This window comes from Puccinia triticina, chromosome 18A, assembly GCF_026914185.1.
Source record: "Puccinia triticina chromosome 18A, complete sequence".
NCBI lineage: Eukaryota > Fungi > Basidiomycota > Pucciniomycetes > Pucciniales > Pucciniaceae > Puccinia > Puccinia triticina.
Genome location: NC_070575.1, coordinates 323,117 through 463,652, shown reverse-complemented (window position 1 = coordinate 463,652; position 140,536 = coordinate 323,117). Strand labels below are relative to the sequence as shown.

The following is a 140,536-nucleotide window of genomic DNA, read 5'->3' as shown; positions in this document are numbered from 1 at the left end:
CAAACCGCGAGGTTCTAAGCGCCCTAAAGATTCCCAGTCCCACTCTCGGTCAACCTCTAGGTCTAGGCTACCTCATTCCCGTCCTTGCCCATCTTCTACACGCAAAAATAGACGTAGAGTTGGGACACGTAGCCAACCCAAGGAAAACGATCGTGGGTTTGTATACTCAAGGCTGGAGGCTCCTTCCAGTCCTCGAACTGAAGCGTCATTCTTGGGGCCTGCTCTCAGTCGTGCCGACTCACCAGCGTTGTCGTCCACCTACCAACCATCTGTGGTGTCAACTCAGTCATCAGAAGCTCATTCCTCTCGGGTATCAGTCAGCGCCCGTTCCACTTCTGCTTCAAGAGAGTTCCCCACTAGTAATACCCGTCGGAAGCAAGCCAAGAAGAATGGCACTCAAACTCAGGCTGGCAAGAAACCAGGAAGACCTCGAGCACGACCATCCCAGCGTCGCCAGTGGCGCCGTCCATCATCTACTCATCATGAAGGCAACCGTGATGTCAATTTCGTTCCTTTTCTTCCCGACGCCTCAAAGAAAAGGAACAAGCGACATGATGACCTCTCTTCAAGCTCTAGCCGTATTAAACGAACTCGCCCTGGTCACGTCACGTAGCACTAGAAAAAAACCCGCCCGACAGAATAGCTACACACCGCAACCATCTTTTCATGACAGCCATGAGCTGGGACAGCCGCAGTCCGATCTTGATTATCAGCTGCCCAAGCTGCACGAATCCGATAGCCCGTCTAGCGCCTCAAGAGTCTTGTGCCAAAGGAACCAATCGGCCAATCACTCTCCAAGGTTAGTACACACCAAACGACCTCGCCCCTGTCTGGATCGATTTGTTAGCCCTCCTGCCCATCCTCACGCCTCCACCTCAGAGAATCACTCTTTTATCCAACTTGCCCACCCAGATCATTTTTCTAGTCCCCCAACCAATACTTACACATCTACCTCCAGAGGCCGTAAGCGCAACATAATTCCTGATGACAAATCCCAATCTGAGTCTCAGCCTGGAGACAATCGAGCTCCCCAAAGAAAAAGGAAGCAGCCCCATCACCCTTTTTCAAGCCCGCAACGTACCAAAAGACAAGCCACCCCGGTTTCGCGGCGTGTCCCGACCTCTGCAGAAGTTCGCCGCCGAAGACAAAGAAAACAACAATCTGAAGATCGGGCTCGGCGCGGGAGCCTTCAGATCCATCCATCTCTCCGCGACAACGAGGTGATCATGCCAAGTCATCACCCTTCAGCCAGTGGCATTCAGGGCTGGAGGGCATCCCTACCGCGGGATTTGTCAGGCCCGCAGGAATCAGTAGCGTCATCCGGAACAGTGCTCCCACCAACACCAGATCAAACCAATAGTGGGCGTGTGACCGGCTGCTGCGCCGGGCAACAATTGGTCTCTCAGCTCACAGAGGCGAGCGGTATCCTAGCACAGTGTCTGGATCGGGTCAGCCTCTCTCAACTTAGGCCCAGCTCCAGTGGTGAACCAAGCTCTTCATCTGATCCTCGTCCTTCGGGATCGGGAGGACCTCGCAACCTCAACGGACCTCGCGACCTCACTCTTTTGGCAAGTGCTTCACATTTCAATATGAACCTGTATTGTGTCTTTCTGATTCTTCTGACATGTAGGCACGAGTCCGCCTACACATCAAGACCCTCTTTGGGAAGTGTATGGCCATGAATCAATTCCCACCCCCTGTGACCGAACGCGAGAAGGCAAACTGGAAGAATGAAGACCTTGACAACGAAGACTCAGACGATGAGAGCACGGCCTCTAGCGCATCTTTGGCTTCCGATTACGACCCAAGATTTCCTTATCCCAACGGTCCTGGCCATCAGAAAGCTTCCCCGGCTATACTCTCGATCATGTGGCGGACTATGCGACGGGTTGGTGTTGTATCATTCCGGCCTGACTTGGCCCGGAGTCACCTTGATGCCGATAACGCATTCCTATGGGATCTCGCCCATAAGATCTTCATCAAACTTGTTCAAGCACAGGAATATAAGGATATTGACCTCGAGTATTGCTCTGCAGCCAAAATCCACGACGCAATCAACTCTCATGCGAAACAGATACATCGAACGTGAGTCCATCTGATCTCAGTCTTAGTCCAAGTGTGATTTTTCCTTACTTGAGCGTCACTATGTATGCCTTGTAGGTATCGGGAGGCAGCCTGGGCTCCCCAACGACTGGACCAAAGGGCAATTCTCAAGCGTCGACAAGCGCGCACTAATCGGGTAAGTGTGTGATCTACAGTGCCCTTCATCATCACTCTCCCGCGTCAAATTTTTTGCCGCAACTTCGAAGAAACTGTGTACAATGTCCAAAGGACGACAACTTTGGAGGTCCTCCAATGAAAAATCCCACTTCAAAGGTTTTTCAGAGAAAAATCTTAAAAGTGCATCCTCTGTGTAGTGAAATGAGTAGTAGCCTGACCGTCACAAGTTCCTACTCCCGGGAGTAGATCTAACTTAACAATGTCCCTCTATTGGATGGGGGACACCTTCCCGCAGGGTTAGGGAGTTATAGACTAAGGCTGTGCCCCGGGGTTCGGGACGGGGCATGAGGGTCATCCCGAACCCCACACCCTGACCATGCCCCGGAATGCCCTGAAGCCCCGGGGCATGCCCATTTTTTTTCTAGCCGCTGAAATGATGTGATGATATCAGAGCTAACGTGATGATATCCGAGTTGAGGGCTGTTGGGGTCTGGTTATTGGAATTTTAAGCTTGAAATTCGACAAATAGCATATTTACCTCCGGAGTGGAATTATTACAGATATGAAGCAAAAAGCCCCTCATCTAACTCCTCCACCATCCAACAGTACAATTATCGAGCTTGAAAGCAGTGACAAAGATCAAAACTCTGCCCATAAAGCCAAGCGAAGTTGGGTTTGGAATCACTTTTGAATTACAAGCGACGGCACCGCGGCAATTTGTCAAGTTACCCAGAAAGGTGGGAATATATGCGGGACCAAATTGAAAAAAGATAAAAGTGGAAGCACCAAGAACTTTCACGGCCATCTCTTGCAAATCCACCACCTTGCCGATCCTAAGCTCCTGAAAAAGACGCAGAAATCAAAGCATATCGACATGGAAGGGTCGAAGTGTGGCTCCTGCATACCAAAAGTGACTGCCATTTTATCTTATAGTTATTGTTGCATTAGAGTCAGGATTATTTCTGACTATGCAACGTGGGTCCTCTTGTAGGTGGAGCTTAATAATGTTTCATTGAAGAATGCACTTGTATACTTCCTCGCCAAGTGTGATCTACCGTTTACAATTGTTGAGCGACCATCTTTCCGTGCACTTGTTCGCCTACTCAACAAAGGGGCCTCACCCCTAATTACCAGTGTCTCCCGCAATGGCATTTCCACTCACCTTGACAGAGTCTTCCTCCAATCGCAAGAGACCATCAAGCTCCAGTTTCTTGCAAAGCAAGATCATCTTTTGTTCACAACCGACACTTGGACCGCCCCGAATGTCACCGCTTTCATGGCGGTGACCACTCATTACTTGGATTCCAACTTTGAGATGAAAGACTTGACCATAGCTGTCCCTCATATTCAAGGTGTGAGTTTTCATTTGTCTTTTATTTGTTATTTGAATGAAACAAAAAGTAACCAAAACATCTCATCTCTCCAGGAAGTCATACTGGCAGGATGTTTGCAGAGCAATTCTATGAAGTTCTTGAACGTTATGGGTGTCTTGACAAGATACACACGATTACCGCTGACAACGCCGCAACAAACAATCAAATGGCCCGGGAACTCACGCTTCAACTTGACTCTTTCAACACTGCTACTCATCTTCTCGGCTGCGTTGCACATGTCATCAACCTTGCTGCCAAAGCCGGAATCGCGGCCCTTGGAACTCTGGAAGACTCAGCTCAAGAAGGTGAAGAACTTTCCACCGCCGCAATGGGAGGCGAAGCTCCGTACAATGCACCTGCTCACCCGGCCACTCGAAACCGGATGGGCATCAACTTCATGACCACCAAACCTGATGGGGCCAATGTTGAGGCTGACTCAATCCTCAAGAGGATACACGGATTGTGTACCTATGTACAACTTTCACCTCAACGCCGCGAACGTTTTGCCAATGTTGTCGGCTTTACTCAGCCTGATCTTGCGGCCAAGAAGATCACGTGTCTCAAAATCAATGTTTCAACCCGCTGTAATTCAACCTTTGCAATGTTCCGCCGGGCCATTCAACTCAAGGAGTCATGCACTCATTACTGTCAGTCCCAACCAGAGACTCGCCGCTTTCTGTTGACCTCGGAGGAATGGAATCAGGCCAAAAATGTGATGAACCTCCTTGAACCACTCAGCAAAGCAACTGAGCTGTTGTGTGGATCCACTTATCCAATGCTGAACACAGCCCTTCCTGTTTACATCACTCTGATGATACACCTCCACTCCGCCAGGCAAGGCCGTTATGATCAAGCCCAACTCGTCAACCCCGCAGCCCAAATGATAGCCAAAAGCAATGGCTACCTTCGTGATGCACTCACTAAGCCAGTATACATATATGCAATGGTACTCGACCCCACTTTCAAGGTTAGCTTCTGGAAGGCCCACGAAGTCTTCATACACAATCACTATTCGCTCTTGGTCGATGATGTCCTTTCAACATTCCGCGCTGCTGCCCACAAATTCAAGGATCAGCTTGGGATGACCGAGCCTGCTAGCAACCCGAAACCAATGGCCCGAGCCTCTGGAGCAGGTCCCTCAAACTTCTGTGCAGCTGCTTTTTACCAACCACCCCCACCAATTGAGGGGATTGAAGCCGAGATCTCCCGCTACTTGAAGGAAGATTCCGATCCGCAGGGCAGCAAGATCCTTGCTTATTGGGCCGGTCGACAGAGGACTTATCCGATCCTGTCACAAATGGCACGGAAATTCCTTTCAATCCCGGCAACTAGCGCTGCTTCCGAGCGCGTGTTCTCCAAAGGACGACGAATCGTCTCCTGGCAACGATCCGCGCTCCAACCGAGGAGCATCGAGCATCTCTTATGTCTCAAGGGATGGTTTCAAGCCTTCGATGGCCCTTTCTAGGCTTCTGATTCCCTTTTCTTGTTATGTCTACACCCGTTTCCTGGGTTTCTTGTCCGCGCGTGTGCCCTTTTCTGTCAGTCTCTAACTACTTGCTCGGCCTCTCATCTCGTTTTCCTTTCCCTCAGGCTCCGCTCGGCCTCTCATTTCATTTCCTTTTCCCTCAAGCTCTAGATAAAACAGTCCTGTATATACTTGATGGCCACTGGAATTACAAAAACAAACATAAAAACCCAAAAAAAGACATCATCCCCCAGGGAATCCTCCCTTTGCAAAAAACCATCATATGCCCCGGGGTTTTGGGGCATTCCTGAGGCCAATCCCGGACCCCGTAACCCGGGGCATGATCACAAAGTCATGCCCTGAACCCCGCTTTCGGGGCGCAGCCTTATTATAGACACTCCAAAACTAATCTGCCCCGATGCGGTTGAGGGGTTGGATTAGTCACGCTAATCCAAGCTACAGCCATTCTCGAAAAGCTTGCGGTTCCAGCACCCTGTGAATCCGACAAACAATTTTTTTTTTCAGCCCCCCAGCCTGTATTCTTCCACCTCCTTCCCTCTCTCCTTCTCTCCCATACCCCCGCCCATGCCCCCCGACCCAGCCCCACCTCCCCGCCCGATCGGACCCAACCACATCCCAGCCGGACCGCCAGCCGCAAACCACTGCCAGCCAGCCATCCCAGATCCCGATCCCCAACCGCTTGCATCGCTTTTCTCCGCTGTCGGTGAGTGCCCATCACATGCTTCCCCTTCCCCCCCGCCCTGGGCCATCAAATCCAACTGATCTGATTGTCCACAGTTTCAGTCCTCCCGGTCCCCCAACCACACCCAAAAAAAATAACCGTAACCGGTGAGTCATGCCGGGTTTTTTTAAACTGCTATCAATCACTCTCACCACCCCTCAATTGGTTTCTAACCCACCTTTCCACAGACTTTCTGCTCCAGGTCGCCAAGATCAAGCCGTTCGTGTCCGCAATCAACGCAACTGGATACCTTGTTGGAATCATGGTATGCACATATGATGTTCTAATCCTCTCCTCCACCCTGTCCCCACATTGAACCAGTCCATGTCGGCTGATTCTCCTGCTTTTTGGGGCCTTCCCGGTGTCAGTCATCACAAAATGAACAAGCTAATTGTTTCTTCACACTGACGAGCCGCATCGACCCGCTCCCGTTTGCAAATCTCCCTGGGGAGCAACAAGAGTCGTACCTCGGCCCAAGTCAGCCTCCGGACTCGCAGGCCAACAGCTGCAAGTTGTTCTACGAGGACAGCAACACCTTGCAAGCCAATGGCCCCGGCCCCAATGCTCCCCGAGTCGAAGCGCAACCAGCCACCGCGGCTCCAATCACGGCACCCAGAGGCCCGCCGTTGCCTCGCGTGATTCTCATAAAGAATCACGTTTACCAGATTGCGCAACATAACCGACGCCAGCGCAAAGCCGTGGGAACGGGTGATCACGGAGAGCGATGCGTACTTGAAGACTGTTCTTCATCATACGGCTTGGTCGAAGTTCTGCCGCGACTGCATTGATTCCCTCAACTCACTTGTCCCCTTCCTTGGGGACCATCTCACTAAGATGCAGGGGGAGGGGCTGCTCAAGTGGCAGTTGATCATCCCCTCCAACAAGACTTTCGCCAAGGGAAAGAATGTCATGGTCACATCCGAGGAGAAATTCACCAAGTTCGTGGCGGAAGCGGGCAAGAATCCCCTGGCCGCTCTATCTGTAATGGTGTCTATGCAGGACCCGCGCAAATTGGCCAAGGTCCAACAAGCAGTAAGTCTAATTATATATTCCTCATAAGGGTCTCCTGGGGTCGCTGGCTCACATACCCATCTGGATCTTCTCAGGCGCGGTCGCAGCAGGATGTCCTCGCAATGAGCTATGGGCCCGACGATACTCGTTTGGCGCTTGAACGCACCCAGGCCCGCCTGGCTGTCAATGTAAGTGTTGTCTCCCGTTCTGGTCCCACACTGGGCCCCACACGTCGTTGTTGATCTCGGATTGATTGTCAATCTTGGAACAGCCCCACACCGACGTGGATGAGCAAGAACGTTTGTGCATTGCCGCGGATCTACACGTGTATCTAACTGGCAAGTACGGCATGAACTCCGAGTGCATGAGGATCAAGGACCCCAAGGACCTGGGCGCATCAATCCATGTCACTCGGGAAGCGCTGACAAAGTGGAGCCGCTGTCTCCTGCACAAGATACCCGGAATCAACCAGGACAACCCCCCAAATATCCCTGAATTTGTCCCCGACAAGAGGCCCGCGCCCACTCTGGCCGAGCTGGCTGCTAAGCAGGGGGCGCGACTGAGCAAGCACAAGTCGCGTGCTTCACCAACTAAACCACCGGGCGTGTCTTCCTGTGCCACCAAGGGAGCCCCCCTGCCTACCACGCCGGCAAAGGCCGCGACACCTAGCAAGAGCTCGGCCTTATCAACCGCGCGACGTGTGCCAGCCCGAGTTTTGTCCCTTTTTTTCTTCGGCTATTAGCCGAAGAAAATAATGCATTTTTCTTCGGCTAAAAGCCAAAGGACAGCAGAGCTGGCCGGGCCAGCTCCACTGGAGCTGGCGCGCAGGCTGGCGCTGGATGAGCTGGTATTGGTATGTATTGGATACATTGCTGTATCTGATACATATACATAGCGATACGTATCCAATACATAGCGATACGTATCCGATACATACCGATACGTATCCAATACATACCTGTACAGTGTACTAAAAATACATCCCAATACGTATCCGATACATACCGATACGTATCCGGTACATACCAATACGTATCCAATACATACCAATACAATGTGCTATACACCTTGCCACGTTTTTTTTTTTTAAAAAAACTGCCCTAACCCCTAACCCCTAACCCCTAAAACCCGACCCCCAAAAACCCACCCCCTGACCTGCCCCCTAACAACGTTGTAAACGCTGCGCTGCGCTAAAAAAAGCGGTCATTTAGCGCAGCGCAGCGGTCACACCGCTACGTCCCAGAGGCAAGTAGCGGAAGCTGTTGAAAAAACCGCTGCGCTACTTGCTATGCGCAGCGGTTGACCGCTACCCACCCAGGGCAATTAGCGATAGCGCAGCGGAAGTGGAAATCCGCTGTGCTATCCGCTAATTTAGCGGATAGCGGAATTTAACTGCATGTTAAACCTCTTTTAACATGATTTAGACCATTTTCTTCCTTCTTTTTCAAACCGCTGCGCTACCGCTGAAGCGCAGCGGCTCAGCGCTATGTGACCGCTTTTTTTAGCGCGCTAAAATTATCTTTTTTTCCCCGGGAAAACAAAAAGCGGTTAGCGCAGCGGTCTGACCGCTGCGCGCAGCGTTTAGCGCAGCGGCACAAAAAACCGCTGCGCTAACCGCTTCGCTGCGCTAAAAGTAGCACAGCTGTTACAATGTTGCCCCTAACCCCCCAATGGGGCATGGGGGAAGTGGGAATTGAACCAGCAACCTTGCTGTAAGGAGGTTTGCAGCGCACTGCAAACCACTAGGCTAACAACCATTGGTCGCGCTGCCCAGGTTTTGTGGCTACGTTCGTATGAAGTCAGCTCTGCCAGCCCGGCCAGCTCCAGCGCTCCTTCGGCTTTTAGCCGAAGAAAAATGCACTTTTTTCTTCGGCTAAAAGCCAAAGAATTATAGTGCCACAGGTGGCCAGCCCCCAAGCCTGAGAAGAAGGGCTTCGTGTTTACCCCCGTCCGAGTCACCTCAGCTGGCCGCACCCTCCCAGGTCGTTGGATTCCAGACTCCGGCGCAGTAGCAAAGTCCCCCGGCGACTTGTCCCCAGCAACAAATGACGCCGGGCCCCTCAGCATTGACTTAACTGGACTAGGCGTTGAGGACAACGATCGCAATGGTCCGTCAGATCTCCGCGGCGAAGATTCACCTGTCACTCCATTCCGTGTACCCCCTGGCAAAGAAAACGACGAGCTGGACACGACTGATGCAGAATCCGAGGACCCGGCCCGCATCTCGGCCGATCATTCGCTCCAATTGCATCCCTCAACTTGCCACACTTTTGATGTGAGCTCGGACATTGAGGTCATGCCTCACCATGGGTTACCAACAGACATCCATCGGTCCCCCGCACGCAAAATGGCCCGCAGCCCCGCTCCCCATGGGATCACGCAGACGGTCAGCCGTCTCAACTTTGGGCGAGCCGTCTCCTCCACGCTTCACTTGGACTCGCAAGATTCCTACCCCCAGATCGGACTCACCCAACTCCTGGATCAGCAACAGCTCGCCCACGTCCCATCTGCGACTCAATGATAACGGCCGCGCATTGGACATTGAGCACTTCCTCAACCTGTGCAACTTCCCGCAGGAGGATCACCTCTCCCGCGGCTTGATCAAGTTGTGCCACATCAACCGATGGGACTACTTTCTCGACGTCTTCTCCACCGAACTCAAGAAGCTCAACTTCCCCCATCCCCTGGCTTCACAAATGATGAAGGGGGCAAGGTGGTTAATCCCTACGCACACTGTTGCGGACAACGCGGTATTGCTTCCGACTAAGGCGCGCGGGACCGCAAATGAAGCAACCACCAACGCCTCTGCGGGCTTGACTTCTGCCCCAACCTTGGTAGGTGTGGTGATCCCCACGCCTGCCACAGCTATCATCGGACCGCAAGCCGCCTCTGATGCCCCGGCGCCCCCGGAGGACAGCTATGATTACCAAGACTTGTCCTCGGAAGATTCAGAGCCCTCGCCTTCGGCTAATTTGCGCGCCATGGTGCCCGCCACTCAGGAGATTTGATTGTAGGCCGCCGCGGCCTTCTTGAATGGTTAACATAGGAGCAGGATTTGAGCCCCAACAAATCCTGCTGTAAGTACTTTCTTTTGTCTTTTCTTGATTCTTGGTCTCATTCTTGGTTGTTAGCGCAATCATATCAATCGTATCTCCATCATTCTTGGTTGTTAGCGCGATCATATCAATCGTATCTCCATCATTCTTGGTTGTTAGCTCCCGTCGCCATGGTGCTAAGATATCCCCCCCTATTTCAATTAGTTATTAGTTGTTGCTAGTCCCCCAAAACAATGGAACGATCGCCTGATATAACTACAATGGCATACACGCAATAAAGTATGAGTTATTGTTCTCTTCACAGAGTGGGAGTATCTCCACTGCCCCACCCCATGGACTCCATGCCGACTGCCAGAGCCCCAAGACACCTCGGCAACAGAGGCTGTTCCGCGGGCCAGGAGCCTCATTCACGATCAAAGTCCTTGCGTCAGTCAGTATTGGAGGCGAGCCAGCTCAACAAGGATGTCCGCATGGCCCCGCATCCTTGTTGAGGGGCCTTGGCCCAAATGACCCAATCTGGGATCAAATCCAAGGGCTCATTATGCCTCATGGAACCACGCGGGAGTGGTTTGTGGACCAATAAACGCGCATGCGATTATTGGTGAGATCATTTGCTAAATTAAGCCGAGCACATTGCACAGAGGAAGTCCAAAAATGCCATGGGGGGTACAAGGATAGAGGAGGGGAACACTAGGATTGAGGACTCGCTGCGAGGGGAGTACAAGCATAGAGAAGGGGAACACAAGGATCAAGGAGTCCCTGCCGCGGCGCGGAGACAAGAAAGAGAAACACTATTGTTGTCCAGCTGAGTAACCACTCCCAAGGAAGAGGCCCCTCATCAACGCCGCAGTCACAAAAGTCGGCAAGAAATCCTTGATGATCTCGGCGTTGGCACGGGTCCCAGTGAGGACTTGGTGGTGTTTCAATTGGGACTTGAGGACGGCAAACACCTTCTCAATCGGGTTGTAGTCCGGCGAGTAGGTTGGCAGGTACATGAGTAAGACGCCCGCGGCCGCGCAGATCTGAGCAACCTGCCCCCCATGGTGGATCTGCGCGTTATCCATCACAAGGATGCTGTTTCTCCCAGGAAAGGGGTTCATAGCCGGCATCTAGCAATACACCATTACGGCCAATATCAGCAATGGAAGCCACAGTGCAACCCAAAATATGAAGCACTTACCAAAACCGTCTCGATGAAGTACTGCATGTCCAGACAACACATAGACCCGACTTGGGCTATTGTCCCAAGCAACCCGTCCAATGATACCGCGGGCATGACCGTAATTCGGTTGGCTCGGAGCGCCTTTGGAATCCTCTTTGTGCGTAGGCCCTGAGTGGCCCACGCAGTGTCACGCGCGTGTGTCCCAAGGGACACACCACATTTGTCTGAGCCAGGAAAACAAGCTCAGCTCCTTGTGCGTCAGACGCAATGGGGGAAAATGAGAGTGAACTCACCCAGAAAAACCAAGTATTCGGCAGGGAAGTGCCCGATCCGGTCAGTATATTGGAACCTGGCCGCCTCGTCTTGGTTTGTGTTGTAGGTACGGGCCACCTTCTTGGTCAACAGGAGCCGAGTCTTCAATTCGGCGGCTATGGTGGAGATAGGGTGGCGAGTCCCCGTAATTGCTTGTATGTGACTTTGAATCTTGTCGAGGTATAACGTGGGCTCAGCTTTGAGAGCGTTCAATACAAACTCTGCCTCCTTGCAAGAGAAGGCTAACGGGCGGCCACGGTCAAGATACAGCGCCAGATCTCTAACAACGTCCCTGGTTTGTCGGTACAAACTGTTCCAGCGCAAGAGGGATTCTGGCGAGACGTTCTGGTCAATATTTGCATTGATCTTGGCAAGGGGCATGCCGCGCAGGCTGAGTTTGACCACGATTGCCTTCACTTTGGGGGCATACTTCACGTAGACCATGTCTGGATCGTAGGGCAAAATGGGGGGTCAGCTATGGTTAGGGGAATCAGTTGTTTGGTCAGATGGCCAAGGGATGGCAAAGGGGAAGGTTAAAAGGGCTGTGCTGACTCACTGAACTGGGGAAAAAAAAATTGGGCGGTTGGGGATCCGGGGAGGCTGGCTGGCAATGGGTTGCGGCTGGCGGTCCGGCTGGAATGTGGTTGGGTCCGATCGGGTCAGTCGGATTTGATGGCCCAGGGCGGGGGGGAAGGGGAAGCATGCAATGGGCACTCACCGACAGCGGAGAAAAGCGATGCAAGCGGTTGGGGATCGGGATCCGGGATGGCTGGCTGGCGGTCCGGCTGGAATGTGGTTGGGTCCGATTGGGCGGGGAGGTGGGGCTGGGTTGGGGGGCATGGGCGGGGGTATGGGAGAGAAGGAGAGAGGGAAGGAGGTGGAAGATGCGAAGATATGGAAGAATACAGGCTGGGGGGCTGAAAAAAAAAATCTGTTTGTTGGATTCACAGGGTGCTGGAACCGCAAGCTTTTCGAGAATGGCTGTAAAACTGCACCCAATGTGGTTGCTCTAACAGGAATGTTTTCTTTGGTTTGGCTGCAAGTTTTGGACTGGTTTCAGCTGGACCAAAATAGTCTGTACATGTGTACTGCCTGTGAAACAGGCTCAAAGGCTTGGATTTTTTTGTTTTTGTTGACACAATTGGTGTAGGTCCAGGCCCACCGTAGTTTTGTGCCCCCCCCCGTTACGGATGCGGGCTTCTGTATCAATACCAGTAGTTTTGGAGATAGGAAATGTCTAAAACAACGGAGGAGAAGTGGAAGTCCATCATCGCAATCTTGAGGCTCCTCAAGTTCCAATGCTTGAGCATTTCAGGAATCCAAGGGAGGACCCAGTTAGTCACCGCCATACGTAGTCAGCATCATCAACCGTAAGACTAGTCGTCCATCAACTTATCCACATCGAACGCATCCAATGTTTACTCTGTCTCGCCTTGTCCTGGTATTGGCAGTCTCACTTGCACAAGTTGTCAACCTCTCACCCGCTATACCCGCTATTTGATTTGCCAGCCCCGTGCTTGACCATGCTCCGCTGTTGGGCGACATGCCTCTTGAAATATATAAGACGCCCGGACACATTGAGGCGACATTAACACATACAGTCGACCAAGTTCCTCATCACCCTAGTTCTTTCAAGTCTTTCCAGGCCAATGGCGCACCAGGGAAGACACTGATTGTTCTCAACGATTTCGTGAGTCGATCATCCTAGCCCTTGCATAAAATTCACACAAGAGTCACTAATTAAAAAATCAATGTCACAACCACACTACGTCCAAAGGGGGTACTACTCCACTTTCTATCTCCAGATTATCGCAGAGCCGAAGCACTCCTGAAAGCTTTGGCCGCAATAAAGGAGAACGAAGTTTGGCTGTACACTGCAAGAGGTGGAGGCCTTCTTGTTGAGGCCTACAAAAGAATTCCTGGAATCAACATAGCGGCAGAGCATGGGACGGTAATGTATATATCACAATCGGATGGGGCCAAAAAGGAGATCATAGCCAAGGATAACATGGCGCAATTTTATCACGCTTCCATAGACAACCTAGCTGTCCGCAGACGTACGTTGATCCTCTCGGAGGGTCTACCCCAGTGGTAACGGTTCAAGCTAACACAAATGCTAAATCCTTATCCATTTGCTACCCTCTCAGCAAATGTTAAGCTGCAAAAGCTCTCTTCAAAGAACGTGGCAGCATACTATTATAACACGGAAAGTGTGAAAATGGTAGATGAATTACTTTATTGTAACAGGTATTTTAACAAAAGAATTCAATAAAAGTAATACACTTGAAAAATAGAATCACAACAGTTAGATCTTGTTAGGCTATGACTATTTAATGATAATGAAAAGAAATACCTAAAAGAAAGAACCGGTGCGAAAACAAATCTTGACCAAGAACAATAATCGGCGACAGCAAGTACACGGAGATATCACAACGTAATAGCCTGGAAGAAACATTAAGTTGATTGTCAACACTCGGTGTCTCCAGATGTTGCAGATAAGAAGCATAAAGTCACTACCTGCCCAGAGACTAAAACTAGCTCCTCCTGAGTACTTAGAGTCGATGATAGTTGAGCTTGATGGTTGATTTGATCGAAGAGGTCTGTTTGATTGAGATTGTCTTCGAGTAAACTGGGTAGTCGATGGTTGAAACACAAGTGATCGATCGAGGAATTGAGATGCGAGAAAGAGTCGATGAAGAAAACGGAAAGGGGAAGAATAAGGTTGTCGGCGAAATGATGGTTGCTAATCAGAGATCTCGGAGGCGGAGAAGTTTGATAGTCATATACCCATATGGATGACCGCATGCATAAACTTAAGAACAAACACTCAATTTTCGGGTTTACGCGACAGAAAGTGAGTCAACAGTACATACAAATAATCTCTGGAGTATCTACTGAACTGCTGATATTCGTTACAGCCCAGATTGAGTTTGACCAGATGGCTGCTGAGATAGATACTGAGTTAAAAACATATTTTGCCGACTACGAGCTCAGACGAGACCACTTGAATAACATTGTGGAAATTACGCACAAAGGAGCCGACAAAGGAAATTTGTTTGCTAGGTTGCTGGCCACACGGGCGTACGTCAACGGAATCGCAATCGGCAATCGCCCAGAAGATGATGGCATGTTCAAAGCGATGAATCATGCTAACCGGCGCAGTGGTGGATCGTTCCACTGTGATTGTCAGTCAAAACCCACTGCAGAAAACCTCTGCGCAATACGCATTGCGAGACTTCCACGAGGTTCACAAACTTCTTAAGCAGCTCACACCGTCGAAATGGGACAAATTCACAGCTGCCTTCGGTCTTTGAAATCACAAAACCTTGGAACAATAAAACCAATGCCCTCCTTTTCAGGAATTCTGTCCAGATTGTCGCTCCAGAGCCTCCATACCTCCTTATTAATATTGAATGAGTGGCTTTTTTAAAACTTATCCATATTCTCCAATCGTGCTTGTGCTGTAGTCAATGCTGCACCAGTTAACATGAGCCATGGCCGCTACGCCGGGTCACAGCGCGTTTTAACGAGATTTCGCCGCTAAACACACCTGTGAGTCCAGACCATCAGCATCTGTGGCTGAAGTTAGACCCGGCTAGCGTTAGCCAGAGCCTTGCAGCCGCATCGGTTGGAGCTACCCCTTGGCTATGGGTGTAGCTGACGAGGCAGGCGCGGCTAGATTTAGCTCCAGCTAGCCGCCATCCCAGCTTTTTTATTAGTTTATTTGGGTCTTAAGCCCGACCCAATGTGGATGACACGCGTGGCTACATACGCTACAGCTTGCCCTGGCCACCGCCAGATGAGCTGACACAACCCGCTTGCGCTGGAGTGGGCGGCAGAGCCGGATGTGAAGTCCTGCGGAAATAGGATGCGTGCAGGTGACCAATTGAAGCCCTTCAAAACATAACAGGCCCAGTGAGGGATGAGGACTTCTTAAGTGAGGTTTCTATAAATTTTAATAGGGGGTTTCCAGGGTCCTCATTGAACGCTCCTCATAAAGGGATGCACCGGCTCCGAGCACAATGGTTGGCTGATTCCGTCGTGGCGCAGGCACGGGGGGGCAACCGATGGAACAGCTCGCAAGTAAGTCGCATCCCAGGGTTGGCTGGCTTCCTGTGAAGTGCACCCGCGGTGGATACGCCTCGGGCCAATCCTGCACGCGTTGTTCAATCCACCTCAATATTTCTTGCTCAATTCTGCGGCATTGCAATCAAGATATTTGCTCCCGGATATCCCAGTTCAATTTCCTATGATGGGTGTCGACCGCCGCGAAGAAGCTTGATTGGCTGCAGTACCCCGGCCAACCAACAGGACAGACTACTCCTCATCCGTAGACCCAGGTAATTATCTGATGGATTTTCTAGTGGCTTGGACGGTCTCAAGGGCAAAAGCATCTGATCACTACCCTGGTGCTGCGTTGGCATGCCTGTTTGCAGATGAAAAGCAGCGGCCGAACAGCGAACTTCCCCACCGCTGTTCAGCGCTGTCGCGCTCGATAGTCGACTTGTGCGCATTCATGATGGGAGGCACGGGTGCTGACTTCCGACTGCCGAATCCACCCACCCCAGAAGAGCTGCAGGCTTGGAAGGACCGGGTCGCGGAGCGTCAGGCCAAAGTCCATGCCCATCATGCAGCATCGACTAGTGGAACCGACCCTGAAAACGTGCTCGACATTACAAAACTCGCACATCTACAACCCACCCACCAGCAGCCCAGCTGCTATCAATCAGCAGCTATGCCGGCAAACCACGAGATCAGCCAATTTTACAAACTTATGTGCGACCATCAGTTCCAGTGCAACGGTTTTCCGCGTGTTACGTTTGAGTGGCACATTTCATCATTGAGGGACTCGGAGTGGAATAGCGCCACGGCGGTGTTACTAGCGGAGGGGTGGAGACGTTGGTATCTTCAAAACAGGCTCTTTTCTACTGCAGACGAGCCGATCGTCGACGCCAAAGCCGTTATTGGCAGATGGATCGAATCGGCCCCAAGCGTCACGATTAAAGGACGTCAACCTCAACCGGGGACTGGCGACGAAGAAGCTCTTGCTGGGCAATGGAGACCCATGACTGCCGATGAGCATAGGTCAATAAGAGTAGGTGCTCGCGTCTTGGGTGTACGATTTTCTTGGATGATGATGAGCTGATTGTGTACTTTGGCACAAAATATAGAGTGAGGTGGCTGATGCTCGCAAACGGACTGTTGAGACTATCTTCCCGAACCGAGGGTTTGGCGACGAAAGATACAAACTCACGGGGCTGGTGACGATCGACAGCACGTCGGACTACGAGGATGCCGAGGAGCCCGGCCATCCGCCCACGAGGATCGATCCGTACTGGCGGAGCTCGATCTTTGGCGAGTTCCTGCACGCGCTGGACCGCGCGAGCTTCCAGCTGCTGGCGGCCCCGGCTCGCAAAGGCCAGCTTGCAGGCGTGCTCGCGCGCAACGGGCACCGGGCAGCCAACGAGGCCGACGCATCTGCCGAGCACGTCCCTCGAGGGATTCCTGAAGAAGCATGCAGCGCCGAATTCCTGTCCGATACCTCCAAGCTTGAACGCCGCCAGCTCCGAATCACTGAGGATGACATCGGTGGATTGACTATCGCTGAAGCGCTCGCGGTCATTCAAAAATATACGAGTAAACCTAAGTACTGAGGTCATAGTATACTTTACCCCTCCCACTACGCTACACTTTTACCGACAAGTCTCCCCTGTGTCTATTGCTTCAGGATGATTTGTGATTGTCTCAATATATAGCTCCCCCAAATAGATCAAATTGTTGATGTTAGTCTTATATGTATGGGTTTGCTGTGGCTCGTGTCAGGTTATTTGTTTGCTATTCTTATCACAACTCAAGTTCACTGCCAGTGGACTTCCCGTCATTTTTGAATAAATCTGGAATTTCAGATTTCGCAGGGAAATCTGGCATTTGGGACTCTGGATTGCTTCGGGGATCTTTGGGGACCTAGATTTCCCTGCGAAATCTGAAATCTGGCGGCTCAAATCTGACTTTCCAGATCGACGGGAAGTCCTCCACTAGATGACTTTCCAAGTTACTGCCAAATCTGTAACCCTTCCAGACTTCCTATTCATCCAGAAGCCAGACAAGGATTTTGATACTGTAGTCTGTTTTTGATTTGGGAGCACTTTTTGGTGTAGAGCATGGGTATTGGATATCTGGTTGGTACAGAATGGAAGTTTATCTATGTCTCTTGCGAAGAGACATTCGTTTTTTTTTTTCTTCAGATGAGAGTTCTATGTGGTGCTATATATACTGTTGAATAATCGAGCGAGGCGTCATCGGCTGAGATGGGCGATACATTTCCTGGCGATTTCGATGAACGGGTTCTCGGCGGATGTGGGCTTGTGGGTGGGCGTGCTGATGGGCTGGCCGGCGTCGCTGGACTGGGAGATCTGGAGGTCGAGGGGGACGTCGCCCAGGAGCTGGACTTGGTGGCGCTCGAGGAGACGCTTGAAGCTGGTCATGGGCCCAAAGATCTCGTGCTTGGTGTCGCACTTTGTACACTTGAACGTCGACATATTGAGCACCGAGCCGATGATCTGTTGGTGATGATTTTTTCTTAGTGAGTGTACTGGGAGTGTGGTATAAGAAGAGGCTCAACTGGGATGTCCAGCTTTCTGAACATGTTGATGCCTTTGGTGACATCAATGAGCGCAATGTCTTGCGGGGTAGTCACGATGATGGCACCTGTCGAGAGAGCAAAGCAGTAAGTGAGGATGATGTACTTGGTGATGGGGGGGGGGGGGGGGGGGGACGGACCGTGGATGTTGACTAGTTGGCCGAGGCTGAGAGCGACGTCGCCTGTGCCGGGCGGCATGTCGATGACGAGCAGATCCAGTCCGGCGTGGTCTTCGGCGAGGCCCCTCCAGTCGACGTCGAAGAGCAGCTGCTGGACGGCCTTCATGACCATCATGCCTCGCCATGCGACGACCGAGTCTGGGCTGTCGCTCGGGGGGATGAGGAAGCCTATGGACATGCAGGAGATGCCGTGGTTGCGGAGGGGGACGAGGGCATTCTCTTGCGGGTGGAGTATATATATTGTGAGTGGGTTTCTCGGCTGGAGATGTGCGGGCAGGGCTTACGAGGGGTGAGTTCGGGCGCGAGGCGCTCGTCGAGGCCCATGAGCTTGGGCACGCTGGGCCCGAAGACATCGAGATCGAGGAGGCCGACGTTGAGCGGGGCCTGGTTCCTGAGGGCGATGGCCAGATTGACTGGGAGGCGGGCGGATGAGCGGCGTTGGCTCGGATGGATGGAGAGAGGTGGAGATGGGACGGACCGGCGACGGTGCTCTTGCCCACGCCGCCCTTCCCGCTGGCGACGACGAGCACGTTGCGGACGTGGGGGATGTCGCGCTTGGCGGGCAGGGAGCGGGAGATGTTGAGCCTGGGGGGCTCGCCGGCGCGGGGGAGGCCGGCGTGGAGTGTCGCTCGGCGGAGGATGGTGGCTGGGGAGAACATCGGGTGGTTGCTGGGCGGGAATTGGCGGGCACTGCCACTGTCACCATTCACTGCATTCTCTCCAAGAACCCCTAACTCATCGAAAGTCCCTCTCTCGCCTGCATTTCTCACATGAGAGATCCGGATCATCGTTATATTCCTCATTCCTCAGTCAATTCTCAACCCCTCCTTACGGGACCCATTTTTTCTGAATGGCATTCTTCTCAATAAAATTATCATGTATCTTTTATTCCATGTATCAGCTAGCTCATCTACCTCTAAAATAAATATTTCAAAAATCAGAATAAAAAACAAAATCACTGTGATGTCGAGCACATCACTATATTTCATTCTCAATTCATTTAGTATTTCCATAGCACACTGACCCAACCGCATTGGGACCCAATCAAAGCTATCAAGCCTGATCAGGCTTACATGATCAAAGATCTCCACTGAGCCACCCCAAATGGCAAAAAAAATATCATTGATTCAATCAAATCACCTTGGAGGAGAACCTTGTCATCTTTTGGCAACCCCATCAATCAGCCATGGAAGCCACCACCAGCAATGATGGCAACCTGGCTGTCCTGAATCTGTCTCAAGAAGAAAATGTGACTTCAAAATGGACGCTACGGGAAAAATTCAACTTAATGTCCGTTGAAGAACTCACCAACTATATCACCCTTACTACGGCCAAGTACTATGCAGAACCACTGAAGCCAATTCAAATGGAAACGGTGATAAGCTTGGTCCATCGCAAACACACCTTCACACTTGCTGGCACCGGTTTTGGCAAGACAAGGATTGGCAAAGTGCACTACCACCTCTTTCCTGCGTACAAGAAACTGATTATCCTGGTTTTGAATCCTTTGGACTCGCTGGGAGATAATCAAGTCAGCTATGTATGCAGTTTTTGATGTTCTGATGTACAGTATCTTACTTATATTTCAATCCTTACATGCGTGGCAATCAGGTGCTGGAAAAGAAGAATGCAAATATCAAAGCTGTGAATTTGACTAAGATGAACTTCACACCTGATGTTGAGAAAAAGGTCCTTGGAGGGGACTACGCCTTTATTTACCTGGTTAGAGATTTCATTTTATGTTGTTCTATAAGAGTATTGACTAAAGCTGATGTTACTGATGTATTAGAGCCCCAAGGTTCTTTTGAATAATTCAATGTTCCGGCGGATATTTGTCAACCACCTATTCCTATCCAAATTAGTCTTGACGGTTGTTGATGAAGCACACATGATATATGTGTGGGGGTTAGTTGCCAGCAGACTTGGAAAAAAAATCAGCTGTCATTTTAAACTCCAAGACAGAGGTATTTTTGGGCCTTCTTATGGGGACTTAGGGGCCAGACTTCTTGCAGCACATGGCATGCCTATCCTTTTACTCTCAGCAACCTGCAGACCTGTTGCAATCAAGAAGATACTAAACAGCTTAAAAATCTTACCAGAAAACATGGCAATGGTACAAGGTGAACTCACCCGTCCAGAAATTTGGCTCATCTGTGTGCCAATGGAATTGTCTCTGGGATCGTTTCATGATATCAAACGGCTCTTTGCAACCAGAAACATAACCCCAGACAACCAAATTCCTCCAACCCAAAATCTCACCTGGCAGGTTCTTCAAGCAATCCATGAGTCTCGCGAGATTCAAGGCGGACACTTGAACCCAGAAAGCTCATTTGCTTGTTGTTACCATTTGTGTACTGGAAACCTAGATAAAGTTGGTGTAATCAATGGTTTTGAAGATGGAAAGTTTCCAATTATCTCATGCATGATGGCCCTTGGATTGGGCCAGAACTGGAAGCGGGTGAGGTGTGTGGTCCATGTTGGCCGAGGCAATCCTTCTTCAATCTGCCAGATGATTGGGGGGTGTGGTTGAGGGGAAAATAATCCAGGTCTTGGTATAATGCTGGTTGAGACCAATTGGAGTTCAGGAAAAAATCAAATCAGTGATTTTGTAACTCCAATGATGATAGGATGGACGCACTTGCCATCACCCCAGTGTGCCTTCGCATTGCAATGTCTCTCAATAATTTGTGAGTTTAACCGTTGTGTGTTGGGGCCGATATTTAAATGCAAACATCATTGTTTTTGACTGGATATTATTGGCTGTTGCAGACTAGGATATGTTCCATTAGACAAAGCCAATCCAAATGTGAAGCTTGAAAGATTAAGAGAGGAGGAAAAGAAGTTTGAAACATGTTTGTGCTCCAACTGCAACCCCAAAAGTGCAAAACATTTGTTTGAAGCTTTCCAACATCTCACAACAGAAAACTTCATCAAAAACATCACCTCTAGAGATTTATCAATCAATGTCCCAATGTCGCCAAGTATTCCAAAGGTATCTGCAACTTGATTGGCTGTTAAGGCAGACACAGGAATCAAACTGCTAGCTGGAGCTAGAGAACTGGAAAAATTTGCCGAGTTTTTAGTTGAACAATATGCTGAATTCCATTACACTCAAATTGAAGCCAAGCATTCAGAGTTTGAACCCAAGGATCACTTTGGGATGTTTCAGGCACAGAGGGTAGTTGTAGCGTTTTGTGGTGGTGCTTCAGATAAGGAACTCCAAGATCTTTCTGGTGGCAAAGCTCACGATGGTCAAATGGCACACTTGCTTGAACAGATCAACAGCTACGTTGGAAGAGCCTCATACGTGGATTACTTGGAGCGTCTAGAAATATAAAAGCAGAATGCGGAGGAAGAAAAGAAAAAAGAAATCTCAGAAAGGAATAAAGCCACTCTTGAAAGACGCCAACAAAAAGCAGAAGAAACAAAAAGGAAAAATGCAGAACAAGCCGCGGAGAGAAAAGGGCAAAAATTAATGGGTGGAATGGAAAAGTGAACACTCAAGTCTCATTGTCACCCTTGTCCTCTTCTTCTTCGTCAAAATTTTCTTTGTGGACTGACTCTTTGAAATCAAGGTTGTCCAGGCATATGATTGGGGTCATTGGTGATTTCTGGCTGGCCATTTGCCTGGCAACCTTACTTTCTGCAATTCTGCCAAGAGAACTGATTGCCCGGTGAGCCAATTGACGAGAAGATGCCAAGCCAATGTATGTAGTTAAGATAGGTGCTGACCCTTTCAGTCGTGCCACATGCAAGCAGAGTTCTGTATCTGGAGGGTGTTGTCCCGTCGGTTGGCCGCAAACGCAACAATCAAACAGACAGCTGACGCAATAACGTGTGGTCGATTAGTGCGGTCGAAGGGTGATTCCAAGTCTTTGATCTCTTTGAGAGCAGTTCTTTTGGATAGCGGGGTTTATCTTTGGGATGCCGCTGGTGCTTTATCAGTTTCGGATTCCAAGTTGGGGTCTGAGCCTGAGTCTGACTCCCTTGTCTGGTCGGGACGGGTTTTTCTTGATTAACTTCGTGTAGGACCTGTGGTTGAGAGCTCTGGAGAAGGTCCTGGTTGGTGCAGTCGGACTCTGTGCAAGATAAGATTGTAGAGTAACGGCATGTCCTGCGTGACAAGTTTTTCAATCCGAGTTGCCTTGGATTCGCCCAAAAAGAATTCTGGAGTTATTTTTTTGCCTTGCCCGCGTGCGCCACCTTTGGCGGCAAGGATTGCTTGTGCCTGCTCAACCAATCTACATATAACTAAAGAAATGGCCTCTGGGGGCCAAACAAACCAGTTCAAATACCTGTCATGCGAGTAACGCCGGCGTCGGTATGCAAGTAACGCCGGTGTCGATACTTTTTTGTATTAACCGCGTCCGTTCAATGCATAGTCCGTTCCCTCTGAATTGACTCTGCTTGAACGAACTCCTGGTGCGACTCTCTGAAAGGATTTGGTAAGAGAGTTTGCTCTTCTGCTTGAACAGACCAGCAACTCCATTAAATCAGACTCCAGAGTCATGTTGTCAAGTCTGTTCAAGCAGACTCATCAAGCAGACTTGGTGATCAAATTTCACTGAGTCCGCTCAACCATATTGCTTGAATGGACTCTTATCACACATCAATAATCAATCCTGTTCAAGCAGATTGCTCAAACGGACTCTCACCAGGGAAGAAAGTGTGGCACTCTCCAGAGAGTGCCAGACCGTAATTTTTGTCTAGAAGTCTGCCAGATATGAACCATTTCCCCATGTGTAAATGAGTTGTGGGTTGGCCATGTGTTTATACTCAACTCATACTGATCTTATCTGTATCAAATCTTGTTGGATTTGGTGAGTTAGACTCGTATAATGGCTTTCTCCACTCCACTGCCATTACAAAGACGTATTCTCCACTGACTTTTGTGTACCGGCCAGGAATTTGAGACAACCTCCAATTGATTACTGTGTTGTATGGCCATCAAGTGGAGAAAGACTGGTTTAGATGGCCATCAGGTGGAGTGATTCACAACTCCATGATGCTGTGTAATGGACATGAAGTGCATCCATCCTCCAGTTAATGAACATGTATCCCAGAATTTGAGCGGAGACATCCTCCACCCAATGACTGTTGTTCATGGCCATTGAGTTAATGGATTCTCATATCAATAACTGGTGTATACTGGCCATTGAGTGGAGATCTCCTCCACTTGATTACACATTAATGGGCTTTGAAACACCCAGCTAAATGACCAGTACATGATGTTCATCAAGAAGGGCCTTTCTCATCTTGATGAACCAGGAAGAATTACACATTGCACTGGGGAATTCCCGGATCAATGCTCAGTACATGCTGATGCTGGCCATTCAGCTGGGCTTTAGAGACTGGGTGGCCATTATATACTGCCTCGCGAGCTTGGGAAGGCCTGCTCGATGACCAGTATGTGCTGTTCATCGGGCTAGGGCATCCATGTGATGACCATCAGGTACTGGTCATCGGATTTGGGTTCGGCAAGGCTGCAGATTGATGTCCACCATAACGTACGGCCGAACCTTGCGGTGGACAAATTAAAGGGGTCCCCGAGTTGGGGGAGCCCTATTTCAATGACCAGCACTGATTTGGATTCGGGGACACAGCAGATTAATGTACACTGCACTTGTCCACTGTAACGTACGGCCAAACGATGCGGTGGGCAAATGAAAGGGGTCCCCAAGTCGGAAGAGCCCTATTGTGATGACCAGCAAGTACTGATCATCGCGCCAGCATTTCTGATATTTTGGGGCAGTACACACTGCCCGTCAAGCTCAGAAAAGCCCAAATCGATGGCCAGCATGTGGTGGCCATTGAGAGGCGAATTTTCCAGTGCAATGAACAGCACCCACTGTTCATTGATTCTGGGTAAATGTGTGATATTTTTGCCAATTTCCACCCCAAAATTGGCCCAAACATGAGGGTGGGCATTAAAACAGAAAAAAAACCCTCACCAGGGAAACAGGGGGATGCTAAGCCAATCTGTGTTTCCCCACGCGTCCATAGTTCAATTGTGCCAACCTTCAAACCCACATACACAAATTGTTTTAACACTTTTCCTCACAAATTTTGTGGCACTCCTGCTGGCCCATGACCAATCATTTTCAGTGGTCTGGATACAGCCTGACTGCAGTGCAGAAGTCTCAACTGACAGCAGGTGCTACATCAGCACCATGTTATGAGAGAAATGGCACCATGTTGTTGCACCATAGACATGAATACCTGTGACGAAACAATGCTACACCGAAGAAAATTAATGGAAAATGGTTGGTGAAGAAAATATACAAGATGATCAATCTACAAGACAAATGGTTCTAACCACACTGGGATATGCGTGGGGATTTAAGCATTTATTGGATGACTTCCGGTCGATATCTGCAGGTCTCCCAGAAGTGATCTAGAGCCCAAAAATCTAGACTCTCCTGCAAAAATTCAGACTTTTTGGGTCTAAATCAAAATCTGTGAAGGTTCCAGATGTGACAGGAAGTCCTCCACTGTTCCCTTTGGAGTTCTAAGACCAGCCGTTGAATTATTTTTCCAGCTTGTTCCAGAAGCAAGGGAATATTGGTGCACCTTTTAATATCCACCAATCTACCCCTTTTACCTTCAGAAGCTTTATTCAGGATTCTAGATGGCATTTTTTGGTCAGTTGTAGTTAAATTTACAAAATTGTACAATTTTTAGTCATGTACTAGGCAAGATGCATATTCCAAAATGAACAGCTATTGTCACTGAAAAATTACAAAAATCATGTTTCATCCCTTGGTAAAAATGGTAGGGAAAACTGAATCCGCTATTTTCACATTTCATATTTCTTGGATTACAATTGCATATGAAAAAGGCCTTCTTAGCTTTGGCGGGGTAAGGGTTTGATACTTGAAGAACAGAAATATTATGTCAAACCACTTTCCTCCCGATTTGATATGGGAATTGACATGTCAGAAATATGCCACAAGGATTCATCCACCAGTGTGCAGATCCTCCGAATTTGCTATATCTCACAAGTATGTTCCATCATGTGATTTTATGTGTGTTTTGAATGAAAAAATCTGCAATTCCAAAAATTTACCTGGCAGTCGGCTAAGGATATGTTTGAGGGTAAGATTCATACATTCTTGGAAAAGCTTGTGTGCAATGAAGATCACTTCTGCAATTGTAATAATGATGAAACAAACACAAAACTTCAACAGAGAGATCCTTGTGGGTTGGCATTGAGTTATAGATCATTTCACAAACACTTGACCTACAGTTACACTGGTATTGGGAAGAAAGTGAACAAAGACTTCAATTTAACATTGAACTCACATCAGACTAACTTACATACAAAATTACGGCCTGGCACTCTCTAGAGAGTGCAACACTTTCTTCCCTGGTGTCTTATAGACACCAGTTCCATTCAAGCAATGTTAAACTGATAATTGATCTGCATGAATTCAGCAATCATAACACCTACATAATTCCCCTCATCATATATGCTTGACAATCCCATCATCATCAACTTTCACACTCTCTTCATTCTCAACAATCCCATTATCATCAATTATTGCCCTCCCATCATTACCAGAAATATTCACATTCCCATGTTCTTTTTCTCTGTAGCAGGAGCACCAACATTCTATTTATCAGCCTCAAGATTTTCCTCATACTCAACAATCAAATAATCCAAATCATGAGTGGTCTTCATCCCCAAATTTCCATCAACATTGACAACAGACCCCTGCATACACAGTATCATCAAAATCATGAATCTCCTGAAAATCAAAACCAATCTAAACATAGTATCATCTAAATCATGAATCTTCTTACAATTTCAATCCTCAACCACAAAACCAATCTGAACACAGCTCACACAAATCTCCATCCCAGCATGGAAATAACAATCATGGCAACCACACCTCCAAATTGTCTATTTTTAACCTGCTCAGCTCCCAGAGTGCTTCACCAAGAAATATGCAGAGTCCATTTCAAACTCATGAATATTCTTCAAATCTATCCCCTGTGCATATACCCGCAAACTGGAATGACCCACCTGAAATTGATTTGGGCCTTATTCAGGAACAAATTGATTCAAGTTTATCTCAAGAGAAGGATTTTTAAATGATCCTCCTGCTGGAAATTTGGTTGAACATGATTTCACAGGTAACCATTCCTTTGGAAATATTCCAAGAATCATGTAAACAGACCAAATGCATGGTGTTGGACTGAGCCTCCTGGGTTCAGGCCAGAAACTTTGAGGGCAGTGAGATGTTGTGTGAAGTGTCAAGCAATAATCTTCACAGGATAAACAACCTAAATTTGCTGCCGCCAAGGTAGGATCACTTCATAAAAACCACCCCCACCCCCTGAATTGCTTCAGATCTTCAAAATTACATATTAACCCAATATACCTGAGGGAAATCAACTCATTCTATCCATCCGCTTGATAAATAGCAACTTCACATTTACATCTCTTGGAGTCGATGCCTCAACCAGAGATGCACTCAACAATCAAGGTGAAGGTATCCATACATTCAAGGTGAAGGGTATAATTCACCATAACATTGGAAGTTTGCTTCCACTTTCACAGGAATTCCCCAAATTCTTACAGCTGGACATATATGACACAGAAAATGAGTTTGAAAACCACAGAGTTCATGGTCAAGATCTACTTCCAGGACTTATTCAAAGAATCTAAACAATCCTTCACCATTAATATCCTCTCATGCAACAGTTTGAATTTGTTCCATCTGAAATAAATCCAAATCACTCAATAAGGCTTACTGATAATGCTACAAATGTGGATCAAAGAGTTTACAAACTCCCAACAGGTGACCAAATTGCTTAATAAGAATGCTCAGGAACCTTGATTGGACAATGGGACTTTGTAATGGAACCAGGTTGGGCCCGAATGTGATTTACACAAGAGTTGTATCAGGTAACAGAGTTAATGATTCTGTGCCCATCCCTCAGAGTCACATTCCTTTCACATCTGACCCAGATAAGTCTTGAGCTGTCTGGACTGCCTTTCAAGCTCATACACAAGAAATTTACTGTCAATCTGGCCTCCTCCCTCACAATCAATAAATCTCAAGGACAAAAAATTGGTAATTTTGGTATTGTACTTCATGAACCTGTGTTTTGCATTGTCAAGAAGCAAGTCAAGCCAAACTACTAAGGTAGTGATTCCACAGCCTGAAAGTGGCCACCCTTCATAATAAACTTCAAAAATTGTTTAAAAGGAATTTCTCTCACATTTTCAGAGTTTTTGAGTATCTCTCATCACCATTTTCCCAAATATTTACTTTTTCAGTAACAAATTTTGTGTCTTTTCCCAAAATAAAATGCCCTTATTTCACCCAGTTTTCACTTGAAATGTTGTTTTTCAACCTATTTTTCAGTTGAAATTTGGTTTCTCATTTGACTGAATGCATAGTCACCCTGAAATTGCATCATCAAAGGTTTGAAAATTTAATGCCATTTCCTTTGCTCTGTCCCATTCCCTTTTGGGCCTTTCACATCCTGTGACTTTCACACCCCCTGTAAGCCTAAATTTGGGGGCTATGCCCTTGCTGTAATTTACAAACCCCTATGACTTTAACACCCCCTGGAACCCCAAATTTGGGGGCTTCCCCTTGTAAGATGATCAAAATGTGTCAGGAATATGTCCCCCGAGGAGAATCCAGCCAAGACATAATGATATAGAAGAGACCCAGTATTGATTCCAACAAGATTTTCCTTCAGGACAAGACCCTTGATTGGATTCAAAATGGCTGTCGTTGTTGGCCAGCCAATTGGACACAGTATAAATCCAGCTTAGTCATTCTGGGCCGGAAGCAAGCTGCTTGGGATTGCCGCTGTTGGCTATCAGACTACACAGGGTTCCTGGACAAAGCGCCCCCAGCACCAACCAACCACGAACCAACCACCAGCGATGGCCGCAGAAGACGAACACACATCAACCATCGAACCCGCCTCGAGCCCACAGCCACAGCACCCTCCACCGAAGAGAGCCAGGCCACAAGACCATCTCCAATCTGAGGAGACCAAGAAGAAGAAGAAACTCAGAGTCAGTCCAAACCCACCAAACACAAACAGAACAACAATAACTAATGCCCATCCTACACAGGCACTGAGCAAGAAGGACAGAGAAGAAGCAGAGCGCACAGTAGCCAGCCTGGAAAGACGTAAGCAAACACACACAGCAAAAAGAACCAGCAGCTGCTCATTCTTATCCATCAGAGAAAACTGCCAGATTGACTGCCACCTGCAGAGCACCCCTGACCCGCGTCGACGATATCATCCAAAAGGCATCAACAACAACCACCCACAACACTCCGGCCAACAAACTCAAAAAGAACTCCGCAAGCACCCCCGACCAGCAGATCATCCAGCTCTCCGATTCCGACTCAGACCTCGAGATCATCAACCAGCCCACCACCACCCTCATCAAGCAAAAACTCAATCCCTCCTCCTCCAAAGCGGCCAAGAAGGACCCTCCCAAGTCGCGCAGACCCCCGATCCCCTTCCCCATCCCATCCTCATCCAAGAGCAAGATCCACAGAAAATCCACCAAAGATCTCCTGGACGAGCTATCCAAAAAAGCAGCCTACGAGAACGCGCTAACACGCGAGAGAAAGCAGGCCGAATTCCTCGAAAGAGGCGGCCGGCTGTCCAACAGGGAGCTGCCCAGGCGTAACAGTAATAATCCATCCGAGATCGGCCTCAAAGCCATCCTCCAGCAGAAGAAAGAGAATCCAGAACAACCCCGGGATAGCGACGATGACGAAGAGGATATCGACTTTGCCTGCGATGACGATGACGATGAGATTGGTAGCATGGATGACAGTGGAGAGGACCAGAGTGCCAAGGCTGAAGAAGATGAAGACGAGATAGAGAACAGCGATGAGGATGAGCATCAGAGGACCATCACCAGACCACCCGCCGACCTGCCCCACCCCGGCTCACCATCAACATCCAAGCCTCTCCTCCCCCCAGTCCTGGCCCGATCCTCGCTCTCCTCCTCGAGCTCAGCAGCCTCCTCCTCATCCCCCTCACTCGTCATCCCCAAACTTCCCCCATCGGGCCAGACGAGCATCACCAGCATCATCCTCGCACCCGATTCGACGAGCACCGACCGGGAGTCGCTGCGGAGCTCCAAGCCGCCGCTCTCCGAGCCCTCCGAGCCGGGCGGACCTCGCCGATCGTCCTCGCCGATCGACCTGCCCGGCTTCCAGCTCGATGGACCCAGCCAACCATCTGCGAAGAAGGAGAACCCGAGCCTCCTCGAGGGCTCTCCCCCCCTCACCGGCTTTGGCCAGGTGGAGTGCTCCGGGATCGACGGCTTTGGCGAGCTCGAGGGCTCCCCCGCCAACAGTCCTGTCGGCAAACTCTTGCTTGCCGCTGATGATGAGGATGATGACGACGACGACGACACGAACGACTGTCTCTTGCCTGCTGTGAACGTCCTGCCTGAAGAGAAGGAGCGGGATATGATGATGATGGCCTTGGGCGCTCAGGACACTGCCGTCGAAGACGACGAGCAACCAACTCAATATGTCAACCATCGAGGGTCAGTGGTCCTATTATTCTCCTTCTTTCCGTCAGACTCACTGATGCTTTCCTGGGAACCCACCAAAGACTCTTGACTCAGAACAAGCCAAATGGCCCTCCTGATTCGCCACTGATGTCTCAAGATGTGATAGCTCGAACGCCGTTTGCGTTAAGGAGAGACGGCACAAATCGGCAGGGGCAAGGATTTATACAGAGGGAGACGGAGGCATCGCCAACGAAGCCCCAGGGCGTAGTACCCTCGTCATGGAGGGTCATCCGATCCGCTTCTCCCGAGCCTGCCCCCAAACAGCCAGCAGGAGGCGTTGTAGACGCATTCGCGAAAGTGATGAACGCGCAGATAGAACAGAGTGCCAATCCGTTCAAGTCGCCCCCACCGGTTCCGAGCAAGAAGGCCCGGGGAAGTGGGGGCGCAGGGAGGGCGTTCTTGGCGGATGAGGCGGACGAGTCGGAGGATGAATATGAAACCTTGTTGGGAAGGCGACGAGGTGGAGAGGGGGGCTCCGGCTCGGATGACGAGCACGGATCGGAGGACGAGGGGAGCTTGAAAGACTTGGTGGACGATGCGGAGGACGAGCGAGACGAGCAGACGCGGATGAAGGAGGAGCTGGCGCGCCGGGAACTCGACCAGAAGTACCACGAGGAGCTCGAGGCGCGAAGGACGGAGCACATCCAGAAGGTCGTCGACGGAAAGGTGCGGCTCAAGCAGGCCCGGCTGAATCGCTCTGGCGACGCGGCCATCTCCGAGTCGGACTCGGAGGACGACATCGAGGCCGAGGCCGTCAAGGCCAACAAACGCGCCCAGGAACACGCGGCCAAGAAAAAGAAACGGGCCATCCACAAACTCGGTCCGTCCCTCCTCTCTCCCCTCCTCCTCGGCTTCAGGCTTGCTCACCTCCTCTCCCCCCTGTCCCTCCTCCAGCCGACAAACATGCCTCGTTCTTCAAGTCTTATGAGGAGGGCACCAGCAATACGATCGATGAGGATGATCTGGCTTATCTCCAGCCCCAAGAAGAGGCCAAGAAACGGGACGCCAACTCCGATGAAGAGGAGGACGAGGACGATGATGATGATGATGGTGAGGGGTATGGGTATAGTGAAGAGGAGGACGATGATGACGAGTTGCCCGACGACGTCATGCTCCAAGGGCCCACGAAACCGACGAAATCGGGCGGCCAGAACGTGCGTCCTTCCGCCATCTCTCTCCGCAGGATGTCCCCAGACTGATCCGGGGTGGTTGTTTTTTGGAAGGCTGGGGATGGGAATGGAGGAGGAGGGAAGAAGAGGGCGGCGAACGGGGGACGGCTGTCCAGCAGCCCCGTCCTCGCCTCCGCCGCCGCCCCGCTCCCATTCAAGATGACGACGAACACGCTCCGGCCGAACCAGCCCGGGGGAGCCAGTGCGGCCCAGCACGCGGACCTCGATGTGAGTCCCGTTGTTCTCGGGCGCCCAGCGAGACGTGTGTGTGTGGCTGACGGGGGGGTTTTCCGGATAGGACTTGTACGGGACCAGCGCGGCGTCGAAGGACGCCCTCAGCGCCCGGCAGCGCCGGCTCGTCGTCGCCGAGCTCGGCCTCGCCTCGGGCCCCGGCCCCGGCCGGCCTGCGACGGCCGCCAAGCCCGCCGCACATCGGGGCGCCGGCATGTCCAGCTCCGTCACCTTCCTCCGCCCGCCCAACCCCCCCGCGCGCGCTTCTTCTGACAACCCTGCCGCCCCCGCCGTCCCGCAGACTGCTTCTAAACCCGCCGGGAGGCTGGCCAAGTTGAAGAAGAAAACGCCCAAGACTTCCGCCTGATCCTGGCCCCACTCGCGCATGTACTTTGTCGGATAGACTCGTCTTGGTTCTTGCTTCTTGTCCTTTATGTTATTACATCATTTTTAATTAGACGAACGTGTATTTTTGGCGGTTGGATGTTGTACACTGGGGCCCTGGATGGATGATGGGAATGTGTGGGCTTGATGGCTGTGCCCTAAACACGGACACTTGCCGCCGCCCAAGCGGGTGATTTCTCTGAGAGCATGTTGAGGGTAAGACACATAAGAGAGATGACACGATGTCAAGGACATGGGCTGGAGACATTAATCACCATTCAGTGAGGAGAGAGAAACAGCAACAACAACTGGACTATGCAGATACACAGCACAGGCTGAGGTGTGTACAGAGTAGAAGCATACCATGCTATGAGGATATCACTACACTATCTTGACAGAGCACAATTGTTGTGGTGCCAAACAATGTGTTGTTTCTAAAAAGAAATCCTATCTGAAGATCCTGATTGTGAATAGAGCCAGGCTACATTTCGATTGAGACTGTTGGCTGCCTGACGTCTCCTTGGTGTTGTGTATGGAGGCCGAGTGTTCTATTGAAAGATGACAGAAACTAGACCAGCAAGTGGTGCTGCATGGATCCCATTGCAGCATGCGGCTATTTCAGGCTGGAGCAGCCAGGACATACTGGCTCAAACTTGGCTATGTAAGTCCAAAGGTGGAGGTGTTTGTGCCTCCACCGGAGGGACTTATGCGGTGTCAGTGATTTAGGGACCAATTATAAATGATTATTGAAATTTTATTGTAATATTTTCAAAACTCGTTTGAAACCCAAATCTGTTAAATTTATGTTGCCAATACAGGCCCAATTAAGTTTCAAAAAAGTCTGGATATGATTGTACAATCATAAACCTGGAGCCCACACAGGCAGAAATCCAAACCCCAAGACCAGACCGCCTGTTGCGGTGTCATCCCCCCTCCCCCCTAGCTTAACACAAGTCCCCCACTTTGGAGGGCCCTGGTACAGCCTGGGCTGGCGCAAAGCGCGACCTCCAAAGGAGGGACTTGGGACTAATGTCCAGATTTTGGCCTGAGGGTTTGAGGCCCTTTGGTGGGGGATTTGTGCCATTCCAATTTTGACCTTGTTCCCAAACAGCCCCACATACACCCTTTGGACCATGAGAATCCTCTGGTTCTTCCCCATCTTTAGTGCACACTTGCCTTGAGAAAACAAAAGGCAGGTATCCAGGACTGATGTCAAGCCTTGCCAAACAACTTTGTGAGAACATGCATTTGGGCCTGTTCACTCAAGATTTTGAGGGAGCTCATTTGAAAAACAGTTATACTTTGACTGTTTTTGCCAGGATGGAGTTTTTATTTGCTACACACCTCTTGGGTTTGGTAAGGAGTAAAATGCACACAAAGGTGGCAGGAGATGGCCAGGCATCTGATGAGTCTAAGTGTAAATGTAGAGGGTGATTACACTAAATCAGCTAATTCCCTCCTTGGGGGAGCAAAGCAACCTCCAAAGGAGGGACTTACGCGCTATGTCAACCAAGAATTAGGCAATTTGGTGGGGACTTTTTCAAAAACAATCTCTCGCATGAGTTTCTGAACCTTTTTTGCTCTAATTTACATTTCTGGGATGGCTTAAGCTGTCCCCATCTTCCTGCTATTTTTTCTCATCCTCAACTCCTCTGGCTGAGCTTCAATCAGAGTTGTAACATTAGGGGGTTTCAAACCACTTCCAGGAATCCTTCCAGGTTGGGATTTCCAGGAAAAATTCAACCCCCCAAAAAAAAACTCCTGGGACCTGGAGTTTGAGTCCCCCCAAATGCTCAAGAACAGGAAATTGGAACCAGGAAATGGGAGTGGTTTTATCTCATAAAATTACATTGCGGCCGGGGTCCCAAGGTGCCAGTGAAGCCCACAATCACACCCACCTTGTGGAAGCTCGCCGCACTTGCCATTGAGACTGGGAGTTTGCACCTGAGACTGTGCTGATAACACTCATCACTGGTCTGTACACTTGATGGCCAGTACAAACCAGTGATTGAGAAGCTTTGAGTCATCTCGACAACCAGTTTGTACTGGTCATTGAGCAGCTTAAGTACTCTTGCTGACCGGTTTGTACCAGTCATTGGGAGGGTTTGAGTCCTCCCAATGACCAACCAGACCGGCCTTTGAGGATCTTGTGCTATTGCAATGACCGGTCATCAAGAAGCTTGTGTCATCTCAATGATCAGTTTGTACTATCTCAATGACCAGTGTACTGGTCATCAAGCAACTTGAGTCCTTGAGATGATGGCATTGAGCAACTTGAGTCCTTGAGATGACGGGTCAGACCGGTCATTGAGAGGGTTTGAGTCCTCATTGTTGATGACCAGTTTGTACTGGTCATCAAGAATGACCGTCCAGACTGGTCATTGAGGAGCTAGAGTTCTCTCAATGATCAGTCAGGCCGGTCATCAAGAAGCTTGAGTCATCTCAATGACCAGAACAAACACTGGTCATCGAGCACCTTGAGTCCTTGAGATGACCGGTCAGACCGGTCATCAAGAGGCTTCCCAATGACCGTGTGGTGGGAAGATGGTGAGAAAAAAGTCCCGGGGATTCAGTTCTGTTTGGGGCTAAGGTCAAAGATGGTATTGTTTCTTTGTTTCGGACTCGTTTTTCCTGATTTCCTGGACCTCCTGGAGGGTCTTGCCGGTCAGGAATCCAGGTCCACAGGAGACGTTCCAGGAAGTGTTTTTTTCCTGGAAAGTGCGACCTGGATGACTTCCTGGAGGTGGTTTGAAACCCCCTATTGTCAATTTCAGATTCTGTACAGTGCAAAATGTGGAATACACAATGAAGTGGACACTTGTCAGTCACAAATAAGGACTTCATGGGGCACCCAAGGCCCTAAAAACTTTTTAAAATATGTACAAAGGAGCTCCATGATGTTGTGCACATTTTGCTGGCCCAGCAAATTATTACCTGGTTACAAATGATGTGTGCAGGAAGGATTGAAAAACACCATTTTTCTAATTCTCTACTGCCACAGGGTCAACATAGCAGATAGTATCCCCCCTCCAAGATTGCACCAAGATGGCACTGCGCAGGGGCCTCAGCATAAAAAAGTAAGGATTATTGGCATTTCTGTCAGGTGAATTTCCCAGATAAGGCATAAGTCCACCCCAGAGGGAGGCCGAAGGGAGGGACTTTATTAAGTTTGATACTGGAGGACTTCCCGTCATTTTTGAATAAATCTGGAATTTCAGATTTTGCAGGGAAATCTGGAATTTGGGACTAAGGATTGCTTCGGGGATCTTCGGGGACCTAGAAATCCCTGCGAAATCTGAAATCTGGCGGCTCAGATCTGACTTTCCAGATCGACGGGAAGTCCTCCACTGGCTGTAGAAGAGTGAGCAGCGGTAAAATCCCTTTGGGAATATTTTTCTTTCAAGGGATTTACCTACTCACAATACTACACCAGTCCATGTTACAACGACCACAACTCAAATCCATAACTCCATGGCAATCTAGGTCAATGCATTATCATTACTGTTTGTCACAATGTTTATGGTTGGTGGAGTTTGGAGGGGCATTTCAACTAGTGCTGATTTGTTTCAACGATGCGCACATGGAAAGGGCAACCTGATAATCAATCAAGGTATCTGGCGCACAAGCTCGCAATGGGGGACAAAATCCATAACGGATATTCAATTAGAACTAAAGAGTACAAGGAAGAAAGGAAGAAAAACACGAAGGGTAGAAGGGTAAGCACACGGAAGTAAAGGATTGATCAGCGTCACACAAGAAAAGAGTGGAGGGCAGCAAATGGCGGATGGAGTGGACTAACTCTCAGAGCGGTGAAAAACCATTTGTTTTTTCCGGTTTGGTACTTCTCCTCGAACTGTTTTTTGACAACCTTCTTGGTTTCTTCCCGTTGAGAGGGTTCCTTGAATGTTTCATAAGAGATCAGGCCTTTGAGGCCTTCTAGTTCAAGGGCGTATCGGGTGGGCATCATGTGATTGTAGTTAATGATCTGATCCGAAAGAAAACGAAGATAGGTCAGCACGGAGGAATCGAATGTGATCGGGCTCGGCTGGTCGTGATCAATAACGCACCCGAATGAAGGGTTTAACTTTACTTCGTTTGGCGATCTTCTTGGGGCCCATTCCTCGAGTTACCTTCCGGGGATAACGTTCAATACCGGCAACGACGGCATGAGGGTAGGGTCGCTCCTTGGTTCCTTCGTCAGATTGCTTGATGACGACCACCTTCTTTCCGGCGTGACGGCCGGAGAGGACAACCGCAACCTTTCCTGGCTTGTAGACTTCATAGGATCCAAGCGAGCAACAGTTGGTGATCGATTATCGTGAGCGATCCCCCTAGTGTTCCAGAGGGGGACTAGGTTCACTCACTTTTTACCATCTCGAGTGTTGAGTGTCGTTCGGCGGAGGTTCGAGGGGGTGGGTCGAAAGGTTCGGATGGCGTCGCTCAGATGGATGCGGGCGGTACCAGGAGGCAGACCTAAACTTGAGCGGGCAAGCCCTAGTTAGGTTTCAGGTCGTGAGAATCGACTGGCGCAAGGGCCCGTCGGGTACCCGACCAGCATGACAGAACAGCGTCCCGCGAGACGCCGCCCGGATCCCCGGGGAGTCTGGATCGAGCTCCGTCACGGGCTCCGTCAACCTTCGGGGACAGTTTCCCATTTAGAACCCAACCAGTTCAGATTGTATCCAGCGGCGCGGGCTGATGCCCGAAGGGCCGAGGTGCACCCCAATCTCCACGAGAATCCTCAACTACAGAGCAAGGACTGGGACCCGACTTCACGATCATAGTGGGCATCAACTCTCCCCCGGAGACGCAGGGTATCGCGTAGACCCACTAGATCCCCCCGGGAGGACCCGGAGCACTAAGGGCAACTTGCAAGGCAAGCCTCTGAAAGAAGAGTTTGGGTGCAAAGTCCCAGCCATGGCCTGTTGCTTTGACTTTTGGTAGCTTGCTTTGCCTCTGTGACACTCCCTGGAGACTTCAGGTGCCCGGAACTCACAAAGCAAGCCTCCATTAGCAAGGGCTCTGCATCACCCTAAGCTGGCATAGCAAGGATTTGACTTGGATTACTTTTTTTTTTTTGCTGATCTATGCTCACAGCCTTTCAGAAAGTATGGTATTGTACCAAGCTTAACAAAGCCCTTCAAATGGAACCCCACGCGCAGGAGCTGGAATGATATTCAGGGTAAAAATCACCAAGGCCTCCCAAGTTGAAAGCAAAATATTATAAAATCTGAACATACAGTTTTACCCACTACAAGAGAAACTTGTGCAACTGACAGCAGTTGACATGCAAGATACTTCTGTGTAGCCCTTGTTCCACCGCTGTGCTATATGACCCCTAGCTCCCAAGATAACAAAATCAAGGGCCACCTGGGTTGCTATCCGGAGTGTTAGGAGCCTTGGGAGCTTACTTGGGGGCTCAGGTGGTGCCAAGCATAGCAACACCTGAGCTCCCCAATAGCTCCTGTCACACCTCACCACCCTAAACATATTTTGAAACTGCAACTCCCTAGGGTCCATTTCTCTCCCTGTCACACATCTTTAACTCTTTTTTCCTCCCTCCAGATGAATATGCTTGTTCACCTCCTGCCCACAACTTGTCCCTCAATTGTAATAGCTACAAAGTCTGCTCATCTGGATAATCAAAACACCATCAGGCTTCTGCACCTTTTCCCTGAGACCCTTTGAGTCTCTTTTAGTGAGGAGCCTTTTTCCTCCTCACAAGCTAGCAGCTTTAGCCCTATTTGAGGGTGTCCTTTTCCTTTTTCTTTGCCTCTGAGCTTTTTTACTCAAGGCCTTTTTTCACATCCTTGTGGCCTTTTTTTGCAGCCCCAACAACATACACACCCCCAACATCAAGCCACTACATTAAAGATGGCATTTGGTACCTGTTTGGGGGTACCCGGCACCCGCAGGCGGGTACCGCTCGCACCAGCCAGACACCCGCCGGGTGGTGCCGAGTGCAGTGTCCGGTGTCTGTTTTGTCTCCAAAACCAGCAGGTACCCGGGTACCGCTAGCAGTACCCGCCTTATACCCAGGGAGCTAGGGGGCCTTGAGCCGGGGGTTTTCCCCTTCTTTGCTCACTCATATCCAATCACTGCCCTCCAGGCCCTTCCAATCACCACCTAACCAGCCCACTCCTTGACCATGGGATCCACCCGCAAGCGACACAAGTCTTACAAGCCAAGCCGAGCGCCGGCTGGACTGCTGCCGGGCACACCCTGCAGCGCTGGTTGTCCTCCGGCAATCCGGGTGGTTGCGAGCTGGTGGAGGAGCCGCCGGTAGCGAGAGAGGTGGGGCATGGTAGAGGGGGAGAGAAGAAGATGAGGATGGCTGGGATGAGACGCATTGGCTTCACTGCACACTCCCAGGTACCGCTGGTACCCCCCTCAAGTACCGCCCGCACCCGCTGGCACCCGCCAGGCAGTGCCGGGTGCGGTACCTGGTGTTCATCTGAGTCCAAAAAACAGGCGGTACCCGGGTACCAATTGCCATCTTTACACTACATACCTTGAGTAGGGGCAATTGGGGCTTGGTGAAAGCCAAGTATAGCTCTCAGGATAACGCAGCAGTCCACATCAGCTTGGGGGCTAAACATGGCAGAACTTGAGCACCGCCAAAAGTTCCTGCGGTGGAGTTAATCTTAGAAAGCCCTGAAATGACTCAGTGTATTTGTATTGTATGAGGGGGTTTTACAATGAGCATTTTTGATTCTGTGGCACACAAATTTTTCAATTTCAGGTGACATGCTTGCTAAAAATTTAGCTCAAAAGTTAAGCAAGAAATCACCTTGAGCAACCTCAAAGCAATATTACTTGTGAGTGTACTCATTGAGAATTCTTGTTATCTTAGAATTGCAGATGCCCCTGGGGCCCCTTCCCACATCACATCCACCCTGATACAACACACTATATGTATTGCTACAAAAATATATGTATTGCTACAAAAATATATGTACCACTACACCAATACATGTATCAATACACTGATACATGTATTGATGGGGAAATTTCATTTCAAGTTTTATGTATGTACACTAACATCTCCCAGCCAAGCTTTCAGTGAAGTTGATGAAATAATTCTCATGCAATTTTGAACACCATAGATTGGTAGTGGGGTTGCACAGACCACCTGCCCCCACCTACCATACTGGATACAAGGGGCCTGTGTGAAGTCTAGTCTTTCATGATGGTTTGTCCTTCCAATCAAGTGATACTGAAGCATGTGGCATTATCACATCCCTTCACTCAGTTGAAAGGTATATTAAGGGGATTCACTATTGAATTTTAAAAAATGTGGAAGGTAAATGTAAGGCCTTGATGAGCAAAATTTCTTCCCCGTTTGGACACATCATAACTGTAGGTGTTCAAATCATTGAATAAATTAAATAAGAAGCAAACTAATCATTAAATAAGAAACAAACTATTAGAACTGTGTGTAAAGATATGAGGTAGATTACTTTATTGAAACATTTATAAGATAAGAACTCAATAAAAGTAATACACTTGTTGAAAGAAAGATATAACAATGGTTAGTTAAGCTAGCTGATAAAAGGATAAAGAATATTTGTAAAGAAAAAATACCTCGAAGAATGAACCGCAGACAAGTGGAAATCTTGACACAAACACAACCACGGCGACGAGTAAACAGCAGGAATGATCCCAACGAAAGCAGACTAGAGATCATGAAGAAAAACAATAACGGTTAATAATGTAAACAGGTAATGTTGATTATGAACGTTCAAACAACTACCTGCCCAGAGACTGTTTCTAGCTCCTCCTGGATGCTTAAAGTCGGCGAGTGTTGTTATTGAGTCTTTGATTTAGATTTGAAACTGGGGACAAAGGAGAAAGACTTCAAGTCTTAATCGGATTGATGATTTGTTTGTCAAGGATAAAAACAGCGAGTAAGAATAGGGAAGATTAGAGTTGTCGGCGGATAAGAAAGGAATAGAGTTTTGTCGGAGATGCGGGGAAGATTTGCGGAAAAACTGATTGACACGATGCCCGATGTACATGTCATATGCATAAGGTGATGCATATACATAAACAGAGAATTGAATAATGTCCGAGTTTAAACGCAACACTGTGATCTGTAATTTCTCTGTCAGACAAGGTGACCTGATCCCCTCATATCTTTATCAGACTGAAATAATTTGACCATCTTCAGCACCATAAGAGCAATATTATACTTGATCTTGGTCAAAAGTGTAATATTGCTTTTTTGGCACTGAAGATAGCTAAATATTTTGAATCTGATGGAAGTATTGAGGAGATCAGTTGTCCGCCTTGCCTGAAAAAGTATTTAGGTACCACATTTTGAATAGTTTGTTTTTCATTTAATGATTTGTGCAATATAACACCTACATTTATGATGGGGGGTTGAGAAATCAACTCCCACAAACTAAAAAATCGACTCCCAAACGCAATTTACGTCGCACGGACCGCCTCGGGACATCTTTCCTGGGTCCTCGCGACCACATTTTGACCCGGGGGCGTTTTTGGAGTCAGAATTGTAATTCCACAATCCCAAATGGGAGTCAGGATTTCAATTTTACAAAAAATCCCAGAAAATAGAGAAATATTTATACCTCCTCACTGGAGCACCCAAACGCTCCCAAAATTTTACAGCAATCCAGATACACTGTCTAGAAAATATGTTGAGATTTACAGCAGTAGAAACCATCAGGAAGGCCTTGTGGAACAGGGGGGTTAATTTGGCGGATTTCCTACTAAGGCAAACCCCTGAAACCTTATCTATGGTGCTCCAAATGGTCCCAATTTTTTTCTCCCAGAAGAATGCACTATTTAAAGCATATTCTGAGCTTCGCGGCATTAGAACAACTGAGGGACACAAAAAGCGCTTTAGCGCAGTGCAGCTCGCGGCTAAAATGTAGCGCATTTGCGCAGTGCGCGTTCCTTTGTGGTGTTAGTGCAATTGCGCGTATCTGCGCTAACGCTACACTAAAACCTAAAATAGCTTTGCAACCTGTGCGCGTAGCGTTAGCGCAGATGCGCGCAATTGCGCTAACACTACGCTAAAATATAGTGCATTTGCGCAGCGCGCGCTCCTTTGTGGTGTTAGTGCAATTGCGTGTATCTGCGCTAACGCTACACTAAAACCTAAAATAGATTTGCACCCTGTGCGCGTAGCGTTAGCGCAGATGCGCGCAGTTTTGCTAACACTACGCTAACAAATAGCACATTTGCGCAGCGCTACGCTACACTGACAGCTATGCTTAGCATAGCTGACCCATGGTTGATAGAAGGTGTTCCTGATGTGTAATACCTCCTTGGAGCTCAACATATTTTCTAGAGAGTGTATTCTTCTGGCAGAAAAAAATTGGGGCCGTTTGGAGCACCATAGATAAAGTTTTGGGGGTTTGCCTTTGTAGGAAATCCGCCAAATCACCCCCCAGCTACACAAGGTGTCCCTGAGTTGTGCTAATTCCGTGAAGCTCAGCATATGTTTCAAAGAGTTTATTCTTCTGGAAGAAAACAATTGGGGCCATTTGGAGCACCATAGATAAGGTTTTGGGGGTTTGCCTTAGTAGGAAATCCGCCAAATCCGCCCCCGGCTACACAAGGTGCCCCTGAGGTGTGCTAATGCTGTGAGGCTCAGCATATGTTTTAAAGAGTGTATTCCTGTGGCAGAAAAAAATTGGGGCCATTTGGAACACCTTAGATAAGGTTTTGGGGGTTTGCCTTAGTCGCCTAATCAGCCCCTGGCTACACAAGGTGTCCCTGAGGTGTGCTAATGCTGTGAAGCTCAGCATATGTTTTAAAGAGTGTATTCTTGTGGCAGAAAAAAAATGGGGCCATTTGGCGCACCATAGATAAGGTTTCAGGGGTTTGCCTTAGTAGGAAATCCGCCAAATTAACCCCCCTGTTCCACAAGGCCTTCCTGATGGTTTCTACTGCTGTAAATCTCAACATATTTTCTAGACAGTGTATCTAGATTGCTGTAAAATTTTGGGAGCGTTTGGGTGCTCCAGTGAGGAGATATAAATATTTCTCTATTTTCCGGGATTTTTTGTAAAATTAAAATCCTGACTCCTGTTTGGGATTGCAGAATTACAATTCCCACTCCCAAAACGCCCCCGGGTCAAAATGTGGTCGCAAGGACCTGGGAAAGACGTCCCGAGGCCGTCCGTGCAACGTAAATTGTGTTTGGGAGTTGATTTTTTAGTTTGTGGGAGTTGATTTTGTTGAGGGACACCAGGGACTGAAACTTGGGGGCTACCGGTGCTCACGGGCAGAGGGCTTGACAGTGAAGATATTGCTTAGATTCAGTAAGGGAAGGAAGACTCAGTGAGAAGCCGGTAGACAGTAGTGATGGGCTGCTTGGTAGAAGCATATCTACATACAAGCATACAAAGACTACTAAACAGGATTCACTACTTTAACAGATTTCTCAACCCCCCATCATAAATGTAGGTGTTATATTGCACAAATCATTAAATGAAAAACAAACTATTCAAAATGTGGTACCTAAATACTTTGTCAGGCAAGGCGGACAACTAATCTCCTCAATACTTCCATCAGATTCAAAATATTTACCTATCTTCAGTGCCACAAAAGCAATATTACACTCTTGACCAAGATCAAGTGGGATGTTGCTCATCAATCGCAGCTTAGCATTTTTTTTAAAAAACATGCTCATAAACAGGTTAAGATGTGTCCTCAAGTTCTGCAACTTTTAATTGGGAACACCCCTTTTGTTGCGGTGACTGGTTTGGATTCCCCATAACAAAGCCCCTCCAAGTCCCAGCGCTGTACATATGTATATCACATGAAATCCTCGCGCATCCTGCCCCCCCGTGAAGTTTAGTGAGGGACTCAAATCAATTGATCATTGCAATCCCTTGTCAACTGCTCAGCCTCCCAGTGTGCAGGGAAACATATTAGTGATCGAGCCAAGCAGCATTCTCACTCTCCTTCAACTGTTCATCGCCTCACTTGATTATTTTTGGGAGCTTGGGAACAAGGTCGCGCGTTATCTATCCACGTACCAGAATCAACTTGATGTGTGTCCCCTCTGGCTTTCAGGCTATGGCATCCGATGTGGGGTCGTGGTGACATCGGGGGAGACCATGAATGATGTTGGAAAAGCAGGCGGACACGACTATTTTGGACTGGGTGATAAATCTGAGTTATAAATCCACAGAGGAAGTATCCAGCAATAGATTTCTCGACAACATCGTTGTATTCTAACGTAACAGCAACTTGCACATCTGTCCACAGCACCACATCGAAATGACCCTCCCCAGCGGTTTTCATGGGTCAACTCGACTCAGCTGCCTCCATCATTTTCTTGCTATACTGCGGCATTCGTCGGAACTGGCCCGCTCCGCGAGCCTGGTTCTCTTTCAGTGACTCGGAACGCGTCTTTTTAATCCCAGTCGCAACGCGTTTGCCCACGCGTGTCCTGCTAGCATCTTCCAGCCAATAAAGGCCTGCGGCCCCGTGGGGTCCGAGAACCAAAGAGAAGACAGGCACACTATGTATGAGTTGGCGCGCCTAGACTAAGAAACTCCTTGCAGCCTCAAGAGTGTCAAATTCATTGGGGTGGGCTGGATTCCATCAGTCCGACTCAAAATATTTCTTGCCATCGCGGCAAGCTCTGGTTCGTTTCGATGTGGACCATGACGGAAACTCAGATGGTCTTTGGGATAGACCAGCCATCTTTGGGAAGCCTATAAAAGAAGCAGTCCGGTCCCCATCTTCTATCTTTCTTCATCCTCCCTCCGCTATCGCAGTCAAACTCCAGCATCCAAAACCTCCAGACCTGTCTTCATTCCACCAAAAAGAATCAACAGCATACCCAGTCTCGACGCGATCCCAATACCCCTTTTTCTCACAAAAGCTAACAGTTTATTGAGGATACTCACAGCCTCCTCAGCTTTTCCATCAGACAAAAAAAGTGAGTCCCAGATTCATAAACAGCGAACGAGGTTCTCCCTATGTGTTCCGTATAACTGACTTTTTTCTCCCAGATTCACACCTGTGTTTCTTTTACTGACTTTTCCTTGCGTACCCAAAGATGTTGCTCAATACCCCAAAGAGCTTGCTTCTCCTCCACAAAAGTGATTTGATCACTTTTTGCGAAGGCGGCCAGCCCCCAAACACCAGACTTGGATCTAGAGCCACACTTATTTCAACCCCGCTTAAGCCTTCCGTTTTGCGCACTGCCAAAGTCAAGTCAATCATCCAGCGCAATCACTACCGGCAGGCAAAGGTTGAGCTTGGCTTATACCTTCTCCTCGACTCGGACCCGATGCAAGATGTCATAAATCATCCCAGTCTACCCTCTGGAGGACACCAATCCTCCTCTTCTACTGGGAACTACTGGCTTGATTGCTCGGAATCAGAAACTTCAATCTCATTCAATGATCCAAATGATATACCCTCCCATCTTTACAACCCTCCGCGTCTTCCAATGATGCAATTGCTCAAGAACTGGTGGCGATACCGTTAAAGCAACTGAATTTGAATAATCATTCTGAGACCGGAAACGACTCACCCCCAGGGCTCTTCGACAATGAACTCCAATCCTCAATACTTGAACACGAGAGCCCCAAAATCTCACGCCCATTCAAAGCAATGCTCCGGGAGTGGAAACAATTCGGACGACCGAGCCACCTTCCCTTATGTTCGATTCGGACATCCTTCATGCCCGTTTTTTAAACATTAAAGCGACGCCAACTCAAGCATCTTTGATTCAGACATCCTACTTTTTCCCAATCTGTCAACTTCCATTGGATCCAAATAAGTCGTGATTAAGGTCATCACGGCCATCTGTCGCTCTATTTGTTCTGTTCTGTTCTATTATGTCCTGTCCTGTTCTGTTTTGTCCTTTCCTCTCCTGTTTCCATCTGTTCCTTAATTTCTGTCTTCCATTTGCCTCTTATCAGCATCCTACCTTCTGTTTCTGTGATCACTGTGTTTCTCCTTGTCATCTAAAAATATATAATCTAAATTTTAATCATCCTGAGTTCCGCCACAGGCCCTCAGCAGATGGCCGAGTGCAATACAAGCCGGATTTCTGAGCGAGACGCGGTGCACCCGGCGCGTAGCGCCTTCCACGAGCAGCATCTGTCTGTTGAGATAAAGTGCTACACTTTACTCATTTCTATCTATGGGGACCGTCATGCGATCCCCCCGGATTCGAGCTTGGCTTGCCAATTTGGCACATCAGACTTCGAAATATGGAGCAGTACATCACTTGGTTTGTCTTTGGTCATTTAAATAAATGGAGCTAAGCAAAAGTTGGGAGAAGTGATCTTCAGAAGTTGGTCTGGCGAGCACAAGAGGAGAGATGCACACTTGAAGAATATTGTTGCAAAGTAGAGCTGAACACTCCACGGGAAATACTAAAGTAAGTCACTCGTAAACTGAGTCGAGGTTGACGCGAACTTGTTTTTTGGCAGATATCTAAAAAGAGGATGCGTAAATGTGTTGGAGATGACTATGGATAATGCCTGTTAGTTTTTGTGGAAGTACACTTCATGGTAGCAGAAGAGATACAACAAACAAATCTGATTTGGTTATTGCGTTCTTCGAGGTTGTTCCAGCGTGGATGAAACCAGTCGGAGTTTTCCAGGGTTGAAGAGTACATAGCTCTGGCTGTGCAGCAGTTCCACTTTTTTTTTTTTCAGCACAGAACCACGACAGCCAACGATGAGTTCAGACTACCACCCGGCGGACACCCACTCCTTCCTGACCAAGGCCGACCTCAAGGACTCGCTCAACACATTCTCCAACCTGCTCTCGACCGCCAAGATCTACCGGCTGGCACTCATCACCCTCTCAAACGCAACCGCAGCCTTCGCAAAGTCGCTCGAGGACGCCGCCAGACTCAAGGGCACCCAGGCCATCCAGCTCGAGCAGGAGCAGCAGCTCGAATCCACCACAGACTCAATCGGAAGCTCACCACACACCCCCCACTCCAGCCACCACGACCCAACTCACTCGCACTGCTCGAACCCTGCAGAGAAACTGCTGGCGGCCAGCGGCCTCCATTTCTTGACCGCCAATCTCGAACAAGTACTGGTAAGCTGCAGAGCTCAATCCCCTTATCTAGCACGGCCTGTAATATATATATATATATAATCTGATCATTCATCTGCATATATGTCAGTCGGATACCTTCAAAAAATCATTCGAACTCCCACTCTTGAACCTCTATGAATCGTATCGAACACAACTAGCACATCAACAGAACCGTTATGAGTCCTTACTATCCCTCAAAACCAAGGCCATCAGAGAGACCGAGCTCAGGAACATGAACCAGGGCGGCAGTAGACACTCACGCAACACGCCGCGCGACCTCGACAGCTTCCGCAGAGGTCTCAAGGAACTGCAGGACCAAGTCGAACAGGTCGAGTCTCTCAAGCACTCTTACTATCTCCAAGTGGCCAAGGGCGAACGCCAAGTCTGGAACAAGGTGGCCGAAAATGTATGTCAAATATCTGTCCCAACAAAACAATTCAACACCACATATAAAGAGACTGACTCGTGAACCCACAAAAAAAAAGATTAGCTTGGTGGTCAAATCAGAAGTGGAAGTGTACGACCGAATCGCGTCGAAGCCGATCTCAGATCCGACACTAGAAGCGATGGTCGCCTCGATCCCGGATCCATTTGATGCCTACAACCCAGTGGAGACGATTGACGGAAGCATGAGCGGGACGGGCGGAGGGGCCGGGGAGATCTACTCGATCCTGAACCCGCTGAGCAGTCTGTTGCTCGGCTCGCCGCAGAAGGCCCGCCGTTCCGTCGACCTCAACCATTCTCTCGCCTCCCTCCAACGCCACCTACAGACGCCCTCGCCCAACGGCTCGCTCATCCATCCCCACCTCAACAGCGCCACCCATTGGGCAGAGTCTGTCGCCGACCACACCGGCCAACAGCCCGAGCCCCTCCTCACCCAGCTAGACCAGCCCCTCCCCGGGCCCTCCTCCTCCTCCTCCCCCAGCTCTGTCAACGAGACAAACGACCCACGCCGCAACGTCTGCTCGCTACTCTCTACCGACTCTGCGATCACTGCCACTCCGGCTAACCCCGCGCTGCCCGACGAGCCCCGCATCTCGCCCAGCTCGTCCTCCGAAACCGCCGACACCACCGTCGTCCTCGACCACCCACCGCAGCCCGCGGACAACTCTTCCATACCCCACCCATCCCTCGACGTCCCGCCTCCTCATATACACCGCCTGTCGACCACCAATAGCATCCAAGTACGTCCCCCCTCCCTCCCATCCTCGTGTCAGAAATAACCCCTCATGTGTGGTTGCCTCTTTTTTATCCAGCCCCACATCGACGAGGTCGACAGTCTTCTGGGAGAGCCACCGCCCAGTGGTCTGGATTTATCCGACTCGGACACTTGAAAACAGCCCGATTCTTCCATAGACCTCTGTCTTCTCCTTGTTTTTACTGGTCTCCTTCTCCTCTCTTCTCTGCTTTTTTGAGTGATTTCTTTTTCTTTCAGTATCAGCATGTAGATATACATGTGTATGTGTATGTGTATGTGTATGTATCTTACACAGACCAATGAATGAACACCGCGGTCATTAATATTTATTGAATTCATGTGTAGGCTTTTCAAACTTAAAACTTGAAAACTTCTTGTGCCCCTACCATAAAAACCTTTTTTTACAGGCAAAGAATATGTGGATCAAAAAAACAGGTAATTGGTAGTCTTGTGGAAGAAGATTTATGTTTTCATGACAAATGCAGTTATGATCCACATAGAACTTGTACCCTTCTTATCTACAGGCATCATTATGAGTGCTATGAGCCTTAGAGCCAAGGATTTCTGGATCTGTGAACATGTATGTTGTATACCCAGCTTTTTTCAGAAGCACTTATTTCATCTACTGGTTTCATCCAAAAGCCAAGTTTATTTTCCTGGTCTTTTTCATTATGACCAGCTATGTAGTTGTTCATTCAAGTCATTTGTATCCACAAACAGCCTCCCAGAAAGCCAACAAAAATGTGCTTTGAATATGTAGACATCAGCACCAGGAAAAAGATTGATTATGGGTAGCTGATGAAGTGAAGCTAATTATGTACACCAATTTCGCCCACCACACACTTTGTCCTCATGCATATGTATTTATAGGGAGTTGGAAAATCGACTCCCAGGAATTAATAAATCGACTCCCAAAAGTCGTTTACGTCGCGCGGACCGTCTCGGGACGTCTCCCCTGGGTCCGCGCGACCTCGCGCGGCCCCAAAATCATTTTGGGAGTCGATTAATTAATTCCCCTCTCGAGGATGGGAGTCAATAAATTAATTTAACAAAAAATGACGGAATATACAAAAAAAAATATATCTTGTCACTGTTGTACCCAAACGCCCTAAAAACTTTACAGCAATATAAATACACTCTTTAGAGAATATTTTGAGCTTCACGGCATTAGTACTCCTCAGGGAGACCCTGTGTAGCCGGGGGCGTATTTGGCGGATTTCCTACTAAGGCAAACCCCCAAAACCTTATCTACAGTGCTCCAAATGGCCCCAAATTTTTTTGGCTATAGGTTTACACTCTTTAAAACATATGGTAAGCTTCAAGGAATTAGTACTCCTCAGGGAGACCCTGTGTAGCCGGGGGCGGATTTGGCGGATTTCCTACTAAGGCAAACCCCCAAAACCTTATCTACAGTGCTCCAAATGGCCCCAAATTGTTTTGGCTATAAGTTTACACTCTTTAAAACATATGGTAAGCTTCAAGGAATTAGTACTCCTCAGGGAGACCCTGTGTAGCCGGGGGCGTATTTGGCGGATTTCCTACTAAGGCAAACCCCCAAAACCTTATCTACGGTGCTCCAAATGGCCCAAATCTTTTTGGCTATAAGTTTACACTCTTTAAAACATATGGTAAGCTTCAAGGCATTAGCACTCCTCAGGGAGACCCTGTGTAGCCGGGGGCGTATTTGGCGGATTTCCTACTAAGGCAAACCCCCGAAACCTTATCTACAGTGCTCCAAATGGCCCCAAATTGTTTTGGCTATAATTTTACACTCTTTAACACATATGGTAAGCTTCAAGGAATTAGTACTCCTCAGGGAGACCCTGTGTAGCCGGGGGCGGATTTGGCGGATTTCCTACTAAGGCAAACCCCCAAAACCTTATCTACGGTGCTCCAAATGGCCCCAAATATTTTTGGCTATAAGTTTACACTCTTTAAAACATATGGTAAGCTTCAAGGCATTAGCACTCCTCAGGGAGACCCTGTGTAGCCGGGGGCGGATTTCCTACTAAGGCAAACCCACAAAACCTTATCTACAGTGCTCCAAATGGCCCCAAAATTTTTTATCTGTAAGATTACACTCTTTAAAACATATGGTAAGCTTCAAGGCATTAGTACTTCTCAGGGAGACCCTTTGTAGCTGGGGGCGGATTTGGCGGATTTCCTACTAAGGCAAACCCCCAAAACCTTATCTACGGTGCTAATATTTTTCTGCCATAAGAATACACTCCGTAGAAAAAATTATAAGCTCCAAGGAGGTATTACACATCAGGCACACCTTCTATCAGCTGTGGGTCAGCTACGCTAACCATAGCTGTCAGTGTAGCGCAGCGCTGTGCAAATGTGCTATTTTTTAGCGTAGTGTTAGTGCAATTGCGCACATTGGCGCTCACGCTACGAGCACAGGGTGCAAAGCTATTCTAGGTTTTAGAGTAGCATTAGCGCAGATACGCCCAATTGCACTAACACCGCGAAAGAGCGCGCGCTACGCTGCGCAAAAGCGCTTTTGGCGGCAAGAAAGACCTTTTTTTTTGCCAAAATAGCCTTAGCGCAAAAAGGAGCAAAGGAATAAACATTGTAAGAATGGAAAGTGATAAAATTTTTAATATTCATGTATGCATATGATGGGCAAAACCAAAAGACAACACAAACTAAAAATAATTAACTAAAAAAGATATAAAAATTGGATACAACTAGTAACGTGTAACAGGTTGCAAGAGCTTCCGGCCTACAGTACAATCAAAACAGACAGAAAACCTTTGCTCCCATTGCAGAGCATCAGGAGTAGCTTTGGGAGCCCAATCCTTACAAAGAAGCTGGGGAGCAGGAAAGAGGACGGCGGTTTGCATAACAAGGGGAACAAAATGATCGTCGACAAGAGCAATGAAGATGGGTGGGTTATTGTTTGGGGGGCAGAAATGTGGTAAGAAAGTCTGAGACCAGCCAGTGGAGAAGTAAAAAACCGCTGTCTTGAACGTGTTGGCCATCACATCACCCATTGTTGGAAAAGACATCCACTTACTCCTACCCACGGGGCCTTGAGTTGCAGTAAGTTGGTTCACTACGCTGTTGATATTGTGAAAAAATTTGTGGTTGATATACCATTGACGGCGGTTCTTGAGTTCGTCAATCATTTCTTCCCAGATCCGCATATAATTGCCCTGTCCATGTCCCAAAGCCCAAGCAACCGCTCGGAATCCACATTGTCCATCCGCATCAACATTTAAGACCTTCAGGACACTTTGTTGAATTAAAATTGGAAGGGACGAAATGAACAAAGGAATTTCCAGAGGTTCTTGCTCAGCGGGGACTTCAGGAGCCGGTTTGACTGGCGGTGGAGGAGAGGTTACATCTGGCGTTGGAGGAGATGGAGATGGAGGGAGCCGGTGAGCTTTCTTGATTGGGCGGAATTTCCTCTTGTGTACCGGTTGTTCTTCATCTTCAGAGACATCTTCCTGCTTTTTCGGTGGTGCGGGCTTTTGCTGGCGGGTTTTTGGCGGGGGCTGTTTTTCTAGAGGTTTCTTTGTTGGAGGCCGCGGCGATGGGTTGTCTAGAGGTTTTTCTGGCGGGGGTGGGGATGATTCTGGCTCTTTTGGCGGGGCTGATTTGCTTTTGCGCGCGGGAAGTACCTTCTTCTTCAATGGTTCTTCTGCAACTGATTTTTTGATGGGGGGGGCGTCCTCTCTTTTGTTTCTGATCTTCAATCATCTTTTCATCTTCTTTTTTCTTCGCGGCGGCCTTCTGTGGTTCAATCTTGGCTTTCTTGTTCTTCTGGACTTGTTTCTCTTCAATTTGTCGCTTTTTTTCGACATGTTCGAAGGCAGACGGGTCCCGGCGAGTTGTTTTGGGTTTGTTTGGCGCCCCTTTGGGTCTTCCGCGCGTTGTTTGGGCTTCAGTTGGCAGCTTGATGTCAATTACGGTCCCTGTGCCCTCAAGAATGTGGTTGATTGCGGCCAATTGAAGGTCAAGCTGGGCGGGGTTCATCGCAAGGAGTTTCTCTTTGATGGAGTCAATGGTTGAGAGGGCCTCTTCCTTTTTGCGTTTTGGGGTGGGGCCCATGCTCTAGATCAGAGGGAGGGACAGACAGTGAGAGTTAGCTCCAAAATATTCCCGACCCCCATGATTTTTCACCCAACTCCCAGGATTAATTTCCCGACTCCCATAATTAAATTCCCGACTCCCAGAATTAAAAATCCGACTCCCAGAATTAAAATGACGACGCCCAAGGCAAATGCGCGCTTCCGCGCGCCAAGACCGCAAATGACCAAAGAAGGAAAAAAGAGCGCAAGATTAAATAAGAAGCGTGGCTCACCTGAATATGCCATTGGGCATGAAACAACCCAGGGCTAAGCCTCTCGCCCGCGGCCATGATTTCAGCAATTTAGTGCTTGCAAGGGATCCCCATGCGATCCGAATAATCACCATGGCACCGATCCTTTTCTCCAAGGTTTTTGGCTTCCAAGAAATTGTTGAAGGCCTTGCGGAGTGCGTAATTTGTGATAACGCCTCGGCAGTTGTGGAACAACTTGGGAAGGTAGCGCAGCGTTGTGATCTTCTGCTGATGGAATTTTGCGGCTATTTCGTGGAATTGAGAATCCAGAGCGTTACTGATGAGCGTAATGACTGAGGAAAAGCTGTGCTGGGGGCCGAGAAGATGAGACTTGATGAATGCATGGGCCAATTCCATTCGAGATGTTGTTTGGTTGTCAAAATGCGCCAAATTTTGAGTCCAACCGTTTGAATAATGCTCCGCAACAGGGAGCCAGGTTTCTGTGACATATTTTTGGAAAGCTGGACCGTATTTTGTTGAGAATCGGTTGAAAGATGAGCGGAAATCAGCCTGAGTTCGCAATTTTACCAAATTTGACCAATAACCAAGCATTTCCTTCTCTTGAGCTTGATCCTTGATTAATTTTGAGGCTTTGGCGAGGAGATTCTTCTGGATATGCCACACGCAGAGCATGAGATCGGTGTTGGGGAAGGTAGCATGGAGGGAGTTCATCAGCGCTTGTTCTTGATCAGTAAGGACGACAGCCGGGAGAGGAATATTGTGGGATTTGAAGACCGCTAGCAAAGCTTTGAGAGCCCAATCGTAGAATATTTTGGTTTCCTCAGCCATGAAACAGAAAGCCACGCTGAAAGTCTTGTTCGCGCCGGTGATTCCTGACACATGCAGCAAGGGCATCCGGTATTTGTTTGTCTTGTACGTGCAATCGAGAAGGATGACGTGGTGGTAGGCCGTGAGCAATTCGACAGATCGTGCGTGACAAAAGAATAGCACCTTGAGTGTGCCTTCATCATTGAATTTTGTGTCCGTGGTGAAATCCGTGTTGCGTAAAGTTTGGTTGAGATGAGCCACGGGGCTGAGACCTTGGAGAGATTCTAGTTGAGCCTTCCTGCGGGCCGCGTAGATGGTACTGACAGTTGCTAGAATTCTTTCGTTGGGGTGAGTCTTCTTGAGTGCTTCTAGAATAGCTGCGGGTCTTAAGCCAGATTCACCAAGTTTCTTCATTTCTTTGTACAGTGACAGAGTCAGCTTTCTATTTGAAGTGTGGGCGGCAGCATACAAGGACGGCGGATGGTTGTGACACGGGTTCTTGATGGATAATTTCCAGACATTGGTCTTCTTCTGGAAGTAGGCCGCGGCGGCAAACGGGCAGTTGATTAATCTTGTTGATTCAGTCTTGGCATGCGCTTTGCCAGGTCGTCTATTTTGATCTGGATGCCCGCCCCTAAAATTCAAAAAAATAGATGAATAATATCAGCCCACAGCTAAAGCCAATGGGAGTTGAAAAAAAATTGTGGGAGTTGGAAAATTAAACATGGGAGTTGGAAAATAAACTTTGGGAGTCGGGTAACAAAAAATGGGAGTCGGAAGATTAAAAGTGGGAGTCGGGAAGTAAAAAACCGGAGTCGGGACAAAAATCGTGAAAAATTTGCAAGGTGAAGTTTTTTGCGGCAAAAGAAAGGTGCACACTGGCACAAGAGATCAAAAAATAACAAAAAAAACTCACCTGTCACACTTCCAGGTCTTGCTTTTCCCCGCTACACTCCTCCTGGTAGCAATGTCATACCCGTGACGGACAGCAACATCTCTTAGCACAGCGGTTATCTCCTCCAGATTTGCGTAATCACCAGCGGGAGGCACGGGAAATGTGTAACAGGGATTGCCGGTCTCCGGATCAACCTCAAATTTGTCTTCATTGAAATTTACCACGAATTGTGCTGCAGGATCTTCGGCGTCTTCTTCTTCTGCGTCCGTATGGTACTCCTCATTGTCGTCTCTCTTCTGAGTTTTCTCAGATATATCCTCAGAATTTTTTTGAGCTTTTTCTTTGTGATTTTTGATCTTTTTTTGGTTGATTTCTTCTTTTTCTTGATTTTTTTTTGGGTTTTCTTCATTTTTCGCGGTTTTTTCATTTCTAGCAGGGGTTTCATCTAATGTACAACTTTCACTAGTTTGTTCAAGGATATCTAAACAAGATTCTAACAATATTTCAGCTTTTAACTCATTATAAATTTGATCTTGAGTTTCTTCTTTCTCTTTGTTTTGATCATCATCTTCAGAGTGTTCTTTTTCTTCACTTTCTTTATCTTCATCATCATTTTTTTGGGCTAGGAGTTCTTGGGTCAGTTTGAGCAGATCCGGGTCCAAGTTCGCATCCGAGTGCGAGTGAGAGGCCGGGGAGGCTATTTCCGTGAGGGGGAGCGCGTTTTGCAAAATTCTGAGCGTCTAGATCGTCTAGATAGGCGTGCGGTGAGCGTACGTTCGGGGGGATCGATCGATTGAGGCTAGTCGTCTCGTCTAGTCGGGTTGGCGGTTCGATCTGGGAGTCAGCGTGCACGGTTGTGGGTGTGCGAGATCCACGTCGACTCCCCCGGGATGGCTTTAAGGGGTTGACTCCCGCTTTGAAGCGGGGAATTAGTATTCCGACTCCCCGGTGGGGGGTCCAAAAAAATAATCTTGATTAATTAATGAAATTAATTAGGCCCCGTTTGGCAGCAATCATGTTATGTGATGTTGTGCACTTACCTAATGTGATGCACATCACTCTTGAATTTCATATCTTTCAACATAACACAAGTGTTTGGCTGCCACTCGCGTCATACAGCTTGCCTACATAACAAGCTCCATGGCCGGGAAATACAGGCCATCAAGCGTACATACCGGCAAGGCCAATCAAGTGTTTAACTACTCTCGACGATGGCCGGTACACGGTCATCGAAGGGAACATAGAGTCCCTTTTGGGGAACACATAGTCCCATCGATGACCATTGGTCATCAATGGGAATACATGGTCCCTTGGATGACCAATGGTCATTGAGGAAAATATGTACACAGTCCCTTCGATGACCAATGGTCATCGAGGAGAATACATAGTCCCTTCAATGACCGATGGTCATTGGTGGCCGATTGTGTTGGATCGGTCATCAATCTCAATGACCGTTTCCATTGATTGGAGTGTGTACTCCGCTCGGTGACCGGTACAAAGTCTGTACCGGCCATCGAGGTGAGTAACAGAGGTGGAGTTGGGGGTGTGTCGTGTAAGGGTGCCGATATCACCCCAAATACACCCCCAGGGGTACTATATCGGAAATGGCGGGGATGATGAGGAGTGATGAGGAAACTTGTGATGACCCTCATAACTCCTCAAATCTGCCAAACATGCGAGTGATACGATATGGGCCTCGGTGAGGCCCGGTTATAGAAAAGCAGTGGTTATTACATAACATCACTGCTGCCAAACGGGGCCTTAATCGACTCCCAGCCTGGCCGTTGGAATTAATATTCCGACTCCCAAAATGCTTTTGGGGCCGCGCGAGGTCGCGCGGACCCAGGGGAGACGTCCCGGGAAGGTCCGCGCGACGTAAACGACTTTTGGGAGTCAATTTATTAATTCCTGGGAGTTGATTTTTCAACTCCCTATTTATATACACATTTGAGCTCCATGGGACAACAGGACAATCAAGCCACTAAAGCAATAGAATCTCAGATAACTTGAAAAACGTTTTGAAAACCACTTTAACCTTAAGCAGATTCCAAAATATGTTTTTTGAAACCAGACAGTTTCCAATGTAGCAGCAAGTAACCTTCACTGTGCAACTATTGAAAAATACTATGGAAAAAAATCACCATTCTTCAACCCAAAAGTTAAGTACCAAAGAATAATTTCCGAGTCATCAAAGCTCTTGGAACCATGGCGGCTTTGAAGCATTCACGGGTGACGGCAGCTGTGGTGCATATTGCACATTTGACTGGCCAGCAGAAGATGGGCCGTCGTCATGCTGACCTCATGAGAGGAAGATGTTGCAATTGCTGGCGGTGTACCACCGTGTGTACCCAGGGTTGTCCGGTGACATGTTGATTACGTAAGGTTGCACATTTTCTTTATTCTCTACTTTGGCGTTGCTCTTTCTCGTTCTTCTTCTTCCCCATCACTCATCCACCCACCCCCCACAATCTCAAGATCCCAATACTTCAATCCTCCTCCTCACAGGCATCGCTTCGACCGGCCAATTTCGAGGGATGGCCGACTTTGCACTTGCCCTCGAGGGTGTTCCGGACGAGGCAGTGGAAGTGAACCAGCGAGCACTGATCGACAAAGTGCTAGCAAGATATTCTGGCGAAAATACCGTGTTCAGAGAACTCCTGCAGAATGCCGACGATGCCTCAGCTAGCTCGGTCGAAATCAAGTTCTTATCAAATGCTGCCACAACTTCAAATTCGACCCAACCTGCCAGCCAACCAATCACTCCATCCTCCAGTTCTGCCAGTTCATCATCAACCTTACCAGATCTGACCACTCACAAGATATCCCGAGTCCTCGTGAGGAATAATGGGATCCCGTTTCGTGATCAAGATTGGGGTAGGACCTCTTAATAATGATATTTCCTGATAGATCTGACTGACGCTGATTCTGTAATCATCAGCACGACTGAGAAAAATCGCCGAAGGAAATCCAGATGAATCGTCAGTAATAACCCCTTTAAATCCTTCATCGCTTCCGTCATTCATCAACTGATTGGCTCTGCGAAAATTTCTGTAACTCAGAAAAATTGGCGCTTTCGGGGTGAGTTTGTTCAAGTCAAACTTGTTTTTCAGATCCCTGAAACCATTTCCATGTTTTTTTTTTCCAGGTTGGTTTCTACGCACTGTGGTCGATATGTGATTCTCCAATCGTCTTGTCGGGACCTTCAATCATGGGCTTTAACTGGAGTACCAAGAATCCTGACCAACTGGTCACCCGTCGAGGTATCAACCCAAGCCCTTCAGAATGGACCTCGTTTATCATGGACGTTCGATCTCCCTCTCCAATGCCACCTCCGTTCGAGTTTTCAAGATTTCTGGCGACCAGCTTAGCATTCACCACCCAAATCAGATCTGTTAGCTTGTACTTTGACGACCATCTGATGTGCAAGCTAAACAAGAAACTCGCCCCACCTCAGATCTTATCAACTCCTTCAAATATCACTCTGTCTACCTCATCCTCAATGATGAAGATACAATCAGTCGAACAGACTAGCGTGCAGATCGATACTGACATCCTCAAATGGACCCTTCAATATTCAAAGCCCAAGTCTAAATTAGCAATCAAGAACGCTGCCGTGGCCGCTGCAACCTCCACCTCTTCCTTTGCCTCGAGGATGCTATCTGCGTTTACCAAAACGCCCTCATCAGTACCTACCCCTACTACAAATCCCTCTACCCCCAAGGATTCATCGTCAGAACCTTCGAGCCAGCTGTCCACCTTGAAGGCCTCTGTTTTCCTACGAGTCGTGACCGGTAACATCAATGTTTCGATCCCATCTGCTTTCAGAGCCGAGCTCGAGAGAGCTACCAAGAAGCCACCGCCAAAAAAGACTCAATATGCCTTGATCTGGACTAACAAAGACGAATTTGATGCAGGCAAGGACCTGAGCAGCTCCAAATCTGGCCTTTCAAAGCTGTTGAGCGGCGATGAAACTGCGCGGGCAGTATTCGATGGTCTAATCTCCGACCTAGACGTTCAAGGACGAGTCTTCATCGGCTTTCCCACACATCAGACCACCGGGTTCTCAGGCTCAGTAGCCGCAAGGTTCATCCCAACCGTCGAACGAGAGTCCTTGGATTTACAAGCAAAATATGTTGCTGATTGGAATAAGGAGCTACTCGCAATCGGTGGGATTCTGGCCCGGGTAGTTTACGAGGGAGAATTGAAGGAGATCGAAGGCCTATGGAAAAACACTGATGACGAATCCAAACGAAGTCAGCTTACCCTCCGCGGATTACATGCCATGCAGTTCTTCTCATTCTATGCATCGACCCCCGCTGGGGCGGTATCCTTCGAGTCTGAAGAGAGTTTCTTTCGCTGCGATCGTCAGCGTTCACTGACAGTCCCATCGAGCCTTGGACCAATGTCGGCCAATCAAGTCCGTCTACCGAACGCAGAATTGAGTGGATTTATCAAAAATGTACCATTATTGCCGAACGAAATCTCGAAAGATGGTCATCTACTGATAAGTAAGCTGCGCGATCGACGGATGATTTCAGAAAGTAGGCAAATTTTCCCTATACCTTTAGCTATGTCTAATCTGAATTGGGAAGGTTTGGCCATTGACATATCTCATACACTCTGCCAACGTAGTAACACTTGAGGACGTCTTTAAAGAACTAGAAAACAGAGTTCTAAGTGTCGACGAGATGCGAGAGTGCTTGAATTGGTGGATCAGTTTGACTGGCATCCAGGGGTATGATAGGTCACTCTTGAAGAGGTTCCATAGATGTGCAGTTTTCAAATATCAAGCAGCGGATTCAACTCAGCACGCGTCCAAAGAACAACCAGATACAATCATGTCCCTCAGCGAAGCCTCGACGTTCATCAACATCAAATTGATCCCCACTGATGTGCCCCTCCCGGCCCACTGTCTGCCGTTTTGTTTGACGAAATCAATTAACGCTGATGCATTGAAACGGGTATTTGGGTTCCGGGAGCTGAATATCTTGGAATTCACGACCCACCTCTTCTCGCCAGAGATGAAGGGTACCGATCGGATCACTGAATCTCCACCGCTAGCCGAGCAACTGCTGAACATTCTCTGCAAAGCTTGGACAAGCTTAACCAACGATCAGAGAGCCGAGATTGTTACTTATCTCAGCGATAAAGCCTTTGTTCCTACTCGACATGGAATGAGGAAGCCTTCAGATGCTTACCATTCAAACATCACCTTATTTAAAGATTTGGCTGTGGTTCTTTTGCCCAGTGGCACGCCAGTCAAAGGAACAATGACTAAAGTACTGTCTGATATTGGTGAGTAATTTTTAATTTCTCTCTTCCTCTCCTTGCCCCTCTCGCAACACTAAATTCTAACATTTTCTTGTTATTTTTTTCAAGGGGTCAGGAAGCATGTTGAGGTACGTCATCATTTCCGAAAATGAGTGGAGTCGACACGCTTATAACGTGATTTATCGCTATTTGCTGCTCAGCTACAAATGGTTTTCTCGAGGTTATTAGGAAGCGGTGAATGGAATCATGCCGACTTGGTCAAGTACTTAGTCAGCGTCAGGGATACCTTAACGGATTTCGAGGTTGACAAACTAAGACAAACCAACTGGCTTCCTAAGGAAGGCGAGCCCAAAGTTGTACCGCCACCAGGACCGGATGGAAAAGCGCGAGAGCCAAAGACGATCAGGTACTCTGCCAGTCAGTTATACGAGCCCTCAGTTGCTAATCAAGAGCTTCAGCTACCATTGGTCGAATGGCCTGGTAAGTGGCGCTCCACGTCGGAGGAAGCTAAGCTGCTGTTTTTCTTGGGCTTGAACAAGATGCCAAGTATCGAGGCCTTGTTGAACCTTGCCGCCAACCCAAAAGACGCTCAGCTCAGGGAAAAGGCCCTCCAGTTCTTCCTCGAGCATTTTGGCGATTATCGGGCCGCTTATCGTCCAAGTCCTGATATGCCGGCCTTCGTACCCTGTGAAAGTGGTTTATTCAAGCCTGGTGATGCCTACTCCAACCCTGAAGCCGCCGTGATGGGCTTCAATGTACTTCAGAATAAATACCTCTCTGATTATCAAAAGTTTGGTCTCAAGCAAAACCCAGATCCACAAGAACTGTTAGATCGACTACTGAAGCAGACACCGCCTGATCCTAAGAAGGCCAAAACCGTGTTCGAGTATCTCTCTACGCGAGTCGCAGACTTCTCTCAGTCGCAACTGCAGACTTTGAAGCAGGCTCAATTCGTACCAATATCTGGGAAAGAAGTCACTCATGTTGCACCAGGAGGATGTTTTTTCCAATCGACAGATTCGGCAAACCAGGGGCCTTTCAAGAGTCTGTTTACCTACATCGACTTTGGGCCGAGCGCTCGTCCGTTTTTGTTAGCATGTGGAGTCAAGAACGAGCCGACTGTCCAGGAGATCGCCCAGATGCTCATCGCCGACCCCGCCAAGTTTTATGCCCTGGCCGGCTCCGCCGAAGAATATCTTCAAGTCTTACGAAACATCGCCGCTAATTTTCATCTCCTCGGCCACGGCCTCAGGAGGGCCATGCAACGCTCCGCCTTTATTCTCGGCTCGAGGAGAGTCGCTTCTTCGTCCGGCTCAAGTTTAGTGGCCAAGCCTCAGACCTTTACAGATGAGGACGAGGAGATAGAAGCTGGCCAACCTTTTGTCCATGTCTTGGCTCTTCCAGGCGATGTGGTCATCATCGATGACTCACACTCATATTCGCAGTTTACTACAGTAATTATTGCTTGCCCTCAAGAAGCAGTATTCGAACAGTTAGCCGAGGTCAGTTTTGGATTTTTCCTGGCCTAGGAGAGATGTTTAACTAGAACGCTGATCCATTGAATCACATATCTTTGGCTTTATCTTCTAGGCTTTGGGTGCACCCAGGCTGACACAACTGGTGAAAGAATCCTTTCAAATCCAACGATCAGCCCCGGAACGCACCGAAAGATCAGAGGAGATACGAAGATTGCTGGTCGAGCGGACGGCGCTCTTCCTTCACGAGCGACAAACAGGCGCAAGAGATGATGTGATCAGAGATGCTGAATGGCTGAAGCGCCACTTGACCGTCAAATCCGTCGAACAAGTCTCTCTACAACGCCAACTGGTCTATCTCGGCAAGCCTCATTCAAGTGTCTTGGAGGCTACCGCTGCTGCTTCTATGGAAGGCCGCAACTCGATGGTCTTGTATTTGGTGCGGAAGGGTGAGATCGATTGGTTTGAGCTCGCTAGCTCAATTTGCAAATTGATCTTGGCGCACCAAAAACTAAGTGACTCTTTATTTTTCGTAAGTCTTCTTTGTCTCTCCCCCTCTTCCTCATCGCATCATGTTTGGCTGATCGCGAGTTTTTTTACACTCCCATTTCTTTGTGGTTTTCCTATTGGATTTCGTTTAGATGACGATCCTTCAAACTAGTTTGAAGAATCTTAAAAGGCGAGGGGTAAATGTAGATCGGTGTGTATATCCATTGAACTTGTCTTGTTTTTTTTAGTCGACTGACTCAACTATTATCATAATCAAACAGGATTATCAATGCACGGAAGGCGGAGCGAGATGCCGCACTACAACGAGCACGAGAAGAGAAACTGCAACGACAGCTGGATGATGCGAATGCGCTTACCCCTGAACAATTGGAGAGCCATGCGAGAGGGCTAGAGGAGCGCTTTCCGGATGCCGATCCAGGGTTCATCCGGAAGGCGCTCTCCGCAGAGAAGGAAGACCATCGGAAGCGAGTAGAGGAGAAATTCGCACATGGTGCCTACGAAAGGCGGCCTGTCGTCTCACCCCCTCTTCCGCCCCCCAAGATGCCTGAAATTTCTCAGAGACAGAGTGGAATCTTTAGCGCCTTGCGCCGGAAACTCTTGAATGAAAACAGCTCTAATGACCCTCCTCCATATTCTCCTCTCTCTGCGGCACCATCAGCCCCTATTCCCTCGCCCATCGCCTCTCAATCGATCTCTCAACAATCTCAAGTCGCCAAGCCTCCTGCGATCAAGCCCCCGGTCCAAGTGAGTCTTCCCGAACTCTCCTTGCTGTCTTTCTGCCAGGTAGTGACCATTTGATAATCATGCGACCTGGTTTATCTGACGATGATAAACTCAAGATCACACCGATGTCGGATATACGAAGCAACTTGTTAAAGGCGATCAACGTGTCCAAACCGGACACAAGCGCCGACATCCGGACGCTCCCGGACACCAAGCCAGTGAAAGAGTCCGAGGCGAGCTACTGCGACCCCAAAGGCAGCCGGGAGGACCTCACCTTCTTGAGCACGATCTCCGGCTTGAGGTTCTACGTCTCCCGCTCAATCGACCAACATAACCTCAACGGCGAGTTGGTCTTATTTCAGTTCGGTGACGCCATTGTTCGTTATATCGATCGCGTCATCAAACCTATCGGTGGTTGGTCTCTTTTTTTTTATTCCACCTAACATTCTACAATAGTTTTTTTTTCTGTGGTCCCTCTGGCTTCCGTCTTCTAATTTTTTTTTCATTTCAAAAGAAATATTCGACATCGATCCGAATAGCTTGCATATATTCTACGATTTGGAAGGTCCTATTATCGCATTCAATAGAAACGGAAGTTTATTTTTTAATTTGAGATACTATCTATCGTCAGTCTCTTTCAGTCTCATTTTCTTTCTTCGTTCAAACAGCATATCCCTTGCTTTCCTCAAAATTGACCATTTGGCCTTTGACTTCTTCCCACCGGGCTTGCGGCACGGAAACGTTTCAGATGGTATGACGAGGAAGTCAAGAAAGGAAACCTGTCAAATGCTTTGATCGGTACATTTTCAACCTTTGCTCATGAACTAGCTCACAACTTGGTCGAAGCGCATAACTCTGAACACGAGGTAAGTGTAATTCTTTCATACCTTCACCATTCGTTCTATCTTTTGTCTCTTGGCTTAATTTGTCTTGATTGACGACGTAACTTTTTTTCCCTTATTCGACTTTAGTGGTGGATGAGTGCTGTAAGCGATTGTGATCATCTGCTTAATCCTTCACTATTGCTAATCTTCTTATGGACTTGAATTGCTGACCTTCTTATGAACCAAACCTTTCTTTCTAAAACCAGTTTATCGAACAATACTTCTTAAAAGTCTCAACATATATCGTATCTAATCAATCTGGTGGTAGTAGTACTACTCAATCCGCATCATTGATTTGAAATGAGGTCTCTTGTTCTGTCTACATCTTTGGATTTGCCCACTTTTTTTCTTCTTTTTTGATCATCATTTGAATTTTTTACTTGTAATATGTAGTTCCCTACCGTAGTTGTTGCCTCTTGATTACTAATACTGTATGTTGTAAAAATCACATTTTTGCTTTTGAAAAATAATTTGTGTTTGTAATTTTAGTAATTGGTATTAAATCGTTGTGCAAGTTATCCTCAGAATTGAAGCAGCTTCCGTTTTTATGTTCTCTGCATCCTTGTGCTTGGTAACACCTAGTGTACAGACATTAGACTGGAACAAATGCAAGTAACAAAAATCAGAGTTGAGTGCCGGTGAAGACTCCAGGAAATCAAGAGAAGCGTGGAGTTCACCATGAGGTACATACGACTCAGCGCGCAAGTCGGTCCTCTTGAAGGTTCGCTGCGGGACCAATTGCTGCGGGACTGGTCGGTACCTTCGCGTCGCCACTTGTCGAACCTCTCAAACGGAGGGGGGCACCCCCGCGTCCCAAAGGGAGCCTCCGTAGGAGAGGATTATGGCTAATGTCATACATTTTGCCTGAGAGTTCCAGGCGTTTGTGGCTTTTGAATGGGTTTTTGTCTTTCACCCCTTGCACAACAAAAAGTAGCCCACCTCCAGTCAAGCCGTGAAGGGGAATAAGAGCCTGCCATCCTAGCTCCCAGTCCCTATCCTCAAAATAAGGATTGGTGGCACGAGCTTGAATGGCCAAGGTATGTCAAACAGAGCTTGGTTCCTGGGGAATGAATTGAATGCTGTACTGTTTTTCTCAGCTAGTTCAATACGTTCACATGATGTAGCTCAGAATATCCTGAAGATACCTCAAAATCTATAAGTTTGACGGGTTGTGGGATGAGGATGCATGGACTTCCCGGCATGTGTGTAGTGGCAAAAGATAGGGAAGAGTAAGGTGAGTCTCATGGTCCAAATGGCATACATGGGGCCCTTTGGGAACAGGGTCAAAATGGGAAAGGCACAAAAGCACCATCCAAACTCATTGTAAGATTGGAATCTCTCAGGCCAAAATGTGGACATTAGTCAAGTCCCTCCTTCGGAGTTCTTTGTGCCAGCTCAGGGTGTACCAGGGCCCTCTGAAGTGGGGGACTTGTGCTAAGTTGGGGAGAGTACTTCCAGAGCAATGAGTGCTTAATATCGAGGGAATTTTTGGGGGCGTGAATTATTCTCGCGCAAACAGAGCTATGGAGTGGGCTCGTTTCTTTCACAAAACTCCACAGATTGGACACGAGACTATTGTCCAAGGTGGGTCCGATTTTTCCGGTGCATCTTGCAATTTATCAGAGTAGACAAAGCGAGTCTCGCGTAGTTTCAAGGGCATGGAATGGCTAATGATTGGTGAAGCGAAGTGTGGTTGAAAATAATTGGGTACAAGGAACGATGTAATGGATGTGGATATGGAACAATTAAGAAGGAAAAAACATCATCCTTCGGGAGAGATCTGCGTGGATGAGGAAGAATGAGGACATATTCAGGCAGCAACCTCCACCACGACGTATTGCAAGGGACTGGAGCGATGAGGTTGGAAGAAAGTCAGTGACCGTTGGGATGCTTTAGGCCATCTGAACAGACGGACATACCTCCTGAAATTGAGACTTTCCAACAGACTCGGCTAAGTGGTTTAGTAGCTGACGCAGTTGATGCTGGTGAGCGCGTTGAGGTTGACGGCAGCGTTGCCTTGGTTGCCACAGCTCATTTGAGTGCCGCCAGAGCCGCCGCACTGAACCTGGGTCAGAACATTCGCGTTGATCGCCGCGTGGCCCTGGTTACCACAGCTGACTTGTCCGTTTTGTTGATCGAAGATCGACCCGGGGACTGCAAACAACGACGTCGGCTGAAGGAGGCTACCGAGCATGTTGGCGGAGACGGAGTTCAGTAAAGCCAGAGACATGGCAGCGGCGATGGTGAAACGCATATTGAAGTGTTGACTGGATGTTTGAGGCGAGGGGTCTTTGTTCGGGATCTTGAAGGTGGTGGGGCTGGAGATGTCCGGTTGATGCTGATGGGGAATTAAAAACACCTGAGGAGTGGCCATTTATATTCTGCAAGGCTCTGCCAAACCTCACGGCCACTCTACTCGGCTTGGCCACGAGACAACGCGTTCCGTTTTCAGACTTCCGGATGAGCCTTGTCAAGGCTCATCTGGAGGCAGGACAGCGGTTGCTCATGACATTCCTTAGACTCACGGCAAATTGCTGCAGTTCCCAAATTACTCGAGTTGTTCAACTTTTTGAAATATGCCACCTTGACAAAGGATGTCCAAACGACATCGAAGCCGTTGAGGCTGTTTGTTTGAGGAAAGTACAAGCCTACGAATCGGCAATACATACAGCCTCACTGCAGATGCTGTCTCGATGAGCTGCTCTTGCTGGCTGGAGGGATTGATGGTGGTGCCGTTAGAATTCATAGCTGAGTCTGGAATCTGACTGTGGACGAGGTTACTTGAGCACCCGAACCTCAGTCGATGGGGGCCCGAAGCTAGCTTAGCACAATCCCCTCGTTTCAGGGGCCGGGGGACCCGGCGCGCCGAAGGCGCCTCGCGAAACGAGCCTCTGAAAGAGGGGCTTGTGATTAAAGTCCCAGCCGTGGCGGGGGATGAATCCAGTCTAAACAATTCTCCTCTGGGTACATCCCCATGGTTATTGCATCAAAAAAAAAGAAGATGCACGTACATACTAGATTAACTACGTATTATGTGCAGCTTCCGGCAGCCGGCACCTGCTTGCCAAGATCCAGGAATCGTTCCGGGCGGGCGAGCAGGTTACACGCACTTGCTGGGGAGAGCGGGTGCGCCTTTGTACTCGGCGGAGATGAATGTTCTTCAGCTCCTCCAGGCTGACCTACAACCTGCTTGAAGAGGAAGATTTCTCAGCAAGCAGGTGCAAGGTGTTTGCACCGGAGGAATCCTCCGGACGAGTGCAGACCTTGGAGCTTCTTTGCTTGCCGGGGATGATTCCGGAATCCAAGCAAGGGTCAATACTCAAAAGCCTCCTCCTTGGCGGTATCATTTTCCCGGTGAGGATATCATCTCTTCGGCTTGCCTGGAAAGATTCCTCTGGGACAAGTATTTACCTTTTACCTGCTCGCTGATGTCCTCAGCAAGCAGTCTTACCTTGTACCTGCTCGCCAAGAACCTCGGCAAGCAGGTACAACACCAAGGTACTCGCCAGGGAGGAATCATCTCCGTGTGGGTGCATGTACCTATGTATTCATCCTTGGAGCTTCTTCTGCTTACCGGGCGGTGATTCTTGCCAAGACTCCTGCGAGAAGTTGAAGCGTGTGCCCGCTTCCCGGGAGCCGGAGGCCATGGCTTGCCAGCATGCCAGTGAGAAATCCCGGCGAGTGCTTGCTTGGCTATGTCGAAAGGGTATATGGTTATGCAATTGCTCATCCATGGTTGCGTTTTTTTAGGTGTACATAATTCTTGACAACCATTTTCATTTATGATTGTTTAGGCTACATTCAGGTACGCCAGCCGTGGCGAGAGCTGTGGCTTTTTGTGCCTTTTTTTTGCCTTTTTACAACTCAGACACTTAAATCCCAAGCCATCAAGCCAAATAACATGCTGTGAACTTTGGCATGTAGCCTAGCATCTTGGATTTATGGCCAGTACTTTTTTTTGTCATATTTTGGGCAAATAGTATCAATTCCCTGGCATTTGAGTTAGGGTCTCTCTTGGAGGCACCTTGTTCAATTGGCACAGGGGGCATATCAGCCCCAGATCCACAGTTACTCAGGTAGTACAAACACACAGTAAAATGAAGACTTCACTACTTTATTGATGGAGAAGTTGACAACCCCAGGTGGTCTGTCTAGCGCGGAAAGATACAGAAAAATCAGGCCTGTTGGCCGGTCGTTTTGGCTGAAGGGTTTTCCTCAAGGAAGGTGGGGCAAATGTGAGGGTAACATCTCCCTGCCAAACAGCCGCAAGCTCTCAGGCCAAAAATTTGACATTAGTCCCAAGTCCCTTCTTTGGAGGCTTGCACTTTGCACAGGGGCGCTTTGCGCCAGCCCAGGCTACACGCGGGCCCTCCAAAGCAAGGGACTTGTGTTAGGTTAGGGCCCAAAGGACCCTCTGCAGGAGAGACTTGCACCTAAGCGGTGAGAACAGAAAATCATTGTTGTTGCCGGTGCTCATTTCTGCATCAGTTTTTTACACCCTAAGTACATCTGTATATATTTTCCATGGAGTCTTATACCAAAAGATAGAGAAGCATGGCTTCAGCTTCATCCTACCCACATTCCCTCATCATCCCATTTCTTATTTTCTGAGTGCTTCAAGTGCAAAAGGGGTGGGAAAATGCTCCGAACCCCAACATGCCATGTTTTCACAAATTGTACTGACACATCCATGCAGGTCTAGTTACAAAGCTGACATCAGCTGGGATAACTGAACAGAATATGTCAGGTGGCTGTCTAAACTCAAAATTTCAAAAAGATATCAGACGCTTCATGGAATTACCACTCCTATCCCTCAGCAGGAAGTTGGATAGTTTGTTGCTTTGATTACACAATGAAGAAAACAGATAATGACACTTTTGAAAATTCAGTCCCCTCTGCAAAATGCAGAGCTTTCATGTACTGAAAACAAGGAGAATTGAATTGATAAGATGAGGGAGAAAATGTGAGATTACAAAAGTGGGATTTCCTTGAAAAATCAAGTTCCTCCAATGTCAAAGATCACCTTGAGCTTTGCGCAACCTCCTTGGAGGAACTGCATTGCTTTTGTTGAGCACCACTTCCTTCCTACAAAAGCATATTCAATCACGACTAGCCCGCTTTGCTGGCAGTGCAATAATTCTTCACAAAGAAAGAAGATGGGAACATAAACACTGGTTTCAGAAATTTCAAATGTTGTTGTTGAACCACCCCAGGAAAAAACTTGACATCAAACAGCCACAACTACGGCAACAGTCTGCCAAGTTCACCAAGCGTTTACAGGCTTGTATCCAAAACTAGAAAGCCGATGTGTCACGGTTGGGGGTCTAAGCAACAGTGAAACTGATACAATACGTGTATTTGTATCTGTATTGGCAATACATAGTTTTTGAAAAGTGTGTATTGTATCTGATATCAGATACATCATAAATACATGTATTGTATTGTATTGGGCACCCAAAAACACAGTTTTGGAAAACCATGTATTGTATCTGATGACCAATACATCCAAAATACATCTATTTCAATACAATACACGCACAATACTGATACTTGTAAATTATCAGTTTCACCGTTGGTCTGAGGTACTTTTATTTTGTAAAAATCATGCAAAATACACTGAAAATAATGTTGGACAGGATGTGTGATGGGGGTCTTCATACCCATCAAGAAGGTGTTGCTAGTCAACTGTTGTTTCCTTTCCTGTTTCTTCTTTCTCTGCTTCCCACATGTCTTTCACCTCTTTTTCTCATTTCACATCACCTGTCACAAATTGTTAGTCTGCCTGAGTCAGCGCATGTCACCAGGGGAGATATGTTCCCACTCCCCAGGGAGTGCCAGAGCTGAATTTTATGTGAGTTTTGGTTGGATGTGAGCCTGATGTGGATTAGTAACTCATCCCCAAAATAGTAAATTGGATGGAGAAGTTAGTGGAAAGTCAGTCACAATTGATTTGGAAGTCAACACAATGTTGTGTAGAATTCTTTTGTTTTCTATGTACAACTGTAGGAAGAAATATGATGAAATAATATTTCACCAAAGTCCAACTCATCAATTGCTCCTGTTTACTGATTTTTAAGGATAGCAAAGCAAAATTCCCATTCTCAAAAGTAATTCCTCCAAAAAAATGGGTTTCTTGTAATTCACATTATATGCCCTGATGTACAAAATTAAACTAAACGTCGACTTGGTATTATTGGGTTTATATTTTTGGAATGTGGTAATGTTGCAGTCATTGAAATTGAAACCCATTTTCTTGGAAATGGGGGAATTAATTTGAATTTGGCTGATAAAAATGACAAAAAACTGTTTTAATAGGGTGAAAGTATGAGTTAAGTCAAGGTTGGATTGCGGTGCCAATTCACTTTGGCCATATATCCTGTCCTCCTCACGAAAATGATCTAGTGAATTTTGTATTTTTTTGCTTTTCAAAATTCACATGTGCACATGCAAGTTAACCTTTTTGCACTTTGCTAATAGTCACCCTGATGTACGCGCGTACATTGAGGTGGAAATATCACAGGATGGGCCTTTCACAGCCACATGAAAAGTAAAAAATTTGTTTTGAGACACCAATTGTCCCCCTGATGTACGCGAGTACATGAGGGGGAAAAAATCACAGGCTGGGCTTTTCACATCTCCATGGAAAGGACACACTGGTCATGGAGCCAAGAAAGGACTATAATCTGGATGAGTTCTGGATGAATTATAGATGAGTTCTGGATGATTTTTTGGCAAGTTATGGTTTATTTCAGGATGATTTCCAACTGATTTCCACGCTGACTTCCAGTCTTGTTCATACCTATTCAATATTGCTTTACCAAAGGCCTCCAGCACAGTTATGGAAAAAAGTTACAGTAAGGCACTCCCTGGGGAGTGGGAACATATCTCCCCTGGTGTCAACAGTGGGCCGCTACGCTAAACTACGCTATTTTAGCCCTAAAGTTTAGCGTAGCGGCAAAAAGCGCCAACCTTTTTTGAATAGCGTTAGCGCGCTGTTAGCGCCGCTACGCTTCGCTAATTTTCAGCGGCGCTAACAGCATACCAATTTTTGTTTAGTGTTAGCGCTACGCTACAGCCGCTACGTTGCGCTAAGGCGCTTTTAGCGGAAAAAAGGCACTTTTTTGCCGCAAAAAACGCTTTAGCGCAGCATAGCGTGCGCTCTTTTGCGCCTTGCGTGCTTAGCGTTAGCGCAATTGCGCGCATCTACGCTAACGCTACGCTAAAAGCTAAAATAGCTTTGCATCCTTTGCGCGTAGCGTTAGCGCAGATGCGCGCAATTGCGCTAACGCTACGCTAAAAAATAGCGCATTTGCGCTGCGCTACGCTACGCTAACAGCTATGTTAGCGTAGCTGACCCACTGTTGCTGGTGTGTGGAAGTCCCCTTTCCTCATCCTTCCACAACACTGTCCACTCGCCCTGCCTTGTGTACGCTGATCTCAGGTAGAGTTCTCAGTTTCTTTGTTCTCTTCCACAACACTATCCACTCGCCCTGCCTCGTGTACGCAGATCTCAGGTAGAGTTCTCAGTTTCTTTGTTCTTCCTTTTCTCTTGTTCTCTCTCCCTTCTTGTGTGTGGCTGATCTTGTGCAATGATAATCCTTCCACAACACCATCCACTTGCCCCGCCTCGTGTACGCTGATCTCAGCCCCAGTATCGCTCAATAGAAGGGTTTTGAATTTTTCAAAAATTGTTTATGTAGGATTTTTTTACGGACTTACTTCGCGCACTGCGAGAAACTCTTCGCGCACTGAGGGGGTCATCGTCTTGACGTCCCGCCCCCAGTGCGCGCTTTCGCCACGGCTCTTTGCGCACTGTGCATTCCCCCAAAAAAACGGCTTGCATTTCTTGAGATATTTTTTGATGAATCAATAGAATGACTTTTTATGATCCCCCTGAAAAATAATCAAGTCATTTAGGGGTCTCCTTGAGCCTAGAGAAAATTGACATGAAAAAATCATATTTTAACGCGGCAGGGACCTGTAATATCGCTTCCTGTGCCCCAGTAGCCCCAAAAATTTCACAGTATCATGGTACATGTGCAAATTCATGACCTGATAATTTTCAGAATTTTCACCAGCTTTCCTGTAGCCCAAATAGGTATTGCGTTTATTAATTTGCGTATGTGTATAACTTTTTTGTTACACACACCAAAGGCACAAAATTTTGAGAGCACAGAGAAATATGCTTCAAATTAATTCCCTGAAATTCCTAGCAATAGTGTGTCATTATAAAATGAGATATAAGGGGTGCGCAGCAGGCTTAGTAGGAAAATTACTGCTAACTGTATAGCTTTTTTGTTACACACCCAAACAGTCCCAAAATTTCAGAAATGTTTTCATTGTGGATATTCTCCGCGCCATAAATTTCTTGGCAATAGTGTGTGTTGGATGAAAAGTCAGTCACATGTCACATGTTACATGAACGGACGTGGAACTTTCTCAGAATCCCCCGAGAACGTCTACTCGCGGAGAACCAATCAGAACCGACTCAGATCCACACGGCAAGCAGACCAACGCCAACTCCGAACGCAAAGTGCCGGCACAAGCCTAAACCAACACCAAATCAAAGGGAGCTATTGTTCAGGGGGAGGAGGATAGGTATTTTGCTCATTTTCAACTATCAACCTCAGTACTTGTCAACTCAGTTTTCTGTTTCACGTTTATCTCTCCTTAGTTTCACTATCTCTCATTTCATCTTGCCTTCTTGTATAGTCTACTCAGATTGTTATTGTCACAACCTAGGTAAAATACTCAAAGTCTCACTGTTTTCTTTTCTCATGAAGATCTTTATTAATTGTTTTGTTTTTCATTAGTTTTACTACTACTGGTTTTGAAAGTGTTTGCAACAAATAAGATCTCATCAAACTACAGTGTGTCATGATAACATGAGATAGAAGGGGTGCGCGGAGGGCTTAGTAGGAAAATGGCTGCTACATGTATAGATTTTTTTTTACATGCTGAAACAGTCTGAAATTTTCAGGAATGTTTCAATTTTGCATATTCTCCACGCCATAAAGCTCTTAGCAATAGTGTGTCATTAAAACATGAGATAAGTTAGCAGTCATTTTCCAACTAAGCCCGCCGCACTACATCTCATGTTATCATGACACACTATTGCCAAGATATTTATTGCGCGGAGAATATCCACAATGAAAACATTTCTGAAATTTTGGGACTGTTTGAGTGTGTAACAAAAAAGCTATACAGTTAGCAGTAATTTTCCTCCTAAGCCTGCCGCGCAGCCCTTATATCTCTGGGAAAAATTCTGAAAATTATCAGGTAATGAATTTGCACATGTGCCATGATAGTGTGAAATTTTTGGGGCTACTGGGGCACAGGAAGCGATATTACAGGTCCCTGCTGCGTTAAAATATGATTTTTTCATGTCAATTTTCTCTAGGCTCAAGGAGACCCCTAAATGACTTGATTATTTTTTAGGGGGATTATAAAAAGCCATTCTATTGATTCATCAAAAAATATCTCAAGAAATGCAAGCCGTTTTTTCGGCGGAAAATGCAGTGCGCGAAGAGCCGTGGCAGAAGCGCGCACTGGGGGCTGGACGTCGAGACGACGACCCCCACAGTGCGCGAAGAGTTTTCCGCAGTGCGCGAAGTAAGTCCATTTTTTAACACCAATTTTAGTCCTACATGATTTTTTTCTTCATACCCAACCATTCCTCTGTAATCAATAGAGGACTCAGGAAAATAATACCATCCCAGGATAGTAAATAGAAAAATTTTAGAAGAATTTGGTGAAGGAGGGATCCTGATTGAGAAGCCAAGAATCAACTTCAGTTCAATCTTGAAGAGTTAGATTTTTGGGTTTTTGTGATCGGATTTGTACCAAAATTCCTGTTGGTCCAATTGTCAAGGTTGTCCTTTGAAAATTGGATGAGGATTTATGTATGATTTCTATCTACCTCTTACCCAACTTTTTACCTCTGTGGAGATGGGTGCAAAGGCAGAGCAGCCAACCAAAAGTTGGCTACAATAAAACTGGCCAACTGTGACACAGTTGTAAGTCAATATTAGACTCAAGTCCCTCCTCTGGAGGCAACAGTGGGTTGCTACTTTACTCTACAATAACCAGGCCTGCAGAGTAAGGTAGTGACCTTCAGTTATTTTTTTCACAGTTATTGTTATTGCTAGCGCGCGGATAGCCGCCTCACGGTTATCGTAACTGGCCTTTCTTCATACGGCCGTTACTGGAAAGTAACACATTATTGTAACAAAAGGCAAATTTTGCCCTAAAATGGCCCTTTCATACAGCCATTACTGGTAAATGAACACATTAATGAGCAATAAAAGTCCAAATTTGCCCAAATGGCCTTTTATTGAATATCTTGCTCCATAACTGCTGCTCTGTGCATAGATATTGTAGCGTCTTTGAAAAAAAAAAAACTCCTTCAGTGCGTTATTGATATCACACCATATTTCACGGTGGTTACCAGTCCGGTTAGCATAGAGTGAACAAAAATTGCTACAATAGCGCTACTTTACCAATAAATGTAAAGTAGCGACCCACCGTTGGTCCGTGACCAGGGCTGCCCCCCCCCCCCCCCCTGCAGAAGAAAGAAATTCCACAAGTTGACAAATTCACACAAGACAGCATTTCCCCATCCCCCAACAGCTCACATACAGCCTCCCCATCACGGACATCAATGTTTCATTGGGCCAGATGGTGTAGCAATAGAATGCCACCCCAATCACCAGGGGAGATATGTTCCCACTCCCCAGGGAGTGCCAGAGCTGAATTTTATGTGAGTTTTTGGTCGGATGTGAGCCCGATGTGGATTAGTAACTCATCCCCAAAATGGTAAATTGGATGGAGAAGTTAGTGAAAAGTCAGTCACAATTGATTTGGAAGTCAACACAATGTTGTGTAGAATTCTTTTCTTTTCTATGTACAACTGTAGGAAGAAATATGATGAAATGATATTTTACCAAAGTCCAACTCATCAATTGCTCCTGTTTACTGATTTTTAAGGATAGCAAAGCAAAATTCCCATTCTCAAAAGTAATTCCTCCGAAAAAATGGGTTTCTTGTAATTCACATTATATGCCCTGATGTACAAAATTAAACTAAAAGTCGACTTGGTATTATTGGGTTTATATTTTTGGAATGTGGTAATGTTGCAGTCATTGAAATTGAAACCCATTTTCTTGGAAATGCGGGAATTAATTTGAATTTGGCTGAATATAAAAACGGATGTACTTCGCGCACTGCAAAAAACTCGTCGCGCACTGCAGGGGGCGTCCACTCAACATCCCGGCCACAGTGCGTGGAAGCTCAAAATGCTTCGCGCACTGCAAATGAAAAGCTTGAAATTCTCATTTTTTTTCTGCCAGCCGGCAGAGGGGATTTTTCTTTCCCCTCCTCCATTTTCTTGGGGTATTTGGACCCCCCAGCATGACATAAAAAAGGATGATAAAAAAATACAAAAAATAAGCGGAGCGCCTCCCCGGGGCGCACCCCCCGGGGATTTTTAACCTGCTAAAAAGCCATGGATCGGGTACCCAGCCCCTCGAAAACAGAGTTCGAGGGGCAGAAGTACATACCCCATGACTTCGCCGTGCGGATGGCCGGCACAGGCTGGTCCCGGAGCGGAGTACATGCACACTCCCCCGATGACCGGCCAGCACGCACGTGGAGTGCAAATCACCGGTCATCGAGGGGATTACGTACTCCTCTCGATGACCGGAACGGTCCCGCTTATCGAGAGGAGTAAACACACCTCTTGATGACCGGAACAGTCCCGGTAATCGAGAGACTAAGCATTCCGCTCGATGACCGGAACAGTCCCGGTCATCGAGAGCAATTGATCCCCTCGATGAACGGAACGGACCCGGACATCGAGAGGAGGAACACTCTCGATGACCGGGTCTGTTCCAGTCGTCAAGGGGAGTGTTTACTCCTCTCAATGACCGGGACTGTTCCGGTCATCGAGAGGAGTAAACACTGCTCCTCTCGACGACTGGAACAGACCCGGTCACGGTCATCGAGAGGAGTAAACACTGCTCCTCTCAACGACTGAAACAGACCCGGTCATCGAGAGTGTTCCTCCTCTTGATGGCCGGGTCCGTTCCATTCATTGAGGGGATTAAGTGCTCCTCTCGATGACCGGAGCGAACCGTTCATCAATCCTCTCCTTGAACAGTTCGCTCCGGTCATTGAGGGAGTGTTTCTCTACTCGGTGACCGCAGCAGACTCGGTCATCAAGATGATTATTTTCTCGATGCCCGGGTTCGTTCCGGTCATCGAGTGGTGTATTTAATCCTCTCGATAACCGGGACCGTTCCGGTCATCAAGAGATGTGTTTACTCCTCTCGATAACCGGGACCGTTCCGGTCATCGAGAGGAGTGCGTAATCCCCTCGATGACCGGTGATTTGCACTCCACGTGCGTGCTGGCCGGTCATTGGGGGAGTGTGCATGTACTCCGCTCCGGGACCAGCCTGTGCCGGCCATCCGCACGGCGAAGTCATGGGGTATGTACTTCTGCCCCTCAAACTCTGTTTTCGAGGGGCTGGGTACCCAATCCATGGCTTTTTAGCAGGTTAAAAATCCCCGGGGGGTGCGCCCTGGGGAGGCGCTCCGCTTATTTTTTGTATTTTTTTATCATCCTTTTTTTATGTCATGCTGGGGGGTCCAAATACCCCAAGAAAATGGAGGAGGGGCAAGAAAGATCCCCTCTGCCGGCTGGCAGAAAAAAAAATGAGAATTTCATGGTTTATTTTCTGCAGTGCGCAAAGCGTTTTGAGCTTCCGCGCACTGTGGCCGGGACGTCAAGTGGACGCCCCCTGCAGTGCGCGACGAGTTTTTTGCAGTGCGCGAAGTACATCCGTATAAAAATGACAAAAAACTGTTTTAATAGGGTGAAAGTCTGAGTTAAGTCAAGGTTGGATTGCGGTGCCAATTCACTTTGGCCAGATATCCTGTCCTCCTCACAAAAATGATCTAGTGAATTTTGTATTTTTTTTTGCTTTTCAAAATTCACATGTGCACATGCAAGTTAACTTTTTTGCACTTTGCTAATAGTCACCCTGATGTACGCGCGTACATTGAGGTGGAAATATCACAGGATGGGCCTTTCACAGCCACATGAAATGTAAAAAAATTGTTTTGAGACACCAATTGTCCCCCTGATGTACTAGAGATTGCCAGTGGGTACCCGTTTGGCGGTACCCGCACCCGTTGGCGGGTACCCGCCACTGCCCTTTGAGTACCCGTCCGCGGGTGCCGTGTACGGGTCCGGGTATGCAATTTGGGCCGGAAAATCACCGGGTACCTGGGTACCAAACAGGTACCCGCCAATGTCAGCAGTAGATGGCCGGCCATCGAGTGGGGTACACACCCCGCTTGATGACCGGACATCAAGCGGAGTACACGCCCCGCTTGATGGGACATCAAGCGGAGTACACACCCCGCTTGATGACCGGACATCAAGCGGGATACACATCTCACTTGATGGCCGGTGCACTCCATGACCAGCCATCAAGTGGGATGCGCACTTGATGACCATTGACCGGTCACCGAGTACACACCCCGCTCGATGAACGGTCATCGAGTGGAGTACACACCCCCGATGAACGGTCATCGAGTGGAGTACACACCCTCGATGAACGGTCATTGAGTGGAGTACACACCCTCGATGACCGGCCATTGTTGAGCGGAGTACACACCTCCACATCCCACGCGATGACCGGACATTGAGTGGGGTGATCACGATGGCCGGCCACGGAGCGGGGTGTGTACTCTGCTCAATGACCGGCCTACACCCCCACTCAATGGCCGGTCATAGGGTTGAGTGCGCATCCCACTTGATGGCCGGTCATCGAGTGGGATGTGCACCCCGCTCAATGTGCGGTCATCGAGAGGGGTGTGTACATACCCCACTCAATTGGTCACCAGTGCGGTACCCGCGGTACCCGCCTCAAGTACAGCCGGTACCTGTCGGCGGGTGCCGTGTCCGGGTCCGGGTGTCCAAAATTGGAGAAATTCACAGCAAGTACCCGCACCCGTCGCGGGTACCCGGACCCGTTTGGCCATCTCTATGATGTACGCGAGTACATGAGGGGGAATAAATCACAGGCTGGGCCTTTCACATCTCCATGGAAAGGACACACTGGTCATGGAGCCAAGAAAGGACTATATTCTGGATGAGTTCTGGATGAATTATAGATGAGTTCTGGATGATTTTTTGGCAAGTTGTGGTTTATTTCAGGATGATTTCCAACTGATTTCCACGCTGACTTCCAGTCTTGTTCATACCTTTTCAATATTGCTTTACCAAAGGCCTCCAGCACAGTTATGGAAAAAAGTTACAGTAAGGCACTCCCTGGGGAGTGGGAACATATCTCCCCTGGTGAATGTCCCAAGTAACAAAATTTGAACAACTCTGCTCTGCTCTGCAAAGGAGTAGTGAGACACCATAAACATAATAAATCAAGTAAAGCAATGTATAAATAACCGCAAGAAAGTAAAAAAACCCGTAAGTACAGTAAAATCCGCTGTAAAATTGAAGGTAAAGGAAAACTCCACCAGTCACACAAACTCTGCTGCACATCAAGAATCCGTGTATTAAAATAATACAATAATCATAAAGAATGTCCATAAGAGTCCTGGGGGGAAAAACTTCCAGACCCCTCCGTAGAAAAGGAAATACATGAGAGAAAGAAAACCATCATCCTCTACTGGCCTCTCGTGCAGGCAATCCGCCAAACCACGCACATTGTCTGCCCATTCTGCTCTCACACAGATCTCCTGTCAGCTTTGCTGCACATCATCATCCACTGTAGGACTCCTCTTACCATAGCTTCCCCACCCCTGTCTAGCCTACAATGCCGGGATCCCACACACTGCCTCTGCCCCAGCTACGCTGGCTGACATAGCCTGCTTTGTCTGCCACGGATTCCTTGTTCAAGGTTGCTACTAGCCAGTTGGCACTGGCCTGCTTAAGTTAAGTCCAGCTCCGCCGCGCCATGTACAATCACCCTGTGCTCTGCCTCAAATGACATCCTCCGCGCCAGCCTTGCAGAATCACAGTCCTCAATCTCCGCAGGTCCTTGCGTTCATTTCAATTCCCTGACCCAAATTTACCACTACATCATACACTTGGTAGATCCCTGAAACACAACAGTATGGCATCTTGCTGTACATCTTATCCATCAGGCAATCTGTTGAGTCTCTGATTTGCTTACAGGATGTGGCACTGTTGGCAAATCCAATGGGTGACAAGTTCTTCTAGCAGCTGGATGTGGAAAGCTCTGCCAGGATAGTGGATAAGCATCAGCTATCTTTTTGTACGAGTTAGTCAGTAGTGTTGCTACTTACCTTCGGTGCTGGCTGAGATCCTGTTTACTAATGGTATCTGACAGTGAGTTTCCATGTGTCTCTTTTTGCTGCTTGCGGGTGTCAAAACTGCAAGCATCATTGAGATGTAATCAGTATATGCACATTTCTGCTGCATAGCTTTGGACTACGGGAAATGGCTTGCTTTGCTTACCATCTTCCATAATGCTGTTCACCTTGGCTTGTAATATCACAGTATTCATCCACCATCCAAGCTCCAAGTGATTGCAAAGATGGTGATTATTGCGGAAGATGATGAAGTTGGCTCTGGAACCCACTGAACAACTATGTTTTCACATCTACATAAATATGTACTTTTTCTCTTTGCCATAGGTAGCCATGTGTGCGTAGGTTGATTTCTTTTCTTCGAATTTGTACATATTTTACTTATTCTTGCTGGGTAAGGAGGGACTTCTATGTTGACTGTGTGGCCTGAGACCATTTCAACTTTTGGCGGCCAGTTTTTCATAATCAACCTCACACACTCATCTCTGGACACTTTTCCTTCTAGTTTTCAGTTCTGGGACCACCTAAGCTATCCTCATCTATTTACTATACTCATCTACCCCCAACCCTTCTCCTTGATCTGCATTATCCTTTGTAATATCAATAGTTTTGGATCATGTACAGTGCAAGATGTGTAACACACAATGAAGCACACCAAATGGTGTCATAACAAAGGAAGTTGAGTGCCCCTCAAAGCCCCAAAGAAATTGAAAAATATTTAGCAAGATTATCCATGATCTTGTGCATGTTTTGTCTCCACATCAACTAATCAACCAATTAGAAATGGTGCTGCTACAAAAGTTGAAAATTGCCATTTTGAAATTCTCTCAGGCCACGGGGTTGACTAAGCGCATTAGTCCCTCGGCTCCTTTGGAGGGTCCCCGGGACGGCGTCCCCCCTCCACATAGGGAGGGACTTTGATAAGTTAGGCTCTGGCCATCCCGTTTGGTAGACCTGCAAAAGTCAGCTGTCTCACGTCGAGGGGTACCGTCTGGTGACATGTATTTCTGACGGTCATAAATGTTGAGCGGCGGGAATATGGATCCATCGAGCTGTAGTTAGGTCTGGCTTGGGGCACGTGTAAACCGTCCTCGGGTGTTCCCTTGGGGCGTGCAGAATTGGTTGATCAGGCTTCCTTCCCAACTTGCCTGGTCGGTACGATGGCGGCGCCACTTGTCGATCGGGAAGAATACTTTCGGAGTAACGAGTGCTTAAACTCAGCTTGAGATTTCTTGGATCATTTTTTTTCGGCGTGAATTGTTCTTCCGCAAGCAAAGTTACGAAGCGGCCTCGTTTATTTGCCGAAACTGCACAGGTACATCTTGCAATTTATCAGAATAGACAAAGCGAGTCTCGCGTAGATTCTAAGGGATGGTCTAGCTTGAGATTGGTGAAGTGAGTGTTGTTGAAATGAATGGGATACAAGGAACGATGTAGGATGAGGATATGAAACAATTAAGAGGGAAAACAGCATCCTTCGGGAGAGATCTGCGCAAATGAGGAAGGATGAGGATACATTCAGGCAGCAACCTCCACCACGACGTATTACAAGAGACTGGAGCGATGAGGATGGAAGAAAGTCAGTGACCGTTGGGATGCTTTGGGCCATCCAAACAGACGGGCATACCTCCTGCAGTTCGAACTTTCCGACAGACTCGGCTAAGTGGTTTAGTAGCTGACGCAGTTGATGCTGGTGAGCGCGTTGAGGTTGACGGCAGCGTTGCCTTGGTTGCCACAGCTCATTTGAGTGCCGCCAGAGCCGCCGCACTGAACCTGGGTCAGAACATTCGCGTTGATCGCCGCGTGGCCCTGGTTGCCACAGCTGACTTGTCCGTTTTGTTGATCGAAGATCGACCCGGGGACTGCAAACAACGACGTCGGCTGAAGGAGGCTACCGAGCATGTTGGCGGAGACGGAGTTCAGTAAAGCCAGAGACATGGCAGCGGCGATGGTGAAACGCATGTTGAAGTGTTGACTGGGTGTTTGAGGCGAGGGGTCTTTGTTCGGGATCTTGAAGGTGGTGGGGCTGGAGATGTCCGGTTGATGCTGATGGGGAATTAGACGCACCTGAGGAGTGGCCATTTATATTCTGCAAGGCTCTGCCAAACCTCACGGCCACTCTACTCGGCTTGGCCACGAGACAACGCGTTCCGTTTTCAGACTTCCGGATGAGCCTTGTCAAGGCTCATCTGGAGGCAGGACAGCGGTTGCTCATGACATTCCTTAATAGACTCACGGCAAATTGCCGCAGTTCCCGGGGTCGGCCATCGACGGCTTGGTTGGTGAGTTGTTCTTGAAGGCCGGATGGCAGGTTGCGAAGGGAGTGTGTACCTGACAATGATCAAGACAAGGTTCACACTCCCCTCAATGACCGGAAAAGACGGGCCATCGATGGGAGTGTGTACCCCCTCTTGATGGCCGGCTATCGAATAGTGTGTTGCTCTCGATGACCTGTACAAGCGCCGGCCATTGAAAGGACATTTCGCACTCCTTTCGATGGCCGGATGTATGAGAAAGTAGATTATACACACCCGGCATCAAGAGTTCTTCAGCCTTGATGACCGGTACGGACCAGCTACCCGGCCATCAAGCGTGATCGCCGATACATGCTGACACATAAGTAGATGAGCGCCGAGCGGTACAACCGGCCACGGGGAGGGGTAACACACAAGTCCCCTCGATGGCCAAGTTGTTCCGGTCATTGAGCCTCGATGACTGGTCCGTTCCAGCAGTTAAAGCACCCGCTTCCCGGGGAGGCTACTCGGCATGTCGGTTGCTTTTTTTTTGTTGCACTTTTTTTTTGCTGTTGTTGCAAATCCACAACCAAATTAAATTGGTGATCTTTGTTTAGGCTACATTCAGGTTCGCCCAAATTACTCGAGTTGTTCAACTTTTTGAAACATGCCACCTTGACAAAGGATGTCAAAACGACATCGAAGCCGTTGAGGCCGTTTGTTTGAGGAAAGTACAAGCCTACGAATCGGCAATACATACAGCCTCACTGCAGATGCTGTCTCGATGAGCTGCTCTTCCTAGCTAGCTGTCAGAGTCTGGAATCAGACTGCTAGACGAATTTGACTTGAGCACACTTGCTTCCTACGAAGGCGAGATTCAAAGCTATCACGGCAAGCCAGCTTTGCGGGCAGCGCAACAATTTTTCACGAAGAAAAAAGACAAGAACATAGAATTGGTTGATCCAGGCTTCCTTACCAACTCGCATTACCCAATGCTCCCTCCAGTCCTTGAGGGCATCCCACCAAACATAGGTTTCTCGAACTGGGTTCAAGTTGCTCCAGCGGCGGTAATAAGGCGTGTTTTCACGTGTTGAGTCTGTTAACTGTTACGAGATTGCCCCCTTTGCTATCTGTGACCATGCCCAGATGCGCCGCATGCATCATTTGGAAGCAACACGATGCACATTGAAAGGGTGCGTCGGCATTTTGCGGAGGACCTGCACCGCCCTCAATGGGCGAGAAAGACAGGGTATACAATATGCGCACGGAAAACATGGGTTTCTTTATTGATGCCCAAACGAAAACAATTAAATAGGTAGATCCGAGGAAACGAGAAACGATATATACATCAAACAAGAGAATTAAAAGCAGCGGGCTGAGAGGAATAAGGGGAAGGGGAGTTTCGAGATCAAGAGGCAGACCGGGAGTCGTCAAAATGATCGATGAGTGTTTTTGTAGTTTTATCAATCGTTTTATCATTTTTTTGGTCATTGGTTTGAGTGTAAACGTGGTCAATGAATGTCAGTGTTTGCTTCATCTATTTACTTGTTTTGGACATGTGGTCTTGAGACAGTTGGCAGAGATCGAGTGGGTGGAAACAGGAACGATCAAAGAGGAACTAGGGTTTAGTTGCTGAGAGAAGACAGTGGTACTCGAATGAGTATGAGAGCTCTGGCTCTGTCCCCATTTCGGGTCAAGATGACTATATCAAGCTGGAAAATTTGATTAGACAAGATCGGTAGGATTTTTTTAGACTTAGATGTGTTTTTCAATTTTTTTGAAGGGGTTTAGTATGTTTAGGTTACAAAAAGAGGGCGATGCTAACAAAAATAGGCCAACACTAGGAGCCATAAAGTCCATGAACACATCTCCAAGATGGATTATAAAAGGAAGGAAGGGTAGCTGCGAGTGATTCTTCAGTAGCCAAATCTTTCTTCACGAGCGCGAGCAGTGGCCATCAAGTGGGCGATCCCGCCAGACGAATGCATGGCAGAGTGGAAGCCAAGGTCGGAGTCAACGTACCCAGCGGCGGCGAGGGCGTGTTGTTGATGTTGTTGCATCATCATGGCTTCGAGCATTTGCTGCTGTTGGTAGTAGTGATAGTTGGTCGCCGAGGCAGTGGAGACAGGGCTAGGCGAGGTCGGTGGGCGAGGTCCAAGAGTCTTGATCGCTCCGATGGCACGCTTTCTAATGCGAGTGGCGAAGTTTTGGTTGGTGAGCTCGGCTTCGGCGGCTGGGCCACGCGGTTGGCGAGTGGGCATACCACCAGGGACTGATTGAAGAGTAGGGGCCAACGGAGTGACAGACACTCGGTTACCTTTGGCACTGGGTGGTGACTTGGCTCTCGGGGCTCGGTAGACTCCTGGGGATGCAGCCGACTCAGGGGCCGGCTCGGTGAACGAAACGACCTTTTGAGTTGGGGAGGATTTGGACACAGGAGCAGGAGCCTCGCTTTCCGGACTGTTGTTAGATCCAGGCACGAACACCGACGAAAACGGATTGAGTTTGGGAGGTGGTCCGGTAGTGGCGTTGGAGTTAGCCGGCGGGGTGGGGGTAGATTTGGGCGCTGATGACTTGAGGACGTCGGAGAATTTCTTCTTGATCGGTACAGCGGCAGAGTCTTTGGTTTGAGAATTATCGGTAGAGCTGGGAGGGCTCACGGAGCCCAGTGAAGGAGTAGCGGATAACGAATCCGTTTGAAAGTCGAGGGAGGCATGTTGATTGGTGAGCTTGGGAAACCCGGGGGCTTTGCTAAACATCGCATCAGCCGAGGCCAGAAGAGGAAAAGCTTCATCTGGTTTGGAAACAACAACCGCCGGCGGAGTCAAGTTGCTGGATCGCTCAGAGGAAACCGAGGAGAACGGTGGGCCGTGGCCGAGTTCCCGGAGAACATCATCTTCTTCTTCCACGTTGGGGTAGCACTGCGCGTAAAGCGCATCTGCTTCGGCCTGCTGGCGGCGAGCAAGGGCCCTCTCAGCCAGCATGCCACCTTGACCTTGAGTAAAAGTCATGCGGCCAGGAGCGGGAGCCTTGTTGGTCGAGTAGAACGTGTTGTGAAGTTGTTGTTGTTGCTCGGCCTGTGCTTGAGCGTGGGCTTGATGGGCATGAGCTTGGCCAATCATGATTTGTTCCTGTAAGCTGTCAGGCGGAGGAAGGGGGTAACAAGGTTAGATTGATCTATCGAGTAAGAGAGGCGACAGAGAGACGATATCATCAATCGAGTGAAACAAGGAACATTACGAACGCCAAGTTTTGCAATCTCATTTGTTCCAGTTGTAAATGCATTTCCAATTGCGCTTGCTGTTGAGCAAACTCGATTTGCTGCTGTTGGTACAAGGCGGTTTGAATTTGCTGCTGATGATACATGTTAATACCCCCAGGACCAAAGCCTTGTTGGGGAGGTGAGCGACGACGGGCACCGGCAAGAAGACCCGAGTTGTCGGAGTAGGCCATCGTGCTGGGCGAGCGTTGGTTGGTGTTGGGGATGGAGTAGTACAGTTGAGCTGACATTGTCGGACTGAGCTTGAAGGTTGATCAGGTGCTAAGGTGACGGGGTGACAATCGAGTCAAGAGTAACAGGCGAGGTGGCAAAAAATGGACAGCAAAGAGAACGGAAATAAAAGGTGAAATAGATAGAACTTCTAAAAGGGTCAGACCAAGGTGAAAGAGGTGAGTGAGTGTTGGTGGTGAAGATGGGACAGTTTGAACAGCTTGAAGTGATATTTTGAGATAAACTAGATAGGCCGGGTAAAAAGGGGGGAGGAGAAGGAGGTTGGTAGAGGTGAATAGAATAGGGCTGGTGGGTGTGGCGAGGAGTAATCGGAGTTGGGGCGAGTCTGGGAACTTTAAGGATTGAGGTGGGGATGTTCGGCTGTGAAGATCGGTTGCAAGGCTGGGTTGGGTTGCGAGGACTGAGTGAGGCCAGCCAGGCTCGGACTGTTTCTCGCACTAGTGGACTGGACTACCGAGTGCAATAAAGTTATGCTGGACTGTGGCGAAGGCAATAGTAGTCAGACTCGGGCGTAGGGGCTAAGAACTGATTCAGTCCGGATGGCGTTCGAGCCATTGCTTCATCATGAATAACAATGTGTGTGTATGTATCTAGTATTGTTTTGTTGGTTGTAATAAAGAGGTATGGACGATGATGTCAAGACGAACGACGTACATTGGGGTAACCAGACGGGAAGAAGCCTATTGAGCTCGAGGGCTGTTGATACGATCGATCGGTTAATAAGCTGGAGGAACTGAGCCGATTCTGATACCAAGGGAAAAGCGATTGGTCTGGATTCGGAGCACTCGAGTGTCTCGGAAAGCGATGGGCTTGGAGTAGTGTATTGGTTCTTTTTATGGTCTGGGGTGTCGTTTGGGGTGTTGCGAAAAGATGATAGAAAGAAAAGGGCGACGTATAATAAAGAGTTTCAGTTAGTGATGCTTGCTACGGGGAGCGAGGGGCAGTAGACAAACGACAAAGTGGAAATAGATTATTATAGAAGGTCTAGCCTCGAGAAGCGGATAGCATACAAGTTGGGATATGGTGCACAAAGAATAGCGTAGCGCTGGAAGGGCTAGTAGGTGGGGAAGGTCGTTCACAGGCAGAAGGGGGTCAACTGGAAAAAATATAAAGGAAAGACTCCGGAAGGAGAGAATGTTTTGTTTTGTGGGGTTTTCGGGAGGATGAAGACGGAAGCTTCAGAGATCGATCGACTGGTAAATGACGGCGAGTATAGAAAGTACAAGGACTACGTGACGAAGGGTCTGGTGGTAGAGTGTTAAGAATGTTCTAGCGAAATCTGCTGGATAAGATAAAGTCTGTTTTTTTGTGTTTTTATTGTGTTTACGGTGGGGTTCTATCTCTGTATGTACTGCTACGCTGGCTGAGGTTCGATTGGTGGAAGGGTTGTGGAGAGAAACGCGATGGGAGAAGGGGGAAAACAAGCCGAATTGAGTGGGGCGATGGACGGGAGAGACTGACGAGGATGGGTTTTGTGGTCTCGCGAGGCTCGGGAGAACGGGCGGGCACAGGGAGGCGGGGAGACAGATTAAGGGGAAAGTGTGTATAGTGAGATCAGATCTCAGCAGAGAAAAAAAGAAAAAAGGGATTTCAAATGTAGAATTAATGGCAAAACAGCGCCTGAGAAAACTACACAAAACAGTACTTGACGTACTGGGTACAGTACAGGGAGAATTTTTGGGTACAGCGTACAGGGGAAAAACTCAAACAACAAGAGTCTGTTGAATGTCAACAACAACAAGACAGAAGGTGTATGTATGTATGCAGCCGTAGAGATTCAAAACAAGACCAAACCAAAGCCCATAGGGTGAATATTAAAGGGGGATGGCTGAGGGAAGTCCATGTACATACATACACGCAGTACGCATGCAGCAGTGAAGGCGGATTAACCACAGATTCTGAGGAATCAGATCCTGTACACACTGTAGGAACTGGAATTTTCACCGAAGGACTGGTCACTGCGCGTCCCACGGGGAATCGGGGACACCGGGGGTAAGCGAGCCATAAATTCAGAAAACTCAATAAAGATGATCCAAACGACCACACGAGTTCTAGATTCCAAACCCTCTGTCCCCAAGGGGGTCATTATGGGAAGGTACTAGAGAAATTTTGCAGCTAGCCATTTGGAACATGTAGCAAAACACCATCCAGCTGGTTGCTGAATCCTGAAAGATAGTTTGAATACATTGGAGGACTTCCCGTCAATCTGGGAACCCAGATTTTTCCAGATTTTGCGGGGAAATCTGGGCTCGATCTTCCCAGATTTCCCTGCGAAATCTGGGAAAATCTGGGTTTCCAGATCGGCAGGAAGTCCTCCATTATACCTGATGTTATTTCACTTGTTTTTTTGCAGGGGACACATGATGAGTGCACTCAACTTGCTGTTAAGTGGATGACTTTCCGTGGGCTAAAAAGCTAGATCTAGAGGGAAAGGTTAAACCTTACTGGCTGTTGAAAATTGACCAAGATCAAGTTTTCACCAACATACATGGTTGAGTGCCTCCCGCTAAATCTAGCCAATTAGGATACAGGAAGTCATGCGGTGTACATGTTGCAAATTAACCCAACAAATTGTTTTCCATATTGTCAAGCAGAGAAAGTATAAAAAGACCACAGGGATTGTCCTGACTGACAAAGTGCTGAAAAAAACTACTGATGTTTTTTGTGCTATTCTTCACCATCCTCTTTTTATTTAAGCTCATTTAAGTTCCACAATCTTTGCCTTTTTGTTAACACTCAATAGACAACAAGAGATGTACCTTCAGCAACAGTTGCTGTGTTGCATCCCTCAAGACTCACCTGCCACTTCTCTTCCATTTCAGCTGTGTAATATATCTACTCTTGGGTTGGCTTGGGACAACAGTGAAAAAAATATGATACAATACTGGTATTGGCCAATACACCATATTTTATTGATTTTTTATTGGTTGGAACCCCCCACAGGACGGTCAACCAGGGGTGACCAACATGATTTTGGTCTTACAGACCAATCTTATGTTGGCAGGGCCTACCAATACATTAGAATGAAAAGTGTTATGGTCAGTTCTGTGGAGAGGAAGATGAGATCTAAGTATTGGGGTTCTGGGGTCTCTGTAACCTAATTGGTAGATTGCAGGATGACAAAGCAGTCTCAATCTTCAGACTCACAACCCTGAGAGTTGGTCCAATGTATGTGTAAGCTATGTACATGAGAGCCGGTGCTATGGCTCTAACATCATCACCCATTTAATGCCCAAGCCTCCCCTTTTTCTGTTTTAATCAATGAAAATAAATGAAAAATCCTCCTCTTTTGGCTCTACATTCTGTCCCTGGGCAGTTTTGGCAACCCAGCGGGACAAAGCTTGCCCTCTCACTTTCTTCTCTGTTTCTGTTGGTGTTTGGCTCTGAAAATTTACTGTAGAATTCTGCCAATAGGTCTCCACATTTCTTCAGGGTTGCTGCCGGTTCTCACCCCTCCAGTTCAAATCCCTTCCAGCTGACAAAGTATTGAAGTTTCCTCCCTCTCCTCCCACATTCCAGCACCTCCCCCACCTCCCATTTGTCTCTGCATTCCACAGTTACCTGTTCCTGGGTCCACCTCCACCACTGCACCATTTTGTTGGGCTTATTTTTTTGGAGTACAGACACATGAAACACTGGGTGTATTCCCTGCATTGAGAGTAGAAGATTCAGTTTGTATGCGGTGTGGTGGTTTGTATAGGCAAGTTTCATAGAATGTCTGCTTGGAAATATCATGGGCCGGAATGCACACACAGCTGAGCTCACTGTGCATTTGGTGATATAAGCACTGAGAATGATGTCAGAAAGCATGACTAAAAGCAGACAAAAAGTCACACACACGGGAAGCACAGACTTTGCAAGGTTGGACTGGGGCAGAGGGCAAGATCTGGATTGCGGCCAATTGAAAGCATGGACTGGTAGCAGCAGCGCAGTAGCAGGCAAGCCAGGGCAGCTGAAGCCGGATCCACCAGCAGGTGGAGGCGCTAGCAAGAGACTGACCACTGGGGGCTAGACAGAGGGTGTGAGAGGTCAGGTGGGAATGAAAGCAAATGAGTGTGGAGGAGAGGGGGGAGAAGAGTTCACGGGTTCTCTTCTATTTCATTTTTCATCATCTTACTTACTACTGAATCATTGTACTTCACTTACAGATGGTTATAGATTGTTGGAAGAGTTTGATGTGACCCTTATTGCTTACTTGCTATTGCAGTTTTGTGCTTCCAGATTGCAGAGCTTCACTACTTGCAGCTCATTACACTAAAGATCAGGCTCATTTCCAAGCGCTGAATATTAGCAAAACATATCAGTGTGGAGCGGACATCATTGATAATCAATTGATCCCGGACAAAACATCTTTAATGAAGGGAGACACAGACATTTCTTACTGTCAACAACCTTGATTTCTACAGCAGATTTGGAGATTCTCATAGCAATGGGGAAAGGTCCTAGCCAAAATTGGTGCAGCTTGGAGCTGGGGTGGTTTGTCAAAATATTGTGTCTGTCCAGCCATACTTTGTCTCCAATAGGATGGTTCATGTAGGGATTTTTTAAGCCTACTGATGTTATAAATCAGCCAGCCTTCCCAGCCAAATTGTCTGGGACCATGGGATAAACTTTATTTTGGTCTTGCTGATTTTGGCCCTACGTGAACCGTCCTAATGTTCCATTCCAGGTTTTCCCTCACGTTCCTGTTGAATTGGTCCTTCATCTCCTTCTGCGCTGCCTGTATATGGTGCATGAGCTCTGCCTGAACCTCCACTAGTTGTTGTAGCTGTTCTGCCACAGCGGGAACACACTGCTCTGCCAATGGAACTCTGCTCTATGACAGATCAAATCTGTAATGAGCCTTGAATGGGGACACTCTGGTCAACATGTGATCATTGTTGTTTTATGCAAGCTCTGCCCTTGGAAGGAGTGGTTCCCAGTTATCCTGGCGGTAACACACAAATTGGAAGAGGTACTGCTACACCACTTTGTAGGTGATTTCTAACTTTCCACCAGTTCTTAGATGGAGCTGGATTGTCAGGCGTTTGTCCAGCTCACAGTCGATCTGTGAGATGAAAACACTGCCATGATCAGAGATAACAGTCTTTGGAGTGCCATGGAGCTTCCAGACATGCTCTGCCATCAGGGCATCCAGGCTCCAACTGCCCCACATTCATGGACATTCTGCAAGGGATGAAATGCATGATCTTCTTCAGGCAGTCAACCACTGTCAGTATGCTGTCACACAAGTGGGATTCAGTGAGATCTGTGATCAAATGATAGCTGATTTTTTGGGGTGGAGAAATCTGGTTTCTGGTGTTCTGTTTGTAGAGGTAGTATATGTTGGTACACCTCACACCTGTGGATATAGCTCAATGGTAGCGCAACCCAGCATGCATTGGGGAGATGTGGGTTTGATTCCCCCTTTCTGCACTATTCATTCTAATCACTCTAGCTGCCTATAGCGCTGCGCTCATAACCTGTAGAGCAAGTAAAAGGAATAGTGCATACAGGGGGGATTGAACCCGCATCTCCCCAATTCATGCTGGGTTGCTCTACCATTGAGCTATATCCACAGGTGTGAGGTGTACCAACATGTGCTACCTCTACACTGTTTGTTTCAATATCTTTGTCTCTGTGATGTAGATCCTGCAACATAGTATGGTCAGGTCCGTTGAGAGGAAGATGATATCTAAGTATTGGTGTTCTGGGGCTTCTGGATCCTAGTTGGTAAATATCAGGTTGAGGAAGCAGTCTGGATCTTCAGAATCTCAAACCTTGAGAGTGTGGTCTGTGAAATGTGTGTGTGAGCTATTTACAGAGAGCCTGCACTGCAGAGCCCATACTAAGGGTGTAAATGAGTTGGTACAACCGGAAATTTACCCAAGACCTGTTGGGTTTTGGGTTGGGTTTGGGCACTTTCTTAAAGAAAATGAAAAGACCCAAACCCAACCCAACCCAACTTGTAAAATCATTGGGTTAAGTTTGGGCAGCCTATTTTCTAATTGGGTCAGCCTGCAACCCAACTAAGACGCCTCCAACAGTCAAGTTGGGGGTTTTTGGTGCTTAGTAGGTTGGGTCAACCCAAGACCCAAACCAAACCAACCCTGAAATAGTATGATGTTGGGTTGGGTTTGGGCAAAATATTTTCAAATCTGCCCTGACCCAACCCAACCCAGGCTAAATGTTGTGCTGGGTTTGGGCCCTGTTTTGAAACCCAAACCCAACCGGTTTACACCCGGAGCCCACACTATGGCTCATAACAAAAGGATAATGTATCAGTGAGCCTTTCCAATATGATATTGGTGTGGGAGATCAATATTATATCAGTCACCCTGAGTCAACTCTGTTGTGGGGGATTGTAGCCTATACAACCCGCCTAGCAGTGTTTTCAATACCAAAAACTGTTGATGTATTGCATAATGCATTGTATCAAAAAAAAAAAAAAACAGATAAAATTAATGGTTAAATATCATATTGAAAAAAATAAAATAAAATTTTCTGGGCAGCATGGACTAAATCCTGCACCCATTCTAGAGATGGCCATTGGTACCCATTGAAAGGTACCCATAACCCGCAGGCGGGTAGCTTTCAGTGGATGTGGGTGTTCAGTTTTGCTAGAAAAAGGGTGCCTGTCTGACTGGTAAAATTGAGGGGAAAGTACACCTTTTGATGGCTGGAACAGTTGCGGTCATTGAGAGAACACACCTCTTGATGAACAGAACAGTCCCAGTCATTGAGAGCAGTAAACAAACCTCTCAATGACCATGTAGAGCGAGTAAAAGGAATAGTGCAGACAGGGGGAATCAAACCCACATCTCCCCGATGCATGCTGGGTTGCTCTACCATTGAGCTATATCCACAGGTGTGAGGTGTACCAACATATACTACCTCTACACACCCCCTGTACACCTACACCGGTGACAGAGCCCACCAATCCTCCCAGAGGCTCATCCCAGGTACGCAGCTGCCTATAGCGCTGGGCTCATATCCTGTAGAGCGAGTAAAAGGAATAGTGCGGACAGGGGGAATCGAACCCGCACCTCCCTGATGCATGCTGGGTTGCTCTACCATTGAGCTATATCCACAGGTGTGAGGTGTACCAACATATACTACCTCTACAGACCAGAACAAACCCGGTCATTGTGATGAGAAACACCTCTTGGTGACCAAAGCACACCCGGTCATTGAGGGGATTGAGTAATCCTCTCAATGAACCGGATGGAAACAGTCATCAATCATCAAGAGTGTTGAGGTTGGCTCATCTGGTTGTCTGCTTCGATCTTCATTTCTCATCCGCTCATCTCATGTCACACGCCTGTCACATTGTTTCTTTGTTTCCGCTCGACTACATAACCTGGAGTAGCAGACGTTGGAAAGGCTTTCCTCATCCTTTCCAACACACTCACCATACTCGTGTCTGCTGCTTCAGGTAAGTTTCATCTCTCTATATTTCTCTGTATAGTTGTCTCATATGAAATCAATATCCTTTCCAACACACTCACCATACTCGTGTCTGCTGCTTCAGTCCCATTTATTTCATCAGGTTATGAGTCCCAGTTGCTCTTCCTAGTCAAGCGCAACCTCCAGCACGTAAAACACTCGGAAAATAGTGTGTTCCCCCCAACATAAGGATCAAAAACCCCTCTTCGTTACACTCTACGAAACGAACTCGGTCATCATGGCCGAACAAGCTCAATTCAACGTTCCAGACTCGTCGGACAACTCGTCACTTCGGGTCACTGGAATTCCTCAGCTTCAGGCTCCGGAGGCCGACTCCAATTATCTCAAATGGAGTTTCGTCGTCAAAGTCCACCTGAACTCTATCAGTCTCGGCTATCTCCTCAAGGAAGTCAAGCCCAAAGATCGTAACGCCAAATGGGCCAAGGACAACGCCGACGTTTGTTCCTTCATCGTCCGAACCATTCACCAAGACAACCTTCGTCTTATCCAAGCGTATCCCGACGATGCAAAAGGGATGTGGGACGCTCTTCACGAGGCTCATCTGGACTCCACCGCGGGAGGCCGAATCTACTGGCTCTGCAAGCTAGTCCTTCTTCGTTTGACTGAAGATGACATCGACTCCCACATCAAGGAGATGGCGGTATGCGCCGAGCGACTCAACTCCCTCGTCACCGCCGAGAAACCTCTCACTGTGGACGACATCCATGCAGCTGCCCTCTTGGGATCTCTCCCCGTCGACTGGCTGCACTGTGTGTCCGCCATGATGAACGAGGAGAACGTTACCTCGGCTCGCATTGTCGCAGCTCTCAAGGCAGAGTCCCTTCGTCGCAAAGCTCGAGTCGAAGGCGCCGTCTCCGTCTCGGCTGCCCAATCGAGAACCTCTTCGAACACCAGGACCCGACCTCCCTTCAACAAGTCTCTATTCTGCTCATTCTGTCGCATTAAGGGTCATGAGCTATCGGCCTGTAAAAGTGCGGCTAGGGTCTTGAATGATCACCAACGCGGCCGCAGGTCTAACACCGATCAAAGTAGTCGCTCGGACTCTGACAAAGGCTCTTCCAGGGACAAACGTCCCACCTCTGGACGAAACCGTCCAACACCCAAACCGGCTGCCAAGGCCGGTCTCACCACTGTCGTTGAACTTGGCAGTGACTCATCCTACGAGTCAGACCAATCCGAATCCGCGTACGCTGGCACGGCTACCGACTTCCTCACTCCCGTCACAGCCCTCCAAACGTCGGTCGATGCCAACATCGACTCCGGGTGCTCGATGAGCATGACCCCATACTCCGACGATGTCACTCAACTCAGGGTCACATCTACTCCGGTCCGCCTTGCAGACAACTCTGTCGTGTCGGCCACTCACAAAGGTTACTCTACCCTTCCTCTGGCCGTTTCCAAAGCCATCAGAACCCTGGTCATCCCCACTCTCCACGAACCCCTTCTTTCCGTGGCTGGATTGTGCGACGCTTCTTTGCGAGTAGTCTTCACCCCGGATTCCTGTGACATCTATCACTCGAATGACTTTGAGGTCACCGGAAACGTCGTCGGCCAGGGCTACCGAAAGGGAAATTTGTTCTACCTCCCTTCCGCCAAGGTTACGTCTCATTCCGCCTCCCTGGTTCCTGGACAACTGGCTGATAATTCTCTTTTTGGTTACCATCAACGACTATCACACATAGGTCTGAAGTCCCTACGCCGCCTTCTCAAGCTCCACCGGATCAAACCATCATCCATGAATGAGGCCGATGTCCGCAAATGCCCTGTCTGTATTCAATTGAAGATGCACAGGTCACCTTTCACCTCTCGCTCTCCTTATCGCTCTAAAGTCCCCGGAGAACTCATCCATTCGGATGTAGGATCTTTCGAAGTCGCATCCCGAGAGGGATACAAATACTTTGTTACTTTCATAGACGATTTTTCAAAGTCTCTTTCCGTCATGCCATTGAAATGCAAAAGCAATGTTTTTCGCTGTTTCAAACTCTTCAAAGCGTCCTTCGAAAAGGATGGGCGATTTATCATTCGTGCGTTACGATCGGACAATGGCGGAGAGTACCTCTCCAAAGCATTTGAGACGTTTCTTCTTGATTCTGGCATCAATCACTCTCCGGGTCCTCCCCACTCCCCTGAGCTCAACGGTGTTGCGGAACGTGCGAACAGGACAATTGGCAACTTGATCAGATGTCTTTTGATCAGTTCCAAACTTCCTAAGTCGTTTTGGGCAGACGCTCTTCGCCACATTCTTCATTCCATCAACTCCATCCCTTTCTCCACCCCTTCTGGTTTCCACTCACCTCATTCTCTTCTGGGTCATGATTCCGTCGCTGTTGAATACTTACATCCCTTCGGCTGTCTAACTTGGTACAAGGTGCCCGAGGCGAATCGCAAGAAGCTTGATCCGAAAGCTCGAGCGGCGTTGTTCCTCTCCTATCTCCCGGATGGAAACGGATATCGCGTGTGGGATTTGGAGCGCCGTCAAGCAGTCAAAACCCGCGATGTCCTTTTCGATGACTCTGTCTTCCCATACGACCTTCGAACTGTAGGTCCGTCTCCTACGGTCACGGTCGAACTACCCTGGCCTTCTCCTGACCACCGCGCCCCGTTGTTGCCACCTACTGCTTCCACGGTACCTTCCACCCCTCCAGCGGCGCCCACCGTCCCTGCTCCATCCATTCCATCCATCCTTGATTCCCCACCCTTAAACATACCTCTCCAACCCCGCTTTGACCGACGGCTGACTGCATCCATGCATGCACCTCTGAACAGAGTTCGAGATCGGACCCCGTCGCCTGTCTCCTCGTCAAATGACACAGATGCATCGGACGGTAAGTCTGCCCCGTCGCCGATCCCCCTTCCGTCGCCATTTCTTCGCCCTGCATCTCCTCCATCTCTTCTCCCATCTCCTCCTCTGCTTTCCCCTGTCGCACGGGCTCCTCCTAAGGTTCGCCCACCTTCACCGCTCCACAGGTCCTCTCCACCGGTGCTGCCTCCCGTTCTCCCGACTACGGAAAACTCCCCTCGTGTCCCTCAAGTGGCGAACCCTCCTCCGCCTCCCCCGCCCCGCGTCCCCTCGCCTCCACCGGTACGACGGTCCAACAGATCCAGGAAAGCCCCGGATCGCTACGGGCAGTGGTCAAAATCAGCGACTGCTCCTGAAGAAGTTGACACTCCCAAGACCTGGCGCCAGCTTCAGCGGTCCCCACACAAGGACAAATGGCTAAAGGCTGCTAACGAAGAATTCTCTTCTCTTCTAGGGATGAACACGTGGAAATTGGTACCGCGTCCGGTGAAACGTCGTATCATAAAATCGAAATGGGTTTTTAAGGTCAAACGCAGACCGGACAAATCTATTCAGAAACTGAAAGCGCGGTTGGTCGCCATGGGCTACTCCCAAATTCGAGGTCTAGACTACAATGAGGTTTTTTCGCCCACACTTCGAATGGAGACATTTCGTCTCATCTGCACTCTCCTCGCCGCCCGGAGCTGGAAAGGCCGCCAGGTTGACTTCAAAACCGCGTTCCTAAACGGTCACCTCGACGAGCCGATCTACATGGAGCAACCAATTGGTTTCGAAGATTCCGCGCACCCGGACTATGTATGCGAGGTGACCAGATCTTTATACGGTCTGAAACAATCTCCCCGTCAGTGGAATCAAGAACTCAATTCTGCTCTTGTGGATCTTGGCATGTCTCAATCGAAATACGATCCCACGCTTTACTTCCGCATAACCGGCAAGAAGCTCGTGTGTGCGGTGACAGTTCACGTGGACGATCTCACGGTAGTGGGCGAGCCGGCTCATGTAGATGGGCTCATAACTTCCCTGGGCTCTCGATTTAAAATTGGGGCTGACGAGGACCTGCATCATTTTCTATCTATCAAAATCACCAGGGACCTTGAAAACCGTCTGATCTATCTTTCCCAATCGCACTATATCGACGATATGATCTCTCGTTTTATTCCTGGAGATTCCCTCAACGTATCGACACCTACGGACTTGTTTTTCAAAGATCTCCGCCGGCGCAAGCCCGGAGATCCCATCTCATCCGGTCCGTACAACCAATTGATCGGGTCTCTTCTGTGGGTTGCGCAATGCACCAGACCGGATGTCTCGTTCGCTGTGAACAGGCTTTCTCAGTTCCTGAAGGACCCCTCCGACTCTCACTGGACGGCTGCTGTTCGAATTCTCCGTTACCTCGCTGCTACCAAAAATCTCCGTCTCCGTCTTGGCGGCTCCCTCGTTTTCGGGGGTTTTTCTGACGCCGACTGGGCTGAAGACAGGTAGGATCGCAGGTCTACTTCGGCTTACACTTACCGTCTTGGTGATGGATCAGTCTCGTGGAAATCTTGCAAACAGGCGACTGTTTCTCTTTCCAGCACCGAGGCAGAGTACAAAGCTCTCTCGGATTCGTGTAAAGAGGGTCTCTGGTTCCGCAACGTCCTAACTGAACTGTGCCTTCGTCCAAAGCAAGCAATTCCTCTCCACGTCGACAACGAAGGTGCAGAGGCTCTGGCCAACAACCCTGAACATCACTCGAGAACCAAGCACATTGATGCGCGATATCATTTTGTGCGCGAGTGCGTCAAAGACTCCAAAATCAAGATTCTTCACGTCTCGACACATGACATGCTGGCTGATATGTTAACAAAACCGCTATCCCGTCTGCTCCTCGAAAAGCACCGCCTTATGTTTGGTATCGTTTAGTTTTTTTTGTTGTCACTACAGTTTCTTTCCTCATGTTTTCATTTTTTTCTCTCATCTCAGATTCTCAGCAAGGGGGGGTGTTGAGGTTGGCTCATCTGGTTGTCTGCTTCGATCTTCATTTCTCATCCGCTCATCTCATGTCACACGCCTGTCACATTGTTTCTTTGTTTCCGCTCGACTACATAACCTGGAGTAGCAGACGTTGGAAAGGCTTTCCTCATCCTTTCCAACACACTCACCATACTCGTGTCTGCTGCTTCAGGTAAGTTTCATCTCTCTATATTTCTCTGTATAGTTGTCTCATATGAAATCAATATCCTTTCCAACACACTCACCATACTCGTGTCTGCTGCTTCAGTCCCATTTATTTCATCAAAGAGGAGTGTTTAATCTTCTCTCAATGACCTGGGTGGAGTAAACAATCCCCTCAATAACCAGATCCTGGTCATCAAGATTGTTCCTCCTTTCAATGGACAGGTCTTTTCTGTCCAATGAGGGGATTAAGTGCTTCTCTCAATGACCGGAGCAAATCATTCATCACTCCTCTTGTTGAAAAGTTTGCTCAGTTGTAAAGCTCAAAATTCTTCCTGAGAGCCATTTGCTGAGTGTGGAAAGGAATGGGTGAGGGAACCTCTGCCATTCCTGGGTCACTAGACACTAAAACAAGCCCCCCAATCTCAGATTAGAAGGTTTAATGTAGGGATAGTGGAGGTGTATCAAAAGACAGCCTACTTTGAGCAGGTGGCTTAAAGGTTATGGTGATGTAGCTGTTGTGTAAGTGTTGAAATGAGGCTGTAATTTGTATGTAAGGGGGTAAAACCACAACCTAGAGTGGGACTAATACTGTAGAGTGAGGTAGTTTTGTACTGCTATGGGGTAGGGGAGTGCAAGTACTTTGCTGAGAGAAATTACAACTGGGGGGAGGAGAGCCTCCTGAAATAGAAAAGAGTGAGACATTTTGGCTCCAGGGGAACAAGGGAATGAGGTTTTGTAGCTGCCCTGAAGGCTAAAATGAGGTATTTTTGCTGGAAGTTGATAGTTCACATGAGTTCATGATGACATATGAGGAAATTTAGCTAGTGGGAAAGAGAAGGTGAGAAGGTTTTAGCTGGCCTGGCCTGTCAAATGATTTCATGGTCACATGCTGTCTTCCTGTCATGATGTCATCTGAAAGCTGCATGAGGGGTTTTTGCTAGCTTGACACCTGCATGATTTTTCATGATGTCATCTGTCAGCTGTCAGACTGCAGCCTCCATTACATTAGACTGCATGACACAGTGTAATGAGTGCAGCTGATGATGTCATGTATATGTAAAGGGTAGACAGGCTTTCAGAGTGGTCCATGTCATCCAGGTAACGGATTACATGGTCCTTGAAGGGGGTTGTTAATTCTGATCCAGAGGTTAAGATGTGCTGTCCATGGTGTCCTGTGTAGTTTTGGTCACAGAATCCTGTGGTGCCGCCATATTGGTTTATTTGTGAGTTTACAAATGAGAAAAAGAAAAAAATTTGGAAATGGACTAGATGGGTAACAATAAAGCATACCACACTGTTCATTGAGGGAGTGTTTCTCCTCACAATGACCGGGTTTGTTCTGGTTTGCCTTTTGCATCCGTAACTTGCACCCAGGTACCTACCACTTGCACCTGGGACCCACCACTTGCACCTGAGTACCAACTCCGCAGGTGTGGGTGCAGGTGGGAGTGTGGGTGTCTGATTTTAGTGAAATTCTGTCCAGGTACCTGCACCTGTGCGGGTACCCAGGTGCAAGTGCCATCCCTAACCCACTCCCAAAAGAAGAACCAATACTGTATTGTATTGGTAAACCAATAGACACATTTTACATGGGCATTTTCACCAACAATGGGCCTTTACTTTACGGTTATTGGTAAAGTAAAGATATAGTACATTTTTTGGCTCAATACTATAACAGATAGCACTCCAATCAGTAAAGAATTTTTCTTTACTATAACACATATTTGGTTTTTAATTTTTTTATACAGGTACGGTATCAGTTAAGGTAATTTGTTTTGTTTTGTTGATGGGAGCTTGCAAAAGGCTCCTTATAACCACAAGAAGGCATTTGCACCTAGTTTTACCCCTTTTTATTTCAATAAGCGCGGGCAAAAGTACATTTAAACCAGCTTTTACCCCTGGTTATTGAAATAACTAGGGCTGAAACATGTTTAATAGGGCTCCCTACTATACCAGCCCATTGGAAAAAAACTCCTTTACTATAACCAGTAAAGTACTGGAGATGATAAAAACATCTATACTCTACTGGAAGGGCCTGGTTATAGTAAAGTAAAGTAAAGGCCCACCGTTGTTTTCACCATTGCTTGGGACATGCCTAAATTTGCTTGAATTCATATCTCACCACCTCCTACTGCTTGATCTCACTCCTCAACATCAATTTTTATTACCTTGTAACCATCTTAGAATTACTTCTGCTATTATTTGTTTTTCTAGCTTTTTTTCTGATTTCTTTATCAGTTGTTCTCCTCTAATTTACCAGGTTGAATTATCAACCTGAAAACTCAGTTTGTCAAAATGAAGTTCAAATCTGAAACTGGATCACTCAAACAACATAAAACCTTTCCCCTTTGTTATCCAATTAGATCTCACTGCAAAAAAAAAAACCCCACCCTGTCTAATTTTTGATTTCTGAAAATCTCTGTTTACTCCTTGATTTGATTTATCAGAATAGCTCATTTTACACATTTACTTTACATTTTTTCTCTGTTTTATCATTTTTTTCTCATGCTGTTTTCCTTGTTCTGAAGCCTCACAAGAATGAACTGGTTGATTCAAAATCTTCTTCCCTTGCCATAGTTAGGAGGGTTCACACAAGGCTGATTCTGAAATCATTTTTCAAACCTGTGTAACTTCAGGTTTTGATTATCCTGAGAAAGTGAAAAAATTGGTGGAATGCTCCCCTTTGAAGCAATTCACCATACATAAACCTCATACCAGGAAAAAATATAGTCACTTGATGGCAAGTGAAATGATGCAGCTTTGGTTTCTGCTCCAGAGCTGCTCTAGCGCTGCTCCAAGTCTGCTCCACCAGCACTTGTAGAGCTTTCAGGACTGCACCAGAGCACTCAATGTTGCATAGTCAGCTGATCCTAGATTTTTCCCAGGAACAGCTGATGCTCATCAAAAGCTGAGAAGTAGGCATGTTGACTGAAACTGGGCCAAAGCTGAGAATTGGCTGAGCCTGGGCTGCAGCTGAGCATTGGCTATTCCAAGCCTGATACAAAGCCAAGTGTCAGCTGGACCAAGAATATTCCAAATCTGAGCATCAGCTTAGCCAACAATGGTCCAAAGCTGAGCATCATCTTGGAAAAGGCTTCTGCAGAGCTGAGGATCAGCTGGAAAAATAATGTTCCAAAGATTAACACAAGCTGGGCCAAGAATTTTCAAAAGCTGAGCATCAGCTGAGCCAATACTGGTCCAAAGCTGAGCATTGGCTGAGTCAAGGCTGTTCCAAAGCTGAGAATGAGGTGTTTTAAGATTATTCAAAAGATGAGTATCACCTGAGCCAAGGCTGTTCCGCAGCTGAGCATCAGCTGAGCCAAGGCTGGTCCACGGCTAAGTATTGTCTTGGCCAAGGCTGGTCCACAGCTGAGCATCAGCTGAGCCAAGGTTGTTGAGAGTGTAGCTCGTAATGATGGATGCCTTTCAAAAGAAGAGAGAAAATCAGACTAAATAATCTATGTACAAAACCTGTGACAGGTGTTGCAGTCAAGATAAGTGTCACAACACAGTTTGGTCCCCAGCTGAACATCAGCTGAGCCAATGCTGGTCCACAGATGAGCATCAGCTGTTACAGGAGTGGTCAGAAGCTCAGCAACAGTGAAACGGTATGGTACATGTATTGGTATTTTTTTGAGCCCAATACACTGTATTTGTATTGGATCAAGTCACCAAACCAATACAATCCATGGTATTGTATTGCCAATACATTCTGATACAATGCAATACAAGTGTATTGCTGGGAGGTGTCAGCCTGTAGGTAACTAACCGTGTCTGAGAGGGTTGTTACTAGCAAGATGATGGTGTAAAGTGCCAAGGATGGGCCAATGGGTTTGTGGTAAGACCTGTAAAAGGTTTCACTCTATCAGTAATCTTGACTGAGAGGCTTGCTCAATTAAGGTGCATCCAGATCAACACAGGGTGTTAATAGGCATCCAAGGAATAACTCAACTTGGGTTTGTGGTTTTACCTACAGAAAGGTAAGGGTAATCAAGAGTTGATGTTATTCCTGAATTGAAAGATGGTTGAGAATGAAAGCACTGTTTAACTATAGTATGGGTTAAACTTTTCTGTAATAATATTCTGAGGGATAAACAGTCCTGGGGGGTGTGTTTATATAGAGGAAAAAGAGCAGGAGGGGATTTGAGGCGACCAGGGGGAACTGGAAGCGCTCAAAGGAAGCAGATCCTCAAGAGGATCAACATTGGAAATGATCAGGGCAGTGTAATGATCAGTACTGATCCTAGATCAGTAGCTGTGTAAACTGGCTGATCAGTGATTCCATTCAGTGCTCTTTTGAATTAGATTACATCATGTATCATTTATGTATTTATATCATAATCAATATGTTATGCAAGTAGGGAATGAGGTGTAACAGGGGATAAATGAGTGATACCTGTCTTGGGGGTATTTCACGTGTACAGTAATGTTACAGTATATTGTAATCTTACTGTTTGCACATGACTTAACTCTTATAACAGCATTACATTATGGTAACTGTATGGTTATATGTAAAGTAATGCATAACAAGAGTACATTCTTAAGCTTGTATCTAAAGATATACATATGTAATAAAGGTGTAAAAGGAATGTACTATATATAATGTGAACAATTGCAGGTACTTGGTACGTGCAAGGTACTGTGACATGTACTCTGTGGCTGACAGGAGGGGCCATTGGATTAAGCGCCAATTGCCCAGAAAAGGTGCTGTTTTTTTAGATACAATACGTATTGTATCTTTTTTCAATACAATACATGGTATTGAATTCTGATGTATCAGAAAAACAATACTATATGTAGTATTGGCCAATACTGGTCCTGTATCATATTGTTTGACTGTTGAGCTGAGCATTGGCTGGGCCAAGATTGATCCAAACCTGAAAATCAGGTGAGCCAAATAGTCCTAAGCTGAGTCTAAGCTGAGCCATGACTGGACTAAATCTGAGAATCAGCTGGGCCAGGAATGGTTCAAAGCTGATCATGAGCTGGAAATCAAAGCTGAGCATGAGATGGGAACAAAAGCTGAGCATGAGCTGGGAGCCAAAGCTGAGTATCAGCTGACCAGAAATGAGGATTAGTGGTGCCCAGCCAAAACTGAGGATCTCCTGTGTCTGAAAGGTAAGTAGATGGGGGGGGGGGGAGATATGGGTAGATGGTGGGTAGCCCGCTGGAGCTGGCATGATGTCACTTGTCATCAAGTGACTATTTCTTTTTCCTGGTGAATTACTGAAAGCTGCATGGGCAGACAAATTAAGCAGTGAAATAATTGTAGAGACTGTAAAATGAAGATGTGTCTGGTGAGATTCAAACTCATGACCTCACCTATGCTGAGACACACTGGAGTGCTGAATTTACTCGCTAGCTTGCTAAAGATGCCTGTGGCTGCCAGGGTAGTTGGTTCTCACTGGTCTAGGTTCAACTGCACCCTTGCTCCAAACTGTGGTGATACATTATGTTAGCAGGTTTAAACTCAAGAAAAATCTACTTCTTTGGCAATGTGAACCCCCTATTCAATTTTAAAATGTGCTTTTATTAGTTTTTTTTTCTTCCACAATGTCTTTTATTTATCCCTGCATCCATGTTAAATTGCAGCCCAAGGGTTTCCTTTTCACCCCAAATTCACATCAAACAGGCAAAATCATACTATATAATATGTCTACAATTAGGGCTCTTGAATTATATGGGCCAAAATGCACTTTTGCTATGGGGAAAACTTGAGTTTTGTGCTTGAAACCTCATTTTCAATACAACTTACATGAGCAGTTTCACAAATGGAATCTTCACCCCCTCCATGAAATGTTTGATTTTCAGCTATTTTTTGCAACTTTTTTTAGCCCGCTTAGTACATTTTTCTCTGACCTGAATCAATCTTGCTACCCACTCTGAGCAACTACATGAGTACATTAGTTCAAAAAAAATTGCTACCAAATTGCAATTATTCATGAGCATCATTTTGGAAAAAACAGTTGTATGCTAGATAATGCTACCGGTTACATGAATCCATGCTTGCCGGGGTCCTCGATATGCAAGATGACCCGGATTACCCGACCATGCCCCGACTCACCGAGCCGGGAAATGCTAGGAAATGCTCCACTTTGTTGGCGGAGGGCAGCAAAAGAGTTGAAGACGATACCAAACGGAGATGGCTGCCAGTGGAACACTCAAGAAAGCCCTGAGAATTGGACTGATCCCTGGGGATGGAATCGGAAAACTGGTGATACCGGTAAGTTCCAGATATACGCAAAGCATCCAAGAGAAATTTAGCTTGGCCAAGTGCTCACCCAAGTCGATTACAACTGATGATTCATTTTTGTCCAAAATCACATTCCCGTTCATCAATGTCGGCTTCCTGGAATTTCCGCCTACTTTTCCACTCAGGCCGCCAAGAGAGTACTTCAGGCAACACCAGGTGTACCCAAGTTATCGTTCATCGATCTCGAGGCAGGCTTTGAACACTTCCTCAAGACTGGTGTCTCATTGCCCAAGAAAACCGTCGACCGGCTACGAGGCGAGTGTGATTCGGCCTTGTTCGGTGCCGTCTCATCGCCCTCACACAAGGTCGAAGGATACTCATCGCCTATTGTCAAATTGCGCAAGGAACTTGATCTCTACGCTAATATCCGGCCGATCCATTCGATCGATAAGAAACTCGAGATCACCGTCGTACGGGAGAATACCGAGTGTCTGTACGTCAAACAGGAATCGATCTCTTCTGATGACCCTCATTCGCCTGGCAAAGTCGCAAGGGCTATCAGAATTATCTCTCAACGAGCCAGCGAACGGATCGGTAAGATGGCCGCCGAGGTCGCCCTCAAAGGAATGGCAGTCAGATCTCAAATGGCAGAGTCCGAAAGGATTTGGAAGGTTAATTTATTTAGTCCTCGAGACCCAGCGCTCCGATTCGATATTTGAATTTTTCTTTTGACGAGAGATCATTAATTTTCTTGAAATCCAACAAAAAGGACAAGCCACTGGTGACCATTGTCCACAAATCGAACGTCCTGTCAGTTTCAGATGGACTGTTTCGAGAATCAGTCCGGTCCGTCTTCGAGGCCCCAGCGCACGATCCGAGATATGACCAGATCAAGGTGGACGAAGGGATCGTTGATAGTTTGATTTACAACCTCTACCGGACTCCCCAACGATTCAACGTGCTTGTTTGTCCCAACTTGTACGGGGATATTGTCTCGTCAGTCTCTTGCCATCTCGCTTCACGTATAAAACCACAAGAGATACTGAAGAATCCTTCCCTTGGTGGATTGGGAACCTGGACAGTGATGCCGGAGCAGCTCTTGTTGGATCCTTAGGGCTCGTCCCATCCGTCAACGCCGGAGACAATTTCATAATGGTGGGTGTGCTCCCAGCCAATATTTTGCAATCTGCTCATTTCCAAGCTGACCACTTGCCTCGTCGACTGTCTTTGTTATATACTAAGGGTGAGCCCGTACACGGCTCGGCGCCCGACATTCTCGACCGACAACCACCGATCGCCAATCCAATTGCCGCCATCCGCTCGGCCGCACTCATGCTCGAGTACCTCGGCTTCACCCAGCCCGCTGCAACGATATATAACGCCGTCAACCACGTCCTCCAACAGGCCAACACTCTTACTCCCGACCTCGGTGGGAAAAGCTCAACGGACGAGGTCACCGAAGCTATCATCAAGCAAGTCCAGTGATCCTTTGAGCATTAAATCTATCTCCACTTGTCCAAATCTTGCAACTCTCAGGTACATTCTACCATCGTTTTTTGTCCAAGCTTGGAAAGCATTTGATTTGTCGACCAAAATACTTGACTCTTGTTGGTTGGCCTCATCGATCAGAGAAGGCTCATTTCCCAGATCCATGATTTGCGCCCATCAATTTTAGGACCACCATATACCCACTTTTTCTTGACTACGATGAAAGAGGCAGCTGCTTTTTTCTGGCAGTCCTTAAGTATGAGGGGGCGTCCATTTTACCATGCTTGTGGCAGGTGAGAAGCATCAACGGCGTGAGAAGGCACAGGTGTGTTTGGACATGAAAACAAACACACTTGAACCGATGAAGCGTGTAGATGTTGTGAATTTGGCCACACGATGAGGATGCTAAGAAATTAAATGGCAAAAAAAGAATGGTAATACCAAAGGACGATTACAACGCCTCGGCCGATGTGGAAAAGCCCACCCCAGGTCCGAAAAGCATGAGGCACCAGTCCACGACTTGACTCCCACTGACTTCAGAGATTTGATCCTCTATGGATGAGATAAAAGATGTGAGCCTGTGGATGAGATATAGATGTGCAAGGGAGCGACAGTTAGATGAGGAGGTGAATGATTTAGAAATCTTAGTAACAATAAAGACAGTTCGTACAGGCTTGATCAATAGAGTTGATAGGAATGTGTGTTGGTAGAATTGGGAGAATACAGTGCATGCGTGAGACTCGTCCTTTGGTATAACAAGTGATATCAATGACTGGGCTCTACGTGCCGTGGGAGTAGATGACGGGCCAGGGGGTTTGCTAGGTGGCTTTTAACGTGGTCTTGACAGGTTCCTCGGGCTGGTTCAACTGAAATGGGGATCGCGGACCAAAGTTCATGTTAGCTCCGAGATCGTGTGGGTGAGACTGTTTCTCGTTGTTCATGTCAATTAGGCGACCAATAAAACAGCCAATCAATAAACGGAGAGGAATAAGGGAGAAAATGACCTCAGTGTCCGGCAAGTCCGGCAGATGTGTAGTGTCTGATTCCTTCAGATAACTTGGGATTCCATCATTTGTCTCAGGGTTTTCTAGTTCTCCAAGATCGTCTCCCAGTGCTTCCAGTTCTGTTATTATTTTTTTATATGGAGAGAAAAAGGCGACTTTTGTTAAACAAAAATCGAGGATGCTTTTTTTCCAAAATATTTACCTGCTTGCAGCTCGTCTTCATCTATCTGATCTGGTACTCCGTAAGATCTTCCCAAACTTTCTTGCACTTCGTTCGCCTGTTCTATTAGATCCTCCATATCATAGCTAATTGACTGCAGAAAGAAAAAAAAAGGGGGGGGGGGGGCACGCGCAGGATGATTAGAAAACGAAGGATGGGGATGCTGGTTTAAGACAGGATGAGGACTGACTTCGATCTTATCGATATCGATCTTGCTGTACTGTTTAGACATCTCCTTGTTGGCCTGTTTCATGGCATCGACCGTGGCCATCGTGTTACGGAGGTTCTCAGTGGTCATGATCGCTTGTTCCATGTTGAATGTCTGCTGCTGAAGTTGTGATAGCTGACTCTCGTATCTGATCACATAATTCAGGTTATTATTTTGGCATGACACAAGTAGTCAGACTTTTATTTTCCTTAAAAATATGACAACTCGACCTACAGTTTCTTCTGTTTCAAGACCCTCATCGCTCTCTGCTGCATGGCAGCCTGTTCAAATCAAATGGGCGAAGGCAATATATATGATTTCGGTGAGCCTGGCTGTGGGCTTGCGTAAGGGCAAAGTTTCGACAGACCTTTCCAGGCCCTTCTTTAAGTTTCTTCATACTGTCTTTGTACCGAATCAGCTCAGCATCGAGTTTCCTGATCTTGACCTCGATGGTGTCGATCCGAGATTCGGTGGATTGGATGGCATCGTTAAGTGTCGGCTTGGGTGTTTTCGAACTCGAAGATCCAAACAGTCGGTTCTAAACAAGAAGAAAGATGTCAAGGTTAGTCGTCAAGCTCATGAAGTCAGCGCACTTTCGATGCTTACCATTGTCGTTCGATCAGATTTCGTTCTTTGTATGAATTCCTCCCGCTTCCTATGGTTTGAGATTTGACTGGATGGTTTTGGGGTCGTCGGTGGTGGGACATGACTGGATGGGCACTTCGGGGGTGTGTGTATACCCCCGGGTGGGCACCTCGTGCAAGGTTCCTGAGACGGGGCCCCGGGGCCATCGTTGAATTCAACGGGATCGTCTCTCTGAAGCTGTTGGCCGCCATCCTCATCTTCCTTGCCGCAGATGGTCAGTTTGTTTGACATTGTGCCTTCACGCTGCTTTTTCAACTAACGCAGGTCGTGATGCCCTCTCTTCGTAGTCCGAATTGCGCTACACCGCGAATACGCAGCTCGAGCAGCTCCACGCGCGATACGTGGGGACTGGACATGCGGACATTACCAAACAGTTGAGTGTTCTTCTCCTTCCTCGGAAAACCCGAATGTTTTGCTGATTTAAAAAAACCCGATTACTTTCCTCACAGTGAATGGCTAACTCATCAACACCGAGACACTTGTGCGTCCGTCATCGGTCATCCAGCGCTGCTGGCCTACTTGGCGATCGCCGAAGGAGAAAGTATGGGCAGAACAAAGTTCGAGCTCTGTGAGGTAAGTGGCATGGCTGTAGATTCTCATCAAGAGCCATGATAATTCCGGCCCCGCTGAAATATATCTTGTTCCATTCAGCGAATGCTCCAGCCTTGTGGTCTACCTCCTCCCAAAGATGATGATTAAAACAAGCGACCTCACCCCTAGTCGCCGGAATTTATAACCCACTGATAACAGTCGGCTTAACAGTCGGCTCATCCATCCCAAAACAAATCATGTTGCACACGACCTCGGCTATGAGCTGAAGTATGCTACGCACTAGCCGCCAACATCTACGAAGCGCCTTTTGCTTCAAGATTTCTTCCTGAAAATGGCACTTTTTTGTAATATAATCGGGCATATTGCCGGGCTAAACATTTGAGATTCAGTTGGGATACGGACTAAGACATCTCCGAACGAAGCTCAGCCAGAGGTTGTAGAAGCCGTTCTCATTAGGAGGAGTGATCCAAGTGCGAGCTTTCGACATAAACTGTGAGGGAGATGGGGTTAATATTTGCTAAACTCATGTACGGCTAACAAATGTTTTTGGCTCCATGTTTTTGAATGCAGAAGCTCAGGACAAAGCCTTTAAGTCACGAGATGGGCTACAGGGGTGGAAAATAAGTTCCCAAGAATGATTATGAAATAAAAAAAAGTAAAAAGAAAAAAAAGAAAAAAGTGGAAATTTTCTAATTTCTTGCAAATTTCTCAGAATGTTCATTACTGGTCAAACCAAGGAGTGAAAATTGGAGAGCAAAGTGTGGCATGCAAAAAGACTGATAAAAAATTAAATTTTTTGAACCAATTTTCAATGATTTATTGGGTGGATGGGTTATCCACCAGTTTCAAATTGAACTCAGGGACTGTCACCCAAATCACCACTAATTTGACTCAATTTATTTGATCCAATAAAAATCATTGAAAATGGTTTCAAAAATTTTCATTTTTTATCATTCTTGTTGTATGTCACACTTTGCTCTCCAATTTTCCCTCCTTGGTTTGAACAGTAATGAACATGCTGAGAAATTTGCAAGAAATTAGAAAATTTCCACATTTTCATTTTTTTATTTCATAATCATTGGAGGACTTCCCGTGCAATCTGGGACTCTTGCAGATGTCAATATAGACCCAAAAAGTCTAGATTTTTGCAGGGAAATCTAGCTTTTTGAGGTCCAGATCAATTCTGGGAGACCCGCAGATTCCGACGGGAAGTCCTCCATTCTTGGGAACTTATTTTCCACCCCTTGAGCCAATCTCGAGAAAGACTGTGTCCTGAGCTTCTGCATTCAAAAATGTGGAGCCAAAAACATTTGTTAGCCCACTGTACCTCATCTGAACTTGAATAAAATGCACAAATGCCATGATTGGATAAGCTCCCCCAAGTCCTGTTTGCCACGCTCTGTCCTGATCACTGATCAGCAGGGGCGCGATGACATATGGATGTTGCTTCGATCATCGGGGGGGGGGGGGGGGCAACCTGGGGCAACAACAACCTGAGTTGAAATTGAGTGCGATGTCAAACAACGAACAATTTGGTCATGTATTGGAGGTCTTCCCGTCGCAATCTGGGAGCAATCTGAGAGCCTCCCAGAGTCTCAAAGCCTAAATTTCCCTGCGAAATTGGGCTCAGATCTGGGTCTGGAAGGGGTTCCCAGATTGACGGGAAGTCCTCCATTTATGTAGTAGACTCCCACCTTGCCAAGCCTTGGAACTGGAGGTGTTCACGATGGACAATCACAAAGAATAAAAGAACATCTGTTTAGGTGTTTACCCTTTTTTTTCAAAATGAAGAAGCTGATGGTCAGGACCCACTGTTCCTTTCAAGCTTGCCTCTAAATAACCAAGTCCCTCTATTGCAGGGGGGGGGGCATAATTTTCAAATGTTGTTGAGAAGGGCCTTACCAAGTTTCCTAAATTTCTATCATGAACTCCCCTATTCTAATCTGCTTTCTCACCTTCTACGAGACGTGTGTTTGGGACTTCCGTGACTGATGGACATTTGACATATTCTCCCGGATCCCTGCGACCGAGAGAACCAATAAACTTGTAAGCCAAGTGCCGACGATATGCCTCCACCACCGAGACATCCCTCAGGCTCTGGGAGGGACTTGGTTACGTTTGGGGAACCAACTAGTTAGAGCCAATTGGGACCCAGTCCGATGATCGAATTAGCCAGGAAAATGCTGGGCTTGCACTGCAGTCATCGGCAAGTTGGGCCAAAGCTACTCGTAAAATTAAATATTGAGTCTGGGACCGAGAGTCAACCCGAAAGAGCTCGTCATCCTCCGACAATACGTATTACGAGTCCTGTGAGCATGTACGTACCTTTCAACCTGGATGATGACATCGGTGGAGTTTCCTGTGAAATGATTTGCCCAATGGGTCCTTCCAGCTGTACATATTGAAGAGCGACTGGGTCCACCAGTGCCTGCCATAGGAACGGAAAGAGGCGTGAAGATCAAAACAGCTAGCCGACGCTTGGGCAGCCGCCTTTCCCTGTTTTCGCTTATTATCAATCTGCTCCCTCTGCATCCGTGTCCGTATGAATAGCTCAGCCTCTGCATATCTAATCAGCTCGTAGACATGGCCTACCCACACCCTCCGCCAGCAAGCTCTAACGGATCTCTTTCGATGGTACCCCCCCATCTCAGATACCACGAACCAGCCGAACTCACTGAGCGACAAAAGAACTTGGTCAAGCACTTGCAGGCCTCAAAAGGGAAGACCAGCCTGATTGCACCGGCATACTTCGCACTCTCATGCTTTGGGAAGCTCATTTTTGGCTTCGGGGCCTCCCTTGCCGTCAAAGGTGCTGTGGGCAAGAACGACACAACAGTGGCCGTCGGATCGGCTCTCTGCGGCGCTGGCTTTGTCTGCATCGTCATCGTCGCCTTTGGATTCGGTGCTGCTTGCTCTAGGATCGACAAAAAACGTGGGATCTTATTCAAATGTTGCTCTGTCTCATCGGCTATTTTCATCGCCGCAGGCTATGCCCTCAATCGTCAGTATTTCTTAGGAATCAGTTTCTTTTGCTCAAGCCGAATACTTGATTTCTGACTCGTTGATTTCGCCCAACACCTCATATTTTGGTAGAGTATTACGTCTCCGAGCATCGTTCATTGCTCGATATCCGATGCAGCTTTATTCCTCTGTTTTTCGGAGGCGCCTTGCTGGTTGTTTCCACCTCCAACTTCACCGCATACACTGAGCTGGTCAAAGGAGTCACTCCATTCGGTTCGTGCAACCGATGTCAGCAGCCTGTGTAGCATTTCAGTAGTGGGCAACTCACGCGTTTTATTCTTTTCCGTGGGATCATAGTGCCTATCGCACGGAGGCCCCTGACAGCCATATGCATGCTTGCTCCAGGATTTGGGACGGTCTTCGGTGGTTGGATCACGGGTGAGAAGGGGGAATGGCCCGTGGCGTTCAACGCAGGTGCGTTCCTGGCTTAGATCTCAAGGCGTATACCTGCGATGGCTCATCGCAGATTTATTCCGTCTCCTCTCACTTACGTAGTTGTCCTTACACTCGCCATGGCCTGTCTGTATGGCGGAACGGCTCTCTTTTGGTCAGATCATCTACGGAAGGAAGCCGAATGGGCGGAGGCATGCATGATCATCGGGGAGTACAAGGGCAAAGAAGCTTACTTTGGCGACTCCTTAAAACCTCCTTCTGATGACACCGTTTGAACTGCACAATTATGTCGATTCTTATTTGAACACGCTCATTTGTCTCGACCAAATCCTACTACTTCCAGCATACATAACTTATCGAAAAAAGTGAACGCGGTTTAATCCTGATACATCTTTAAGAGTTATGATGTTGGACGTATCATACCACAGCTCTCTCGATACCCGGATCTCAACTTGTGGCTACGCAGAATTGTCGGATGTCTGTTGCTGTAGTTATTCCCTTCGTTCTTGTCTCTCATTGTTTATACGTAATCATTCCTCCTTTGTGGATTGTGCCATATTTCCATTTGATCAAACCAGCACTTGCCCTCAAGTTCAGTCTCAGACTCCAGCGTTTATAGTTGCTCAGCTTATCTGCAAAATTCCCCACGCCTATCCTTCATAACCATGACCGCGCGAGCAAAGAGTTTTATAAACATTTTGCGGATCTGGAGGATATGGGAAGAGTCAGGACTGGTCTAACCCCTGAGTGTCTACGGCTCCCATGGCCCTATAGTTTTGCCAAATAGGTCCCCAATGGTCGCCCCTGCAAAGTTGGACAGCCCGACATGTTGACCAAACTGGGCACATTCCAGTTGGTTACTGCTGGGTGGACGGCGGTCGGGCATCAACAGCCACGATTGGTGAGGGGTCCACATTCTGGGTCCATTTGGCAAGCATGCGTGCCGTACTCATGATCGGCATCCACTGCTGGGTTAAAATAAAAATGCGGGCACGGCATATTCGCTGAACTCAGGGGGTCAAACTGTGCCGGCCGTGTGCATCATGGCCTGTCCGTGATGCCGGGGCACTAGGGCGGGCGGAGGAGGACGGGAGCAGCAGACGCTGTGCACTTGCAACTTGTTCTTCCTTATACATGTGTAAATATATATTCTATTCATGGTGAGCTCCGTGCCGAGCTCCCCAGATCCTCAAGGATCGGTACGACTTATAGTTTGGAGCTGTTTGAATGCTCGACTTCGTTAGTCGAGTAAAGGAACTCCGAGTCAATTGAGCCCCAATAGTCGCAGAGCATGACTGTCCATCAAACGGACCAACAAATCAAGTTTCTCACCAGAGAGGGATCCCATGTCTTCCCGGAGACACCATCCTTCTTCGAAAGAGCAATATATCTGGTTTTCCCTTATAAACTCGCCTTCTGGGGCCAGTCCTGAGCTCAACCATCATTCCTTGCCCTCCTAAAGCTTGCATTCCTCAGTCCTACCCAGTCGCTCGAGGATCGTTTGCACTACCCTGGAAATCTAAATCTGGTTATTTAGATACCACACCATCCTTTCTGCGTTCCGCGCGACTCCCTCCGATCTCATTTAAAACAGTCTACATAAACACGTTCTTGATCCTTTGCGCGCAGATAACAAGCTCTTGACACAAGCCTTGAGGAGCTTGGTTTCTCTTATTCCACCACACTCCAGCTTTTTTGGCCATTTTTCCGGAAGCTCAAAAATAAAAATCTGGTCGAGACGGCCTTTTCGGAAGGTAGCTATTTAAGTCATATTAAGATACACATGTAAGCTGCCACTTGATGAAAGCACCCGCCATCAATCCATCGACATACGCATTAAGAGAGATCCAACGTTGACATTTGAACTTGTCTTAGTAATCCTTGTCGGTCTAATCTTCTAGCCCCCTCGATCAACATGAATTCCCCCAAAGACCAGCCCACCTACTTCGGAGCACCCGGACCGGCACGCCCCCTCTCTATGCTACCACCGAAGCCGGCTCAGCTCACCCAACGGCAGAATAACTTGGTGGTCCACCTCAAATCCACCGAGGATAAAACAAGCTGGGTGGCCCCGGCGTACTTTTTATTTTCATGTTTTGGAAAACTTATCTTTGGCTTCGGGGCTTCCATGGCCGTCAAGGGAGTATGTACCAATGATACTGTTGCGATAGGGGTCGGGGGTGGATTATGTGCTTTTGGATTCATCTGCATCTTGATCGTCGCCTTTGGATTTGGTGCGGCTTGCCATCGAATAGACAAGTCCCGAGGCATCCTTTTCAAGTGTATTTCTATCCTTGCTGCTATCTTGATAGCAACCGGATACGCGGTCAATCGTCAGTTTTTTTTAACATATTCTACACCAACGTGCATTTAGTTCGATGATAGCCCGTTAATCAGATTCGCTCTTTTGCTACCATCCTCCAAGAGTATTATGTTTCTACTCACCACGAGTTATTGGATATCCGCCTTAGCTTCTTCCCCCTTTTCTTGGGAGCAGCCCTATTGGTGATATCCATCGCAAATTTCTTCGCATACACTGAGCTGGTCAGAGGACGCGCCCCAGGTTGTGAGTACCCCAATACACTCACAAACCTCTGTTGCGTAAGATTAGGGATGGATGCGTTTTGATTTTGACGTTATGAACATCTCATGGTTAATTCAGTACCTCGTGAACGTAGGCCTCTAATCGCGATGTGCTTTTTTGGGCCGGGAGTGGGAACGGTATTTGGCGGATGGATAACTGGAGAGAAGGGAGAATGGCCTGTAGCTTTCAATGCAGGTAAGCATTGATTCCTCAATTTATTAAAAAAATGAAAGTTATCTTGTTGCTGACCGATGCGTTCGGCTGTCCAGCGGTATTAACGCTTGCAATGGCTTGCTTATACTTCGGCATTTGCCTTTTTTGGGCCGATCATTTGCTTCGAGAAGCCGAGTGGGCAGAAAAGAGTGTGATGCTCGAAGCTTATCGACTTAGTACCAACGAAATGACAACTCGACTCGAAGAGAAGGAACAAGCGTGAAGATCACAAATCGATCACATTTCAACCGAGCCAGCCCTTCATTCTCCACAACTTCATCTTCATACTTCCATCCCCCCTCACGTTCCGATCGTCAATCCTCTTCTCTTTGTTCAGATCTGTCCAAATGAATATCCCCTGGCCGGGATTGGTAAAATAACTGTTTGTCATGCGTATACATCTTACAAGAAATATCCAGCACCAACTGCTACATCTAGGTGACATCAAGTCAATCGTTCTGTTATCTCGTTATGATTTTTTATCTACCAGTTGTCACAACTACTATCCATATCCATTGTATGAAACTGTATGTATGTAATGCACAATTGCTAAAAAAACCCCTTTGCAAAAAACCTTCATCCTTTGGCGTGTCTGATATTGTCCTATAATACGAGTGCAACTCTTAGCAGCTCTTAGTCCATCAGGATATGTATGCATTAACTTTAAATCTTTGAATATGTGAGCATGCGTGAAGAATTTTCCACAATAATGGTGTTCAAAGTTGAAATCATGGATTTTTCAAATCATAAAATCATAACACTTTTGAGTGATACTTTTGTATGTACATGTTTATAAAATTTAATTATGGTGTTCAAAGTTGGTTTGCATAATTTTATGCATGCATAAATCATGAAATCATAAAAATATTTTGGCAAGGAAATTTTGTATTACATAATCAGACAGTCATATGCCCTGCAGAAAAGATTTTATGATGTTATGATTTATGCATGCATAAATTTATGCAAACCAACTTTGAACACCATAAATGATTTTATGGTGTTATGATTTTATGCAAGTCAACTTTGAACACCCCTAATGAGTTGAAAATATAAGCAGTTTAAAATCGGTGAGAGATCACACAAAACGCAAAAGACACTTATTTTGCCCATGGTTTGGACTAGCGCCTTGGCTGGGGCTTCAAAACATTGACAGGCCATCACTAAAGGGAGTTGTTTTTAATGTTACATGACATGCATTCAAAGTATACCAGGAAAAAACAATGATCACTTGTCTGCAAGTGACATAGCAAAGTACAAAGGGGCCTTTGTAATTTTTCATGTCACTTGTAGGCAAGTGATCATTGTTTTTTCCTGGTGTATACGTAGGTCTTTGTTTTTACTCCTCAACAATCTAGTTGAATGTTTGAAAGAAATACTGATGATATATGAAGTCAATTATTTTGATACCAGAAACCAAAGTTTGGATTGAGAGCTAAAGTTTGTTGATGAAGTTAAGTTTAATTTTATATAGGGTCTTGGAAAAACGACTCCCAACTTTTGGGAAAATGACTCCCATACGTCGGCGCGACTATTTTTCGACCAGCGCTTGACGTCAACCTGGACCCTTTTTTTGGGTACGGGTTTTTTGGGAGTCGTTGACCCAAAACAATTTTTTTTTGGGAGTCGTTGCGCTAATTTTTTGTATTATTTTTTATTATTTTTAATATGTATACCTTTTTTGTTCCACGTACTAGAGACATAAAAATTTGAGAGCAAAGAGATTTATGCATAAATTGTACCCCCTGAATCTCTTAGCAATAGTGTGTCATCAGAACATGAGGTATAAAGGGTGCGCGTAGGGCTTAGTAGGAAAATGACCGCCAACCACATAACTTTTTTGTTACACTCCCAAACAGTCCAAAAATTTCATGAATCTTTCCATGATACATATATTTGGTGCTATCAAATTATTAGCAATAGTGTGCCATTGTAGAATGACGTATAAGGGGTGCGTGGAGGGCTTACTAGGGAAATGACCACCAACCACATAACCTTTTTGTTACACACCCAAACAGTCCAAAAATTTCAGGAATCTTTCCATGATACATATATTTGGTGCTATCAAATTATTAGCAATAGTGTGCCATTGTAGAATGACGTATAAGGGGTGCGCAGAGGGCTTACTAGGAAAATGACCACCAACCATATAACTTTTTTGTTACATACCCAAACAGTCCAAGAATTTCAGGAAATCTTTCATTTAGCATATCATTTGTGATATGAGATTCATAGCAACTTGATGTGATAAAAATAGGAGATATGGGGTGTGCGCAGCGGGCTTTATCCGCCCACACCTTATATATCCTATTTTTATTACACCCCATGGCTAACACATTCATAGCAAGCCTGATATGCTACATTGAAAGTTTCCTGAAATTTTTAGACTGTTTGGGTATGTAACAAAAAAGATATAAGGTTGGAGGTCATTTTCTTACTAAGCCCTCCACCCACCCCTTATACGTCATTCTACAATGGCACACTATTGCTAATAATATGATAGCACAAAATATATGCATCATGGAAAGTTTCATGAAATTTTTGGACTGTTTGGGTGTGTAACAAAAAAGGTATATGGTTGGTGGTCATTTCCCTAGTAAGCCCTCCGCGCACCCCTTATACGTCATTCTAAAATGGCACACTATTGCTAATAATTTGATAGCACCAAATATATGTATCATGGAAAGATTCATGAAATTTTTGGACTGTTTGGGAGTGTAACAAAAAAGTTATGTGGTTGGCGGTCATTTTCCTACTAAGCCCTACGCGCACCCTTTATATCTCATGTTCTGATGACACACTATTGCTAAGAAATTCAGGGGGTACAATTTATGCATAAATTTCTTTGCTCTCAAATTTTTATGTCTCTAGTACGTGGAACAAAAAAGTTATACATATTAAAAATAATACAAAAAATTAGCACGACAACTCCCAAAAAAATTTTGTTTTGGGTTGACGACTCCCAAAAAGCCCGTACCCAAAAAAATGGTCTAGGTCAACATCGAGCGCTGGTCGAAAAATGGTCGCGCCGACGTATGGGAGTCGTTTTCCCAAAAGTTGGGAGTCGTTTTTCCAAGACCCTTTCACCAGGGGAGATATGTTCCCACTCCCCAGGGAGTGCCAGAGCTGAATTTTATGTGAGTTTTGGTCGGATGTGAGCCTGATGTGGATTAGTAACTCATCCCCAAAATAGTAAATTGGATGGAGAAGTTAGTGAAAAGTCAATCACAATTGATTTGGAAGTCAACACAATGTTGTGTAGAATTCTTTTGTTTTCCATGTACAACTGTAGGAAGAAATATGATGAAATGATATTTCACCAAAGTCCAACCCATCAATTGCTCCTGTCTACTGATTTTTAAGGATAGCAAAGCAAAATTCCCATTCTCAAAAGTAATTCCTTCAAAAAAATGGGTTTCTTGTAATTCACATTATATGCCCTGATGTACAAAATTAAACTAAAAGTTGACTTGGTATTATTGGGTTTAGATTTTTGGAATGTGGTAATGTTGAAGTCATTGAAATTGAAACCCATTTTCTTGGAAATGCGGGAATTAATTTGAATTTGGCTGATAAAAATGACAAAAAACTGTTTTAATAGGGTGAAAGTCTGAGTTAAGTCAAGGTTGGATTGCGGTGCCAATTCACTTTGGCCATATATCCTGTCCTCCTCACGAAAATGATCTAGTGAATTTTGTATTTTTTTGCTTTTCAAAATTCACATGTGCACATGCAAGTTAACCTTTTTGCACTTTGCTAATAGTCACCCTGATGTACGCGCGTACATTGAGGTGGAAATATCACAGGATGGGCCTTTCACAGCCACATGAAAAGTAAAAAATTTGTTTTGAGACACCAATTGTCCCCCTGATGTACGCGAGTACATGAGGGGGAAAAAATCACAGGCTGGGCCTTTAACATCTCCATGGAAAGGACACACTGGTCATGGAGCCAAGAAAGGACTATATTCTGGATGAGTTCTGGATGAATTATAGATGAGTTCTGGATGATTTTTTGGCAAGTTATGGTTTATTTCAGGATGATTTCCAACTGATTTCCACGCTGACTTCCAGTCTTGTCCATACCTATTCAATATTGCTTTACCAAAGGCCTCCAGCACAGTTATGGAAAAAAGTTACAGTAAGGCACTCCCTGGGGAGTGGGAAAATATCTCCCCTGGTGTTTTATATATTGGTAGTTTGTTAAAAGGAGCTTCAATTTAGAGTGATTGTTGGCTTACCCAATAGAGGTGTTCACAAATTGAATTTGACAAAAATTTGGAGGTCAATTCAAAGCTTTTATGAACAAAATTTTGAACTGTTGACAAGCTTTCCATGATGGGCTGTTGCTCATCAATCAGTCCAGCTTATATATCCAATTTTGTTTTGAAAAAATTTTCATGAACAGGTTAAAATGTGGCCTAAAGTTTTGCAAATTTCAATCATGAACCCCCCTAATAACTTTTCTATATGACAAGTGAAGATTTTTGAGCAATTGCTTGAAAGTGGATATTATTTCTCCTTGATGACCAGCATATTTTATGGGTTGGTTGCCCTTATAATCAAACTTGTCTGTATTGTTAGATTTCTAGCCTCTCTCAGCCTCTATTTGCATTTATTGGGAGGACACTAACCCCTTGATGACCACTGACCAGTCTACTCCTGGTATCAAGAGAAGATGTTCCCCTCAATGACCAGTACAGACTAGTCATTGCGAGTAGAAAACACTCTCAATGACCAGTTGATTCTGGTCATTGAAAGATACTCCTCAGAAGGTCTGATTCCTCCTGATTGCTGGTTGGTACTGGTCATTGAAAGGGATGACTCCTCTCTCAGGGTGTAAATGGGACAGGCCTACCCAAAACCAACCCAAGACCCGTTGGGTTTTGGGGCTGGTTTGGACACGTTCTTAAAGAAAATGACATGACCTGAACCCAACCCAACCCAACTTCTAAAATTGTTGGGTTGGGTTTGGGCAGCCTATTTCCTAATAGGGTCAGCCTGTGACCCAACTATGATGCCTCCAACAGTCAAGTTGGGGGGTTTTGGAGCCTAGTAGGTTGGGTTGACCCAAGACCCAGACCAACCCAACCCAAAATAGTATAACATTGTGTTGGGTTTGGGCAGCATATTTTAAAATCTGCCCTGACCCAAACTGACCCACACTAAATATGGGGTTGATTTTGGGCGCTGTTTTTCAACCCAAACCCAACCCTTTTACACCCTGAGTCCTCTCATTGAGTGGTCTCCACTGGTCATTGAGAGACTTGATTCCTCATGATTAATGCTATTTACCAGTTATTGAGAGGGCTGAATCAAGGGTGCAACAAATACAATGAATTTAGTTTAGTTTTCAGCTAAATTAGTGTAGTTTGTGCCACTAAACTATTTTGTAGTTGCAGTGCCTGCTGAGCTACAGCTACAGCTAAATATTTTCTGAATAAAAAAAGTGGAGTTTTAGTTTTAGTGGAAAAGGATAGCACAGTGGTATTTGAATGTTTTTTGGGACTCTTGAATACTGATTTGTTGAATATTTGAGCATTCAGAGATATTCAACGGGAAAACTTCCAAGATACACTAAAAACCCCCCAAAAAAGGCTTTTTTTGTGTTTTTGACTTGTTTGGGCCCATTTTTTGGCCATATGTTTTGATGGAATAACATTTCAAGACCAACATGGTGCCCAACGCGCTTATAGTATTGCCGGAGGCACTTCTCATAATGGTGGATGCACTATTCAGAGTGCCGGAGTCATTTTTCATAGTAGCAGACGCACTATTCAGAGTGCCGGAGGCACTTTTCATGGTGGGGGACGCACTATTCAGAGTGCCAGAGGCAATTTTCATAGTGGCAGACACACTTTTCATAGTGACAGACGCACTTTTCATGGTGGGGGACGCACTTTTCAGAGTGCCAGAGGCAGATTTATTTTTGTGCTGCACCAAATGGGCCAGTAGAGGGCCTGTGCAAGCTTCTCTGGGGCCCGAAAGGCCCCTTTGAGCCATTATTTGAATTTATTCAAATATTTGAGCTTAAATTTGTGCAGGCATTATTTGAATCAAATCAAATACAAATACAAATACTCAAATAAATTTGATTCAATGTGTTATCCTTTGTTTAGTGGCCCCTAATTGGCTGTAGTGACCCACTAATTAGCGGTAGTTTAGTGTATTTTAGTATTAGGGTGATTTAGTGGCTCCCCACTACAGCTACAGCTAATATCCCCAAAATGTAGTGGGCATCAGCTACAATTTAGTTTCAGGGGAGCTAATACAGTTTAGCGTAGTTGTTGCGCCCTTGGCTGAATACTCTTGATGACTGGAATATACTGGTCATTGAGAGAGCTGTCTCCTCCACATGACTGGTCTGTAACATTCATAGGGAGGGTTGATGTAAGACAAAATCATCTTTTGATGATGGGGGTGCATCAGAGACCAGAAAACAAGTGGTGATAGACAAGCACAAGAGACAAACATTTTGATGATGGGGGCATGTCAGATACAAGCAAACAAGCGGTGACAGATGAGCACAAGGGGCAAAGTTTCAAACCTAAGGATATGACAAGTGATGAGGACACAAGAGAAATAGAGAGAAAATGAATAAGAAACAGACCTAAGCATGGTTGAGTTGGGTGAACAAGCGGTAAAGTGAGGTGAACAATAGTTGAGTGTTAAAGGAGCCTCAGGTTAGGAGGGAAACTATGTATATATATAGAAGTGAGACTTTAACTAGACAACTTAGGGCTAACAACAACTAATGCGGAAAGTGTATGTGAGTACAGTGACCCCGCCATGTAAGCATTCACGATGTAAGCATAATCACGATGTAAGCATAGCATAAATGTAGATTTCCCGCGACCATTCTCTTGGTTTTGCTGGGATTTTACCTCGATAAGAAGCATACCGCGATGTAAGCATAGGATTTTTGTCCACCATCCTTATGCTTACATGGCGGGGTCACTGTATCACTAAGTACAATGTATGAGCGCTCACTAGGCCAAGAACCTTTCAATAGTAGAATACTCTCAATGACCGGTCTGACTGGTCATTGCGGGGAACATCTTCCCTTTATGACCGCAATAGACCAGTCATCAAGAGGGCTGTTCAACGTTGTGTCCTATTGATGAACCTATGATTGAGAGGTTTGTGTCCTCCCAATGAACGGAATAAAGATAATTGGGAAGGTTGATGCCTCCCAATGGCCAATCTATAAACCTGATGATGGATTTGCACCAGTCATCAGCCTGAATCACCGGCTAAAAAACTGTGTGCACATTGTTTTTTGTGGGCACCTTGTGGTGCGCACAGAGGGGGATGGACCTGTCTTTTACATGGCCAGGATCATTTGTAACAAATGGGTATGAGTGACGCGATAAGGAAAATACTCAAAAACTAAATTCAACACACTTCTTCATAGAACAACAAGAGCGTCAGAGAGCAAGACAAATCAACAGCTCGAAACAAATCAAGGGTAAAAAGCAGGTATTATAAAAAAGAAGTATTAGAGTATCCGAGGACCATAGAGAGCTACGTTCCACTTTTTGGGTGGTGCGACCTTCCGCATGGCGAGGCCAGAGACAACACCGACATCAAGGTTGAAGAGGCGAGTGAAAGCGGCTTTGCTTAAGTCTGCATGAGCAACCTGTGGTGCACATCCTCCACAGAGGTCAACAACTGAACAACAAGGAAAACGCGGTCAATTTATATTTCATAGGTGATAGGTTGAATCATATTGATCTAGCATACCTCTGGCAATGACGGACTTCCCGACTTGACCAACGTGCTTGTCGACAACCACCAACTCGAAGAAATCCCCGCATTTGGGTCTCATTTTCCACTCTTGAGTGACAGCGATGATTAAGGAGCTGTCGGTAGGAGTCCATCCGGCTGAATACTCAAATTTGACGGAGATTGAACAGGGAATCAGAAAACCGCGATGCTCATGCTAAAAAATCATTCAAGCCTCACATTTTTGTGCGCAATAAGGATTCAATAAGTCATGGCCGGTGTACCAGGTGATTTTTGCTGTTGGAAAGAAGCAAATACGTAAGCAACGGAAATGATTAACAAAGGTCGCGAACAACATTACAAGAAAGAATGACTCACTTTGAATGATTGCACCCTTCATGACATCTAGTTGTGGTTGGTTTGAGTTTAATAGTGCCGACAAGCCTTTAGCTTTGGAGATGGCTTTGGTATCGACTTTGGGGTTCTTCGGCTTTTGCTTCGACGAGGAGCGCTTGACTGGTGTGAATCGCTTGGCGGTTTTGTTAGAAGTGTAAGGGGAGAGTGTGAGGGGCTTCTTCAACAGAGATGAAGCTTCAATTCGAACCGCATCTTGTCCTCGAGAGTTCCGGGTGAGATGGACCAATCCACTGCGTGTGACGACATCGCGAGAGGTAGCGGTTTGCAAAGGTGCGCTCTTGAGGTCCGCCACGAGGTCGGAGTCCCAGTCAAGGAAATCCTCTTGGCTACTCGTCAAGCCGGTCAAGGTAGAAGAGAAGAGGGGGACATCGCTGTCCCTGCGAGAGATGACCGGAATGCCATTGACTTGTTTAGGCCCGGTTTGGTAGTGAGTAAGCATTAGGCCATGGCTGCCGAGGATCATCCAATCTTCGGAGTGGACGGGTAATTGCTGTTTACTGATTTTATGGCCTGAAGTTTTGCCTGAGCAGCAAATGGCGGGAAGGAGTATTAAACACGATGCGAGAGACACGAAAGTCGATTTGACTTCTCCTTTGGTAAAGTTTTTCATGATGACTAGAGAGTTTCGGCTGGTGGGATATGATATAAAATTAAGGCTCTGATGGAAAGAATGAGTATTCCAATGAATGAAAGATGGTCTGTTCAACGGGTAATCAACAGATGTGGATAAGAAGGCGTTGTCTTGTGTGAGGTAAGGCGACCGAGGATAAGGTTACTTTTGGCCGTCTTTATATAATTTTCCCAATGATGTAGGACATAATCACCAAAGGCTTAGTGGTGCCTACTTGTTTGCTATCGCGACTCCGACTGTGTTGCCTTCGCCAACAGGTCAAGGAACCTGGGATAACCTAGTATTCCAGGGGCAGACTGGTCGTTCCTTGCGGCACGAGTTGGAATCAAGATCTCTCTCGTTCGGTCCAGTTGTTAATCGCCAGCTCTGAGACCATGAACTTCCTCTTTCCGCGAACTTAGAAGCTTAGGCAGGGACTTTAAGTTCGCTCTTTCCGCCACTCCTACCATTACCAAGTTGGAAGTATTCCGCTCCATAGTTTGTTGACCGGGAGGGATCCCTCCGAGTACACCGGCCGGGGTCAACCTGCTCGTAATAAGTTTTTGATTTCATATTTTGTTTCTTTGCATCAACAGGATGCCTCAGATTACCCTGAGAAATCTGGGTGATTTCTCAAAAATAAATCCCATGGAACCTCCACTTTCTTTTGCTGTACGTGAGGAAATTTCCAGCATGCGCGCACAGGGGCCTGAGGTCGCCTCTGTGCGCGAGAAGTTTTTTCCGCTGCGCGAAGTAGGTCCGTAAAATAATTTGCCCAAAAACTGCAAAAAAAAAACTTGAAATCCGACAAAAAGTGATGATGTGCTTTGAGATATATGTATAGACAACATTTCTGTGCGAAGAAAGAAAGACATGTCATCCTATAATTAGAGTAATGCAATGATGAACAACATGCGTGAGTGAAAAGAGAAAAATAGGGCGATGATTATAAGCATATGAACGATGGAGCATGAGGATAGATAACACGGAATGGTGAGAACGGATATGCAAATACAAGTCTAAAGCCCGGATGAAAGACGAAGGGGGAGAATGAAAAGGAAGATGATGCGTTGATGCAGAGTGAAATAGGTCATATAGGTAGATGATAGATGCCGAGCTTGCAATAGCTCTGATTTCTGCAAATTGTGGCTCTGTTGTCATTCCGCAAGATGTCTATGAACACAGGAAGCTACCCTCCTATAAGGTCGCCGTTTATTAATATACCCATAACAGGGGGGGATGGACCACGTGATTTTTGGTTTGTATTTATTGGGATTCGAGGTCGGGAAGTTTTTGATTGAAGATACGCTCCTGGATCTCTGGACGTTCCTCCGACGGGGTCTGGTCTTCGACATCCTCGACCAGTTCTTCTTCTTCGGCACGGTCTTGGTCGTCTGGCTTGGATTTGTCGTAGGGTAGGATCACGGCTCGGTCGATCGCAATTGGTAAGCCTCTGTGTCTACCTCTGAGCATCACAGCTTCAGATAAATAAAAAAACCCGATCAATAAATTTTGAAGTAGAAAAAATCAAGAGTGACGAAAGAATTTGCGTGAGAGGCTGATGAACGCATACCTATGACAACAAGTTTACTGAAGCTTGAAAAGCCGCCGACCATGGAAGTGGGCGAGTCCGGCAGACCGACACTCAAGCCAATCGTGCCATAACTAAGATCAGCATTCAACCAAAGCATCCAGATTAACACCAGTATCGAAGCTATTTTTTTGAAAAAATCAAAGTCAACTGACGCGCTAATGACTTCGAACATGATTGAAAAGATGCTAAAGGAGGCGCTGTCGGTAGCTTGAGCTGTGACAATTTTACTCCTCTCTGCAATACAGATGCACCAGACGGCGAGAGCAAGCCACCTATGATCAAATTTAATCAGGAGGGAAAAATAATCAAATGCGAGTTCCCAAAATCGCTATTGATCTTATCATCTTACCTTGCAGATGAAAAAGTACAGAATGGAGAAGGAGAAAAATAGAGACAAACCAGATGTCAAAGGCCAACTGCTTGCGAATATGGAGGGCCAGATAACTCGGGGTGCTATTCCGACTGTCGCAATCAGCCTGCCGGTCATACGAATGTGTGTTTTCGCTCCTTTCCAGACGAGAATGGCGACGATCGGGATTAGATGAGAACCGATGAGAGTGAGAGAGCCTTGGTTTCTGCGTCTTGTTCCTCAGGGATGTGTTTGAGTTAGGAGTCTCATCAAGTGCCGAGGAGAAGGAATGTGGGAAATGGTCTAGATTGAGCGGGTGCTCGGAGGGGACTGTCCGGCGCCCGTCTCTGCCTCTATCATGTGCGCGCATCTCATCTTCATCGTCGCTGTCTTGGTCGGGCTCATCCTCCACATGAAAAATTCCTAGTGATCGCTCCTCATACACATTGGTTGCTCGAATGGAGATTGCGATAGGGTAAACGGCAATGTACATCTGATAATGAAGAAAACAAAATGGGTGCGATGGTCGCCGTGACATCCATGAAGAAATAGGATACATACCATGATTGTGAACAAGACTTGGACGGCAGGCGCCAGATCCCCGAGGGCAATTGTTGAGAACCCTGCTGCTCGAACTGACAGGGATTGGAGTAGACCGACGATAATCCTCTTTAAACAGACTAAAATCAGAAAGATGTGCAATATCATGAGGGCTGAAAGGAGAATAAGTCCCGCTAAGATTGACTCACTGTACCAATCGGGATGGATTCAATTTTGGGATTGCCGATATCCAAGATTAGGAAGAAGAACCAATCGATAAATGTTAAGAGAAGGAGGATGAAGAAGAGATACCAAGTTTGCCGGGAGGGGAACAGATAAACAAAGCATCTGTGTTGCAAGCGTTCAGGTCAGTTTCACTGTTAGCTTCAGATGGAGGTGAAATGTTGCTAACCGCCGTGGATGGTCTAGCAAGAAATTAAGCACCTCTTTTTTCCCTCCGCCGACTTTTTTGTGTTCTTCTGGGGTACTCTCTGGGCAGATTTTTGAGAGCGTCCAGATGATCGCTCTAAGGATAATCGGGTATCCAGTATTCCCCGCAACAATCAAGGCTGAACAGACCAGCATCAAGAGATAACCCCCGTGGAAGACTGTGAAGCCAGCATCGATCAAACTGCAACACCACATCTTTGGTCAACCTCGGCTCAAACGTGCTCAAGCAAGTAGCACTTACCTCATTCCTCCATTGGTGAAGGCCGAGCAGGTGATCCATATGGCATACCACACCCTGTCCGTTCCCCCAGGCCCGTCAAACACTTCAGAAAACCGCCTGTTGCCCCTTGGTGTTTCCAGGTACGGAATCAGGATCAGGATGGCCATGAGTTGGAAAATGGTCCAGTAGCCAATGACCACCTTCAATAGCATCGATAGGGCTCGGTACTCTAGACCTCCTAGTTCCTCTTCTTGGGCTGACGTTAACGTCAGAAAGTTCGAATTGCGACCCACAATGGCCTGTTGAAAATAAGGAAAAGCTAAGTATAGTGAACGGCCCCAGCTGCCATTTAGGACGTGGCTATCTTTACAGCAGTTCCGAGAAAGCTTGCGTTTCCCGATTGCTGTTTTTCAAACGCCAGCCTGACTTCAGCCACTTGTGGGGCCTCCCGTATAGCCATGGAAATAGAGGAATATCCTTTGGATGTCCATGCTAACTTCTCCATTTCTAACTTTGAGCTTTTGAGAGTGGCACCGTTGGCGCCGCCCCGTAGCCTGGGAGCGTGATGAGCAAGCCAGCCGGGCCCCTACTGCCCTGTACCCTTGAGCTGTACAGAAATGCAGGGGGCTTGTGGCTGAAGTTGAAGTAGCTGGGGTTTGAAAAAAGGATTCCGGAAACACAAGCAATCTCGCAACTGATGTATTGACAATGAAGCACAGACTGGAACGCACGTTAAACTTGATGTAAGAGACCGTTTTAACGTCTCGAATCCGCTCTGAGATCATTCCAGCGCCGCGACCGAAGAGCCACTCGGCGAGCTTGTGTCTTTCATTCTGGTCAAATGCGGGGGCGGCGAGACTGGAAGTGCGAACGAATTTGAGGGAGTGCTGGGAGTTCTGAGCCGGGCGGAGGGCCTTCCCGAGTCGCTTGAGCAGGACGAAGGCGGGGTTCGGGAACCCCCCAAAGTCGGTCGTGGAAGATGTCCGGGGCAGACCGACGAAGGAGGACCGCCTCCGACACGTGGGTCCCAGTGCGCTATGGCCGGAGATTGAGTGTTGACTAGGACGGTGTCGGTGGCTGCCGGCTGGGACTGAGCCCGATTGTCCACGATGATGATGAGTACCTTGGACCGCTGATTAATTGTTGGATGGGTAAGGGGATCAGTTTCTGGATCAAGTTATTGAAAATTTCGGGCTGGGGGGTGAGACGAATGGAAGATGATGATACCTGAGGTTGACCTAGCCGGCTTGGGCCGACGCCTCAAGCCATCCGAGTCATGCTCTGGAGCCTCTCCACGTGAAACCCCGCCCATCTTCCACTGCTGGAACGTTTGCGCCTCTGTTTGTGGGCCTGCCGACTCGGGCTCCATCCCGGCAATCCATCCCAGTTGACCGGGTAGGAGTGTATGATGGTCATGTCTTTGGGGATGAAGGGTGTCAATGTGCGAGAAAGGAGACACTTGAATGTCGTCAGCCATCAGTCCGCGGAGTGTCGGCCGACCCCTATCTGCTACAGCGTGATGGTCACTGTTGGCGGGGGTCCGCTGGAGGGCGAAGGTAAGACTGCGGTCCCTTGATTGTGATTGAGAAACACGGTTTCGTGGGAAGCTTGAAGCTTGGTCTGCAATAATCGAGTATAAATATTCATGGCGGTGTTAGATATTTCGAGACAAGGGCTGCGTACCTAGAGTTGTCGAGCGGGGGAACAAGTCTCTGCTCCTGTTGGCTCGAGTATTTTGGCGCGTAGATTTCTCAAAGGTGAGATGATGAGATAGCAAGTTGTCCAAGATGAGGGGGCTGGACTTCAAGATGGACAGTAAGGGGTTCGATCTCAGGGAAGAGTCCAAATGAGGCTCGATATCTGAGGCTGACGAGCGTGCTCCGACCACTCCGCCGTCGCTGTTCCTCCGCAGGAGGATTGGCCTTCGAACGAATTCGCCCGTCCGGTTTGGACGCCGCACTGAAGCTGGCGAGGGCTCCGGCGATTCCACCACTGGCACGGCACCTGGACTCGGGTGTTGAAGAGATTCTAGATGGGCCGTCGGGGAAGGCAAGTTGGGCGCAAGGTGCTCGATTCTATCCTCCGCTCGAGTCAACGGGTGGGTTGGAAGAGACTCCATTAGATCGGGGTCCGCGAAAGACGCAATACATTGTGATTCTAACTTCTGTGCTTCCTCTGCCGAGACAGATCGTGATTTGTCCAGAGCAGGCACATGATCAGGATCCCCTCTCAAACTTATTGTCGGGAACTTCAGCTGAGGAGGGGTACCGTTGATCGGGATTGGATGTGATATAGTAAGAGGCGTGCTGGAGTTAATGATCGCCTTGAAGCGCTCCTTGAAGGCCCTTAGCCGAATGTAAATCATAATCATCGAAATCATCGTGGTGCTCCCAATGGACATTAGGATGTAGAGTAGAGCCTGTTGGAAGCGATTTATTGATGACAGCATGATAGTGTTCAACCCGGTCATACTGTTTTTTTTTTTCATTATTGTATCAAAGCGAAGGAAATGGGAGAATACCAAAGTTAGGAGACTCTCAAAAAGATTGTACACTGCAGACGATTGGATTGATACAATTGCCAGTCCAGCGATTCGAGTGCGAGTAAACAGAAAGAAGAGAAGACGAAAGACATACGTCATTGCACTATGACACATGAATAAGCAGTCAATAAACGCCGGTTTCTCCACTTCAGGCTGGTTGAGGGTGTGGGCGAGATAAAAGATGATGGCGAAGATGAAAGGGATGAAGATAAAGGCGAGGAGATGGCATCTGTAGAAGTTAAGGTCGCAGCCGATCCACCTTCGGAGCCAGCGAAAGGTCCTCCGGGAAGAGAAACGGCGAAAGATGGTCCGGCGTGATCTATGACTCCGTGCTCGCAGGTTTATGGGTGGCAGTATACTACTGGGGGGGCTGGATGGCATCTGATGGGATGAGTTAGCCAGCTGGATCGCATCATCGGTGAGGGGTGTCATAGGGCGGCCCCGGAGGTCTTGCGTGTCGCCTTGGTTGAACGCATCCTCCGGCCGGTTTTTTTGCATATGCACGAGGCGAGCGGGGCCTGGTGATGAGGTGGCCAGATTGGGATGAAGGCTTTCCTCGATTGTCCGTCTTCTTGATTGCAATCTGGATGGGTGAGTGAGCTTCGAACGAAAGACCTGTCAGCCAGAACAGATGGGGTGGCCTGATTCCCAAAAGCGTTGGTCAGGGGTTTTTCTCTTCACCCAGTCTCGAGTGGAATTGGTGGGTTGACAGGGATTTGATCTTGCGGACAGGTACGTACAGACCGATGAGAGTTCTTCCGTCACCAGACGAAACAGATTGATAATGGGTCGCACTTATTCTTGAATTTAAATATATGCGGCTTGTCTCCTTTGTTCCTTATTTTTCTTGTTTGATTAGCTCGAGGAAGTTCTTGGGTAGATCAGCTTGGGGTTGGCGGTACGAGGGACGGCGAGTATTGCTAGTGAATGTTATTTTCTGTTTCTAGCTGCCTATTGGAGGAGGTGTTGATGTGAGTGAGGCTGGCCAGCGACTGTTCGTGACAGGCTGAGGAAGGGCAGGACGGACTAGAGTTCATGCGGCATGCAGTCGTGGGTTTAGGATGTGAAGAGATTGTCTGAGTGAAGAGCACGAAGACAGGCGGGCTGAATACATACTTACTTATCCTGGCGCAGGAAGACTAGGAAGGGAGATGGCTGGAATGGTACATCGTCATTCATGCGGCCTTCGACTTGGTAATCGATGCTGCTACGGACGATCGACCCTGCCATCGATAGGCGAGCCTCCCAGTCGATGTCTCGAATGAACGAGGGGATGTCGATGTATTGTAGCGGATATTGTACATATTCGCCTTCTTCTTCAGATTAAGCTTCGTCGCGGGAGGTGGCAACTGGACCCTGCAAGCTCAGGACAGTTTCCTGTGTGCTGGGTGTTCGAGTTGGACGTGTTGAGCACTGCCAAGAGGTGCATGCATGCACCCAGCAGAAATCCGGATGCCGAAAATGGATGGCTTGCCATGGCGGAGTGTCACCACCACTATTTTTGTAAGTTTCGGGCGCCGAAGAATGGCGCGAGCCGATCTCCAGACTCTGGCAAGTCTCTTCGGCATCTGGGCCCGAGCACACAACAATGTGCTCCGCCAGTGAGACAGCTCCTGCCCAGGGAGCAGCGTTCTCTCGCACCCCGCGGCAGTAGTGAATTAGAAAAATGACACTCTTTCTGGACGCGCCATTTCTCACTGGGCAATAATGTTTTGCAGGAATAGAAGAGGCACAACACCATGGAGTTTCTTCCCCCTTGAAGTCCTTTTCTGTGACTGACATGTGCCCACTTCATTGGAGGACTTCCCATGGGCATTTAGAGATCTCTAGATGCCCTCATACATCCTAAACTAACACACCCATCATAATCACCACCAGTCCACATGGCAGTAATGGCCCAGAGAAAAATACTCCTTTTCACCAAAAATTAAGGCCCTGTTTGGAGGCACCGTTATACATCATAAACAGGGCAAATTTATGGTGTGCACACCAAAGTTTGCCCATCCTTTTTGGCCCCTGATGTGCACCTAAAACCCCCCAAAATTAGCACTTTTCACCTGTTTTGCTGGAATTCCACCCTCACTGAATGATGAAAACCACAAGAAAATAACAACATTTTTGTTGGAATTCTGTCTTTCCTCTCATCCCTAAAATCCCTTCACTTTCTCCTCTCACCATGCCACACCTTTTATCCTCCTCTATGTACTTGCTTTCAGATCAAATATATCAAACACTTATGAGTCCCCATCCACTATGGTCTGTCTCTGATTGTGGTCATGTATGATTTATTAATATCTTGTAGAACTTGATCCCTCATTATTATATTATCAGCTTTCCATATTATTGCTTATCCTCTTGTGTGCGCACTCTCTGCTGTGATAGTACCTTTTGACATGTCAGAATGAGCTGAGAAGTTCCATATTCATTATCATTTTATTCAATTTTATTCTCAACCATAGATTGATGCTTGTACATATTCTATTTATAGTTAGCCCATTACAAGAAATCAATCTCTGTTGGTTCTCCTCCTTCTTTTTCCGCCCATTGAGCTGATCCAGTGAGAAACCCTTTTCTTACTGTCCTACATGTCATTGCCAATTCACCGCCCCCTTTTTGGGATCTCCAGTCAAAAACTCTACAATTTTTTGTATCATTTCAAGAGTCAACTATTTGCATCATTGGATTTCACATGGCACCCTCTTTCCCCCTGATGTGCATGTAAAACCCAAAATAGCAAATTTAACCTGTTTTGTAGGAATTTCACCCTCAATGAATGATGCAAGCCACAAAAAAACACAGCAATTCTTGAAGAATTCCAAGAAGAACTCTTTGCAGATAGCATTGTATTTCACATTTCACCCTTTTTGGTGCCTGCTGTGCATGTAAAACCCCCAAAAATAACACATCTCACCTGTTTTGCGGAAATGGTTTTTTAATTCACTAGAGGACTTCCTGTCAATCTGGAAATCCATATCTGAGCCGCCAGATTTCAGATTTCACAGGGAAATCTAGGTCCCCAAAGATCCCCAAAGTGATCCAGAGTTCCAAAGTTCAGATTCCCCTGCAAAATCTGAAATTCCAGATTTATTCAAAGGTGACAGGAAGTCCTCCACTGGGAACATTCATTTCAAAGCTATTCAGTCTAATATATATTTTCACACAGAACTATTTGGTACCATTGCATACCAAATGGCATTCTTTTTGGTGTAAGGAGCCCAGAAAGAGGCAAATTATCACTTTTTGGGCAGTTTCTTGAAATTAACAAGCGTGATAAATGGTGAATTCAAGTGAAGTCTGATTGAAATACCAGTTTTCGGGGGAATAATCCTCACATCAAACGCAACTGATGCGGATAAAAAAAAGTGGATGCTCCTATCACGCAACCAACGGGGGAAAGAGCAGATGCCCGGAGACACTGTCACATGGTGTGTAGTGGAGATGTAACACGTGGTTACTGTCGGGACTCGGGGACTCCCCCGGTGGTACAGCCAGTTCGGATGGACAACCTTCTTCCCCATTGGAGATGCATTAGGTAAAAAACCAATGTGGACCAACGTCAGCAACAATCCCCTTGTTCGAACAGACAATGTGCAGAAGAAGATAACTTAATTCGATCGGGAAACAAGACAAAAGAAGTCGTTCACAGCCCGAGTGAGCCAGAGATGAACTCACCGAGCAAGCCGACGGACATCGAGCCCAGACCACGCTTCAACCATACGCCGGACTACCTTAGCAACTGGAAGGAGGACCTATTCGGAGATGGATTACCGTTCTACGACCTCCTCGTCTTCATTGATTCACACATCGACCTCTTCAAGCGAAGGACGATCGACCCTATCAAGGTCGAATGGGAGACCAGGGCTAAGCCATTGACTGACGAATGGTTGACCAAGGCTCACCAGGCAATCGAGTCTAAAATCAACGTCAGAAAGAACCACTCCTCAAGCGATGACCACAAGACTGGTTGAGTCCAAATTTGAATCACTAATATCCTTAACCTTCGAGGAGGCTAACAACCGAGTCCTTATTTTTTCAAAATGCATTTCAGGAATCGAAACCAGCTCGGGTGGAAAACCTTTCAGGGCTCAAACCGAGCGAGAGCTGAGAGAGTTTGCTGAAAGAGAGCTCAAGGAATTCGTCGAGAAGATCAAGATCAGGCGAGAACGAATTCAGACTCGTTGGAACGACTCGAAGAGTTGAGTGGAATTCAAAAATTTAATTGTGTAAGAATTATATAACGGAAAGGCTTACCTGTCAGGTACATTTGTTTGCAGCGGTCTCCTTGAGAGAGAAAACTTCATTCTTCATTGGGGTTCAAAACGTCTTAATCACCGCTCTCCTCTTGGCATTTTGGCCTGAGTTGATCCCATTGTCCTATACCTTACAGGCAGCCTACTAGTTGAGTGTCTCTGAAAGAAATTCAACTGATTGAATAACTGATTTTCGTCTATAATTAGTTTGCCACTCCGGGTTTACACATATCGAAAACTAGCCTATCACTATTTCCTCTTCGACATCTGTTATGTGATCAATGGGTTATGTTTGATATTCTTATGGATCTGGCCTTCAAACACGATCCTCTTCCAAGCTTGCTATGGATTAGCTCATGGTCCCTCCGCAATCGCCATTGCGACTTGGAGGAATTCACTGGTATTTCATTCAGTTGAAAAAGTCACATCCTTGTTCATTCATATGTCAGTAATCTTTCGAAGCCGACACGATAACTTGCTCCCTCTGAGAAAGCGAAGACTAAAAGTTACTCTGTCTCCTTTAAAGATATCCGGCTTTGGTATTCACAGTCATCAGGCACTTCTATCCCAATGCACCAGAACGATTTCCAGCACTCAAAGAATTAGACACCATATCGCTACCAAAAACTCTAACTATCTGCTCGACGATCTATATCGTCTGGCAAACGATGTACTACAGATTCGTGATTATCGCTAGAGCGCAAAAGATTTCGAAGGAAGGAAGACCGACGTCGTTCACCTATCTGTTGAACTCCAAAACCGGCTTGATTTCAAAACTGCTAAGAAGCGTCAGACCTTCTTGGAGAGCAAATGGGTTCATGATCGCTCAATACATCTACACCATCGTAACAATGCTACCGGCCCTCTTGTGGTTCTATCAATCCAAGGTTTTATCCGGTTTATTCTTATGGTTAATGTTTTCGGTTTCTGTATGGAATGGCGCCTGTAAGTTTTCCTCCGACATCTTCCCTCAAACCCTCTTACTCTTATTGACAACATCCTGAACCTAACAATAAATGGGAATATACGAAACAGCGTTTTACATGGAAGTGTTCGGTCGGAGGTTTGAAAAGGAGCTGAATAACCTTAAGGAAGAGGTCGACAAGTTGAATAAAGTTGAATCCGAAGCGGAATCCTTGGTCCTCATGAGTTCACCTACGGACGATGTCGCCTCATCGCCCCTCGAAACTCACCACGAGAAATCTGACTGAGGCTTCACTTGCAACTTTCAAATTGAGATAGACTTGATTCGCTTCAACTTCTCCCCTCTTAAAATTCAGTTGTTGGAAATTATTCGTTAATGGCATCGTCATCTCACAATCATCATCTCATCATCATCATCATCATCACCATCGCATCATCGGTTGAGATCTGTACCTTTAATTCCTAACTCACCAGCTCGTCTAACTTTCAATTGATCATCCATTTCCGCTCCAAAACAGGATACACTGACCTTGCCTCCCCCTATTTATTTTGAATATTTATACATCTATTATACTCTCACTTGAATTTTTCGAAATTATAAACGCGTGTTCCTCACTTGAATTATTTCTAAATGTCAAAATTATAGACTAATTTTTCTTTGTTGATGGCTCTTTAGAAAGGTTTGATTGTGTTTATGTATTTGCTTTTGTTCTACAAATAGCAGGGTTCATGTTGTCCATTCTGATTGGGTTAGTCAATTTAGTGCTGATTTGATATACTGTAAACTTTTTTGGGACTTGAAAAATCGACTCCCGGAAATTAATTTTCCGACTCCCAAAAGTCGCGGACGTCGCGGAGACCGCTTCTGGACGTCTCCCGCGGGTCATCAGGACCCAATTTTGGTCCGGGGCCCATTTGGGAGTTGGAAAATTAATTCCGCCATCCCAAATGGGAGTCGGAAAATTAATTTCGCAAAAATTGATGAAAAAAAAGAAAAAATTTATATCTTCTCACTGGGAGGCCCAAAGCCCCCCAAATTTTCACAGCGTGCGGAATACACCCTGAAGCTCCCATGCTGAAATTTTGGGCATCACCCCACGCCATAAACGGGGTGTGCTACTGTGCCTCTGATTTGGCGGATTTCCTACTAAGGAAATCTACCAAACCCTTAGCTACAGCGCCCCAAAGTGCACCAAAATTTCACAGCACAGATTTAAATAACCTCTCTACAACGGTGGGCCGCTACGCTACACTACGCTACAGGGCCACTTAGCGTGAGCGTAGCGGCAAAAAGCGCCCGCCCATTTTGAGTAGCGTTAGCGCGCTGTTAGCGCTGCTACGCTGCGCTACGTTTCAGCGGCGCTAACAGCGCGCCAATTGTTTGTTAGTGTTAGCGCGCCGCTACAGTCACTACGCTACGCTACACTGCGCTACAGCGCTTTTAGCGGAAAAAAAGGCCTTTTTTTCAGCTAAAAGCACTGTGGCGCACCGTAGCGCGCGCTCTTTTGCGCCCTGCGTGTGTAGCGTTAGCGCAATTGCGCGCATCTGCGCTAACGCTACGCTAACAGCTAAATTAGCTGCGCACCCTTTGCGCGTAGCGTTAGCGCAGAAAGGCGCAATTCCGCTGACGCTACACTAAAATTTAGCGGAATTCCGCTACGCTACGCCACGCTAACGCTACGGTTAGCGTAGCTGGCCCACCGTTGCTCTCTATAAATGGTTAGCTTATGGGCAGTACTCTACTAACAGAAATTAATTTGGAGGGGGTGGCGGCCTCCACCACAGTTAACAGTGCCTCTGCCACAGTTAATAGTGGCTCCGGCACAGTTAACAGTGCCTCTGGCACAGTTAACAGTGCCTCTGGCACAGTTAACAGCGCCTCCGCCACAGTTAACAGTGCCTCTGGCACAGTTAACAGCGCCTCCGCCACAGTTAACAGTGCCTCTGGCACAGTTAACAGCGCCTCTGCCACAGTTAACAGTGCCTCTGGCACAGTTAACAGCGCCTCCGCCACAGTTAACAGTGCCTCTGGCACAGTTAACAGCGCCTCCGCCACAGTTAACAGTGCCTCTGGCACAGTTAACAGCGCCTCCGCCACAGTTAACAGTGCCTCTGGCACAGTTAACAGCGCCTCCGCCACAGTTAACAGTGCCAGAGGCACAGTTAACAGCGCCTCCGCCACAGTTAACAGTGCCTCTGGCACAGTTAACAGCGCCTCCGCCACAGTTAACAGTGCCTCTGGCACAGTTAACAGCGCCTCCGCCACAGTTAACAGTGCCTCTGGCACAGTTAACAGCGCCTCCGCCACAGTTAACAGTGCCTCTGGCACAGTTAACAGCGCCTCCGCCACAGTTAACAGTGCCTCTGGCACAGTTAACAGCGCCTCCGCCACAGTTAACAGTGCCTCTGGCACAGTTAACAGCGCCTCCGCCACAGTTAACATTGCCTCTGGCACAGTTAACAGCGCCTCCGCCACAGTTAACAGTGCCTCTGGCACAGTTAACAGCGCCTCCGCCACAGTTAACAGTGCCTCTGGCACAGTTAACAGCGCCTCCGCCACAGTTAACAGTGCCTCTGGCACAGTTAACAGCGCCTCCGCCACAGTTAACAGTGCCTCTGGCACAGTTAACAGCGCCTCCGCCACAGTTAACAGTGCCTCTGGCACAGTTAACAGCGCCTCTGCCACAGTTAACAGTGCCTCTGGCACAGTTAACAGCGCCTCCGCCACAGTTAACAGCGCCTCCGCCACAGTTAACAGTGCCTCTGGCACAGTTAACAGCGCCTCCGCCACAGTTAACAGTGCCTCTGGCACAGTTAACAGCGCCTCCGCCACAGTTAACAGTGCCTCTGGCACAGTTAACAGCGCCTCCGCCACAGTTAACAGTGCCTCTGGCACAGTTAACAGCGCCTCCGCCACAGTTAACAGTGCCTCTGGCACAGTTAACAGCGCCTCCGCCACAGTTAACAGTGCCTCTGGCACAGTTAACAGCGCCTCCGCCACAGTTAACATTGCCTCTGGCACAGTTAACAGCGCCTCCGCCACAGTTAACAGTGCCTCTGGCACAGTTAACAGCGCCTCCGCCACAGTTAACAGTGCCTCTGGCACAGTTAACAGCGCCTCCGCCACAGTTAACAGTGCCTCTGGCACAGTTAACAGTGCCTCTGGCACAGTTAACAGCGCCTCCGCCACAGTTAACAGTGCCTCTGGCACAGTTAACAGCGCCTCCGCCACAGTTAACAGTGCCTCTGGCACAGTTAACAGCGCCTCCGCCACAGTTAACATTGCCTCTGGCACAGTTAACAGCGCCTCCGCCACAGTTAACAGTGCCTCTGGCACAGTTAACAGCGCCTCCGCCACAGTTAACAGTGCCTCTGGCACAGTTAACAGCGCCTCCGCCACAGTTAACAGTGCCTCTGGCACAGTTAACAGCGCCTCCGCCACAGTTAACAGTGCCAGAGGCACAGTTAACAGCGCCTCCGCCACAGTTAACAGTGCCTCTGGCACAGTTAACAGCGCCTCCGCCACAGTTAACAGTGCCTCTGGCACAGTTAACAGCGCCTCCGCCACAGTTAACAGTGCCTCTGGCACAGTTAACAGCGCCTCCGCCACAGTTAACAGTGCCTCTGGCACAGTTAACAGCGCCTCCGCCACAGTTAACAGTGCCTCTGGCACAGTTAACAGCGCCTCCGCCACAGTTAACAGTGCCTCTGGCACAGTTAACAGCGCCTCCGCCACAGTTAACATTGCCTCTGGCACAGTTAACAGCGCCTCCGCCACAGTTAACAGTGCCTCTGGCACAGTTAACAGCGCCTCCGCCACAGTTAACAGTGCCTCTGGCACAGTTAACAGCGCCTCCGCCACAGTTAACAGTGCCTCTGGCACAGTTAACAGCGCCTCCGCCACAGTTAACAGTGCCTCTGGCACAGTTAACAGCGCCTCCGCCACAGTTAACAGTGCCTCTGGCACAGTTAACAGCGCCTCTGCCACAGTTAACAGTGCCTCTGGCACAGTTAACAGCGCCTCCGCCACAGTTAACAGCGCCTCCGCCACAGTTAACAGTGCCTCTGGCACAGTTAACAGCGCCTCCGCCACAGTTAACAGTGCCTCTGGCACAGTTAACAGCGCCTCCGCCACAGTTAACAGTGCCTCTGGCACAGTTAACAGCGCCTCCGCCACAGTTAACAGTGCCTCTGGCACAGTTAACAGCGCCTCCGCCACAGTTAACAGTGCCTCTGGCACAGTTAACAGCGCCTCCGCCACAGTTAACAGTGCCTCTGGCACAGTTAACAGCGCCTCCGCCACAGTTAACATTGCCTCTGGCACAGTTAACAGCGCCTCCGCCACAGTTAACAGTGCCTCTGGCACAGTTAACAGCGCCTCCGCCACAGTTAACAGTGCCTCTGGCACAGTTAACAGCGCCTCCGCCACAGTTAACAGTGCCTCTGGCACAGTTAACAGCGCCTCCGCCACAGTTAACAGTGCCTCTGGCACAGTTAACAGCGCCTCCGCCACAGTTAACAGTGCCTCTGGCACAGTTAACAGCGCCTCTGCCACAGTTAACAGTGCCTCTGGCACAGTTAACAGCGCCTCCGCCACAGTTAACAGCGCCTCCGCCACAGTTAACAGTGCCTCTGGCACAGTTAACAGCGCCTCCGCCACAGTTAACAGTGCCTCTGGCACAGTTAACAGCGCCTCCGCCACAGTTAACAGTGCCTCTGGCACAGTTAACAGCGCCTCCGCCACAGTTAACAGTGCCTCTGGCACAGTTAACAGCGCCTCCGCCACAGTTAACAGTGCCTCTGGCACAGTTAACAGCGCATCCCCCACAGTTGACAGTGGCTACGGTTAATAGTGGCGGAGGCGCTGTAAAGCTCAAAAGTGTTCCTGAGAACCTTTTGCTGAGTGCGGAAAGGGATGAATGAGGTTACCTCTGCCTTTCCTGCGTCACTAGACACTAAAACAAGCCCCCCCCAATCTACGATTGGAAGGTTTAATGTAGTGATATTGGAGGTGTATCAAAAGATAGCCTACTTTGAGCAGGTGGCTTAAGGGTTAGGGTGATGTAGCTGATGTGTAAGTGTTGTAATGAAGTTGTCATTTGTATGTAAGGGTGTAAAACCACAATATAGAGTGGGGCTAATACTGTAGAGTGAGCAAGTATTGTACTGTTATGGGGTAAGCTGAGTGCAAGTAGTTTGCTGAGAGAAATTCCAACTGGGGGGAGGAGAGCCTCCTTAAACAGAAAAGAGTGAGACATTTTAGCTCCAGGGGAACAAGAGAATGAGGGGTTTTAGCTGCCCTGAAGACTACAATGAGGTATTTTGGCTGGTGGTTGACAGGTCACATGAGGTCATGATGTCATATGAGGGAATTTAGCTAGTGAGAAATAGGAGGTGAGATATTTTAGCTGGCCTGGCCTGTCAAATGATGTCATCTGCAAGCTGCATGAGGGTTTTTTGCCATCTTGACACCTGCATGATGTCATCTGTCAACTGTCAGACTGCAGCCCCTATTACACTAGTCTGCATGCACCTGCATAAGACTGCATAAGCCTGCATCAAGTGTGCATAACACTGCATGACACTGCATGATATGTGCAAAGCACAATGAAATGAGTGCAGCTGATGAGGTAAAGTATATGTAAAGGTTTAGACAAGCTGTCAGGGTGGTCCATGTAACAGATTACATGTCCTGGGTAAGTGTGGTTCATGTAACGGATTACATGACCTGAGTATGGTGTTTGTGTGTGTGAAACTGGCTGATGGTGTCTTGAAGGGGTTGTATCTTCTGATCCAGAGGGGTGTAAGGTGTGTTGTCCATGGTGTCCTGTGTAGTTTTGGCCGTAGAATCCAGTGGTGCCGCCGTATTGGTTGATTTGAGAGTGTACATATGAGAAAAAAGGAAATTTCAAAATGGGCTTAGATGGGCAACCATAAAGCATACCACAGCGCTGTTAACTGTGCCGGAGGCACTGTTAACTGTGGCAGAGCCACTATCAACTGTGGCAGAGCCACTATTAACTGTGGCGGAGGCCGCCACCCCCTCAAAATTAATTTCTGTTAGTAGAGTACTGCCCATAAGCTAACCATTTATAGAGAGGTTATTTAACTCTGTGCTGTGAAATTTTGGCGCACTTTGGGGCGCTGTAGCTAAGATTTGGTAGATTTCCTTAGTAGGAAATCCGCCAAATTAGAGGCACAGTAGCACACCCCGTTTATGGCGTGGGGTGATGCCCAGAATTTCAGCATGGGAGCTTCAGGGTGTATTCTGCGCGCTGTGGAACTACTCAAAGGGGAGAATAGAGCTTGGAAGGGAAATGGATAGCAACACTAGTACTAATGTAAGCTATGCAAGGGTGCTGATGAGGCTGCCTTCCTGACTAATGCTGAGGGGATGAGAGTAACACTAAGAAAAAGAAGAAAAGGTGTGGCTGATTTCTGCTTGATCTTAGGAGCTAGTACTATGAGCTTAACTACTGACTACTGAGGGTAAGAGAGTTGGAGCAATGGTTGAAAGGGGGGGGGGAAGCAATGGGCAATGGTTCAATGGCAATGGGTTGATGAGAATGGGCACTTATAATTTCTGTATCTAAAATTATCTATAAATTCTGCATAAGGTACAAGTGAGGGGGGAAGGACAGTTCTTATATGAAGGAAGGATGAGCACAGACAATGAGGAGTTCTCTGGCTATGGGAATAAAGGAATGTACAAATGGGGAAGAGTGATGTGAACATAGTAACAGTATGTAATGATGAGCAATGCTGAAAGGGGAATGCTGGTTATGGGAATAAAAGAATGTACTAATGGGGAAGAGTGATGAGAACATAGTAACAACTTGTAATGATGAGCACTACTGAAAGAGGTAAGCACAGATCCAATGATGTAATGTGTACAATAGGTATAGTGCATAATGAGAAATGTATGTAAAGGGTTTAGTATGTGAGAATAAATATGTGAAAGGAATGTACTGTAATGATTCAAGTAGGGTACTAATGAAATGAGTATTGTAACTAATGAAGACTGTAGGTTGTCTGTAAGTCTTATATCCTCTATAACTACTGAACCATTGAAGATAAGGGGGTACTATGTATGAGTGACCATAGGTGAAATTTGATGTAGAATCTGAATATGTAATAATAATGAGGTATTTGTGAAGGGTTATGGGGAAATGTTCAATGTAATGATGAATATATGTAAAAGAAAGCAATAAAGTACTACTTATGGTTTGGAATGGAGCACCACAGCGCTGTGAAAATTTGGGGGGCTTTGGTGAGAAGATATAATTTTTTTCTTTTTTTCATCAATTTTTGCAAAATTAATTTTCTGACTCCCATTTGGGATGGCGGAATTAATTTTCCAACTCCTAAATGGGCCCTGGACCAAAATTGGGTCCTGAGGACCCGCGGGAGACGTCCAGAAGCGGTCTCCGCGACATCCGCAACATTTGGAAGTTGGAAAATGAATTTCAGGGAGTCGATTTTTCAAGTCCCACTTTTTTTTCTGAGCAAAAAGTCCAGGGGGAGTATTGAACAACTGCTCATGGTTGCTGGTTTGAATTCCAGATTTATTCAAAGTCGACGGGAAGTCCTCCAGTTTCAGAAGCAAACCCAGTTTAGAACACCCTTCCAAATCAAGCCATTTAGCTGGCAAATAGTTCTTCTATCACATGACAGGAATTTCAATGCATTTACTTTCTTCTCAAAAAACTGAAAAACCGATGTTTGAAATGGTCATTTTCATTGATGTTTAATGCTGTGTGGAATTTCAGGCCAAAAGCCCTAGTCTGTTTGGCACTGGAAGTTGTGAAACAAGTCAAGGACTCCCGCCGCCTAAATGGCTTAATCTGGAAGGAGGCTCTAAATCTTGTTTGCTGGTGCAAATTCAGTCTCAATCAATTTTCATCAGTAAGGAAGATTAGGCCTTCCTTCTGAAGTATTGTGTTTTGCAGAAAGCTTGGACGGATGGTCCTGCTTGCTGTGCAAAAATCATGGCATTCCATGATTTATTTGTTTTTGTTTTTGCCTTGTGGCATGAAAACAGGATCACTTCCACTTTGGCACAGCCAGGAAGGCTGTGTCCAGTCATGGCATTTGAAAGGCTCAAGCCAATGAAATTTCTGCTCCCTTTTTAGTGGTTAATAGTCTCATTGTTCCTACAAAAATGTCTCGGATTGGACTCTATCTTTTCAACAGGGAGAATCCTCCGGCGGGATACTTCTCAGCCTCCAAATTATGGCGGATTCGCGGGCTTGGTCCGCAACCGGTGCAATTGACCATAAGTTTTTTTTTTCTCTAGATCAAAGTGAAACTGAAAAACCTGTCTGGTCTTCAGCCTCAGGTGATCAACTGCAACACTAGTTTCAAGTTGTTCTACGAAAAGTTTTCAACAACAAACAAATCAATGTGGGCAATGATCAAATCCGAGAAGCCAAAGCTTTTCTTAATTGAATTCCTCTCCTTGCTTCCTTGACCCTCAAGGATTTCCAAGAGGTTGTTGCAAGCAAGTGCAATAATCAGTTTGACGGCGCCGGCGATCTCATTCGAAACACCATTATCAAAGGATCGCCACATATTGAGTGGAAAGTGTTGATAAATATTGCTGATGGCAACGAGTTCAAGAAGTCCGCTGACTACCGAATCGCGGATGAGTCTTCATTCAATCACTGGACTGCTTCCCTCATTTTGACTGGCCAGGACCGCACAAAGGCGTCAATGGAGCTTCTCATGATCAACCCCGAGACCACCAAGAAACAAGCTAAGGCCGTCATTGATGTCAAGAAGCATGTCTTGACTCAAAAGGCTGCAATATCAGCCTCATTGTTGAAGGCGACCAATCCATCCAATCCTTCAGCAATCACCGTCGCCGGTGATTTTGATGCAATCAATCTTTATACTAATCAAATATTTGCTGCAAACCCGCCCAAAGTGAAGTATGAAACAAGAATGCCTGTGCATATCAACCCGACCAATCCCACTCAATATATACCTCTGACTGCTGCAATGGTCCAACAATGGGCCTATGCCATTGTAAGTAACTCACCAATATATCCACCTTAAAATTCCAGCCGACTGAAATAACATGTTCAAGGGTACCAGGGAGTGGACCTTTGCACGCCCCCTGCGGGATTCAAATTCAAGAAGCTCTCAGCGGCAAAAAAGCGCAAACTCCACAAGTCACATACCCGCCGAAGCCCCAGCCCCAACTCCGATTCTGATAGCTTGTCTATTATTGATCTAGAAGTGAACCTCCTCAAAAAGTACCTTGCATTTGT

The 140,536-nt window shown here is 47.3% G+C and overlaps 20 protein-coding genes across 20 annotated transcripts in view; 11 read left to right on the top strand and 9 right to left on the bottom strand.

Moving 5' to 3' along the window:
• PtA15_18A64 (uncharacterized protein) overlaps nucleotides 1–9,819 on the top strand; it is a gene marked incomplete at both ends in the record, with an annotated part of 12,425 nt that extends 2,606 nt beyond the window's left edge. Inside the window, 5 exons of the mRNA XM_053165020.1 lie at nucleotides 1–152; nucleotides 229–1,568; nucleotides 1,631–2,085; nucleotides 2,161–2,239; nucleotides 9,580–9,819. The exon at nucleotides 1–152 is cut by the window's left edge and continues 133 nt beyond it. Of these exons, the coding sequence (XP_053028563.1) occupies nucleotides 1–152; nucleotides 229–1,568; nucleotides 1,631–2,085; nucleotides 2,161–2,239; nucleotides 9,580–9,819 (2,266 nt within the window). The remainder of the gene's footprint in view (nucleotides 153–228; nucleotides 1,569–1,630; nucleotides 2,086–2,160; nucleotides 2,240–9,579) is intronic.
• A 4,460-nt stretch (nucleotides 9,820–14,279) lies between these two features.
• On the top strand, nucleotides 14,280–16,995 carry PtA15_18A63 (uncharacterized protein; the record flags this gene model as incomplete). Its single annotated transcript, XM_053165019.1, has 3 exons — nucleotides 14,280–14,526; nucleotides 15,778–16,436; nucleotides 16,513–16,995. The coding sequence occupies 3 exons, from the start codon at nucleotides 14,280–14,282 to the stop codon at nucleotides 16,993–16,995; spliced, it is 1,389 nt and encodes a 462-aa protein (XP_053028562.1).
• Nucleotides 16,996–17,637: 642 nt separating this feature from the next.
• On the bottom strand, nucleotides 17,638–18,819 carry PtA15_18A62 (uncharacterized protein; the record flags this gene model as incomplete). The annotated part of the gene is made up of 5 exons (XM_053165018.1): nucleotides 17,638–17,901; nucleotides 17,964–18,049; nucleotides 18,122–18,379; nucleotides 18,445–18,573; nucleotides 18,639–18,819. The coding sequence occupies 5 exons, from the start codon at nucleotides 18,817–18,819 to the stop codon at nucleotides 17,638–17,640; spliced, it is 918 nt and encodes a 305-aa protein (XP_053028561.1).
• A 9,248-nt stretch (nucleotides 18,820–28,067) lies between these two features.
• PtA15_18A61 (uncharacterized protein) lies at nucleotides 28,068–30,660 on the top strand (the record flags this gene model as incomplete). The annotated part of the gene is made up of 10 exons (XM_053165017.1): nucleotides 28,068–28,202; nucleotides 28,263–28,320; nucleotides 28,376–28,642; nucleotides 28,712–28,874; nucleotides 28,983–29,136; nucleotides 29,224–29,514; nucleotides 29,614–29,705; nucleotides 29,774–30,440; nucleotides 30,510–30,552; nucleotides 30,653–30,660. 10 exons carry the CDS (start codon nucleotides 28,068–28,070, stop codon nucleotides 30,658–30,660), a joined length of 1,878 nt encoding a protein of 625 aa, XP_053028560.1.
• A 400-nt stretch (nucleotides 30,661–31,060) lies between these two features.
• PtA15_18A60 (uncharacterized protein) lies at nucleotides 31,061–31,499 on the top strand (the record flags this gene model as incomplete). Its single annotated transcript, XM_053165016.1, has 2 exons — nucleotides 31,061–31,129; nucleotides 31,200–31,499. 2 exons carry the CDS (start codon nucleotides 31,061–31,063, stop codon nucleotides 31,497–31,499), a joined length of 369 nt encoding a protein of 122 aa, XP_053028559.1.
• A 3,680-nt stretch (nucleotides 31,500–35,179) lies between these two features.
• Nucleotides 35,180–35,890, bottom strand: PtA15_18A59 (uncharacterized protein; the record flags this gene model as incomplete). Its single annotated transcript, XM_053165014.1, has 4 exons — nucleotides 35,180–35,185; nucleotides 35,316–35,501; nucleotides 35,584–35,792; nucleotides 35,881–35,890. 4 exons carry the CDS (start codon nucleotides 35,888–35,890, stop codon nucleotides 35,180–35,182), a joined length of 411 nt encoding a protein of 136 aa, XP_053028558.1.
• Nucleotides 35,891–45,196: 9,306 nt separating this feature from the next.
• PtA15_18A58 (uncharacterized protein) lies at nucleotides 45,197–46,902 on the top strand (the record flags this gene model as incomplete). The annotated part of the gene is made up of 4 exons (XM_053165013.1): nucleotides 45,197–45,568; nucleotides 45,657–45,974; nucleotides 46,054–46,752; nucleotides 46,825–46,902. The coding sequence occupies 4 exons, from the start codon at nucleotides 45,197–45,199 to the stop codon at nucleotides 46,900–46,902; spliced, it is 1,467 nt and encodes a 488-aa protein (XP_053028557.1).
• An 8,391-nt stretch (nucleotides 46,903–55,293) lies between these two features.
• Nucleotides 55,294–61,921, top strand: PtA15_18A57 (uncharacterized protein; the record flags this gene model as incomplete). Its single annotated transcript, XM_053165012.1, has 14 exons — nucleotides 55,294–55,633; nucleotides 55,698–55,737; nucleotides 55,819–55,837; nucleotides 55,905–57,300; nucleotides 57,392–58,054; nucleotides 58,139–58,158; nucleotides 58,231–59,532; nucleotides 59,621–60,037; nucleotides 60,147–60,205; nucleotides 60,276–60,759; nucleotides 60,855–61,152; nucleotides 61,253–61,364; nucleotides 61,487–61,610; nucleotides 61,829–61,921. The coding sequence occupies 14 exons, from the start codon at nucleotides 55,294–55,296 to the stop codon at nucleotides 61,919–61,921; spliced, it is 5,367 nt and encodes a 1,788-aa protein (XP_053028556.1).
• A 1,661-nt stretch (nucleotides 61,922–63,582) lies between these two features.
• Nucleotides 63,583–63,996, bottom strand: PtA15_18A56 (uncharacterized protein; the record flags this gene model as incomplete). Its single annotated transcript, XM_053165011.1, has 1 exon — nucleotides 63,583–63,996. The coding sequence occupies one exon, from the start codon at nucleotides 63,994–63,996 to the stop codon at nucleotides 63,583–63,585; it is 414 nt and encodes a 137-aa protein (XP_053028555.1).
• A 12,821-nt stretch (nucleotides 63,997–76,817) lies between these two features.
• On the bottom strand, nucleotides 76,818–79,060 carry PtA15_18A55 (uncharacterized protein; the record flags this gene model as incomplete). The annotated part of the gene is made up of 2 exons (XM_053165010.1): nucleotides 76,818–76,832; nucleotides 78,659–79,060. The coding sequence occupies 2 exons, from the start codon at nucleotides 79,058–79,060 to the stop codon at nucleotides 76,818–76,820; spliced, it is 417 nt and encodes a 138-aa protein (XP_053028554.1).
• Nucleotides 79,061–81,128: 2,068 nt separating this feature from the next.
• On the bottom strand, nucleotides 81,129–82,722 carry PtA15_18A54 (uncharacterized protein; the record flags this gene model as incomplete). Its single annotated transcript, XM_053165009.1, has 2 exons — nucleotides 81,129–82,350; nucleotides 82,457–82,722. The coding sequence occupies 2 exons, from the start codon at nucleotides 82,720–82,722 to the stop codon at nucleotides 81,129–81,131; spliced, it is 1,488 nt and encodes a 495-aa protein (XP_053028553.1).
• An 18,546-nt stretch (nucleotides 82,723–101,268) lies between these two features.
• On the top strand, nucleotides 101,269–102,804 carry PtA15_18A53 (uncharacterized protein; the record flags this gene model as incomplete). The annotated part of the gene is made up of 5 exons (XM_053165008.1): nucleotides 101,269–101,349; nucleotides 101,505–101,990; nucleotides 102,089–102,315; nucleotides 102,402–102,474; nucleotides 102,562–102,804. The coding sequence occupies 5 exons, from the start codon at nucleotides 101,269–101,271 to the stop codon at nucleotides 102,802–102,804; spliced, it is 1,110 nt and encodes a 369-aa protein (XP_053028552.1).
• An 821-nt stretch (nucleotides 102,805–103,625) lies between these two features.
• On the bottom strand, nucleotides 103,626–104,848 carry PtA15_18A52 (uncharacterized protein; the record flags this gene model as incomplete). Its single annotated transcript, XM_053165007.1, has 7 exons — nucleotides 103,626–103,673; nucleotides 103,812–103,930; nucleotides 104,014–104,125; nucleotides 104,222–104,387; nucleotides 104,474–104,520; nucleotides 104,607–104,777; nucleotides 104,846–104,848. The coding sequence occupies 7 exons, from the start codon at nucleotides 104,846–104,848 to the stop codon at nucleotides 103,626–103,628; spliced, it is 666 nt and encodes a 221-aa protein (XP_053028551.1).
• A 247-nt stretch (nucleotides 104,849–105,095) lies between these two features.
• PtA15_18A51 (uncharacterized protein) lies at nucleotides 105,096–105,583 on the top strand (the record flags this gene model as incomplete). The annotated part of the gene is made up of 4 exons (XM_053165006.1): nucleotides 105,096–105,098; nucleotides 105,172–105,257; nucleotides 105,334–105,457; nucleotides 105,536–105,583. The coding sequence occupies 4 exons, from the start codon at nucleotides 105,096–105,098 to the stop codon at nucleotides 105,581–105,583; spliced, it is 261 nt and encodes an 86-aa protein (XP_053028550.1).
• A 2,436-nt stretch (nucleotides 105,584–108,019) lies between these two features.
• On the top strand, nucleotides 108,020–109,125 carry PtA15_18A50 (uncharacterized protein; the record flags this gene model as incomplete). Its single annotated transcript, XM_053165005.1, has 4 exons — nucleotides 108,020–108,437; nucleotides 108,530–108,670; nucleotides 108,755–108,871; nucleotides 108,953–109,125. The coding sequence occupies 4 exons, from the start codon at nucleotides 108,020–108,022 to the stop codon at nucleotides 109,123–109,125; spliced, it is 849 nt and encodes a 282-aa protein (XP_053028549.1).
• Nucleotides 109,126–110,765: 1,640 nt separating this feature from the next.
• On the top strand, nucleotides 110,766–111,870 carry PtA15_18A49 (uncharacterized protein; the record flags this gene model as incomplete). Its single annotated transcript, XM_053165003.1, has 4 exons — nucleotides 110,766–111,183; nucleotides 111,276–111,416; nucleotides 111,513–111,629; nucleotides 111,704–111,870. 4 exons carry the CDS (start codon nucleotides 110,766–110,768, stop codon nucleotides 111,868–111,870), a joined length of 843 nt encoding a protein of 280 aa, XP_053028548.1.
• Nucleotides 111,871–119,141: 7,271 nt separating this feature from the next.
• On the bottom strand, nucleotides 119,142–120,395 carry PtA15_18A48 (uncharacterized protein; the record flags this gene model as incomplete). The annotated part of the gene is made up of 4 exons (XM_053165002.1): nucleotides 119,142–119,314; nucleotides 119,387–119,527; nucleotides 119,609–119,665; nucleotides 119,747–120,395. 4 exons carry the CDS (start codon nucleotides 120,393–120,395, stop codon nucleotides 119,142–119,144), a joined length of 1,020 nt encoding a protein of 339 aa, XP_053028547.1.
• Nucleotides 120,396–121,661: 1,266 nt separating this feature from the next.
• Nucleotides 121,662–126,588, bottom strand: PtA15_18A47 (uncharacterized protein; the record flags this gene model as incomplete). Its single annotated transcript, XM_053165001.1, has 11 exons — nucleotides 121,662–121,873; nucleotides 121,969–122,060; nucleotides 122,142–122,261; nucleotides 122,389–122,831; nucleotides 122,900–123,007; nucleotides 123,344–123,509; nucleotides 123,570–123,847; nucleotides 124,280–124,680; nucleotides 124,776–125,168; nucleotides 125,232–126,019; nucleotides 126,185–126,588. The coding sequence occupies 11 exons, from the start codon at nucleotides 126,586–126,588 to the stop codon at nucleotides 121,662–121,664; spliced, it is 3,405 nt and encodes a 1,134-aa protein (XP_053028546.1).
• A 422-nt stretch (nucleotides 126,589–127,010) lies between these two features.
• PtA15_18A46 (uncharacterized protein) lies at nucleotides 127,011–127,320 on the bottom strand (the record flags this gene model as incomplete). Its single annotated transcript, XM_053165000.1, has 2 exons — nucleotides 127,011–127,116; nucleotides 127,211–127,320. The coding sequence occupies 2 exons, from the start codon at nucleotides 127,318–127,320 to the stop codon at nucleotides 127,011–127,013; spliced, it is 216 nt and encodes a 71-aa protein (XP_053028545.1).
• Nucleotides 127,321–129,512: 2,192 nt separating this feature from the next.
• Nucleotides 129,513–131,551, top strand: PtA15_18A45 (uncharacterized protein; the record flags this gene model as incomplete). Its single annotated transcript, XM_053164999.1, has 7 exons — nucleotides 129,513–129,515; nucleotides 129,651–130,053; nucleotides 130,139–130,285; nucleotides 130,365–130,488; nucleotides 130,548–130,784; nucleotides 130,867–131,285; nucleotides 131,376–131,551. 7 exons carry the CDS (start codon nucleotides 129,513–129,515, stop codon nucleotides 131,549–131,551), a joined length of 1,509 nt encoding a protein of 502 aa, XP_053028544.1.
• Nucleotides 131,552–140,536: the final 8,985 nt, after the last annotated feature.